This window comes from Eleutherodactylus coqui, chromosome 3 (genome assembly GCF_035609145.1).
Source record: "Eleutherodactylus coqui strain aEleCoq1 chromosome 3, aEleCoq1.hap1, whole genome shotgun sequence".
Classification (NCBI taxonomy): domain Eukaryota; kingdom Metazoa; phylum Chordata; class Amphibia; order Anura; family Eleutherodactylidae; genus Eleutherodactylus; species Eleutherodactylus coqui.
The window spans coordinates 145359971-145504149 of NC_089839.1; the positions used below are offsets into that span (position 1 = coordinate 145359971).

Consider the following 144179-nt stretch of genomic DNA (forward strand, 5'->3'; position numbering starts at 1 on the left):
AGAGCCGGATCCTTTATGTTTTTTGCTGACATAGGCCGCCTGCAGATGGGCGAGTCGGATCCTGCGGCGGGGATTCTCGCCGCGGGACCCGACCCAAGCGCCTGAAGGGACCAGCGCGTACTCACCCGTGCCTGCGGCTCAGGCTGTTTGATGTGCTGGCTTGCCAGGCAGCCGGCGCATATGTAGACCGGAGCCGGCGGAGGATGAGTGACATTTCCTAACGCAATCCTATGCTGGCTTCCAGCGGCGGAAATTCCGCAGGAAATCCCGCCGCGGAATTTCCTCTCGTGTGCAGGCGGCCATAGGCATGGTTTCTGTTGAATGAGTTCTATTGCTTAATGGCACAATACAATACAATATAAAATGCTGAAAAACTTTAAAATGAGGTGAAATGGAAAAGATGCACATGCACAATTGTTTTTTTTTTTTTAGAGCGTTTATGACATATTCCCTTTAATCTGTGTGTCAGTATGATTATGGCTATCATGTTGAATCTGGGGATGTAATGACTACTTTGAATAACCTTGCAAATCCAAAGCTGCATGTATCATGTGGACCACTTGTGTGTGGACACATAATAACAGTCCCGCATAACGGGACGAAATGAAACCACTGATTTGAGTGGTTTTGTTTTCACTAGCTGTTTTTTCAGTCTTGAATACTGTGGCCAAAACAGATAGTGCAGGACCTCTCTTCACATGTTTTTTTCAAACACCTGCCCTATGGTGCAGAATTTTAACAGTCGTAGAAGGGGAAAAAAACAAACCTGTACTGGTGAGTGTAATTGTGTATATGGCCATCCGAAGCCGCCCTAAGAAAAATCCTATAATTTCTCTGTAATGGCAACAATGGTGTATGGTGGAGGAATTTGCACGTGAGTGTTGGATGTGGCAGCGTCAGCCCAGGAGGTGTCTATTTAAGTATGGCATTTGCTGCACAGGTTGTTGTCTCACTGTGTAACAGAGCCGAGGCATGAAAGAGCAGACACTGTGCTCCCGCGTATCTATGTATAGATATATGAGTGGTCAGTGTTTAAAGATCAGATTATTCCATAGTGAGACTATCGCTCTATATATCATGGAATCCCTCCCAATGCAGGTAGTCTTAGGTTTGCCTTGATTACATTTGCATAATCCGTTGGTGGATTGGGAAAAGGGAGACCTCTAAATGAAGTCATTCTTGTTGTATATCTGTAAAGGTGTCTTGCATGCAGATTGCCTGAATATATTGCAGATTTTTCTGATGTCTTTGCTCAGGAGTGGCAGACAAATTACTGCCTCACAGAGAGGAGAATTGCTCTATTGAACAGCTTACCCCAGACTGTAAACTGTATGTACAATCTAACTGCTCCTGAGAGACAAGCTCTGAAGGTTTGTATCCAGGACAGTTTGAAAAAAGGGCACATACATCATTCTAATTCTCCAAGAAAAAGGATGGGGGTTTGCGGCCCTGTCTTGATTTCATAGAGCTAAATAAAATCAACAAACGTAATCGTTACTCATTGCCATTTATTCCAGACCTGTGTTGTCAGTTGAATGGTGCCAACTGGTTCTCGAAGTTGCATCTACGAGGGGCATAGAATTTGATTCAGATTAAGAAGGGGAACGAATGGAAAACCGCTTTTAACATGCCCAGAGGGCATAAGGGAACTTATACATTAGTGGCCCAGAACACCATCCTGGTCCCCTCCATAAATGTCATACATGTATTGTCTTGTGTGGATGCACTGTGCAAAGCTGTCATGTCATTTTCTGTATGTATGTTGCACAGCTGCAGCGTCTGAAAGGATAACTTTAATAAACTCATTGCCTGTCAGCTCTGCTGCTGAATGTATCTTTCCTACTGTGTTATGTAGTACAAGTGAGATTATAAATGTGAGTGTCTCAGAGCGGGAAGAGGTCTTCCATCTTGCCTACTACAGAGTGCTAACAGAGCCACATGGAAGCACCTTTAGCTTCCATGTAGGTGAAGATGGAGGAAAAAGAGTGATATTCCATAACGTTTGGAGTGCGGATGTGAGGAGTCAGTCCCAGGAACCGAGAGAGCAACTCGCAGTTCCCTAAAACATGTACCTGTTCACACCACAGGTTTTTCTTGTGTGGCCATCCGTCATTAGGATCACCGCACAGAGGTACTTGATTAAAACATCCACGCATCTGCCGTGCAGGGTGTACAGTATATTGGCAAAGCCTTCCTTGAATAAGTGTTCTTGCGTGTGGAGTGTATGAGTGTATGTGGAGTGACCCATACCCCCTTCCTTTTTTGGACATATACAGTGGGGGAAAAAGTATTTAGTCAGATACCAATTGTATAAGTTCTCCCACTTAAAAATATGAGAGAGGCCTTTGAGAGACATCATTGGTAGACCTCAACTATGAGAGACAACATGAGAAAACACATCCACAAAATCACATTGTCTGATTTTTTATGAATTTATTTGCAAATTATGGTGGAAAATAAGTATTTGGTCACCTACATTCAAGCAAGATTTCTGGGTCTCACAGACCTGTAACTTCTTCTTTAAGAGGCTTCTCTGTCCTCCACTCATTACCTGTAGTAATGGCACCTGTTTGAACATGTTATCAGTATAAAAGACACCTGTCCACAACCTCAAGCAGTCACACTTCAAACTCCACTATGGTGAAGACCAAAGAGCTGTCGAAGGACACCAGAAACAAAATTGTAGCCCTGCACCAGACTGGGAAGACTGAATCTGCAATAGGCAAGCAGCTTGGTGTGAAGAAATCAACTGTAGGGGCAATAATTAGAGAATGGAAGAGATACAAGATCACTGATAATCTCCCTCGATCTGGTGCTCCACGCAAGATCTCACCCTGTGGGGTCAAAATGATCACAAGAACGGTGAGCAAAGATCCCAGAACTACACAGGGGAACCTAGTGAATGACCTGCAGAGAGCTGGGACCAACGTAACAAAGGCTACCATCAGTAACACATTACGCCGCCAAGGACTCAGATCCTGCAGTGCCAGACGTGTCCCCCTGCTTAAGCCAGTACATGTCCGGGGCCGACTGAAATTTGCTAGAGAGCATTTGGATGATCCAGAAGAGTATTAGGAGAATGTTGTATGGTCAGATGAAACCAAAGTAGAACTGTTTGGCAGAAACACAACTCGTCGTGTTTGGAGGAGAAAGAATTTCGGGTTGCATCCAAAGAACACCATACCTACTGTGAAGCATGGAGGTGGCAACATCATGCTTTTGCTTTGGGGCTGTTTCTCTGCAGAGGGACCAGGACAACTGATCCGTATACATGTAAGAATGAATGGGGCCATGTATCGTGAGATTTTGAGTGCAAACCTCCTTCCATCAGCAAGGGCACTGAAGATGAAATGTGGCTGGGTCTTTCAGCATGACAATGATCCCAAGCACACCACCAGGGCAACAAAGGAGTGGCTTCGTAAGAAGCATTTCAAGGTCCTGGAGTGGCTTAGCCAGTCTCCACATTTCAACCCTATAGAAAACCTTTGGAGGGAGTTAAAAGTCCGTGTTGCCCAGCAACAGCCCCAAAACATCACTGCTCTTGAGGAGATCTGCATGGAGGAATGCGACAACATACCAGCAACAGTGTGTGCCAACTTTGTGAGGACTTACAGAAAACGTTTGACCTCTGTCATTGCCAATAAAGGATATATAACAAAGTATTGAGATGAACTTTTGTTATTGACCAAATACTTATTTTCCACCATAATTTGCAAATAAATTTGTTAAAAATCAGGTAATGTGATTTTCTGGATGTGTTTTCTCATGTTGTCTCTCATAGTTGAGGTCTACGTATGATGTCAATTACAGGCCTCTCTCATTTTTTTAAGTGGGTGAACTTCTACAATTGGTATATGAATAAATATTTTTTTCCCCACTGTAGATAACGTGGACTATAGGGCTGTATTGATCGTATGTATCCTCCCTACATCTGAGCTTTAGCCTGTTTTTCTGCAGAAAGTGAATTGTACCTGTGATACCTATTATACCAAGTTTATTTCAAGTAAAAGTTTCCCGGGTCTTAACCATTCCTAAGGACCCGAGGTACTACACACAAGTCTCTGTGATTATTACTCCACCATATATAATAACGGTGTGGGGGAACGGTGGCATCACGAGTGATATCTACTAACCCCCCTCATCCCCTTTATTCAACACAAGGAGTGTTGAAGCCTGGCTTGCAATCTACACTGGCCTTGGCTGTGTGTCATCCCTCAGGGAGCAGAGCATGGTAAGTGCCACCATGACGAAACAGCACTTATCCCTCCCAACTCTTTACGTTGGCCAGCTGCCCAGAGTCACCCCTCTGGGGTGTTGCAATACATTGAAAAATCTCTATCCTTGTGCTTTTTTCTCGCATAAATTGTCTTATAGTGAGTAAAATTATACCACTGGTGATAGAAAGCTGTTGACAATTAAGTGGGCTTTTGAGGAACGGTGTCATTTCCTTGAGGGGACTCAACATAAAGTGACTGTTTTTACTGAACACAAAAACCTGATCTACTTAGAGTCAGCCAAAAGACTTAATCCGAGACACGCACGGTGGTCACTATTCTTATCTCGTTTCAACTTTGTGGTTGCGTTATCATCTGGGCAGTAGGAATGTACAAGCCAATACTCTCTCTAGGAGTGTCTTGTATGTTCCCCTAATTAGTCTCCTATATAAACTTGTTCCTTTTCCCTCCTTCCTTGTGTGTTTATTGTGCTTTGTGCCTTTAATCAAGCTTCCTCCCTGCATATCTGCCTCTCTACCAACTGATCGTCCTCCCGTATTACCAGACTTCGGCTACCTCCTGACTACTCTTCTGCCTAAACCCACTATACTGCACTGCCATCTTGTGAAACAGATCATGACTACCTCCTAACTACTCTTCTACCTAAACCCACTGTACTGCACTGCCATCTTCTGTACTAGCCCCTGGCAACTCTTCGACCATACTACCCTCCAGTAGTGGCTACAACACGAAGTTCTAGCCCTGCGCCAAACCCGTGACAAAAAAAACACACACCCAAAATGGAGGCGCTTGCTTGGGGAAAATGACAGCACCCTTCTCGATAACCTCTGCACTTTCATTGTGGCTGTGGATCAAGTGTTCGACGACTCCAACCTCTGTGCAACAGCCGAAAGAAGATTGCATAATATCTGACAGAGTCGGCATTCAGTTACCAAGTACTTGGTGCAATTTCGTCGTTAAGCCAATGAAAGCGCAAGTCAGTTCCAAAGAAAACTTTCAGAATGGGTTAAAGATGAGCTGGCCAGAGTGGAGACCCCAGACGATTTGGAAGACTTTATCCCAGTAAGTGGCAGCATCAAATGGTGCAAGACTTCAAGAGAGTTTTATTTCTCCTCATGACAAGATAAAAAGTAGCCCTAGTACACAGTAAAGAAGTCAGCGGCCCACTGTGTATCCCAACCAAGTGGGGGAAGTAATATAGCAGCTGGTGCCAGCAACCAAGAATGACTGTCGACTCCCCAGTCTCCAAGATCCAATCCAACATACACAGACGGGAGCGGCACTCAGGAACTCAATTCCACTTTTTTTTTAATTTAAAAAGGAGAATCCATCAGGTTTATTGTAACTCCGTAAAAATGCGACGTTTCGACACAAGTGGTCTTTGTCAAGCACCAAAGACTTGACAAAGACCACTTGTGTCGAAACATCGCATTTTTACAGAGTTACAATAAACCTGATGGATTCTCCTCCTTAAACTTTAAAAAAAAAAGTGGAATTGAGTTCCTGAGTGCCGCTCCCATCTGTGTATGTTGGATAAGATAAAAAGTAGCGATGTTTCGATCCGCCAATAGGTCTTTCTCAAGCTTGACAAAGACCCATTGGGAACATCGCTACTTTTTATCTTGTCATGAGGAGAAATAAAACTCTCTTGAAGTCTTGCACCATTTGATGCTTTGTTCTATGGTGTGGGATCTGGTCCTGACCCCAGTGGCTGCTGCAAAGTTCATTGGAACCTGCCCTTATAGGGATAAGTCCTGTGCTGTTGCTGTGACTGCTTTCTTTTTTATCCCACTAAGTATCCACATAGATCAGAGGCATACAGAATGGCGAAAGGGTTGTTTGGAATTCACCCATGTCATTCAGTTCATCCACCCTTAGCCCCCAACCAAGGACGGACTCTTCACCCGAACCAATACAGATCAACGCCATCCGCAAACCCCTCTCCATGGCAAAAAAAGAGAGGCGCTGCACTGAGAATTTATGCTTGTACTGCGGGGGGTCCGATCATTATGCTACGAACTATCCTAATAAGTTTCACAAGACCATTGCCTGCACACATGCTAAGACCATAATTAACTCTGCCATCCGGAAAGAGCTGGATACTGCTCTGCCAGCCATTCCATCTGTCACAAAAGAAGACAAGGAGAGGTATCATCCATCCCGCCATTTAATTATCCCTATCAGGATCACAATGGGGAGCCGCAAAATCTTAGGCACTGCCATGTTAGATTCAGGAGCAGGAGGAAACTTCATGGACTGCCAATATGCTCTTGATAATTGTATTTCAACCAGAGCTAAAACTGAACCCATTGACATGGAAATGGTGGATGGATGCCTCATGGTTTTTGGGCCTGTCACCCAGGAGACAAGTGAACTGGATATTCACATAGAGCCAGATCATTATGAGACGATCAATTTTCATCTCATCTCCTCTCTGAAATTTCCAGTCATTCTAAGGTTCTCTTGGTTCTCTATTCACAACTTGGCCATCAACTGGGAATCAACAACTATCACCTTCCCCTCAGAGCATTATAAGGAGAACAGCCAATCCAAGATGCCCACTTCCATGTGGGGGACAAGACGCCAAAGAGAACTCCTCTAGAAAACGAGAAGTTGCCACCACAATACCAGCTGTTTAACGACATCTGCAGCAAAAATAATGTTGATCAAATTCCCCTCATTGGCCATGTGACTGTCCTATTGAGCTGCTCTCTGGATCTTCTATTTCATTTATCTACAACCTTTCGGAACCAGAGTTAAAAATCCTTCAGTAATATTTGAATGAAAATCTAAAAAACCGCTTCATCCGCTACTCCTCTTTCCCGGTGGGAGCACCCATATTCTTTATTGAAAAGACAAATTCTACTCTTCGACCGTGCATTGATTACTGAGAACTAGAGATGAGCGAACTTACTCGTTTCGAGTAATTACTCAATCGAGCACCGCGATTTTCGAGTACTTTAGTACTCGGGTGAAAAGATTCGGGGGGGCGGCATGGCGGCTTGGGGGGTAGCAGCGGGGAACAGGGGGGAGCCCTCTCCCTCTCCCCCCCCACTTCCCACTGCAACCCCCCCCACTCACCCACAGCGCCCCCCGAATCTTTTCACCCGAGTACGGAAGTACTCGAAAATCGCGGTACTCGGGCAAAAAAGGGGCGTGGCCGAGTAGGCTCGCTCATCTCTACTGAGAACTAAACATGATTACTATTAAGAATTGCTAACAAGAGTTAAAGAAGGGTATGAAAGTGACCCTTTCCTTAAACAACCTATTGGGGAAGTAAATCTTTCATACAAGAAAGGGTTCTGGATGCAGAAAAACAGACTTTACGTTCCAGACGCAGGTCACCTTGAAGACCTAAAGCAGATTCATAACTCCGAACTAGCTGGCCAGCCCGGGATTTCAAAGACTTTGGAGATCCTACTTAATTTCTTCTGGTGGCCTAATTGCAAGGAAGATGTAAGAAAGTACGAGGATTTCTGTGATACATGTGTATGAAATAAAATGGCTTGAGCCCATCCTCTGGGTCTTCTACTGCCACTCCCAATTCCTTCCAGACCTTGGAGATCCATATCTTTTGATTTTATTGTGGACCTCCCTCCGTCAAAATGGGTGGCCACCATTCTTGTTGTGGTAGGCCTGCTTACTAAGATAGCGGATTTTATCCCCACCGCAGGGATTCCTACAGTGGAGTATACAGCGGAATTGGTAATCAGAGAAATATTCAGACTTCATGGTATCCCTGACGATGTAGTTCCTGACAAGGGGGTCCAGTTCACAGCAAAATTCTGGAAGAACTTTTGCACGACCCTGGGCATCACTGTGAATTTAATATCTGCATTCCAGCCCCAATCCAATCGTCAGAGCAAAAGAACAAACCAGACCCTAGAACAGTATCTCCGTTCTTTCATCTTCCATCTCCAGGATGATTGGGTGGATCACCTACCAGCTGCAGAGTTTACTTACAACAATGCCACACATTATTCTACCTCACAAAGCCTGTTTTTAAAAAAAACTATGGGTTTCATCTTGTCTTTATTCTGGGCCTTCCCATAGAAAAACCTACCCCCACTGTCAACCACGGACTTGCAACATTATAGGAAGCACAAGAAGGAAGTTCTGCAGGAGGCGCGGGCAAGCTACAAGCAAGCTGTGGATCGCCATCACAGTGCCTCCCCAGCCCTTTAGATAGAGGACAAGGTATGGCTATCTACTAGGAACCTAAACAGCCATGTCCCTTCCCCCAAACTGGGGCCAAAATTTCTGGGAAAGGGTGGGCAAGTAGCATTTCATCTGGCATGTCCACCCAGTGTTCCACATAACCCTCCTGAAGCCATTAAAAAAAAAAAAACCTTTTTGAGAAGGACTCAACCACCTCCTCTACCAATAGAAGTCAGAGTAGAGGAAGAGTATAACGTGGAGAACATTTTGGACTCCACAATGCAAAGAGGGGGGTTACAGTACCTCATAGAATTCTTGCAAGCTGGCTCAGAATGTTCACACTCCAGGACTCACTGAAGATACCTGGGAAAACCAGCTCCTGGAAGGAGGAGGTTACTGTCAGGATTCAAACCTACAACCTCCTGCACTAGCCACAGTAGCCCTACTTATTGAGCTATTTCAGCATGCTGGATAGCCCCCCCCCCCCCCCCCCCCCAGTCCCACACCAGACTCATGATAAGCTAAAACCTTATCCAGATTGTTCATAACTCATATTGTGAGACTGCATAGGTTGTCAACTAATATTGTCTACGATCGTGGAGTCCAGTTTGTTTCCAGGCTCTGGTGTTTTCTTTGCTCTCGGTTGGGTATTCCGCTCTCGTTTTCCTCAGCATATCATCTGGAGATGTAACCAGAGTCTGGAGCACTACTTTTGGTGTTATGTCTCAGAGAGTTAGGAGGATTGGTCAGGATTTTTGCTCTTGCTGAATTTGCACTGAACGATAGATTATTGGAATCTACAGGGACGTCACCCCTCTTTGGTAATTTTGGGTTCCATCCAAGTTTTGGTCCCTTGTCTAAATTGATTTCGGAGGTTGCGGAAACAATAAATCCTAGGGAAATGATTTGTATACTGAGGAGAATCTACCTTACCTCTAAGTGTATATACTGAGGAGCATCTACCTCATCTCTATGTTTATATACTGAGGACAATATGACTGACCTCTATGTGTATTTACTGAGGAGAATTTACCTCACCTCTATGTGTATATACTGAGGAGAATCTACCTCACCTCTGTGTGCATATACTGAAAGGCTGTAAAGAACATAAGGAAGCGGCCATGGACTTCAGTGAGGGAGCATGCCTTTACGGCTAAGGAGGGGCTGCAACCTCCAGTCTGGGGGTAAATTTGAATAAAATTGAGGAGAGTGGGCGGGGTGAAGCATTCTGCAGAGGGACATCGGTACATGCAATCTGAGGAGAATCTAACGCTCCTCTATGTGTATACATATTTTATTCGTCGGTTCCTCTGAAGTAACCATGACTTCATAAAAGTTTCTGTGCGAACAACAGGTAAACAGGTGTACCAAATTAACTCAGCTGAATCTGGGTATATCAGCTAGTAATTATATATGTACAGCTGGCATAAGTTATACATCTCTTGTATATAGTGATATGGAGCATACTTAAGGAGCTACAAATATTTTTTCACATAGTCTAGGAAATAAGTCTTGTTTAGAAAGCTTATGTCAAGGGGCTAGATCATGTATTTAAATTTGTTTTGCAGTTGATCGCAGCATGGTTTAGGTATGGGTACAGATGCAGATGACTGAAGGCTGTATTGGTTTATGTATAGGTACAAGAGGCTGTGGCTTATAGCAATATATGTGACGACAGCCTTTTAGATGATGGGTGGCTTGGGTGGTCATGAGCCCCTCAGAGAGCCTTGGACATCGGGTGGCTGCCCGTATTATAATTAGCCATTGGCATTCTGGTCAGTAATTGTCATCAGAATTTGGAAGCCAAATCCAGATGTGGAACCGACAGATGAAAAATATATTGAAAAGATTTGTACCTCTTCTGTATTTAGGACCCACTGATGTAAAATACTTAACAAAATATTGTCATGTCAAATAGGCTAAATGGCAATTCCAACTAATGCATGTCAGAAAATAACATCATGAGGTATTAACCCCATCAATACTGTTATACCCAAAGGTGTGACAGCAACTTAATCCCTTTCTATCACCAAAAATCTCCAATTTAACCTCTACAATAAAACATGTTTGCTTTTCCACTGTCAAAGAACTTTGCTGTACTATCATTTGTAACTTCTATTTCTATATGACATGTCTACAAATTAATTTTGGTGAATAATTTTATATGCAATATTTTAGCCAACATCTTTGCCAAATGTAGGACATCTATAGACTTCATACAAATTTGTTGTCGTTTTGCTTTTTATGTCCTGCACATAATCTTACATGCCAGTAAATGGTGCGATTGCAAGTATCTTTCAAACAGTAATCCTGTTATTTCATACAATGTTAGACAATCTAGCAATCTGTAAAAGTTTCTGTGTCCATCTGGTTTGTTAATGCTGACTCTGTGCTAATGCTGCTGGCATTTTATTCTGTGCATGCTGCCCCTTTAAGGGAAAGTGTGTGGAGGGGGGTTGATATTCAGTGAAGGGTGTATCCTAGAGTTGTTGTTTTCTGCGTAGAACCGTTGAAGGGATCTGTCCCTATATATCATAGGGAGGGTGAGATCAGTGTGATCGGACCAGGAGGATCTATTAGCTGTAGCACAGAGACAGGATGGTGGAGTTTCTCTCCCTCTTGTTTTCTAATGTATTTTTACTTGGCATTACTTTCATAGTTTGCCTTTTCCTCTTGGACTTTGTGAGGAGCAGGAATAATGGATCAAACTTTCCAGCAGGTCCTAAAGGTCTTCCATTTCTTGGTAACATTTTGCAAATTGACTTCAGAAATCCAGCAGGGACATTTTACCAGGTACAGTATGTGAATAGGCTTATGTAACTGTAGACTCCTCTGCATGCAGTATTACACCTGCTTTCTGGCTTATACAAACTTTTCCCTGTCTGCTTGCCAGCTCCATATCTACAGAGGGATCTAGATGCTGGCATGCTCCCTCCCAGGCTTTGTTAGACGAAAGAGGGGTCTCAGTCTGGTACATTTCTCAGATGTTGCCTCACCCTAGTAACACCCATATTATACATGAATATACTGTCATAGCGTTGTATAGCCCCTAGATAAATAATGCAAGAGAAGTAGCTGTACAAAAACCCTAGATAACAATGAGCGCTACAGGAGGGGTCATCTCCTAGAGGTACCAATGAGGCACGTGGGCATTATAGTGCTTCCATTGCTCAGCCGTTCACATCTTATTAAAGGGAAATGTATCACCTATACTTTTTTTTACTAATTGAAACCCAATTCAGATACATTTCTTTTTTCTAATCTGCTTTTCTTTTTATAGTTTTTTTTTCTGTACATGACTATGGGGCGCTATATTGCCTTACCTGCTGTTAATAGCATTTAGAAATAGGAATATAAAAAATATATTTCCCACAGATCTTCATTGACTTTTATGGTAGAGCGTTCTAGACATGCTGTGTGACCTTTGCAGAATTCATTGTGCAGGGAGGGGAGGAGCATATTTTGCACCAACATTTACAAAACTACTGTAAAATAATCTGTAAGGCCCAGAGACCCCATACTCACTTCTGGATCCGCTGCCCAATGTCCCGCACCCCTTGCCGGTGCGCATGCGCAGTACAGCACATGACGCGCTGGCAGTGTCATGTGACATGCCCACAGCGTCACATGACGCGACGGCCGCTTCATATGATGAGGGCGTCAGCGGGCAGTGAAGCGTTTTCACGCTATCTACCGCTGTGCTACTGCAGGAGATAGCGTGACGAACGGATTCCATTGACTGCGGCAAATAGAACATGCCGCGGGTGATTACGGGTGATTTCACAGGGCGGAATTCCACGGTGGAATCCGCACCATGAGCATTGCGCTATTAGGTTCAATAGAACATAATAGCTGCGGGGCAACACCGCGGATTTCCGCGCTCGGAATTAGGTCTGCGCATGCGTGCCGGCACGGGATGCGGGACATCGGGCAGAGGATTCGTAGGTGAGTATGGGGTCTCTGGGAGGGGAGCCGTGACGGACTCCGCTGTGGAATTCTGCTTGCGGAGCCCGTCACGGCTGTGGGCACTAGGCCTTAACGTAAAACAATGAGAATGAACGGAGGACTGCGATTTAGGGAGGCATTCCTAATTTGTGAAGGGCAACTGATTTTCTACCAAGGGACTTATCCCTATGGTTTCCCCATATATTACTAAACCTAAAGACTGGATTCTCAGTGATGAAACATCTTCTAGACTTTCTTTACAATTGTAACACATCAAAATGAGAGATGTCCAATCATGCAAATAGACTTCACAATGTAGTTATTGTTTCTGCAAACGAGAACAAAAATTTGTTCCAGATGTACGCATATCACATAAAGGAGCTGGCAGTGTTTCAATCAGTAATGTTGGCAGGCGTTGTTAGATTCTGTTCACCTCGTTTACCCTTATTTTACTCATTTATATACTGTATATGAGGTGCAATTTTTCCAAGAAACCCATGGACCTCAAAGTCTAATAAATTATTATTTATTATGAAGAACTATTTTCACTGGTGTTTACTAATCGAATTCATAATCACAAAGTCCATATTATAGCTCCACCTAACATGATTGTCTTAACTTTTTGGAAAATTGAAGTGAAAACACAGGACAGCAGCATTTGGTCAGAAACTTGCATCTATATTTGTATAGCCATCCGACCTTGCAAAAGGTCAGGTAGTTCTAATTTTTTTAATATGTTGTTATGACCTAAGCCAATAGTAAGGCCTCATGTCCACGGGGAAAATCAGGCCCGCTACGGATTCTCCATGGAGAATCCAGAGCGGGTCCCTCCTGTCCCGTGGACATGAGCGCTGAAAATAAGAATTAACTTACCCGCAGCGGACTGGGCAGGTCTTCTCTTCTTCACGGCCGGATCTTCTTTCTTTGGCCGGCGGATGTACTCGGCACGCTGGCAGCGTGCCGCACGCATGCGCCGGGCACATCCGCTGGGCTGAAGCGAGAAGATCTGGCTGTGAAGAAGACAAGACCTGCCCGGTCCGCTGCGGGTAAGTTATTCTTATTTTAGGTCTCCCGCGGATCCGGACGGCTTCCATAGGCTTCCATAGGCTTCAATAGAAGCCTGCGGGAGCCGTCCCTGCGGGAGACCTGCACAGAAATGGAGCATGTCACGTTTTTTTTCATGCTCCATTTTTTTAAAATTCACTTTTATTGACCATCCGCGGGTATTTATCTATCCACGGGTGGTCAATGCATCCCTATGGGGTGCGGATCCGCATGCGGGTGATCCGCTGCGGATTTAAAATCCTAGTTTACCCGTGGACATGAGGCCTAAGAAAAGAAACAGTTTGCAGCTTTGAAGGACCTGTGTGAGCTACATACCTAAAAAATCTTTGCAATTTTTTCACTTTTTGCTCAATACCTCAAAACATGCATCTGACATTAAACGTTACACATACCTTTTAAAGTAGATTAACCCCTTAACGACAGCCCCATTGGGAAACTACGTCCTCAGCAAGTGGGCTTTAATCCTAGAGGACGTAGTTTTATGCATCCTCTTTGGATTAATGCCCACTTGCCTGAGGACATGACAGCTCCATGCTGTCAGTGCCCGCAGGTAGCCGACAGCATGGAGCTGTCATCCCAGGATGCGGGCAGTCCCCCCCGGCATTGCGATCGGCGCTATCCAATGGATAGCGCCGATCGCAAAAAAGTAAATAAAACAGTGTAAAAAAGTAGTAATTCAGCTGCCCTGATGGATCAGATTCATCAGGGCAGCTGAAAATACTCACCCGGCTTGTCCGCGGTGTCCCCCGAAGAACAGGTCCTCCCGGACCCGCCGCCGGCCTTCTGCGCATGCGCGCCAGACGATGACGTCAGGCGCATGCACAGAAGCCCGGGAGCCCCCGGCAAATTTGAAATCTCCTGGCTCCCAGCTCCTGAAGGTAGCCGGGAACCAGGAGGTGTTACCGGGGACCGCTGTGAGCGGTCCCCGGCTACGCGATCGCCGCTATCCATTGGATAGCGGCGATCGCGAAAAAGTTAAAAAAAGTTTTTAAAAAAGTCAGTTTCACCTCCCCTCATGGATCGGATCCATGAGGGGAGGTGAAAATACTCACCTAAGTCGTCCACGATGCCCCGATGTCCCGGGACCCGAAGTCCCCGTCTGCACATGCGCACCCAATGATTAACATCGGGCGCGTGGACAGAGGGGCTCGAGTCCCGGGAAATTTAAAATCCCTCTGCTCCTGGCTGCCATGTGTAGCCAGGAGCAGAGAGATTATACTGGGGACATGATCACTGTTATCCAATGGATAGCAGTGATCATGTAAAGTAAAAAAAAGTGTAAAAAGTAAAAAAAAGGTGTAAAAGTAAAAAAAAAAGTTTTAAAAAAGCTTGCGTTTTATCTCCCCCCATGGATCATATCCGTGAGGGAGGATGAAATGACGTACCTAAGGCCTGCGGATTTATTAGCGGACCTTATCCCAGCTTCTGCGCACGCGTCCGTCGCCAAAATGACAGGCGCATGCGCAAAAGCTGTGGATTGTCAGGATAATTTAACATCTCCCTGCTCCTGGCTACAAAACTTAGCCGAGAGCCTGGAGATTTCACGGGGGCCGCGGTGAGCGGTTCCTGATCACGTGTTCGCCGTTATCCAATGGATAATGGCGATCACGTAAAAGTAAAAAAAAAAGGTGAAGGTTCATCTCCCCTCACCGATGCGATCGGTGAGAGGAGATGAAACTTTTTACCGGAGGCCTCCGTATTTGCACCCCGACGCGATCTTCCTCCGTGAACTTTCCCGGATTCTGCGCATGCGACCGCCGGCAAAACACCGGACACATGTGCAGGAGATGGGGAGGCCAGGAAGTTTAAAATCTCCTTGCTCCCAGCGACCAACGGTCGCCGAGAGCCTGGAGCATTGGCGGGTGGCCTCGTTGAGTGGTCCCCGGTCACGTGGAAAAAATGTAGCTATCTACCTTTGGCCGGCCTCACATGACCGGATAGGAATTACGGATTCCGCATGCGTCTGATCCTCGGTAATACGCAGATCAATCGCATTGGATTACACAATTCCGCTCACCTTAGTGGGTCGGAATTGCGTAATCCACTCGCAGAAAAGAGAACGCAGCAGGTTCTATTTTACTGCAGATATCCGCAACATAGAGCCCATTGTGCTCCATGGTCGCGGATATACCCGCAGCCCATACGCAACTACCTTGTATACGGGCTGTGGGTACCCGTGTCATCACTAAGCGACGGTGCGGAAAATGCAAAAAAAAAAAAGTACTGCGCATGACCGCCTGTGTGAGTAGGCAGTTATGCGCAGTACATTATGCGGCTGTACGTAGGGTCACAGCCGAGCTCACAGCTGGGATCCGCTGCGGGCCTCCGCAAGTGGATCCCGCCTACGGCTGCGTGAGCCCGGCGTTATTCAGACCGCTACCTGTAATACGCAATTTACAAGAAGCCCCGGGAACGTTCGCCTTCCTGCAGTTTCAGGAGCACCTTGTTGAGCGTCTTCTGTATGAGACCACCACACCTCATCAAGCTTACGGAGACTCACAGAGCGCCACTTTTTACACCCCATATTTGCCACTGAGGTTACGAAATACCCCCAAAAAGCATGAGAGGAGGGGGGATACACTGTTTTATTGCCCCATGTACCCATCCCAACCAGCCTCCGTAATTACCCCTGTCTTCGAAAATATCACACAGTTCACATTATTACTCTTATCTAAGATTTGGGGAACGCCGAAAAAGGGCACGGAGGGGGGGGGGGGGAATATTTTTAGGGAGTCAATTTTTATTCCGTACAAATGAACAATGGGGCCTGGAATTTATTCAGTTGTGCCCTGCAATCCAACGGGTGTTCCCTGCATTACAGGCCTTGCCATGTGTCCTTTAAGTAGATTAGGGCCACAAGGGGTATGTTTTTGAACATGGGACGAACGGGGGAATCCAATTTGGGGTGAAGGTCTTCATTCCTATGTACACTGTACAAAAAAAACTGTTTTTAAATTGACAAAATTGCCAAAAAAATGAAAATCGTAATTTTTTCCTTTTGCCTTGCTTAGATTTATTCAAATACTGTGGGGTCAAAATACGCAGTACACCCCTAGATGAATTCATTAAGGGGTCTAGTTTTTAAAATGGGAGGTTCATTTGTGGGGGTTCTTTATTGTTTTGGACGCTCAATGGCTCTACAAGTGGGCAATGGGGCCTGGAATTTATTCCGTTGTACCCTGAAATCCAACGGGTGCTCCTTGCATTATAGGCCTAGCCATGTAGATTAGGGCCACAAGGGGTATGGTTCTAAACACGGGACAAACAGGGGTATCCATTTTAAGGTGAAAGTCTTCATTCCTATGTGTGTTGTACAAAAAAAACAGTTTTTAAATTGATACAACTGCCAAAAAAATGAAAATTGTAATTTTTTTCCTACTGCTTTGCTTAGATTTATTCAAAAATTGTAGGGTAAAAATACACAGTACACCCCTGTCTTCGAAAATATCACACAGTTCACATTATTACTCTTATCTAAGATTTGGGGAACGCCGAAAAAGGGCACGGAGGGGGGGGGGGAATATTTTTAGGGAGTCAATTTTTATTCCGTACAAATGAACAATGGGGCCTGGAATTTATTCAGTTGTGCCCTGCAATCCAACGGGTGTTCCCTGCATTACAGGCCTTGCCATGTGTCCTTTAAGTAGATTAGGGCCACAAGGGGTATGTTTTTGAACATGGGACGAACGGGGGAATCCAATTTGGGGTGAAGGTCTTCATTCCTATGTACACTGTACAAAAAAAACTGTTTTTAAATTGACAAAATTGCCAAAAAAAATGAAAATCGTAATTTTTTCCTTTTGCCTTGCTTAGATTTATTCAAATACTGTGGGGTCAAAATACGCAGTACACCCCTAGATGAATTCATTAAGGGGTCTAGTTTTTAAAATGGGAGGTTCATTTGTGGGGGTTCTTTATTGTTTTGGACGCTCAATGGCTCTACAAGTGGGCAATGGGGCCTGGAATTTATTCCGTTGTACCCTGAAATCCAACGGGTGCTCCTTCCATTATAGGCCTAGCCATGTAGATTAGGGCCACAAGGGGTATGGTTCTAAACACGGGACAAACAGGGGTATCCATTTTAAGGTGAAAGTCTTCATTCCTATGTGTGTTGTACAAAAAAAACAGTTTTTAAATTGATACAACTGCCAAAAAAATGAAAATTGTAATTTTTTTCCTACTGCTTTGCTTAGATTTATTCAAAAATTGTAGGGTAAAAATACACAGTACACCCCTAGATGAATTCGTTAATGAGTCTAGTTTTCAAAATGGGGTCATTTGTGGGCGTTCTCTGTCATTTTGGCCGCTCAAGGGCTCTACAAGTGGGCAATGGGGTCTAAATTACCTTCATGCTAAATTACTGTTCTGAAAGCCACCAACTACTCCTTTCATTTTGGGCCCCGTTGTGCATCCACACATAAGATTAGGGCCACAATGGGTATGTCTCTGAACACGGGACAAACAGGGGTATCCATTTTGGGGTGCAAGTCTTCATTCATGTGTGTGCTGTACAAAAAAAGCAGTTTTTAAAATGACAGAATTGCCAAAAAACGAAAATCACATTTTTTTCCTTTTGCTTTGCTTGAATTCATTCAAAAACTGTGGGGTCAAAATGGGCAGTACACCCCTAGATAAATTTGTTAAGGGGTCTAGTTTTCAAAATGGGGTCACTTGTGGGGGTTCTCTTTGGTTTTGGCCGGTCAAGACCTCTACAAATGTGCTATGGGGCCTAAAACGCCTTCAAGCAAAATCTATGTTCTGAAAGACACCGATTACTCCTTTCATTTTGGGTCCCGTTGTGCATCCAGACATAAGATTAGGGCCACAATGGGTATGTCTCTGAACACGGGAGAAACGGGGATATCCATTTTGGGGTGTAAATCCTCATTTTCATGGGCACTATAGGAAAAAAATATGTCTTTAAAATGACATATTTGCAAAAATATGAAATTTTATTTTTTCTCGTCTAAATTGAATTAATTCCTGAAAAAAACTGGTAGGGTCAAAATACTCATGACACGCCTCAGTGACTAGATTAAGGGGTGTAGTTTTTAAAATGGGGTCATTTGGGGGGTATCTATTATTCTGACACTCATGAGCCTTTGCAAACTTGGCTTGGTGCAGGAAAACAAAGTGTTCCTCAAAATGCTGAAAAGTAATTTAAAGTAAAGTTAGTTAAATTTGTACGTCCTATAAATGGTTAAAAAAAAACACAAGTTTTTCAAGTGTGCATTCAGAATAAAGTAAACAGATGGAAATATATATCTTATCAAAAATTTGTACAGTATGTTTGGACATATTTGAGATATTACAGTTGAACATGTGAAAAAATTACAATTTTTTCAAAATTTTTCCAATATTGGTACTTTTAATAAATATACACAAATTATATCGGTCTCTTTTTACAACCAAAATGTACAACAAAAGTACAACATGTGGTGAAAAAACAATGTCAGAATCACTTGGATATGTAAAGCCTTTACGGAGTTATGCTACGTTGAACGACGCATGTCAGATTTCCAAAATTTGGCTCAGTCACTAAGGCGCAAACAAGCTTCGTCACTAAGGGGTTAAATTTGCTAAAATGTGATCCCTCCCCTAGCTCTCTAAGTCCAGTACTTTCCGAGATACAGCTCTTCAAAAATTGGACATTTGTTCCAAAAAGTGAAACATTTTTATTTTAGTCATGTATCTTGTAAAATATAGTAAACAATGCTCATCCAACGAAGACACTCATAGTTAATGAATTTGAAATACATTTATTTTGCTTTAGTTTGAGCCCCAACGGGCACCCATATAGCCAAATGGCATATAACCAAAAACCTGGAAAAATTGATTTTGGGATAAATCAATGAAAACTGTTCACGTAGTAATGTTATTTCAAGAAAGAAGGTGTACAATAGGTAATTAATATTTACATGTAAAAAATATATATATCAGTATATTTTTATCTGTTTTGATGGCCCTTGCTTTGAGAAATCTTCCTCTTGACCAGGTGAAGACTCTTCACGTCGTTCAGTAAACATAAGGGTAGTCTTCCTCATTGTTGGATTCCTCAAGTTAAAGCGATGGCACATTTTGGCATGATTTGCCACCACAAAATTTACTAAGCCTAGAGTATTTCAGTCCAGCTTTGCAACAGCTGCAATAGCCACTGCAACCTTTTTTGCATTTACAGGAAAATCATGCACAGTAGAAGCTCAGGAGCGGGATCTATGGTGGTGGGTGTGACGAGGGTAAACCCCTGATCATAGAGTTCCAACCCCATTCTGTAAGACTTTTGTTAGCCCCCAACCACTTTGTTGAGGGCAAACGAGCAAGATTAATCTTGGTGCTGGCTGCAGATGTAACAAACAACTGGTAGCGGAGACTATTCAAGGTATCTTCTCTCCAGCTTTTGCTATGGCTTTGTGACTTGAATCTGGCTGCAAGAAAATTTCACCCAGGTCTAAAAGGTGGGGATTTTTGTCCAAGATGGTGGCCAACTTAGTTTTGACCTGGACAAAAGATGCAGATGTGGTGTCCCACCCACTAAATGAATGTATAAAAAGCACTGCCCCTGGTGAGCGTTGAGCGGGTCCATGGGCATAAGAGGAGCTTGAATAATGACAACAGCCGGTTTCACCTCTGCTACTCTTCTGTAGGTAGACGTTTGTTGCGCCTGAGCCCAAACCAATGAGGAGGACGAGGAGGTTCACATCTTCTCCTACTATGATCACACAGTCAGATATTGGACTTTTCGATAGTGCCATGTCAGTGAGGTCTTGATCAGCGTCTTCTTCGGCTACTTTGACATCTATGCCCCGCTGCTTGAATGCATCACGAAGAAGTGTGATAAGGTGCCTCTTGTTGTTTTTATTGTCTAGTAATTTTTCCTGAGGTAGTTGGATGGTTTTGGATTCCTCAAAAAGTATATCACTGCAGAAGTTAGCAGCACTGCGTTGCAGTTGTTCAGCACTTTTGGTGTTTTTCTTGGCGACCTCCTCGGGGTAACCATTGAAAACAATCGAGACATTGCTGCCAAAGGGGTTTTTACATAGCTGACATAACCTGAGACAATGGCTGTTACAGAATTTTTCCTGTGCCAGACAACCTTGTGTAAAAGGTATCTACCATCCACCACTACATGTGTATTGGTGTCAATTGGCGTGTAGCTGGCGTGTGTAGTAAAAGCAGAGTAGAGACTGGACTTGGTTCCCTTTCGTATCCCCTGTTCATTGAACAAAGACAATTGGAATTGAGCTAATTTGTACTTGAAATGATGTTCTAATTCCGCATCCGATTTCTTTGCTATCCACACCCTCTGGAAAATTGTAAGTGGATAGACGACTACTCTCACTTGCCACTTTAACGGATTTAGTGATGAATGCCAATGTGGCTACTTTGTCCTTATGTTTGAAGGTTACTTTACCAAATGTGTTACCAACAATTTTTATCACTCCTTTGGTTCCCAGTTTTTGGGCCATGTGGCAATTTATGTCTTGACCTCCTACAATTCCCCTACTGATGGAAAACAACTTATCAGTAATGGGAAATGGATGGTTGAGAATGAACCAGTTTTTCCACATCAGCACAATCTTAACTGAGTCGAGAAGGCCTTATATCAACATGTTGTTCAGCAGTAGGACAGGAGAGGTCACAGAAATGCTCCACTTCCTCGTATATGTTCACCATTAACACCATTCCTATGGTCCACTGTGCGAGCACACTGCTGGAGATTCTCCGTCCCTATGTCAATCCACCATAGCTTTTCATTGACCTCATCAGCTTCTGCTCGATAGTCAAATCTGTCCACAGGCTGGACCAAAACTTATCAGATCGGTGGATTGTGAAACCTCCTTTTGTGAACATGTCAAACTCTGTTGGATTAGCAGTTCTAGAGCCATCATATCTTGTAGGTATAGATATGCACTCTTTGCGTAGAACAAGTGACCGTCTGAATGAAAGAATGGTAGCATTTTATGAACAGTGTCCAGGTGAAGCTTCCAATCACCCATCCGCTCTGCCTGCATGAATAGCTTCATACGTAGACATGCGAAAATATTGAACCCACAACTTTGATGTGGGACCATTGCCTTCCAGTTTATCCATTTCAGTTTTGAATTTGGCTCTTAAGATCTGGCAAGTCTCATTGTCTCAATGAAGCCCAAAAGATTTTTTCAATTCTTTATATTTAACACAATATAGGCAGCTCATTCAAAGCTAAATAAACGTATTTCAAATTCACTAACTACAACTGTCCTCATTGGATGAGTATTTTTTACTATATTTGACAGGATGCATGACTAAAACGAAAATGTTCCACTTTTTGGAATAAATGCCCAATTTTTGAAGAGCTGTATCTCGGAAAGTACTGGATGTACGAAGCTAAGGGGGGTGCTCACATTTTAGAAAATGTAATCTAGTTTAAAAAGGTATGTCTAACTTTATCTGTCAGACATATACTTTAGGAGATATTGAGCAAAAATGTTGTTGTTTTTTGGGTATTACAAAGCTCGCACAGGTCTTTCAAAGCTGCAAACTTGTTTTCTTACTATTGGCTTAGGTTCCAGCAACATATAAAAAAATAGAACTACATAACCTTTTGCAAGGTCAAGCCATTTTTTGCGTGTAATTTGACTGGACTAGTAAACCAAAACCAGAAATGGGACATAAACAGAAAGTATAATGATGACTTTTCTTAGAACAGTTTTTTATGCATAAGATCCAATGAGCTCAGATGTAAAGTTGCGCTTCTGACCGCTCAGAGGAACAGAATGTAAACTGATACCTTTCTAATAACAGTACGAATCGCACAATGACAGCCTGCAGTCTGTTTTTCAGGGGCAATTTATAAGATAATGTGGCAAATCTCAACAAAACGTCACACTGGGATTTCAAATTTATTGAGCAGGTATCGCCTATTATAATGGTACTTATAGAATTACACTGTAGCACTTGGTGGTGCTGATATCCGTCCCATATGTAGAAGTTATGGCCATCAGAGACGCCTTCTGCTATATTTGTCATAGGGTTTTACATAAGAGTGACCCATGTGAAGGCTATGACTTCAGAAGCACAGATGCATTGCTCCAAGTGATTATATGGGAATAAAAGTACAAACATAAAGACTAGAGATGAGCGAACGTACTCGTCCGAGCTTGATACTCGTTCGAGTATTAGCGTGTTCGAGATGCTCGTTACTTGTAACGAGTACCACGCGATGTTCGAGTTACTTTCACTTTCATCTCTGAGACGTTAGCGCGCTTTTCTGGCCAATAGAAAGACAGGGAAGGCATTACAACTTCCCCCTGCGACGTTCAAGCCCTATACCACCCCCCTGCAGTGAGTGGCTGGCGAGATCAGGTGTCACCTGAGTATATAAATCGGCCCCTCCCGCGGCTCGCCACAGATGCGTTCTGACAGAGATCAGGGACAGAGCTGCTGGTGCCGGAGCTGCTATAGGGAGAGCGTTAGAAGTATTTTAGGCTTCAAGAACCCCAACGGTCCTTCTTAGGGCCACATCTAACCGTGTGCAGTAGTGTGGAGGCTGCTTTTTGCAGTGTTGCACATTTTTTTTTTTTTTGTATATCGGCTATGCAGAGCATTGCGCCCTGCAGTAATTATACATAGTCCAGGGCCAGTAGTGGTGGTGAGGCAGGGACAGAAGACATATTTATTGAATATAGGCAGTGGGCCTTTACAAAAACATTTGGGGAAAAAAATCTATTTGGGCTGCCTGTGACTGTCCTCAGTGTACTGGGTCTGTGCTGGGGGTAGTTGTCCTCCTAATTCATACGCAGCCAGCTAAGTGTTACAGCAGGCTTGCGCAAAATTATTTCCTGGCTCTGCTATGCTTTCCGTAAGCAAAGTCAGCCTCCAACCACAGGCCAATAAGTGGCACATTTAATTACAGTGTTCTGTTTCTGCACTACTGGTAATACAGCATGCTGAGGGGTAGGGGTAGGCCTAGAGGACGTGGACGCGGGCGAGGACGCAGAGGCCCAAGTCAGGGTGTGGGCACAGGCCGAGCCAGTGCGGTGGCCAGGGGTAGAGGCAGGGCCAGACCGAATAATCCACCAACTGTTTCCCTAAGCGCCCCCTCGCGCCATGCCACCCTGCAGAGGTCAAGGTGCTCTACGGTGTGGCCGTTTTTCACAGAGACGCCTGACGACCGACGAACAGTGGTGTGCAACCTTTGTCGCGCCAAGATCAGCTGGGGAGCCACCACCACCAGCATGCGCAGGCATACGATGGCCAAGCACCCCACAAGGTGGGACGAAGGCCGTTCACCGCCTCCGGTTTGCACCACTGCCTCTCCCCCTGTGCCCCAACCTGCCACTGAGATCCAACCCCCCTCTGAGGACACAGGCACTACCGTCTCCTGGCCTGCACCCACACCTTCACCTCCGCTGTCCTCGGCCCCATCCAGCAATGTCTCTCAGCGCAGCGTCCAGACGTTGCTAGCACCACTGTTTGAGCGCAAGCGCAAGTACGCCGCCACGCACCCGCACACTCAAGTGTTAAACGTGCACATTGCCAAATTGATCAGCCTGGAGATGCTGCCGTATAGGCTTGTGGAAACGGAGGCTTTCAAAAGCATGATGGCGGCGGCGGCCCCACGCTACTCGGTTCCCAGTTGCCACTACTTTTCCTGATGTGCCGTCCCAGCCCTGCACGACCACGTCTCCCGCAACATTGTACGCGTCCTCACCAACGCGGTTACTGCCAAGGTCCACTTAACAATGAACATGTGGACAAGCACAGGCGGGCAGGGCCACTATATCTCCCTGACGGCACATTGGGTGAATTTAGTGGAGGCTGGGACAGAGTCAGAACCTGGGACCGCTCACGTCCTACCCACCCCCAGAATTGCGGGCCCCAGCTCGGTGCTGGTATCTGCGGCGGTGTATGCTTCTTCCACTAAACCACCCTCCTCCTCCTTCTACGCAACCTCTGTCTCGCAATCAAGATGTGTCAGCAGCAGCATCACGTCGCCAGCAGTCGGTGTCGCGCTGCGTGGCAGCACAGCGGTGGGTAAGCGTCAGCAGGCCATGCTGAAACTACTCAGCTTAGGAGAGAAGAGGCACACGGCCCACGAACTGCTGCAGGGTCTGACAGAGCAGACCGACCACTGGCTTGCGCCGCTGAGCCTCCAACCGGGCATGGTCGTGTGTGACAACGGCTGTAACCTGGTGGCGGCTCTGCAGCTCGTCAGCCTCACGCACGTGCCATGCCTGGCCCATGTCTTTAATTTGGTGGTTCAGCGCTTTCTGAAAAGCTACCCACACTTGTCATACCTGCTCGGAAAGGTGCGCCGGGTGAGCGCACATTTCCGCAACTCCAAGACGGACGCTGCCACCCTGCGGATCCTGCAACATCGGTTTAATCTGCCAGTGCACCGACTGCTCTGCGACATGCCCACACGGTGGAACTCTACGCTCCACATGTTGGCCAGGCTCTATGAGCAGCGTAGAGCTATAGTGGAATACCAACTCCAACATGGGCGGCGTAGTGGGAGTCAGCCTCCTCAATTCTTTACAGAAGAGTGGGCCTGGTTGGCAGACATCTGCCAGGTCCTTGGAAACTTTGAGGAGTCTACCCAAATGGTGAGTGGGGATGCTGCAATCATTATCGTCACCATTCCTCTGCTATGCCTCTTGAGAAGTTCCCTGCAAAGCATAAAAGCAGACGCTTTGCGCTCGGAAACGGAGGCGGGGGAAGACAGTATGTCGCTGGATAGTCAGAGCACCCTCCTGTCTATATCTCAGCGCGTTGAGGAGGAGAAGGAGGAGCATGAGGAGGAGGGGGAAGAGACAGCTTGGCCCACTGCTGACGGTACCCATGTTGCTTGCCTGTCATCCTTTCAGCGTGTATGGCCGGAGGAGGAGGAGGAGGATCCTGAAAGTGATCTTCCTAGTGAGGACAGCCATGTGTTGCGTACAGGTACCCTGGCACACATGGCTGACTTCATGTTAGGATGCCTTTCTCGTGGCCCATTCTGGCCACTACGGATTACTGGGTGTACACACTGCTCGACCCACGGTATAAGGAGAACCTTTCCACTCTCATTCCCGAAGAGGAAAGGGGTTCGAGAATGATGCTATACAACAAGGCCCTGGTGGACAAACTGATGGTAAACTTCCCATCCGACAGCGCTAGTGGCAGAAGGCGCAGTTCCGAGGGCCAGGTAGCAGGGGAGGCACAGAGATCAGGCAGCATGTACAGCGCAGGCAGGGGAACATTCTCCAAGGCCTTTGCCAGCTTTATGGCTCCCCAGCAAGACTGTCTCACCGCTCCCCAGTCAAGGCTGAGTTGGAGGGAGCACTGTAAAAGGATGGTGAGGGAGTACATAGCCGATCGCACGACCATCCTCGGTGACGCCTCTGCCCCCTACAACTACTGGGTGTCGAAGCTGGACACATGGCCTGAACTCGCGCTGTATGCCCTGGAGGTGCTTGCTTGTCCTGCGGCTAGCGTCTTGTCAGAGAGGGTGTTTAGTGCGGCTGGGGGAATCATCACGGATAAGCGTACCCGCCTGTCAACCGACAGTGCCGACAGGCTTACACTCATCAAGATGAACAAAGCCTGGATTTCCCCAGACTTCTCTTCTTCACCAGCGGACAGCAGCGATACCTAAGCAATACGTAGGCTGCACCCGCGGATGGAAGCATTGTTCTCTATCACCATCAAAAACGTGGACCTTTTAGCTTCATCAATCTGTGTATAATATTCATCCTCCTCCTCCTGCTCCTCCTCCTGAAACCTGACGTAATCACGCCGAACGGGCAATTTTTCTTAGGCCCACAAGGCTCAGTCATATAATTTTTGTAAACAATTTTTATACGTTTCAATGCTCATTAAAGCGTTGAAACTTTCACCTGAACCAATTTTTATTTTAACTGGGCTGCCTCCAGGCCTAGTTACCAATTAAGCCACATTAACCAAAGCGATTAATGGGTTTCACCTGCCCTCTTGGTTGGGCATGGGCAATTTTTCTGAGGTACATTAGTACTGTTGGTACACCAATTTTTTGGGGCCCTCGCCTACAGTGTAATCCAATTAATTTTTTGCCCACCTGCATTACAGCTGACGTTACATCAGCTGTGCTGGGCACTGCAATGGGATATATTTATGTATCGCCGGTGGGTTCCAGGGAGCCACCCATGCTGTCGGTCCACACGGAGTTGTAACTACATGTGTCCACTTCTAAAGAACCCCAGTCTGACTGGGGCATGCAGTGTGGGCCGAAGCCCACCTGCATTAAACATGACATTACCTCAGCTGTGATGGGCAATGCTATGGGATATATTTATGTGCCGCCGGTGGCTTCCTGGCACCCACCCATGCTGTCGGTCCACAGGGACTTCACAATAGGGAGTTGTACCTGCCTGTGTCTATGAATTAAAAAGCCCGGTCAGGTTGGGGCATGCAGTGTGGGCCGAAGCCCACCTGCATTTAATCTGACGTTAGCTCTGCTGTCCAGGGCACTGCAATGGGATACATTTATGTACAGCCGGTGGGTTCCAGGGAGCCACCCATGCTGTGGGTGCACACGGAATTCCCATTGCGGAGTTGGGGATTCCCAGTTGTACCTGCCTGTGACTATTTATAAAAAAACGTGGTCTGACTGGGGCATGCAGACACCTTGACATAATGAATAGTGTGTGGCACATAGGTTCCCCATTGCTATGCCCACGTGTGCAGCTCCTGATGGCGGTGGCACAGGATTCTATTTCTCATTGCTTCTGTACAGCATTGTGGGCTATCGCCCCGCCCCTTTTAAAGAGGGTCGCTGCCTAGCCGTGCCAACCCTCTGCAGTGTGTGCCTGCGGTTCCTCCTCATGGCAGACGCACTTATAAATAGACATGAGTGTGGCATGAGGGCAGCTGAAGGCTGCGCAGGGACACTTTGGTGTGCGATGTGGACACTGGGTCGTGCGGGGGGGGGGGGGTTCGGCAGCATGTAACCCAGGAGAAGTGGCAGCGGAGTGTCATGCAGGCAGTGATTGTGCTTTGTTGGAGGTAGTGTGGTGCTTAGCTAAGGTATGCATTGCTAATGAGGGCTTTTCAGAAGTAAAAATTGTTGGGGGGGGGGCACTCTTGCCCCTATTGTGGCTTAATAGTGGGACCTGGGAACTTGAGATGCAGCCCAACATGTAGCCCCTCACCTGCCCTATCCGTGACTGTGTCGTTCCCATCACTTTCTTGAATTGCCCAGATTTTCACAAATGGAAACCTTAGCGAGCATCGGCGATATACAAAAATGCTCGGGTCGCCCATTGACTTCAATGGGGTTCGTTACTCGAAACGAACCCTCGAGCATCGCGATAATTTCGTCCTGAGTAACGAGCACCCGAGCATTTTGGTGCTCGCTCATCTCTAATAAAGACACTATCATGTAGCAAATCATATCTGTTAAATCAGTGAGCAGAAAATCTGTTCTGTAACCGCCATCCTGCTGATTGTAAATTGATGCAGACGATTTTAAATATGTAATAAAATATGGAATGACAAAGTCGGGATTTGTGCATTCTTTCTTGTTTTATTTGGTTAAGAACATTAGTTGTTTCCTTGTTAAATACATCTACTTTTATTTTTTAACAGTTGAGAAAGGAGTTTGGGAATGTTTTTAGTTTGCAGTACTTCTGGAAAAAAATGGTGGTGCTGAATGGATATGAAGTGATGAAGGAAACTCTGATCAACAGGTCTGAAGAGATAGCAGACCGACCTGAATTCCCCATTTATGAAAAATTAGGATTTGCTGGAGAAACCAAAGGTACCATCTAAATATTTTCATATAAAGCGTTGTAGGCAAGGCCTGGAGGAAATCCCTCTTTATGGGTTCTCTTTTGATGAAGAGGATCTGCTGTATGACAGTGGTTGTGTTCTGTTTGCATTACAGTAGTTGACTTTATTGTAAACAAATGGGGGTCCCATTCCTGACCTTGTCATGGGCATAATGAATTCAAGTTATACCTCTGGCACGTCGAATATGTCAATAAGGAATGGGGCGAGAAATGTTCAGTGCAAATGTGACAAAAGTCAGCATGTAGACCAAGTGTCTAGGAAATAAAAATACATAATCTGTTAAACTCACCGATGATATTTGATAAGATGATTAGTAGTTCAAATAAGTGTAGCTTGAAGCTTATTAATCTCACTTTTTTAACACCCTTCCTCTTCCTCCTCCTGCACTTCCTCCTTCATACTTATCCTATGAGTGGAGGAACGTGTTGGAGAGATTTTGCCCTCTTTCTTGCCCAAAGCCACCCTCCCTGTAATATCAAGTAATGGTGGACTGGGCAGACAATTTGGAGATGGATATCCCTTCCTCGTCCTTGAGGCCCTGTACCATCTTATCTAGCAGGTAGATAACAGGGATGGTCATACTGATCAGTGTGTCAGCCGTGAGTCCTTTCTCAAGCCGAAACGTTGCTGTCTCTGTGTGATGGGAGAATAAAGAGTGTATTTTATATAGCACCTCTGCATGCTGCCACGATTTTCTTCAACATTTCAAGGACTTGTGGAGGGGGGGTTTGGACTCTTGTCTGGCAGTTGCATTTGGTGGCCCTGCCCAGGTTGGGTTTTTCTAGTGCTGCTGACACGCTTCGTTATTTTGCAATTGACCATTGTGTCATCATGACTGACCCTTTTTAGTTGCTTACATAAAGCAGGTCAAAACGGCACAAACATCCTTGATCTGCAGCCATTCCACAAATGTCATGTGACCGACCTCCATACAGCAGACATTTTACGAGTCACAGCATGCGAGTTTGAAAAAAAAAAAAAACAGAGGTCTCTTCTGGCCACTCGCCCTCACTCAGTGTGAACAGGAAATCATTCATAGAAGAACATCTGTCTGTTTATACTGAATGTAAAGTCACTCTTTGGTCACTACGTTTCAGTGATCAATGAGTAAATTCTCGCGTCATACCTTGTCGGGTCCTACTTTTACACAGGGTGACTAAACTCGTCCATTTAAGCAATTTTTTCAAAAAAATTTCCAGCCCACAGTCGTTCTGTGTAAAAGTACACTAATATATGCCAATCACAGTATTTAATGGAGCATTTTTTTATTCACTTTTACAGTATATTTATGTTTATGGATGATGTGTAAGATGTAATGCAAAAGTTGTAGCAGGAATGATCATCATACCGCTCTCTAAAAACTTTCATTAGTTTGGAATAAATCAAATTGGTAGATACATGGGAAGGTTAATCATTACTGTATATTTCTTTCACTGTTGGGGACACAGGGATTTGTATGATGATGAACATTTTTCGTGTTCATGTTAGGTCTGGTATTGGCCCGATATGGGAGTTCATGGAAAGAGCAGAGAAGGTTTACCCTGACAACTCTTAGAAACTTTGGTATGGGCAAGAAGTCTCTGGAGGAGAGAGTGACAGAAGAAGCGCAGTTCCTGTGTTCTGAATTTAAATCCCAGAAAGGTACGCCTCAGGTGTTTGTATAAAGAATGTATTCGAATATATATATTTTTTAATAAACCCTCATCAGGCTGACCTGTTGCATAGATAGATACTAGAGATGAGCGAACGTGCTCGGCAACGCCCCTTTTTCGCCCGAATACCGCGAATTCCGAGTACTTCCGTACTCGGGCGAAAAAATTTGGGGGGCGCCGTGGCGGCACGGGGGGGTAGCAGTGGGGAGTGGGGGGGAGAGGGAGAGAGAGAGGGCTCCCCCCTGTTCCCCGCTGCTACCCCCCGCACCGCCACGCCTCTCCCCGCCCCCCGGCGCCCCCCGAATCTTTGCGCGCGAGTACTGAAGTACTCGAAAATGGCGGTACTCGGGTGCGTAAGTACTCGTAACGAGTACGTTCGCTCATCTCTAATAGATACCTATAACATAGGTTTTCTTCTCCTAAGGGCTTAAACAGATGGGTGTGCTTTAGTCCCATTATGCGGTTGTGAAAATCATGGCCGCCTAATCGGACGAAAGAAAACCATTTCAATGGTTTCAATTCCACTGTTGGGATTCCCATTATTATTCTGTGCGAAAAAAGGACCTATCTTCCCGCTTTTATTTTCAGACTCGCACACATTAAAACGAAGTTTGAATAATCCAGAGAAGGAAATAACAGTCCATGCCCTAACACACTCTGCAACGGCGAGTGTATGTATGCATTCCCCATGTGTTTTTGCCCTAAATGTGTCATTTCTATGTCTATGTTACCAACAGAGAAAATTCACCTTGCTGTTGGGTGAATATTCCATTAGAGAGCCATACTTTAAAACAAAGAGTGAAGACTGAAATGAGATTCTGTATTTAAGCACTACAGCCTCCATGGTTTCATATGCAGGGATTTAAAAAAAAAAAAAATGGCGCAAAAGTGAAGCTAATTTATTCATACATGATTTGACATACAAAAGATTGACATGAAAAGATAGAGTTATTTAAGTCTTTAATACACCTTACAGGTGTCCAATGTAGGTGCTGTTGGTCTTGCTAGATAACCCAACTTGCTAATCAGGTCTTGCCTGATAACACAATTCATCTCATCATGCCGGGATGCATTCTGCCAGGGCAGAAGTAAAGTATCTGTTGTGTCACCAATAGGCACCCACATCTGTAAGGTGCATTAAAATGTAAACTATCTTATCATTCTGGCTGTTCTTAAGGGAATAATCTTTATTTATCACAGATTGGCATATAGGTTCCATCCAGGACTAGAAAGAAAAGCAAGCTCTCAGACTATAAGGGTATGGTAGCCGTTCCACAAAGGATTCCTGTAGAGTTTCGAAGCCATCGTTATACTTCATTCTCTCATGTTAGGAGATTCCACTTTCCTGTTTTCCTACTGTTCTAATTTTCACCTGAGCCTGATCAAGGACATTGATAGTCCGAAAGCGTGCTTCATTTCTAGTCCTTAATGGAACCCATGCACAACTTTGTTAAATAAAGATTATTATGGGCATATTGGAAAAATAAAAGTCAGTAATGCACTTTATTTTCATCTGAGTTCTGTCAAATATACAGAGACCCCCAAGGCAATGGGGGTGTTAGAAGTGCACACAGCAACTACCAGCTTCTCTATAGACGAGTGCAACCACTAGCATGGGGCTGACAGAGACATGGGCAAGGAGGTTTGGCAAGAGTGAAACATCTTCCTTTATGTAATATAGGATCAGGGACTCCACTTTCTGATGATAGGCAGGCTTCAGCTCTTTAAACCTTTAAATAAAGTGGCCATTGCAACTGTGACACCTTCTGTCACCCATCGGACTCCCTGCATTTTGATTGTGGGGTGCTAGAGTTTTGCTATGACACCTGGAGGCTTGAAAATGGCCTCCAGATCTGTCATCTATGACAGCTTGTGAAGTGCAACTAGAGACAGGGTCTTATTGGTGAATATAATTCACTTCAATATTGAAGTGTATTGCAGTGTATTATAGTGTGACAGAAATAAGAAGTAAAAAAATATTTTAAACAATAAGGTGCAAAAAAAAAAATTACACATTTTGTTATTGCCCATGTTCATAAAAATGTTATTATTTAACCCACACGGTGAATGCCATTAAAAGCATATATTAAAAAAACATGGCCAAAATAGGTAATTTTGCATATCTCATCTCACTAAAACAATAGAAAGGGATCAAAAGGCCTTATGAGTTACCAGATAGTACCATTAAAAAGTACAAATCATACTATAAAAAAACCCTTACACAGCACCATTAACAGGAAAAAACATTAAAAAAACTAAGTTAATGTTTTTTATATAATTCTACTAACTCCATAGAATTAATTTCACATATGTATACTGCAGTGAACACTATAAAATGTTGTTATGTTCCCAAAATGGGATCAATGAACTCAGCTCATCCTGCCAAAAAGTTTTGAATGCGGCTACACAAAATCACATTTTATAGAGAGAATTTTAGTGTTCAAAAATAGCAAAATATTAAAAAAAAAACTATATAAACTTACATAGTAACATAGTTCGTAAGGCTGAATGAAGACAATGTCCATCTAGTCCAGCCTGTCTATCCTCCTGTGTTGATCCAGAGGAAGGCAAAAAACCCCAAGAGCAGAAGCCAATTAGCCCTTTTGGGGGAAAAATTCCTTCCCGACTCCCTAATGGCAATCAGACTGTTCCCTGGATCAACCCTAATAGTTCCTACCTGCCTGTATACCCGGATTAACAATTAACCTAAAATTTATAACCTATAATATCCTTCCTCTCCAGAAAGACATCAAGTACTTGGCATCGTCATAATAATGCTGATGCAGAGAAGGTTATTACATCATTTATTCTGCATGCTGAACACCGTAAAAATGACATCCGAAAAAGATGGAGGAAATTTTTTTTGTTTACAATCGCCCTCCAAAAATGTTTATACATAAGTTATGCTATACATTATTGATGCCCCACAATTATGGCAGCTCTAGAAATGCGACAATGAAAAAAGCTGAAAAATTAGTTGGTAATTGGAGCCTACAATCAGCTGGTCATTGAGGGGTTAAACACACGATTATCAATGCCTTGTCACCTTATGTGATTTAGCCCACATATGTCTTTATTTTGTTCTCTGCAGATCAGTTTAATCCACAGTTCTTCATAAACAATGCCGTTGCTAATGTGATCTGTTCAATTGCATTTGGAGATCGGTTTGAGTATGATGACGCGAAATTCCAAAGACTTTTACGCCTCTTTGATGCAGCCCTGAAGGCCGAATCTGGAATCTTGGCCCAGGTACTTTAAAACTTTTAAAGCATTAGATGGCACTAATATCTGCTTACTGCAATAATCACTACCATAAAATTTAAGAGGGTGACCAGGGTGTATTTCTATGGCAAAGGTTTGGATTGGGGAGATCCCAATCTATTGCTAATACAAATGGGCAGAAGCACTTAACTGTTCACTGCGCCCATACAGCTGTTATCGGTGAGTGATGTATGTAATCCTTAAACTTGTTATGGAGTCTGTACATCTCTCTGAACCAAGCTGGAAAAAAGCAAGTGAGGTTAACGTTCAGATGAGCGCTTATGATCATTTACATAGTATGTTAGGCCCAAAAAACACGTGTCCATTCAGTTCAGACTAATCCCCCCCCCCTCCACCACCCAATGAGGGGAAAAAATTTCTTCCTGACTCCAATCTGACAATTGGAATAATCCCCGAATCACCAACTCTTTTGAAGTTTATTAATGATTATAACATACAATATTGTATTGCTCAAGAAAGTTGTCCAGGCCCCTCTCTTATCAAATACGCCATGACCATATCCTCAGGCAGAGAGTACCGTAGTTTCACTGCTCTTAAAGTAAAGAACCCCCTTCTATGTTGTGTAGAATCCTTCTTTTCTCTAGACATAGAGGGCGACCCCTTGTTACAGCCACAGTCCTAGGTATAAATAGATGATGGGAGAGATCGCTGTACTGTCCCCTGATATATAATACATAGTTATTAGAGCGCCCCTTGTTACAGTACTGGGTATAAATAGATGATGGGAGAGATCTCTGTATTGTCCCCTGAGTGTTTCCCCTTGTTGCAGTCTTGGGTTTAAATAGATGATGGAGAGATCTCTGTACTGACCCTTGATATATTTATACATAGCTATTAGGTTGCCCCTTAATCATCTTTTTTCTAAACTAAATAATCACAATTTTGATGGCCTCTCTGGGTATTGTAGTCCACCCATTAAGTTTATTTCTTTAGTTGCCCGCCTTTGTACCCACTCAAGCTCTGATATGTCCTTCTTGAGTACCAGTGGCCAAAACTATATACAATATTCTATGTGTGGTCTAACCAGTGACGTATAAAGAGGAAGAACAATGTTCTCATTATGTGCCCATATATCTTTTTTGATGCACCCGATGATCCTATTTGCCTTGGTAGCAGCTGCCTGGCACTGGTTGCTCCAGTTAAGCTTACAGCTAACTAAAATCCCCAAGACCTTTTCCATGTCAGGGCTTCCTATTTAGTGTGTAACAGTGACATCTGTTTCCTCTGTGCATGTGCATAACCTTACATTTATCAGTGTTAAATCACATTTGCCACTTTTCTGCCCAAGCCCCAACTTATCCAGATACTCTTGCAATTTCCTTGCGTGCTCTCTTGTGTTAATTTCTTTACATAATTTTGTGTCATCTGCAAATATTGATATTTAATTGTGTAAACCCTCTATAAAGTCATTAATAAATATATTAAAAAGAATAGGGCCTATGGTGCCCCACTAGTAATGGTAACTCCTCCAATGTGGTGCTCCACTAGTAACAGTGACCCAATCAGTATGTACCATTTATAACTTCCCTCTGCTTTCTATCACTGACCAGTTACTTACCCACTTACACACATTCTCACCCACACCAAGCATTCTCATTTTATATATCCACCTTTTATGCGGCACAGCATCAAACACTTTGGAAAAGTCCAGATACACAAGATCCAGTGACTCTCTCTGGTCCAGTCTAGAACTTATTTCCTCGTAGAAGCTGATCTGATTGGTTTGACAGAAGTGATCTCTTATAAACCCATGTTGATATGGAGTTATACACCTATTTTCCTTGAGGTCCTTCATGATAGGATCTCTTAGAAACCTTTCAAACATTTTACCCACAACAGATGGAAGACTTACCGGCCTATAATTTCCAAATTTACTTTTTGACAACTTTTTGAATATTGGTATCACATTGGCTATGCGCCAGTGAAACAGACCCCATCACTATAAAGTCCCTAAATATAAGAAACAAGGGTCTGTGTACCACATTACGTAAATCCCTTAAAACCTAGGGGAGCCAGTGACTTGTCTATTTTACTCTCTTTAAGATGGCTCTGCACTAGAGATGAGCGAGCACCAAAATGCTCGGGTGCTCGTTACTCGAGTCGAACTTTCCGCGATGCTCAAGGGTTCGTTTCGAGTAACGAACCCCATTGAAGTCAATGGGCGACTCGAGCATTTTTGTATATCGCCGGTGCTCTCTAAGGTTTTCATTGGTGAAAATCTGCAAAACCCAAGAAAGTGATGGAAACGACACAGAAACGGATAGGGCAGGCGAGGGGCAACATGCTGGGCCGCATTTCAGGTTCCCAGGTCCCACTATTAAGCCACAATAGCGGCAAGAGTGGCCCCCCCCCCAACAATTTTTACTTCGAACAAACCCTCATTAGTAAGCTACACCTTAGCTAAGCACCACACTACCTCCAACTAAGCACAAGCACTGCCTACGGGACACACACCTGCCTCTTCTCCTGGGTTACATGCTGCCCAACCCCGCCGCACGACCCAGTGTCCACAGCACACACCAAAGTGTCCCTGCGCAGCCTTCAGCTGCCCTCATGCCACACGCTGGCCCCATAGCCACACCACTCTCATGTCTATTTATAAGTGCGTCTGCCATGAGGAGGAACCAGAGGCACCTACTGCAGAGGGTTGGCAGGGCCAGGCAGCGACCCTTTTTAAAAGGGGCGGGGCGATAGCCCACAATGCTGTACAGAAGCCATGAGCAATCCAATCCTGTGCCACCTCCGCCAGGAGCTGCAAACGTGGGCATAGCAATGGGGAATCCATGTGCCCACGCAGTATTCATTCTGTCAAGGTGTCGCATAGCTCAATCAACACCGCAAGGGGAAAGCCATCTGCACTCTGCCCCCTACCCAAGTCAGTCAGTGTCTTTGTGCCAGACAGGTCAAACACCGCGATGGGAACTAAGTTTGCACCAACAGCATAGGTGGGTCCTAGGAAACCCAAGACATGAACAAAAAATTGATCTGAGCGGCCAAACATGGCAGACTTGCACCGCGCCCACGGCATAGGGCTCGGCCCACAAATTCAGCAATCCTATTCAGGAAGCGGACTTTCACTGCACCCAGGACATAGGCCTCTGCACAAACCCTCAGCGATCGCGGGCCTACAGCGGACTCCAATGCTAGCGTAGCTGTGCACGTCTCATTAGCGTTGTATTGCTCCTGAAGTTTGTCCCAATGCAGTGCCCCGGATAGTAGAGCTAACGTCAGATTAAATACAGGTGGGCTTCGGCCCACACTGCATGCCCCAGTCAGACTGGAGTTTTTTATAAGTATACACAGGCAGGTACAACTCCCTAATGTGAAGTCCGTGTGGTCCCACAGCATGGGTGCGTCCCTGGAACCCACCGGCGGTACATAAATAAATCCCATTGCATTGCCCAGCACAGCTGAGGTAACGTCAGATTAAATGCAGGTGGGCTTCGGCCCACACTGCATGCCCCAGTCAGACTGGGGTTCTTTATAATTAGACGCATGCAGTTACAACTCTGTGTGGTCCCACAGCATGGGTGGGTCCCAGGAAGCCACCGGCGGTACATAAATAAATCCCATTGCATTGCCCAGCACAGCTGAGGTAACGTCAGATTAAATGCAGGTGGGCTTCGGCCCACACTGCATGCCCCAGTCAGACTGGGGTTCTTTATAATTAGACGCATGCAGTTACAACTCCGTGTGGTCCTACAGCATGGATGGGTCCCAGGAAGCCACCGGCGGTACATAAATAAATCCCATTGCATTGCCCAGCACAGCTGAGGTAACGTCAGATTAAATGCAGGTGGGCTTCGGCCCACACTGCATGCCCCAGTCTGACCGGGGTTTTTAATACATAGACACAAGCAGGTACAAATCCCCTATGTGAAGACCCTGTGGACCGACAGCATGGGTGGCTCCCTGGAACCCACCGGCGGTACATAAATATATCCCATTGCAGTGCCCTGGACAGCAGAGCTAACGACAGATTAAATGCAGGTGGGCTTCGGCCCACACTGCATGCCCCAGTCAGACTGTTTTTTTTTATAAGTATACACAGGCAGGTACAACTCCCTAATGTGAAGTCCGTGTGGTCCCACAGCATGGGTGGGTCCCAGGAAGCCACCGGCGGTACTTAGTAACATTTCAGCGGTAAGAGTATGCACAAACCCCTGTAACATTTCATTGGCAGCAGTGACGACAGACCCCACTAACATTTCATTTGCAGCAGTATACACAGACCCCAGTAACATTTCAGGAGTATCTGTATAGACAGACCCCAGTAACTGTTCAGTAGTATAAGTCTAGACAGACTCCAGCAACATTTCAGTTCCAGCAGTATTGACAGACCCCAGTAACATTTCAGTAGTATCAGTTGTGACATGCCCCAGTCAAATTTCAGTTCCAGCAGTGCAGACAAACCCCAGTAACAGTAACGTAGAAGCAGTATTGGCAAAGCAGCAGATAAGCATTTCCCTGGCAGCAGTGTAGGGAGACCAAAGTATTTGTAACATTTCAGTAGTAGCAGTATAGTCAGACCCCAGTAACAGTAACGTAGAAGCAGTATGGGCAGAGCCCACTATTAGTTAAATTTCTGTTATAGCAGTATAGACCTGCCCCAGTAACATTTCTGTTGAAGCATTATGGGCAGAGCCCAGTATTAGTAAAATTACAGTAGTAACAGTATACACAAACCAAGGTAACATTTCAGGAGCAGAAGTATCGGCAGACCGAAGTAACATTTCTGCTGCTGAAGTATAGTCAGACCCCTGTAGCATTACTGTGGCAGAAGTGTAGGTAGGCAGAACAGAGTTACATTTCTGTAGCAAAAGTGTAGGCCAACCCCAGACACAGTGGTGTACCATGAGTGCAGACGAAGCCCATAAAAATTACTTGGATTACATTGTAGGCGAGGGCCCGAAAAATTGGTGTACCGACAGTACAAATGTACCTCAGAAAAATTGCCCATGCCCAACCCAGAGGGCAGGTAAAACCCATTAATCGCTTAGCGTACTGTGGCTTAATTTTTAACTAGGCCTGGAGGTAGCCCAGTCAAAAAAAAAATTGGTTCAGGTGGAAGTTTCAATGCTTTAATGAGAATTGAAACATAAATATTATTTGGAAAAGTTATATGAGCCTTTTGGCCCACAGAAAAATTACCCATTCGCGGTGATTACGAGAGGTTTCAGGAGGAAGAGCCGGAGGAGGACGACGAATATCATACACAGATTGAGAAAGGTCTTTAGGTAGCGCTGCTGTCCGCTGGTGGAGAAGAGAAGTCTGGGGAAATCCAGGCTTTGTTCATCTTTATGAGTGTAAGCCTGTCGACGCTGTCAGTTGACAGGCGGGTACGCTTGTCCGTGATGATTCCCCCAGCTGCACTAAACACCCTCTCTGACAAGACGCTAGCCGCAGGGCAAGCCAATACCTCCAGGGCATACAGCGCGAATTCGGGCCACGTGTCCAGCTTTGACACCCAGTAGTTGTACGGAGCAGAGGCGTCACCATCTTCTTACAGTGCTCCCTCCGACTCAGCCTGGACTGGGGAGGTGTGACACAGTCTTGCTGGGGAGCCATAAAGCTGGCAAAGGCCTTGGAGAGTGTTCCGCTGGCTGCGCTGAACATGCTGCCTGATCTCCGCGCCTCCCCTTCTACTTGGCCCTCGCAACTGCGCCTTCTGCCACTAGCGCTGTCAGATGGGAAGTTTACCATCAGTTTGTCCACCAGGGCCCTGTGGTATTGCATCACTCTCAAACCCCTTTCCTCTTCGGGAATGAGAGTGGAAAGGTTATCCTTATACCGTGGGTCAAGCAGTGTGTACACCCAGTAATCCGTAGTGGCCAGAATGCGTCTAACGCGAGGGTCACGAGAAAGGCATGCTAACATAAAGTCAGCCATGTGTGCCAGGGTACCTGTACGCAACATATGGCTGTCCTCACTAGGAAGATCACTTTGAATATCCTTCTCCTCCTCAGGCCATACACGCTGAATGGATGAGAGGCAAGCAGCATGGGTACCCTCTGCAGTCGGCCCAGCTGTCTCTTCCTCCTCAGGCTGCTCCCCCTCCTCCTCCACGCGCTAAGATATAGACATGAGGGTGCTCTGACTATCCAGTGACATACTATCTTCCCCCGCCTCCATTTCCACCCGCTAAGCATCAGCCTTTATGCTTTGCAGGGAACTTCTCAACAGGCATAGCAGGGGAATGGTGACGCTAATGATTGCAGCATCGCCGCTCACCATCAGGGTGGACTCCTCAAAGTTTCCAAGGACCTGGCAGATATCTGCCATCCAGGCCCACTCCTCTGTAAAGAATTGAGGAGGCTGACTCCCACTTCGCCACCCATGTTGGAGTTGGTATTCCACTATAGCTCTACGCTGCTCATAGAGCCGGGACAACATGTAAAGCGTAGAGTTCCACCGTGTGGGCACATCGCAAAGCAGTCGGTGCACTGGCAGATTAAACCGATGTTGCAGGGTGCGAAGGGTGCGCAGGGTGGCAGCGTCCGTGTTGGACTTGTGGAAATGTGCGCTGACCCGGCGCACCTTGCCGAGGAGGTCTGACAAGTGTGAGTAGCCTTTCAGAAACCGTTGAACCACCAAACTAAAGACGTGGGCCAGGCATGGCACGTGCGTGAGGCTGCCGAGCTGCAGAGCCGCCACCAGGTTACAGCCGTTGTCACACACGACCATGCCCGGTTGGAGGCTCAGTGGCGAAAGCCAGCGGTCGGTCTGCTCTGTCAGACCGTGCAACAGTTCGTGTGCCGTGTGCCTCTTCTCTCCTAAGCTGAGTAGTTTCAGCACGGCCTGCTGACGCTTGCCCACTGCTGTGCTGCTGCGCCCCACGACACCGACTGCTGGCGACGTACTGCTGGTGACAAGTCTTGATTGCGAGGTAGAGGTTGCGTTGCAGGAGGAGGAGGAGGAGGAAGGTTTTGTGGAGGAGGCATACACCGCCGCAGATACCAGCACCGATCTGGGGCCCGCAATTCTAGGGGTGGGTAGTACATGAGCGGTCCCAGGCTCTGACTCGGTCCCAGCCTCCACTAAATTCACCCAATGTGCCGTCAGGGAGATATAGTGGCCCTGCCCACCTGTGCTTGTCCATGTGTCCGTTGTTAAGTGGACCTTGTCAGTAACCGCGTTGGTGAGGGCGCGTACGATGTTGCGTGAGACATGGTCGTGCAGGGCTGGGACGGCACACCATGAAAAATAGTGGCGACTGGGGACAGAGTAGCGCGGGGCTGCCGCCGCCATCATGTTTTTGAGCGCCTCAGTTTCCACCAGCCTGTAGGGGAGTATCTCCAGGCTGATCAATTTGGCTATGTGGAAATTTAAAGCTTGAGCGTGCGGGTGCGTGGCGGCGTATTTGTGCTTTCGCTCCAACGATTCTCTTAGCGACAGCTGGACGCTGCGCTGAGAGACATTACTGGATGGGGCCGAGGACAGCGGAGGTGAGGGTGTGGGTCCAGGCCAGGAGACGGTCGTTCCTGTGTCCTGAGAGGGAAGTTGGATCTCAGTGGCAAGTTAGGGCCCAGGGGGAGAGGCAGTGGCACAAGCTGGAGGCGGTGAACGGCCTTCGTCCCACCTTGTGGGGTGCTTGGCCATCATATGCCTGCGCATGCTGGTGGTGGTGGCTCCCCGGCTGATCTTGGCGCGACAAAAGGTTGCACACCACTGTTCGTCGGGCGTCCGCGGTCTTAGTGAAAAACTGCCACACCTTAGAGCACCTTGGCCTCTGCACGGTGGCTTGGCGCGAGGGGGTGCTTTGGGAAACAGCTGGTGGATTATTCGCTCTTGCCCTGCCTCTACCCCTGGCCACCCCACTGCCTCTTCCAACCTGTCCTGCGGCTGCAATTGCCTCCCCCTCTGAAGACCTGTCCTCAGTTGGCTTATTATACCAGGTGGGGTCAGTCACCTCGTCGTCCAGCGGCCCTTCCTCCGAATCCTCTGTGCGCTCCTCCCTCAGACTTACTGCCCTCACTACTTACTCACTGATAGACAACTGTGTCTCATCGTCATCGTCCTCTTCACCCACTGAAAGCTCTTGAGACAGTTGACGGAAGTCCCCAGCCTCATCCCCCGGACAACGGGAACTTTCCAAAGGTTGGGCATCGGTCACGACAAACTCTGCCGGTGGGAGAGGAACCATTGTTGCCCAATCTGGGCAGGGGCCCAAGAACAGTTCCTGGGAGTCTGCCTGCTCCTCAGAATGTGTCATTTTTAGAGATGAGCAAACACCAAAATGCTCGGGTGTTCGTTATTCGAAACGAACTTCCCGCGATGTTCGAGGGTTCGTTTCGAATAACGAACCCCATTGAAGTCAATGGGCGACCGGAGCATTTTTGTATTTCGCCGATGCTCGCTAAGGTTTTCATGTGTGAAAATCTGGGCAATTCAAGAAAGTGATGGGAACGACACAGCAACGGATAGGGCAGGCGAGGGGCTACATGTTGGGCTGCATCTCAAGTTCACAGGTCCCACTATTAAGCCACAATACCGGCAAGAGTGGGCCCCCCCCCTCCCAACAACTTTTACTTCTGAAAAGCCCTCATTAGCATGGCATACCTTTGCTAAGCACCACACTACCTCCAACAAAGCACAATCACTGCCTGCATGACACTCCACTGCCACTTCTCCTGGGTTACATGCTGCCCAACCGCCCCCCCTCCCCCCCACAGCGCACACCAAAGTGTCCCTGCGCAGCCTTCAGCTGCCCTCATGCCACACCACCCTCATGTCTATTTAGAAGTGCGTCTGCCATGACGAGGGACCGCAGGCACACACTGCAGAGGTTGGCACGGCTAGGCAGCGACCCTCTTTAAAAGTGGCGGGGCGATAGCCCACAATCCTGTACAGAAGCAATGAGAAATAGAATCCTGTGCCACCGCCATCAGGAGCTGCACACGTGGGCATAGCAATGGGGAACCTATGTGCCACACACTATTCATTCTGTCAAGGTGTCTGCATGCCCCAGTCAGACCGCGGTTTTTAATTCATAGACACAGGCAGGTACAACTCCCTACTGTGAAGTCCCTGTGGACCCACAGCATGGGTGGCTCCCTGGAACCCACCGGCGGTACACAAAAATATCCCATTGCATTGCCCAACACAGCTGAGGTAGTAATGTCGTGCGTAATACAGGTGGGCTTCGGCCCACACTGCATGCCCCAGTCAGACTGGGGTTCTTTACAAGTGGAAACAGATGCATTTATAATTCCCTGTGGACCCACAGCATGGGTGGGTGCCAGGAAGCCACCGGCGGTACATAGAAATATCCCATTGCATTGCCCAACACAGCTGAGGTAGTAATGTCGTGCGTAATACAGGTGGGCTTCGGCCCACACTGCATGCCCCAGTCAGACTGGGGTTCTTTACAAGTGGAAACAGATGCATTTATAATTCCCTGTGGACCCACAGCATGGGTGGGTGCCAGGAAGCCACCGGCGGTACATAGAAATATCCCATTGCATTGCCCAACACAGCTGAGGTAACGTCAGCTGTAATGCAGGTGGGCTAAAAATTTATTTGATTACACTGTAGGCGAGGGCCCACAAAAATTGCTGTATCAACAGTACTAATGTACATCCAAAAAATTGGCCATGGCCAGCCAAGAGGGCAGGTGAAACCCATTAATCGCTTTGGTTAATGTGGCTTAAGTGGTAACTAGGCCTGGAGGCAGCCCAGTGTAACGAAAAATTGGTTCAAGTTAAAGTTCCAACGCTTTTAAGCGCATTGAAACTTTTAAAAATTGTTCAGAAAAATTATTTGAGTGAGCCTTGTGGCCCTAAGAAAAATTGCCCGTTCAGCGTGATTACGTGAGGTTTCAGGAGGAGGAGCAGGAGGAGGAGGAGGAATATTAGACACAGATTGATGAAGCAGAAATGTCCCCGTTTTGGATGGTGAGAGAGAACGTAGCTTCCATCCGCGGGTGCAGCCTACGTATTGCTTACGTATCGCTGCTGTCCGCTGGTGGAGAAGAGAAGTCTGGCGAAATCCAGGCTTTGTTCATCTTGATGAGTGTTAGCCTGTCGGCACTGTCGGTTGACAAGCGGGTACGCTTATCTGTGATGATTCCCCCAGCCGCACTAAACACCCTCTCCGACAAGACGCTAGCCGCAGGACAAGCAAGCACCTCCAGGGCATACAGCGCTAGTTCAGGCCACGTGTCCAGCTTCGACACCCAGTAGTTGTAGGTGGCCGAGGCGTCACGGAGGACGGTCGTGCGATCGGCTACGTACTCCCTCACCATCCTTTTACAGTGCTCCCGCCGACTCAGCCTTGACTGGGGAGCGGTGACACAGTCTTGGTGGGGAGCCATAAAGCTGTCCAGGCCCTTAAAGACTGTTGCACTGCCTGGGATGTACATGCTGCTCGATCTCCGCACCTCCCCTGCTACCTTGCCCTCGGTACTGCGCCTTCTGCCACTAGTGCTGTCGGCTGGGAATTTTACCATCAGCTTGTCCGCAAGGGTCCTGTGGTATAGCAACACTCTCGAACCCCTTTCCTCTTCGGGAATGAGAGTGGGCAGGTTCTCCTTATAGCGTGGGTCGAGCAGTGTGTACACCCAGTAATCCGTTGTGGCCAGAATGCGTGCAACGCGAGGGTCACGAGAAAGGCATCCTAACATGAAGTCAGCCATGTGTGCCAGGGTACCTGTACGCAACACATGGCTGTCTTCACTAGGAAGATCACTTTCAGGATCCTCCTCCTCCTCCTCCTCCTCCTCCTCCTCCTCCTCAGGCCATACACGCTGAAAGGATGACAGGCAATCAGCCGGTGTACCGTCAGCAGCGGGCCAAGCTGTCTCTTCCCCCTCCTCCTCATCCTCCTCATGCTCCTCCTCCTCCTCCTGTACGCGCTGAGAAATAGACAGGAGGGTGCCCTGACTATCCAGCGGCATACTGTCTTCCACCGCCCCCGTTTCCGAGCGCAAAGCAGCTGCCTTTATGCTTTGCAGGGAATTTCTCAAGATGCATAGCAGAGGAATGGTGACGCTAATGATTGCAGCATCGCCGCTCACCACCTGGGTAGACTCTTCAAAATTACCAAGGACATGGCAGATGTCTGCCAACCAGGCCAACTCTTCTGAAAAGAATTGAGGAGGCTGACTCCCACTGCGCCGCCCATGTTGGAGTTGGAATTCGACTATAGCTCTACGCTGTTCATAGAGCCTGGCCAACATGTGGAGCGTAGAGTTCCACTGTGTGGGCACGTCGCACAGCAGTCGGTGCACTGGCAGCTTAAAGCGATGTTGCAGGGTGCGCAGGGTGGCAGCGTCCGTGTGGGACTTGCGGAAATGTGCGCAGAGCCGGCGCGCCTTTACGAGCAGGTCTGACAAGCGTGGGTAGCTTTTCAGAAAGCGCTGAACCACCAAATTAAAGACGTGGGCCAGGCATGGCACGTGCGTGAGGCTGCCGAGCTGCAGAGCCGCCACCAGGTTACGGCCGTTGTCACACACGACCATGCCCGGTTGGAGGCTCAGCGGCGCAAGCCAGCGGTCGGTCTGCTGTGTCAGACCCTGCAGCAGTTCGTGGGCCGTGTGCCTCTTATCTCCTAAGCTGAGTAGTTTCAGCACGGCCTGCTGACGCTTGCCCACCGCTGTGCTGCCACACCGCGCGACACCGACTGCTGGCGACGTGCTGCTGCTAACACATCTTGATTGCGAGACAGAGGTTGCGGAGGAGGAGGAGGGTGCTTTAGTGGAGGAAGCATACACCTCCGCAGATACCACCACCGAGCTGGGGCCCGCAATTCTGGGGGTGGGTAGGATGTGAGCGGTCCCAGGCTCTGACTCTGTCCCAGCCTCCACTAAATTCACCCAATGTGCCGTCAGGGAGATGTAGTGGCCCTGCCCGCCTGTGCTTGTCCACGTGTCCGTTGTTAAGTGGACCGTGGCAGTAACCGCGTTGGTGAGGGCGCGTACAATGTTGCGGGAGACGTGGTCGTGCAGGGCTGGGACGGCACATCGGGAAAAGTAGTGGCGACTGGGAACTGAGTAGCGCGGGGCCGCCGCCTCCATGATACTTTTGAAGGACTCCGTTTCCACAACCCTATACGGCAGCATCTCAAGGCTGATGAATTTTGCTATGCGGACGGTTAACGTTTGAGCGTGCGGGTGCGTGGCGGCATACTTGCGCTTGCGCTCCAACAGTTGCGCAAGCGACGGCTGGACGGTGCGCTGAACTACACTGGTGGATGGGGCCGAGGACAGCGGAGGTGAGGGTGTGGGTGCAGGCCATGAGGCGGTAGTGCCCGTGTCCTGAGAGGGGGGTTGCATCTCAGTGGCAGGTTGGGGCACAGGGGGAGAGGCAGGGGTGCAATCCGGAGGTGGTGAACGGCCTTCGTCCCACCTTGTGGGGTGCTTGGCCATCATATGTCTGCGCATGCTGGTGGTGGTGAGGCTGTTGGTGTTGGCTCCCCGGCTGAGCTTTGCGCGACAAAGGTTGCACACCACTGTTCGTCGGTCGTCAGGCGTCTCTGTGAAAAACTGCCAGACCTTAGAGCACCTCGGCCTCTGCAGGGTGGCATGGCGCGAGGGTGCGCTTTGGGAAACAGTTGGTGGATTATTCGGTCTGGCCCTGCCTCTACCCCTGGACACCGCACTGCCTCTTGCAACCTGCCCTGCTGCTGCCCCTGCCTCCCCCTCTGAAGACCTGTCCTGAGTAGGCGTTGCAAACCAGGTGGGGTCAGTCACCTCATCGTCCTGCTGCTCTTCCTCAGAATCCTCTGTGCGCTCCTCCCTCGCACTTACTGCCCTCACTACTACCTCACTGCAAGACAACTGTGTCTCATCGTCATCGTCCTCCTCACCCACAGAAAGTTCTTGAGACAGTTGGCGGAATTCCCCAGCCTCATCCCCCGGACCCCGGGAACTTTGCAATGGTTGGGCATCAGTGACGATAAACTCCTCTGGTGGGAGAGGAACCACTGCTGCCCAATCTGAGCAGGGGCCAGAGAACAGTTCCTGGGAGTCTTCACGCAGCTGAGCAGGTGTCATTGGAGTGGAGTGAGGAGGCTGGGAGGAAGGAGGAGCAGCAGACAGAGGATTCTGATTTGCAGCAGTGGACGGCGCAGAACTGCGGGTGGACGATAGGTTGCTCGAAGCACTTTCTGCCATCTAGGACAGGACCTGCTCACACTGCTCATTTTCTAATAACCGTCTCCCGCGTGGACCCATTAATTGGGCGATGAATGTGGGGACGCCAGAAACGTGCCTCTCTCCTAATCGCGCAGCAGTCGGCTGCGACACACCTGGATCAGGAGCTCGGCCTGTGCCCACACCCTGACTTGGCCCTCCGCGTCCTCGGCCGCGTCCACGTCCTCTAGGCCTACCCCTACCCCTCAGCATGCTGTATTACCAGTGATTTGATTTCACAGGCAGGAAATAAATTGGCGCAAGACTGCAGGCCAAATATAATTTTTTCCCTTTTTTGAAAACGAAAGGCCCCACTGCCTCTAGTGAATGAATAATCTAAGTTTAATAACTGTGCTGTGTCCCTGCTAATGTGTCACAGAACTTGAGGGTAGCAGAGTTATTAACTCTGGCAGAGCAGGTATTTTTTTCCCAATTAAGGAAAGCAAATGGCGAAGCCAGCAGTAAACCGTAGCTGGGTGCGTCTGATTTTTTAACGTTGTACACGCAGCTCACACGTGTCCACAGCCCTTAGGACGGACAGAGGCAGGACAAATAGATTTCGTTTCCCTTTTTTTACACCAAAAGGACCCACTGCGTATATTCAATGAACATGAGAAGTTTAATAACTGTGCTGTGTCCCTGCTAATGTGTCACAGAACTTGAGGGTAGCAGAGTTATTAACTCTGGCAGAGCAGGTATTTTTTTCCCAATTAAGGAAAGCAAATGGCGAAGCCAGCAGTAAACCGTAGCTGGGTGCGTCTGATTTTTTAACGTTGTACACGCAGCTCACACGTGTCCACAGCCCTTAGGACGGACAGAGGCAGGACAAATAGATTTCGTTTCCCTTTTTTTTACACCAAAAGGACCCACTGCGTATATTCAATGAACATGAGAAGTTTAATAACTGTGCTGTGTCCCTGCTAATGTGTCACAGAACTTGAGGGTAGCAGAGTTATTAACTCTGGCAGAGCAGGTATTTTTTTCCCAATTAAGGAAAGCAAATGGCGAAGCCAGCAGTAAACCGTAGCTGGGTGCGTCTGATTTTTTAACGTTGTACACGCAGCTCACACGTGTCCACAGCCCTTAGGACGGACAGAGGCAGGACAAATAGATTTCGTTTCCCTTTTTTTACACCAAAAGGACCCACTGCGTATATTCAATGAACATGAGAAGTTTAATAACTGTGCTGTGTCCCTGCTAATGTGTCACAGAACTTGAGGGTAGCAGAGTTATTAACTCTGGCAGAGCAGGTATTTTTTTCCCAATTAAGGAAAGCAAATGGCGAAGCCAGCAGTAAACCGTAGCTGGGTGCGTCTGATTTTTTAACGTTGTACACGCAGCTCACACGTGTCCACAGCCCTTAGGACGGACAGAGGCAGGACAAATAGATTTCGTTTCCCTTTTTTTACACCAAAAGGACCCACTGCGTATATTCAATGAACATGAGAAGTTTAATAACTGTGCTGTGTCCCTGCTAATGTGTCACAGAACTTGAGGGTAGCAGAGTTATTAACTCTGGCAGAGCAGGTATTTTTTTCCCAATTAAGGAAAGCAAATGGCGAAGCCAGCAGTAAACCGTAGCTGGGTGCGTCTGATTTTTTAACGTTGTACACGCAGCTCACACGTGTCCACAGCCCTTAGGACGGACAGAGGCAGGACAAATAGATTTCGTTTCCCTTTTTTTACACCAAAAGGACCCACTGCGTATATTCAATGAACATGAGAAGTTTAATAACTGTGCTGTGTCCCTGCTAATGTGTCACAGAACTTGAGGGTAGCAGAGTTATTAACTCTGGCAGAGCAGGTATTTTTTTCCCAATTAAGGAAAGCAAATGGCGAAGCCAGCAGTAAACCGTAGCTGGGTGCGTCTGATTTTTTAACGTTGTACACGCAGCTCACACGTGTCCACAGCCCTTAGGACGGACAGAGGCAGGACAAATAGATTTCGTTTCCCTTTTTTTACACCAAAAGGCAGCACTGCGTATATTCAATGAATAATAACTGTGTTGTGGCCCTGCCTACACAATTCTTTCCCTGTAGTATCAATGGAGGGTGCAATGCTCTGCAGAGGCGATTTTGAGGGGGAAAAAAAATGCAGCACAGCTAACAGCAGCCAGCACAGTACTGCACACGGTTAAATATGGCCCTAGAAAGGACCGTTGAGGTTCTTGAAGGCTACACTCACTCCTAACACTCTCCCTGCCTATCCAAGACTTCTGTCCCTAATGCCGGGTGCAACGCTCTGCAGAGGCGATTTTGAGAAAAAAAAAAAAAAAGTCACTGCTAACAGCAGCCAACACACAGGTATTACTGGCCCTAATAAGGACCTTTGGGGTTCTTGAAGCCTACACTAACTGCTATTTCTCTCCCTACAGCAGCTCCGGTACCAGCAGCACTGTCCCTCATCTAACTCACAAGGCATCTGAGGCGAGCCGCGGGAGGGGCCGACTTTTATATTCGGGTGACATCTGATCGCCCCAGCCACTCACAGCAGGGGGGTGGTATAGGGCTTGAACGTCACAGGGGGAAGTTGTAATGCCTTCCCTGTCTTTCAATTGGCCAGAAAAGCGCGCTAACGTCTCAGGGAAGGAAGTGAAAGTAACCGGAACACCGCATGGTGTTCGTTACGAATAACGAACATCCCGAACACCCTAATATTCGCACGAATATCAAGCTCGGACGAATACGTTCGCTCATCTCTAGTCATTTTCATGGAGTGAGGAGGCTGGGAGGAAGGAGGAGCAGCAGCCAGAGGATTCAGAGTTGCAGCAGTGGACGGCGTAGAAGACTGGGTAGTCGATAGATTGCTGGATGCACTTTCTGCCATCCACGACAGGACCTGCTCACACTGCTCATTTTTTAATAAAGGTCTACGAGGTGGACCCAAAAATTGCGATATGAAGCTGGGGACCGCAGAAACTGTCCTCTCTCCTACTCCTGCAGCAGTCGGCTGCGATTTACCTGGACCAGGAACTCGTCCTATGCCCACACCCTCACTTGGGACTTCACGTCCTTTGCCCCTACCCCTACCCCTCAGCATGCTGGATTAAGAATCAAGCAGAGACAGAGCGGTGTAAAAATGTTTGTGAATTATTGCAGCGCAGTTGGTGGCTGCCAGTGGTAATGTAACGCTAAATGAAGCCAGAAGCCATAAATTATAAGGAAGGCTGCACTTAGGCCTTGCTGTGAACTATGCAGTTTGGATGGACGTGAAGTCCCACAGGCCACACAGGCAAATGCACTGGGTCTCCAGTAGCCGTTAAAAAGGAATAATTTTTTAAATCTCCTTATTTTACTATGCAATGCAGGCTGAGGCTATGCAGTGTGTATTGCGCTTTCAATCTATGGGCGTCGGGCAGACCGTGAACTTCTGAGACAGCACACGTATAACACAGAGCGTTGTAGAAAATGTGTGGTTTCTTGGCGTACACTTAGAGGCAGACTGCAGTGAAGCAACGCAAAGTGCAGACAGAAATATGTTTAAATGAAGGCTGCACGCAGGCCTAGCTGTAAACTATGCAGTTTGGATGGACGTGAAGTCCCACAGGCCACGCAGGCACATGCACTGGGCAACCGTTAGCCGTAAAAACCAATTTTTGTTTAAATCTCCTTATTTTACTCTGCAATGCAGGCTGAGGCTAGGCAGTGTGTACTGCACTTTCAATCTATGGGCGTCGGGCAGACCGTGAACGTCTGAGACAGCACACGTATAACAGAGCGTTGTAGAAAATGTGTGGTTTCTTGGCGTACACTTAGAGGCACACTGCAGTGAGGCTACGCGAAGTACAGACAGAAAAATATTTGTAAATGAAGGCTGCACGCAGGCTAGGCTGTGCAATGCAGAGGTACTAGAACTCCCAGCAACCACGGAGTTAAATGCACATGGTCACAGGTTGCCCTAAGAAGAACCGTTGGGGTTCTTGTAGACAGGATTCTACACTACCACTGTCCCTGCCTGACCAATACTGCCCCTATACTCAAGTACAGACTGAAGCCTGAGAATGCTACAGCCTGCACGCCCGATATACATTTAAAAAAAAATTGTGCAAAACTGCTCACAGCAGCCACAACAGTAATGCACTAGGTGAGCTGTGGCCCTAAGAAGGACCGTTGTGGTTCTTGAAGACGCTAACACTGTCCCTATAGCAGCAGCAGCAGCATCAGCAGCACTGTCCCTGATCTCTCTTAGCGTGTGTCTGTGGTGAGCCGCGGGCGGGGCAGATTTAAATACTCAGGGGTCACTTGATCTCACCAGCCACTCACTGCAGGGGGGTGGGATAGGGCTGCAACGTCACAGGAGGAAGTTGTAATGCCTTCCCTGTGTTTCTATTGGCCTGAAAAGGGCACAAATTTCTCAGGGAAGAAAATGTAATGGAGTCGAGTGCCGCGTGGTGCTCGTCTCGAGTAACGAGCATCTCGAACACCCTAATGCTCGAACGAGTATCAAGCTCGGACGAGTGCGCTCGCTCATCTCTACTCTGCACGTCTTCCTGGGTTAGACTGGTGACATTTAGTGGAGAGCTTACTTTATCACTTTGCATCTTTTAAGAAAAAAACAATTTAATGGATTTGCTTTCTCCTCATCATGCTCTACAATTTGTCCTACATTATTTATTAAAGAGCCAACAGTTTCAGTATTAAAGGGGTTGTCCCGCCGCAGCAAGTGGGTCTATACACTTCTGTATGGCCATATTAATGCACTTTGTAATGTACATTGTGCATTAATTATGAGCCATACAGAAGTTATAAAAAGTTTTTCACTTACCTGCTCCGTTGCTAGCGTCCTCATCTCCATGGTTGCCGTCTAATTTTCGCCGTCTAATGGCCAAATTAGACGCGCTTGCGCAGTCCGGGTCTTCTTATCTTCTCAATGGGGCTCCGTGTAGCTCCGCCCCGTCACGTGCCGATTCCAGCCAATCAGGAGGCTGGAATCGGCAATGGACCGCACAGAAGAGCTGCGGTCCACGGAGGAAGAAGATCCCGGCGGCCATCTTCAACCGGTAAGTATAGAAGTCACCGGAGCGCGGGGATTCAGGTAAGCGCTGTGCTGTTTTTTTTTTAAGTCCCTGCATCGGGGTTGTCTCGCGCCGAACGGGGGGGGGAAGGTTGAAAAAAAAAAACACCCGTTTCGGCGCGGGACAACCCCTTTAATCTTTTTTACTATTTATATAGTAGGTTAGTTTTACTCTTCTTGGCAATAAGTCTCTGTCTCCATCTTTACTGCTTTTATATGATTTTTACACAATTTATTTTTTTCCTTATAGGTTTTTAGTGCCTCTTCGCTGCCTTCTTGTTTTAGTAGTTTAAACACTTTATTTTTGCTGTTTATTGCCCCTTTTACTTCTTTATTAAGCCACATTGTTTTTTCTCCTATTACTAAGTCTTTTATTCCTGAAAGATATGAACCTCTCACAGAAAGTAATTGGGATGTTTTTAAACATTTCCCATTTATTGCCTGTACTCCTATTTTTGAGGACATTATCCCAGTCAATAAGGTTAAGGGCATCACTAAGCTGATCGAACCTGGCCTTCCTAAAGTTTAGTATTTTCGTAGCTCCATAAAACTCTCTATTGAAGGACGAGTTGAAATGTATTCTATTATGGTCACTATTACCCAGGTTTCCATTTGTATTAGTGATTGATTGTGTTCTCGACACCTGAACCCTACCAGCAGAAATTTTTAAAAAGTTTAGTTAAACTTTAACACCTGGCTTGTTGCCTCCTCTACCAAAAATATACAGCCCCTGCCTGTACTTGCATTGTTTGAAACTCTATTACTGTGGTGACATGCAGCATTTAAGGTGTAATAGACTATATAGAAAAGGACCTGAGTACTACTGACATCCCACTGAAGGGAATGGGACAAGCTTCCAGTACTCCGAATGGCCACTTTAAAAAAATGGCGTTCTGAGCTCTGACAGGTTTGGGCTCAGATGTAAACATTGAAGAGGCTGCAGCGCTCGCAAAATCAGGTGATAAGCGAGGGTCCCACACCCAGTCCTTAATTTTCTAGCTCCTCTGAACACACTGAACTACAGTATATAGACTTTATAGCTGTGTGATTATTTATAAATGTATATATAGGTATTAATTGTATTGAACAATTCTTAATTTTATTTTTCAGATTATGAATGAAATTCCTTTTCTAGCTAAAATCCCATGGCTTATTGATCATGTAATTCAACCTGAGTACGAATTAATTGAATTCTTAAAGGAAATTATTTCAGAGCATCAGAAAACTTGGAATCCAAACAACATCCGTGATTTTATTGATGCCTACCTAGTGGAGATGGAAAAAGTAAGAGAGTTTTATAATCCTTATAAAACAGTGAAAAAGCACTTTCCTTTTTCTTCCATGTTTAAAGCTCAGCTGGGGGTCTCAAGAGAGGATTTAGCAGCATGTAACCTACTTTCCCCATCGGAAAGTACACGGGTAACCTACTTTGATGCCAATAATATAGTACTTAGATTATACGTGCCGGGACAACTGAAAGGGCCCTTTACATTACATGATGCAGGCCTTCAATAAGCGCCAATCACAAAGATTGGCACTCAGACTCCATGGGGATGGAGACGATGGATCATTTATATTATTGTTCATCCACATTCACTTTCTTAGCTGTCTGCCGGCACCCCCTTCATTCACACATGAATATGTTCTGCAAAGACTGATGGTGTTTTCAGGCCACCCAAGAAATGAGGTGAACGATTGTTCTAATGAGGGCTCATCCACGGTGTAAAAGCTCCTTACGGTAGACCTGCTTCTTGTTCTCTGCAGTACGATCTACTTTGTGCAGCATACCGGTTTATCAATTTCCAGTGATAAGTGATACCACATAATTAAAACACATTTCTTCTAGGTGAAAGAAGATCCTTCTAGTAGTTTTAATGAGGCCAACCTGTTAATGACAACACATGATTTGTTTGGTGCTGGGTCAGAAACCACAAGTACCACCCTGAGGTGGGCACTGTTGTATATGATCCTCTACCCAAATGTACAATGTGAGTATTAACTCTTCAACATTTCACTACTTTTCAGTCCAACAAGTTTGAATGACTAATTCTTTTTAGAAATACCAGGCCAAATAATTTCAGTACAAGCATGTATATGTATATGTGTATGTGTGTGTATGTATGTATATATATGTGTATATATATAAAAATGTTTGTTTGTGTATATATATCTATATATATAATGTGTGTGTGTGTATATATATATATATGTGTGTATATATCTTGTAGCACAGCGGGGGTTAAAGAGCACTCCAAACCGTCACTTTTCGTTTCTTTTGGTTTATTTACACAGTCTTTAACAGAAACATAAATTACTGGGTCTCCAGATAAATAGTAAATGATAGCAACACAAAAGTCTGTTCAGGTTTAACCCTCCTCAGTGCAGAGGTGACACAGGTAAGTCCTCAGCTGAGGACTTACCTGCTATATATGTGTGTGTGTGTGTATATATATGTGTGTGTGTGTATATATATGTGTGTGTGTGTATATATATGTGTGTGTGTGTATATATGTGTGTGTGTATATATCGTCATCTAAATCCTTTGTAGCGCTCCCAGCTGCTTGTCCTGAGGCCATAATATTGGCCACCGTCTCCTTGTATTTGTAAGGAGTCACGGCAGGATGGCTTGTGACACAGCTGCTAATGTCTCCAACTCCCACTCGGCTGCACTATAGTGAAATGATGGAGGACTTGATGTTACGTGCTGGTGTCTGCTCCTGAGGACTGTGTTACAGTGTAATATGGTGCTAGTCTCTGCTCCTGTTGATGGTGGTACAGTGTAGCGCGGTGCTGGTCTCTGCTCCTGGGGATAGTGTTACAGTGTAGCTCAGTGCGAGTCCCCCAGTTGGAAGGAGCTCCAGCAGTCGGGAAGGGAATAATAGCAAAACTTGCTGTATCCCCACAGGCAGCAAAATATTGCTACAAAATCATCGCTAGAATTGTGAAGCCCATGGTTTCCAATGAGTCTTTCACATGAGCGATGTTATGTAGTGAGATTTTGTAGCCTGTGCTGATGCAGCCCTAGGACTTTTCTAATGATGTGACAATTTTCACTGATGTTACGTTGCTAGAAAAAAATAAAAATCACGGCATACTCTCTTTTTCTGCGATGTGCTATCTTTTGTAGCCCATGTTTCCCTATGGAGCCTTCTTTACTGCATTGCATAGCAGGAACTTGCGATTTTCTTGCTATACGATACATTTTTAACATTAGAAACTCTTATTAACTTCCTCACAAGAAAATCGCGGTAGCAGGGACGTGATGTGCGATTTTTCACAAGAAAAAGCATCACCGATGCTACAAAATTGTGTGTACAAAGGTGCGATAACGCTGACGCCCGTGTGAAAGAGGCCTTAGGTTCTACTGCCCAAAGGTCCAGATAACTTATAATGCAGAATCCTCTAAAATGAGGGGACAGAATGAGACTCATAATGCTTATAAAAAGGGGAAAAGACTAGGAAAGGAGTTCAAAGACTATTACTACAATATATGTTTTATTTAATATATTTAAAATATATAATTAAAAATGAGTTTGCCATAAGTAGCAGGATGTTGGGTAATTGAAGGTCTCTTGACGTAGCATCTAATCAGTATATAGATAGTTAGGTAATGTAGATTTTCCTCACTATATTCACACAGGGCAGGCTTATATTCTCCTCAGTATAAACACAGATATAAGAATGGTTGTGCCAAATTTCATGCTTGTACAACATCAGGATGTTAGAGAATTAGGTTTGGTACATTACACAGGAGGGCCAATATTTTTGTACTTAGCATTGAATTTTTGAGTTGTGACCCCCTTACTAAAGAATGCTCCTGCCAAATTTCATGTTTGTACAACATCGGGAAGTTTGAGAATCAGTGGCGAGTCGTCAGTCAGTCAGTGGGTGAGGGTTTTCACCTTTATATATATATATATAATATATATATATATATATATATATATATAATCTATCTTAAGAATATATTTATGTGGGTCAGTAATTGTAGCTGTTTATGAAGTGATGCAGCTCATTTCACACACATTACAAGCTGAAGTCTCTGTGCAGTGTGATAAAATCCCTCAGTTCTCTAGGCTTATCAGCAGGGAAGTGTCAGATCTTGTTTTATGACTAGAGAACAAAATAGTTTTCTTATCCCCATGCTCTTCCCCAAGCTGATCTATGAGCTGCACTACTCTATAAGTTACACCACGGTGTTGGGGTGTCTGCTTCAGCAACGGCTTGGAGAACATTGCACACAGGCAAAGTGAAGAGGCTGCTTCATTTCTATCTTCCTGCTCACTGCTATCCAGGCTTGGACTAGCCCACAGGGGAGTCTGTGAATCCCTTGGTGGGCCCCTGAATTCTGTCTAAATTCCCCTTCCACCAGCATCACAAGCATGTGCCAATACACATGTTGTGTAGTCTGCTTACAACAGACTTCTGTGACCCTAAAAGCGGGTCCCCCTCCTTCTTCATGGTGGGTCCTGACTCCTCACCTACCATGTTGTGGTCCTCAGTAGGTCAGCACTGCAGCCGGATCACAGGACAGAGAAGCTGTTTAGGCAGCAGGATATTCAGTGGCGCAGGATGATTCTATGGGGCAGGAGCACTGACACAGACACTGGAGGATGGCATACGCGGAGTAAGGTTGACACTACAGAGAATACATATGGAAGCCTAAAAGAAGGCAGCTATAGGGAGGTGCAGAATGTCATCAAGAGCTACTTTCCATTACGCCCCAGGCTCACCAAGACAGGATTTGGTAGTTCCCTCAATCTGTTGAAAAACTACAACTTTCAGCATGCCCCAACATCTATAGACTTTCAGAAACTGCAGATTTTTTGCAGATGTTTTTTGTCCCATAGATTGAAGTGTCATTTGCTAATGCAGCATTAACCCCATTGAATGATGACAATCTGCAGGGAAAATCCCCAGCAGCTCTGAATGCAAATCCATAGCAGAAATTTGCGCCCCAGACTACGTGGCAATCCATCGTTGAAAACTAGTATATGAATACACGTCCCCTCACTGGCTCACCCAGATTAAATTCTGTTACCTTCTGTTCAGTTAGTTGGAAAACTACAACTCCCAGGATTCCCTGTCATCTACCGATCTTCAGCACCTGCTGAGCGTCATAGTTTTCTGTAGGATTGGGGTATTTTCTCATGTGACAGAAAAATCTTTGTGTATTGCAGTCGCTTGCTGTAGTGCAGCCCCCTGTCTGATGCTTGTCAAGCACCATCTTGAGCATGAGAGATTTTAATTTCACTTTCAATAAATATCATAATACATCATCACAGCATTTGCTGATGTTGTACAATTTTTGCCAATACAGGAGCAGTTTAATTATTACTTCCTGTATTAACTTAAATAAGCTGCAGCCCATAAGTATACCGTCAGGAGGATGAGCTGTGATCTCTTTTATTATACCTGTGTGACAGCATGGAATTGTTGGTATTATTGTATCTTGACGCCACCGGAAGCTAGGAGTTTAACAGGAGGAACGCCCCTCTCACACCCTTAGCTCCCAATTGGTTCCATTCTGCAAGGTCCTGGAAGCTGCGCGTCAAGAAACAATAATAGGCATTTGCGCTGCCAATACTGTACTGCCCCATGCAGCGGGTTTCAGCGGTGTGCACTCCTCAGAAGCAGCGCTCACATGTTTGGACCCCCGGGTGCCTGCGCTGGCTTCTGGCACACAGCTTCAGGAGCCGGAGGGATGCTAGGAGCCCAAACATCTGCCAACCGGTGGCTGTCTGTGCTGCCTTGCATGAAGAGGCAGAACGCAGACAGTGCCCCACTTACAAGGACAGCAAGTGGGACATTACAGCCGGCGGGTAAGAAGAAGAATCACCAGCGAGGGGCCCGTGGAGGGTAGTGGAGGTCCGGAAGCTGCTACTGCACATGTATACTCACCTGGGGAATAAGCAGCAGGGAGCCCGGGAGACGCAACTGCACAGCTATAGTCGACTGGCAGCCGCAAACAGAGGACCACAAACAGCTGCATCAGGAAACACAGTGAATGGCCGGGGACCTTGGCAGACTGACAGCAGCAGTGAGGATCTTTCATGACGGCCGGGACGGGAGGCATGCATTCACAATGATACTGTGCAGCCAGGACCTGCAGAGGAGCCTTAGCTGCAGCCAATCAGGTAGAGGGGGCGTCACCCCCCTGTCAGTCTTGAAGCCACCAGGACTTCCTGGTGGTGTCAAGATACAATAATTTCAGAAGTGTCTGTGTTCCCCTCTAGGCAGTTTTACTAGTAGGTGCATGTAACAGCATCTCACAAACTGAGAAATTAGCTAGAAAATTAATCCATAACCCCAAACAGATCTGAGCTGGTCAGAATTGAGATCACATGACCATCTGAGGAAAAAGAGGACAGGAGTTACTGATAGAAAAAATAAATAATCAAGATTATATTTAGGGACACTATTGAAACAGGGGTTGTAGCACTGGGTTGGCGTATTGCCAATGTGGTTCCAATATACAAACAGAGGTTAAGAATAGAGCCTGGTAACTGGTGATTGGAAAAATATTCAAGGGATTTCTGAGAGATGCCATCCTAGAATACCCTTAAGGAAAACGGTATAACTCCTCATCTGCATGGGTTTATGAGGGGGTCGATCATGTCAGACCAATCTGATCAGCTTCTACTATACACATGGATATTGCATACAGTTCTGGACACCGGTGCTCAGAAAAGATGTTACATTGCTTGAGGAGGTTTAAAGAAGGGTAACTAAATTAATAAACAGAATGAGAGGACTGGAATACCCAGAGAGGCTATTAAAATTGGGATTATTTACCCTGGAAAAAAGATGGTTAGAGGGTAATTAAATAACTCTGTATAAATACATTAGGGGACAATGCAAGGATCTCTCCCATGATCTGTTTATACTCAGGACTAAGAGGGTATTAGGAGGGCATCCTCCAGGGTTAGAGGACAGAATCTTTCATCATCAACACAGAAGGGGGTTCTCTACTGTAAGAGCAGTGAGACTGTGGAACGGTCCGCCTGAGGATGTGGTGATAGCAAAATTGATAGAGGAGCAGGGTTGTTGATCCAGTTCTTGGAGTCAAGTGCGAACTTTCAAACGTTGATCCAGGGATTATTCTGACTGCAATTATGGCAACAGGATTTTTTCCCCCCCTAATAGTCTAAATTGGCTTATACATCATTGGGAGTATTTTGCCTTCCTCTGGACCAACAAGGGGAGTTAAAATATGTTTAATCCGATGCACTATGTCTTTTTTCAGCCTAATATCCTATTTTATTATGTTAGCAGTTGACTTATAAGCACTGGAGGGGTGGGGATGGGGGAGGTAGCTACATCATGAATGAATTTTAAAAAAATCACCATTGTGGTCCTTTAATTTTGAGGGGATTTTTATTTCTACCTTTTTAAAAACAATCATTTTTTTTATTTATCAATCAACACAGCTGTACAAAATAGTTGTTTGTTGCATGATGTGTTGTAGTCTTGGTGCCATTTTACAGTACAGTGATCCCTCGCTATATCGCGGTTCAATGATTGCGCTTTCGTGCATCGCAGATTTTAGATAGGCCATATATAATTCTGTTTTCGCAGAGTTTTTCGCTATATCATGGAATTTTGCGGTACATACAGAAAATACAGTACGCTACTAGCACTTGCCAACGCGAGATTGTACACGGCACACTATTGGCTTATGGAATGTGTTCTGTATCCTGGGCGCTGATTGGCTCATTGATCGTACCATCTGTCTGTTCACTTTTGCGATCTCCGCAGTTCACCCAACAGATTTATTTGCGTAAATATAACACCGCTACTTTGCGGATTTTCATATATCGTGGGGGTCTCTGGAACCTAACCCCCGCGATAGATGAGGGATCACTGTATATATAATAACTAGCTGATATACCCGGCTTCGCCCGAGTTAATTTGGTACTGGTGTTTATCTGGTGTTCACACGGAAAATCTTATGAAGTCGTGCTTACTTTGGAGATACCGGAAAAACATATGTTCACCATTTTGCATAATTCTCTGCGTTACCCAGGAAACCCCACGTGGAGGTAACCATGTGACGTTTACTTTATATAAAATGACATCAGGAAGTGAGAGAATTAGATTACGTACATAAAATTTGGACACTAATTCATTTGCGCATAGAATTGAATAATCAAGTTGAGACCCATGAACTTTTCCTATTTATGACATAATCAATGCTCGTGCCAAATTTTTCCGTTTCTATGACACCGGAAAGTGAATAAATTACATTCCGCACGTAAAATTTGGACGCTAATTCTTTTGCGCTAGAATTGAATAATCGAGTTGGGACCTATGAACTTTTCCTATTTATGACATAATCAATGCTCGTGCCAAATGTCACGTTTCTATGACAACGGAAAGTGAGAAAATTAGATTCCGTACGTAAAATTTTGGACGCTAATTCTTTTGCGCATAGAATTGAATAATCGAGTTGGGACACATTAACTTTTCCTATTTATGACATAATCAATGTCCGTGCCAAATTTCATGTTTCTATTACATTGGGAAGTGAGAGATTTAGATTATGTACGTAAAATTTGGACGCTAATTCTTTTGCGCATAGAATTGAATAATGGAGTTGGGACCCATTAGCATTTCCTATTTATGACATAATCAATGCTCCTGCCAAATTTCCCGTTTCTATGACACCGGAAAGTGAAAAAATTACATTCCGCACGTAAAATTTTGATGCCAATTCTTTTGCGCTAGAATTGAATAATGGAGTTGGGACCCATTAGCTTTTCCTATTTATGACATAATCAATGCTCCTGCCAAATTTCCTGTTTCTATGACACCGGAAAGTGAGAAAATTAGATTCCGTACGTAAAATTTTGGACGCTAATTCTTTTGCGCATAGAATTGAATAATCGAGTTGGGACACATTAACTTTTCCTATTTATGACATAATCAATGCCCGTGCCAAATTTCATGTTTCTATTACATTGGAAAGTGAGAGATTTAGATTATGTACGTAAAATTTCGACACTAATTCTTTTGCGCATAGAATTGAATAATGGAGTTGGGACCCATTAGCGTTTCCTATTTATGACATAGTCAATGTTCGTGCCAAATTTCCTGTTTCTATGACATCGGGAAGTGAGAAAATTAGATTCCGTACGTAAAATTTGGACGCTAATTCTTTTGCGCATAGAATTGAATAATGGAGTTGGGACCCATTAGCGTTTCCTATTTATGACATAATCAATGCTCCTACCAAATTTCCAGTTTCTATGACACCGGAAAGTGAAAAAATTACATTCCGCACGTAAAATTTCGACGCCAATTCTTTTGCGCTAGAATTGAATAATCGAGTTGGGACCCATTAGCTTTTCCTCTTTATGACATAATCAATGCTCCTGCCAAATTTCACGTTTCTATGACACCGGAAAGTGAGAAAATTAAATTCCGTACGTAAAATTTCGACGCCAATTCTTTTGCGCTTAGAATTGAATAATTGAGTTGGGAAGCATTAGCTTTTCCTATTTATGACATAATCAATACTCGTGCCAAATTTCCTGTTTCTATGACACCGGAAAGTGAGAAAATTAGATTCCGTACGTAAAATTTTGGACGCTAATTCTTTTGCGCATAGAATTGAATAATGGAGTTGGGACCCATTAGCTTTTCCTATTTATGACATAATCAATGCTCGTGCCAAATCTCCCGTTTCTATGACACCGGAAAGTGAAAAAATTACATTCCGCACGTAAAATTTGGACGCTAATTCTTTTGCACATAGAATTAAATAATCGAGTTGGGACCCATTAGCTTTTCCTATTTATAACATAATCAATGCTCGTGCCAAATTTCCTGTTTCTATGACATCGGGAAGTGAGAAAATGAGATTCCGTACGTAAAATTTGGACGCTAATTCTTTTGCGCATAGAATTGAATAATCGAGTTGGGACCTATGAACTTTTCCTATTTATGACATAATCAATGCTCGTGCCAAATTTCATGTTTCTATTACACCGGAAAGTGAGAAAATTAGATTCCGTACGTAAAATTTGGACGCTAATTCTTTTGCGCATAGAATTGAATAATGGAGTTGGGACCCATTAGCTTTTCCTATTTATGACATAATCAATGCTCCTGCCAAATTTCCCGTTTCTATGACACCGGAAAGTGAAAAAATTACATTCCGCACGTAAAATTTCGACGCCAATTCTTTTGCGCTAGAATTGAATAATCGAGTTGGGACCCATTAGCTTTTCCTCTTTATGACATAATCAATGCTCCTGCCAAATTTCACGTTTCTATGACACCGGAAAGTGAGAAAATTAAATTCCGTACGTAAAATTTGGACGCTAATTCTTTTGCGCATAGAATTGAATAATGGAGTTGGGACCCATTAGCGTTTCCTATTTATGACATAATCAATGCTCCTGCCAAATTTCCCGTTTCTATGACACCGGAAAGTGAAAAAATTACATTCGGCACGTAAAATTTCGACGCCAATTCTTTTGCGCTAGAATTGAATAATCGAGTTGGGACCCATTAGCTTTTCCTCTTTATGACATAATCAATGCTCCTGCCAAATTTCACGTTTCTATGACACCGGAAAGTGAGAAAATTAAATTCCGTACGTAAAATTTCGACGCCAATTCTTTTGCGCTTAGAATTGAATAATTGAGTTGGGACCCATTAGCTTTTCCTATTTATGACATAATCAATGCTCGTGCCAAATTTCCTGTTTCTATGACACCGGAAAGTGAGAAAATTAGATTCCGTACGTAAAATTTCGACGCCAATTCTTTTGCGCATAGAATTGAATAATGGAGTTGGGACCCATTAGCTTTTCCTATTTATGACATAATCAATGCTCGTGCCAAATCTCCCGTTTCTATGACACCGGAAAGTGAAAAAATTACATTCCGCACGTAAAATTTGGACGCTAATTCTTTTGCACATAGAATTAAATAATCGAGTTGGGACCCATTAGCTTTTCCTATTTATAACATAATCAATGCTCGTGCCAAATTTCCTGTTTCTATGACATCGGGAAGTGAGAAAATTAGATTCCGTACGTAAAATTTGGACGCTAATTCTTTTGCGCAAAGAATTGAATAATGGAGGTGGGACCCATTAGCGTTTCCTATTTATAACATAATGCTTGTGCCAAATTTCCCGTTTCTATGACACCGGAAAGTGAAAAAATTACATTCCGCACGTAAAATTTCGACGCCAATTCTTTTGCGCTAGAATTGAATAATCGAGTTGGGACCCATTAGCTTTTCCTCTTTATGACATAATCAATGCTCCTGCCAAATTTCACGTTTCTATGACACCGGAAAGTGAGAAAATTAAATTCCGTACGTAAAATTTCGACGCCAATTCTTTTGCGCTTAGAATTGAATAATTGAGTTGGGAAGCATTAGCTTTTCCTATTTATGACATAATCAATACTCGTGCCAAATTTCCTGTTTCTATGACACCGGAAAGTGAGAAAATTAGATTCCGTACGTAAAATTTTGGACGCTAATTCTTTTGCGCATAGAATTGAATAATGGAGTTGGGACCCATTAGCTTTTCCTATTTATGACATAATCAATGCTCGTGCCAAATCTCCCGTTTCTATGACACCGGAAAGTGAAAAAATTACATTCCGCACGTAAAATTTGGACGCTAATTCTTTTGCACATAGAATTAAATAATCGAGTTGGGACCCATTAGCTTTTCCTATTTATAACATAATCAATGCTCGTGCCAAATTTCCTGTTTCTATGACATCGGGAAGTGAGAAAATGAGATTCCGTACGTAAAATTTGGACGCTAATTCTTTTGCGCATAGAATTGAATAATCGAGTTGGGACCTATGAACTTTTCCTATTTATGACATAATCAATGCTCGTGCCAAATTTCATGTTTCTATTACACCGGAAAGTGAGAAAATTAGATTCCGTACGTAAAATTTGGACGCTAATTCTTTTGCGCATAGAATTGAATAATGGAGTTGGGACCCATTAGCTTTTCCTATTTATGACATAATCAATGCTCCTGCCAAATTTCCCGTTTCTATGACACCGGAAAGTGAAAAAATTACATTCCGCACGTAAAATTTCGACGCCAATTCTTTTGCGCTAGAATTGAATAATCGAGTTGGGACCCATTAGCTTTTCCTCTTTATGACATAATCAATGCTCCTGCCAAATTTCACGTTTCTATGACACCGGAAAGTGAGAAAATTAAATTCCGTACGTAAAATTTGGACGCTAATTCTTTTGCGCATAGAATTGAATAATGGAGTTGGGACCCATTAGCGTTTCCTATTTATGACATAATCAATGCTCCTGCCAAATTTCCCGTTTCTATGACACCGGAAAGTGAAAAAATTACATTCGGCACGTAAAATTTCGACGCCAATTCTTTTGCGCTAGAATTGAATAATCGAGTTGGGACCCATTAGCTTTTCCTCTTTATGACATAATCAATGCTCCTGCCAAATTTCACGTTTCTATGACACCGGAAAGTGAGAAAATTAAATTCCGTACGTAAAATTTCGACGCCAATTCTTTTGCGCTTAGAATTGAATAATTGAGTTGGGACCCATTAGCTTTTCCTATTTATGACATAATCAATGCTCGTGCCAAATTTCCTGTTTCTATGACACCGGAAAGTGAGAAAATTAGATTCCGTACGTAAAATTTCGACGCCAATTCTTTTGCGCATAGAATTGAATAATGGAGTTGGGACCCATTAGCTTTTCCTATTTATGACATAATCAATGCTCGTGCCAAATCTCCCGTTTCTATGACACCGGAAAGTGAAAAAATTACATTCCGCACGTAAAATTTGGACGCTAATTCTTTTGCACATAGAATTAAATAATCGAGTTGGGACCCATTAGCTTTTCCTATTTATAACATAATCAATGCTCGTGCCAAATTTCCTGTTTCTATGACATCGGGAAGTGAGAAAATTAGATTCCGTACGTAAAATTTGGACGCTAATTCTTTTGCGCAAAGAATTGAATAATGGAGGTGGGACCCATTAGCGTTTCCTATTTATAACATAATGCTTGTGCCAAATTTCCCGTTTCTATGACACCGGAAAGTGAAAAAATTACATTCCGCACGTAAAATTTCGACGCCAATTCTTTTGCGCTAGAATTAAATAATCGAGTTGGGACCCATTAGCTTTTCCTATTTATGACATAATCAATGCTCGTGCCAAATTTCCTGTTTCTATGACATCGGGAAGTGAGAAAATTAGATTCCATACGTAAAATTTGGACGCTAATTCTTTTGCGCATAGAATTGAATAATGGAGTTGGGACCTATTAACTTTTCCTATTTATGACATAATCAATGCTCCTGCCAAATTTCCTGTTTCTATAACACCGGGAAGTGAGAGAATTAGATTCCGTACGTAAAATTTGGACGCTAATTCTTTTGCGCATAGAATTGAATAATCGAGTTGGGACCCATTAGCGTTTCCTATTTATGACATAATCAATGCTCCTGCCAAATTTCGAGTTTCTATAACACCGGGATGTGAGAGAATTAGATTCCGTACGTAAAATTTCGACGCCAATTCTTTTGCGCTAGAATTAAATAATCGAGTTGGGACCCATTAGCGTTTCCTATTTATGACATAATCAATGCTCCTGCCAAATTTCCCGTTTCTTTGACACCGGAAAGTGAAAAAATTACATTCCGCACGTAAAATTTTGACGCCAATTCTTTTGCGCTAGAATTGAATAATGGAGTTGGGACCCATTAGCTTTTCCTCTTTATGACATAATCAATGCTCCTGCCAAAGTTCATGTTTCTATGACACCGGAAAGTGAGAAAATTAAATTCCGTACGTAAAATTTTGGACGCTAATTCTTTTGCGCATAGAATTGAATAATGGAGTTGGGACCCATTAGCTTTTCCTATTTATGACATAATCAATGCTCGCGCCAAATTTCCTGTTTCTATGACATCGGGAAGTGAGAAAATTAGATTCCGTACGTAAAATTTGGACGCTAATTCTTTTGCGCATAGAATTGAATAATGGAGTTGGGACCTATTAACTTTTCCTATTTATGACATAATCAATTCTCCTGCCAAATTTCGAGTTTCTATAACACCGGGAAGTGAGAGAATTAGATTCCGTACGTAAAATTTGGACGCTAATTCTTTTGCGCATATAATTGAATAATCGTGTTGGGACCCATTAACTTTTCCCATTTATGACATAATCAATGCTCGGGCCAAATTTTAAGTTTCTATGACATTGGAAAGTGACAGATTTAGATTATGTACGTAAAATTTCGACGCCAATTCTTTTGCGCTAGAATTGAATAATCGAGTTGGGACCCAATTAGGTTTCCTATTTTGGAGATAATCTATGCGTGTGCCAAATGTCATGTTTCTACGACATCAGGAAGTTGGAGAACTTTTGGCGAGTCAGTCAGTGAGTGAGTGAGTGAGTGAGTGAGTCAGTGAGGGCTTTCGCCTTTATATCTATAGATGTATATTATATAACTCACAGTATGAAAGAGCATATCAATTCTGTCATTGTTTTTTCCTTTACAGCATTTTCTATTTCGTATAAATGACATGAATATTTTATGCGGGTCAGTATAATTATGGCTATAACAAAATTGTATATTTTTTTATGTTTTTCCCCTTATGCACAATAAAACCATTATTTTTATAAACTTTTTTTTTGTATTGAAGCATTTAAAACCCCACAACTTTTTGATTTTTCCATCAGCAGAACTCTGTAAGAGCTTGTTTTTTTGTGTGTCAAACTGTGGTTTTTATTGATACCATTTTGGGGTATATACAACTTTTTGACCACTTTTATAGCATTTTTTGTGCAATAAAAAGAAGAAAAGCATTTTAGCTCCTTTTTTTTCATAGTGTTCAATGTGTGGGATAAAAAAATGTGTACAATTTACTGTACAGGTTGTTACAAATACGATGATACCAAACACTTAGGCCCCCTGCACATGGGCGAAAATTCTGCAGCTGGATTTCCTGCAGAATTTCCGCCCATGCCCACCTGTATAGGATTGCATTGCAAAACTCAATCCTAGGCACACAGCCACGATTTGTCCGTGTGAAAACACACGCGGAAAACGAATCGCGGCATGTTCTATTTCTGTGCAGGTCTCGCAGAGGCCCGCACAGAAATGTCAGTATGACGGGCCGGTTGCGCTCTGCGCATGCGCCGGCTTGCCAGCAGCTGGCGCATAGCAGGAGACGGAAGACGTTGGGAGCGGGTGAGCCGCAGGCCTCTGCAGGGGTACGGGTCTGCATTCTCACAGCGGGATCTGACCCGGCCGTCTGCAGGCGGCGATATTGTTTCATATTTATCTTACAAAAAAGGCAACCTACACAAAAAGGTTTTATTTATTTATTTTCTTCTCACTTGGTTGTACAGGGTGGAGCGCGGTAATTTGCTAATTTGGGAGTGAAATAAAAAAATAATGAACTTGTAAAAACTTTATTTTATATTTTATTTACATTGAACAGTAGTGGAATTTACAAATTATTTGGTTTTAAATATTGTATCTGGCAAATGTTGACCTACGCTATCCACACACTGCTGCATATGTTTTCTGAAGTTCTCATGCACTCTTTCAAGCATGTCGACTGGTATTCTGGCAATCTCAGCGTCAATATTGTTCCTTAGGTCTTCCAGGGTGTTGGGACGGTTGCAATACACCTTAGACTTCAGGTAACCCCAAAGGAAAAAACCGCATGGGGCTAAGTCTGGTGAGCGTGCCGGCCAGTTAAGATCACCCCTCAGAGAGATAAGCCGTTCAGGAAACGTTTGCCTCAAAAAATTCATGGTAACTCTCGCTGTGTGTGCAGTGGCACCATCTTGTTGAAACCATGTATCCTCTACTTGCATTGCCTCGAGTGCTGGCTGGAAAAAATCCTACAGCATAGTTAAGTAACGTTCGGAATTCACAGTTGCCGGAAAAAAGTAAGGGCCAATGATGCCTACTGGTGATAAGGCGCACCACACAGTGACGCGGTCCGAATGCAGAGGTCTCTGGTGAACTTCTCTGGGGTTTGTATCGCTCCAGTACCGCATGTTTGGTTTGTTTACACACCCACTGAGGTGAAAATGTGCCTCATCAGAAAAGAACACAATTGCGTCACGAGGTATGGTTGCACGCATGTCTTCACAAGATGTTCGTCGTGTAACATAATCCCGTGCTGACAATTGTTGGACCACGCACATTTTATACGGGTGACAATTCAGCTCACTATGAAGAATCCGGTGGAGAGAACGTCTTGAAATGCCAAGAGCAAGTGCTTGCTTCCGAGCAGAGCGTTTCGGAGATTGCAATACTGCTGCTCTAACTCGTTCGATGTTTTGTGGTGTTGTAACACTTCTCGCAGGTCCTCTTCGTACAGATGACACATTCCCTGCTGTTCTGAATGCATTTACCCAATTTACAACTGATTGCCGTCCAGGAACACGTCCGCGTGGGGGAACAGCGAATCGCAAACGAAAAGCACGTTGCATTGCAATGATCGAGTGGTTATTTGAAAAATACGCTTCAACACAAAATGAACGCTCCTCACGTGTCCACTGCATGATGGCAACTGAAAAGCAGCTGCAGACAAACTTCCCGTCAGCCACTATAAGCAACGCCCACTCTCCCCTCTCTTCGACCAACAGCGCTGCCACAACCTGCAACTCAAAAAAGCAACACCCTGGAAGACCTAAGGAACAATATTGACGCTGAGATTGCCAGAATACCAGTCGACATGCTTGAAAGAGTGCATGAGAACTTCAGAAAACGTATGCAGCAGTGTGTGGATAGCGAAGGTCAACATGTGCCAGATACAATATTTAAAACCAAATAATTTGTAAATTCCACTACTGTTCAATGTAAATAAAATATAAAATAAAGTTTTTACAAGTTCATTATTTTTTTATTTCACTCCCAAATTAGCAAATTACCGCGCTCCACCCTGTATCTATCAAAATTTTTTCCATGGCCTTGTAGAGGACTTGACCCTGTGATACTACCCTGTTTCCCCGAAAATAAGACGCGTCTTATATTAATTTTTGCTCCCAAATATGCGCTATGTCTTATTTTCAGGGGGTGCCTTATTTTTCAATGAAGAAGAATTCACATTTATTGTTTAACAAAAAAAATGAACATTTATTACCGTATATACTGCACAGTACCGTAGTTGTCACCACAAACCAATATAGCTAGACAAACTGTGAAAACAAAGCAAAAATTACTCTATGACAGTCATGTCATCATTTTCTGGCACATTATCATAAACATCTGAACCCGGAATCTACTGCTGAATTTCTTGACACTCCATTTCTTGTAAAATCTTCGGGCCAAAGCAGGAAGGTTTTTGCCCCAAGAATCTTCCATGATTCCTTTCTTGTACTCAACGGAATAGCTCTTTCTTTTTGCGCTCATGTCTAGGGGTAAAAATATACGGTAGCAACACTGTTTATTTCTTGTACTTTAGACTCTTCAGCAAAAAAGCAGACACCCCCTATTGAATCAAAATGACACACTGTTTACCTGGCTCCCACACACTGTCTGGAGACTGTAATGCTCACCCCCTAAGGGCGCCCACCCACTGGCGTTTTTTTTCCCTGCGAAATTCGCAGCATTTTTTTCTCTGCAGGGGTCTATGGGACTTGTAATGTTAAAATCGCGATCGCGCAAAATCGCAATTTACCGCGAAATCGCGATTTTGCGCGATCGCGATTTTAACATTACAAGTCCCATAGACCCCTGCAGAGAAAAAAATGCTGCGAATTTCGCAGGGAAAAAAAACGCCAGTGGGTGGGCGCCCTAAGGGTGGAAATACACTCTGTGAGAACCCAGCCTTAAGAATCACACATATGGTTGCCTGACTCACACACAGAGCCATAAAAAAAGTAACGTACCTGCAGACAGACGTTCCTGTACCACTTGTAAGCAGGGATGGTATTGCAGCTTCCGGCCACCAGAGGGAGCTCATCACAGCAGACGTGTGCAGCAGCAACAGGATGATCCTATGGAGTTTTCCAGCCAGCAAGGGGAGCTTATAACAACAGCACAATCGTACAGCATAGGAGGAGGTAGGAGACAACGGGGATGGCAGCAGGGGACAGGCCTCTCGACTTGCCTGCACACTTTAGTATGCCTTATTATCGGGATGTGTCTTATATTAGCGATTTCTGCAAATTTCTTAATGTGTCTTATTTTCGGGGGTGCCTTATTTTCGGGGAAACATGGTATGTTTGCTCAGATAACACACTGTAGTACTTTTGCAATGCAGTGTATTATCTCTTTTCTTAAAATTAATTTTAGGTATTATTATAGTGTGTGGGCATAAAGCAGGCAATTTTCTTGTGTTGGTCACTACGGTGTAATGATTACTGTGTGTAAGCACTATTATTTTGTGGGGCACAAGAGGGGAACTTTTTCTGTGAGAGGCACTAAGAGGTGCATTGGGGATAGCAGCAGGATGGAGAGAGTTTGCAGTTGTCATAAACTTTAGAAATCTTCATAGCAGTCTGGGCTGGACGGAGAAGAAAAAAAGTGAATGACACCAATCATAGAAGATATTACTTGTGATCAATGGAGCTAACTGCTTTGTAATCTCTAGCACTGTGTACCAGTAGTTGTAGAACTCATATCTGACTTTTATGTTAGCTGCATTACATAGAGGTAACTAAAGCTGAGCTGCTGTATCTAAACTGTTGAGTTTTAAATGTTGTATTAAAATATACTGTCTGATATATACATAGTATGTATTTTTAGGGCGGATCAGTCAGTAGCCACGTAGGGTAGCTGGGCGGCAGGGAGGCTTAAGCTGAACTTTGGCACCTGGGCCCATGAAACTTTACGTTGCGTCCTTACCGGACTTGCAGCATAAATAAACAAAACAATAAGCACAACAGTGCGTAACATAGAAAATAAGCAGAGTCCAGGGAGTCCAGCCTACTCAGCGGGCCGATCGCTTTGACAGGTGCGGACCCACACTCGTATCTAGGCCACTAATAAATCCCTACCAGGAGCCCTAATACAAAAAGGGAACAGTAAATGGTAATGCGCAGTGGCACTTAGCTGTAGCAGCAATCCGCAGCCAGGAAGAGGAGCTCCAGTGGCAGGCTGTGCTCCTCAGCAGGAATCCAGGAGGAAACTGAATTGACCAGCACAGAGGTCAATTCTAGCATAGCTTATATATGGCAGGGCCTACTCAGTGACAGGTGAGGACTGACATCAATCACCCAAAACACCACGCCCCTCAGTCGCAGAATAGGCAGAGCCACTGCTAAAACCTGGTCCGTTCTGAAAGCAAGGCGAAGACCCCAGAACAGGTGCAACACTTTACCTACGCCCCTGTGCTTGAGAATTCACCTCAGAGATGCTTGAAGCAATGATGAGGAGGCAGGGGATTTTTTCAGTGCTCTGAGCATGCTAGGAATGTAGTGATGAATTTGCCTGTAGTTGACTCACCTATAGTGACTGTCTTTCAGTATACGAACAGTGGTCAGGCAAGGAGATGCTTATGAGCGATCTGCCTGATACATGGACTTTTTTGCTTGCTAAAAAGTGCTTTTTAGAGTCTGAAAAATACTGTAGGTGAAACAAGGAACGCAGGAGGAGAGAAAAGTTTTGGCAGCTAAGGAGTGGGGTGAGCAAGAACTGACAGCAATGCACTTCTGGGAGATGAAGACCTTAATGATCACATGGCAGCGGAGGATAAGTAAAGAGGCTAAAATAGGTGAAAACATAAGAGGTGCTTTTTGCATTGATATGGTTAAAATAACAGTGCACATTACTGCAGAGATTTTGTTTTAGTTCAGTTTGTGGGATAACTCAGGATTATTCTTATTTCAGGCATTTATTGCATATCCACAGGAAATGCTGTAAGTGCTTATAATGAGGAAAAAAAACAATAAGAATATGCACAATAAATATATGTCTGAATCTATACGTGGTAGAGTCAATTCCATTATTTTTCTTTATATTGCAGTTTATTAGTAAGTGCCTATATAAAGTTATCATATATTAAAATATATATTGATGAAGTATTAAACATCACTATTTAGCCAAAGTGCAAGAAGAAATTGATCAAGTAATTGGAAGCGAGCGGCAACCAACAATGGGGGATGTGCTGCAAATGCCATATACTAATGCTGTCATCCATGAAGTACAACGATGTGGAGATATTATTCCCTTGGCTTTGCCTCATATGACCTACAGAGACATGGAGATTAAAGGTTATTGTATACCAAAGGTAAAATATGTGGAAGATGTATTACATTTTTTTATTAACAAAAATCTGAAGAGGATAACCTCAGACATTATGACATTATTCCAACAAGCAGGAAGAATATAACCATTCTAGTACAGAGTACTTGGAAAACCCATCCTTACAAGTACATTATTACTGCAGCAACTGCATAGATTAAACAGCAGCGCAGTATGCAGTAAGGGATTATAATGAGGGAGCTTTGGGTGGTTGCTTGGGGCTCGAGGCTGCAAGGGTGCTCATTACACCAAAACCCCCTAGCATCTTAAGACATGTCAGAGGCATCTGTGGCCCGGGTGGTAGTGCTGCCGCAGCCCACCACCGCGGTTTGCACTTGCATACAGGGTGGTAGGTTAGATGTTTCTGCAATCGCTTCTAAGCAGGTGGGGGTAATGATTCCTGCTACAGCTTGACTTCTGTCATCCCATGCACACGATCACTGGTGGAAGAATGCCTCTGCTATAGATCTGCATTTCCACACAATTGCTGTAGATAAAACATGGATCCTGGCAGTTAACCCTCTCAGTGCTTTATTTAATCCCTTGTAGCCATCATCATCAGTCCCAGCAACATAATCACCGGGGCTGGCATCACTATGAAGACAGCCTGAGGCCTTAGTCAGACGGGCGTTTTTTCGCGCGATTTGCGGATCGCATGACGGATGCGCATCTGCAAATCACATGACCGGGGCCCGAAAATCGCCCGAAAATCTTCTCCTAGCCGCGTTTCATTAGAAACGGGCCGGAGCTGTTCAGCGCATTGCATTCAATGGAGCCGGCAATTCATGAATGGGTGTGAGTGAGACCTGCCTCTGATTGGCTCAGGGTGAGCCAATCAGGGGGCAGGTCTGACTCACACCCCCTTCACACCCACTGCAGGCCGGCCGCGCTGAACTCCGGCTGCCGGGACAAGGTGAGTATATATATATTTTTTATTTTAACACATGTCTGGATGAATTGCAGGGAAGGGCTTATATATTTAAGCCCTTCCCGACAATTCATCCAGCGCTGTCCGGCAGCCCATTGCTTTCAATGGAGCCGGCTGTATTGCCACTCCATTGAATTCAATGGGCAAACATCGTTCTTCTCTGCCACAGCTGTTACAGCTGTGGCAGAGAAGAATGATTTGTCTTCTATATGTTCTCAATGGGGTCGGTGCTGCTGACGCCGGCCCCATTGAGCGTATATAGAGAAGAGAACAGAAATCGCAGATCGCAGATAGGTGCGATCTACAATTTCTGTTCTATAATTTATCGGACGAGCGCATAAAAAACGCTCGTGTCCAATACCATTGCAAAGCAATGGTTTTAAAAAATCGCCGGACGCATGCGCAAATCGCGCAAAAAAACGCCCGTCTGACTAAGGCCTGATACTGTTGACAAAGGATATAGCAGGGCAAACCAAGTATAAACAGCTCCGCTCATATAGTACACTTAATTTGCCCTGTGTCATATATGTGGAAGTGGAGATGAGAAATGTTTTTTTTATACTGACTCGATCCATGGTGAATGACACTGAAAATCACACACAACACAGAAAATCTGACCCTTTTTTCAGTGCCATTCATGCGCTCTCCTATAGACTTGTATGGGAGAGCGCACGCACAGCACTGTGAATATAATAGGATTTTGCATGCAACGCTCCATCTTCAGCGGCGGACACAGCGGGGAACCAGGAAGCAGGTCAGTATAAAAAATGCATCTCCTTGTCTCCTCCCCAATCAGCTCCATAACTTAGTTTATGGTGCTATGGATACGTGCCGGGTTCTCTTTTTACGATACAGTTATTGTTACTGTTAGGCGTTGTCACAGAAGCAATATGTTCAGTATAATTGTTCTATAGCATTCTTATAGTTTCTTAATCTATTTCCAAAGGGCACCACTGTCATCACCAACCTGTCTTCTGTGCTTAAAGATCAGGAATTATGGGAGAAACCTTTCCAGTTTTACCCAAAGCACTTCCTGGATGAGAATGGAAAGTTTGTGAAACGAGAAGCATTTATCCCATTTTCTGCAGGTAGACGTCTTATTGGTTTAGTGATCATGTGATACACAGGGGTGACAATACTGGGACATATTTACTAATGTGATCTAGTAATTAGCTAAAACTTAGACAGACTGTCTTAAAATGCCCCTGATTTATCACAGTGCTCATGCTGGATGATAAATCTATCACATCTTTGGACAGTCTATTCTGAGTTTATTCAACCTATTAGTTGGCTTAATTTTAGGAGCAATTTTGTGTCAAACTTTTGGTGGATTTGGGGGGGAGACACATTTAGCCCACACCAGTTTTTCCACAGGCTCACACCCCTTTTCCCATGGGATCACGGCCCTTTATTGGACTTAGTGTTTAAAATGCATCATAAATAAATGTGCAGCAAAGCATGCAGCACAGTTTCCTGGTAAATTGTGATATTTAATTGCTGCATTTCCAATAGCAAATTTGCCCAATTAGTTTTATAGTATAGTTACCTAAAACTAAATTTACAAGTACAGCCAGGGACATACATAATATGAGACTTTGTCTATTAGTCGGTAGAGTACCTATAGGGGTCACAGCGGTCTCAGTTGCAACTGGGCCACTAAACCAGAGAATCCACTCCTGACATAAATTCCTGAAGAATCTAGTAAAACAGATAAGTATGAAAAACTTTTGAGCATCTTTTCTTTGAACTCTATGTTGTGCTCTTCTTCTATTATTTCTTCTAGAATGTTTGAATAAATTGACATTTAACAATTTTCCTTGTTAATGGGGTTTGTTCCTACATTGTCTGATATTGGTATCACCGATTGAACAGTGTTACTTTGTGTAGGGACTCACACTCGATCCCCCAAAGAATAGTAACTCCCAGTTGTCAATTTATTCATAATTTTCTAGGAGAATTAATCGAGGACAGGTACAGCAGAGATTTAAAAATAAAATGCTCCAAAAATGTTATTTCATGCGGAATACAAGTATTTGCTCAATCAGACAGTTGACAGGTCCTCTTTAATGATCAATCAGATTGCTCCTGAATCACTCTGCTCAATCATAGAGAAAGCTGTTCACCAGTATAGTTACAGGAGCATGGTCCTACCCCTCACTGCACTCATTTCTATGATCAGTGCATAGAGGAATCAGGAAGTTACAGCCATCATTTAAGCAGTGGCGTATATAGAAGTAGTGTACATACTTTAGATAATCCTGTAGGGAACTGCATGATTAAGTACTCATTGTTTTAGAAATTTAATTTTTCATTACAGCTACTTATGTTTTAGATGATGCTTAAGGCAATTGCTCGACTGGCAAACACTCAACGATCTAAAAATCCAAACTCTTGTTACAGCCACTTATATTTTAAATAATTATAAATAATTGCTCTATTGGAAAGTTCTCAATGTGTAGGAAATGCAAATTCAATTAAAAGTTGCTGTAATATGACTTTGCTTTTTCTAAACAGTTGAACACTTGCCAAGTGAGCAATTACCTATAGCATTATGTGAAATATAAGTAACAAGAATTTGCATCCAAAATGGTAACTGCTCAACATTTTTAAAATGCAAATAAATGTAATGGAAACTTAGATTTTAAATAATGCTATAGACAGTTGCTTGACCGTCAACAGCTCAAATGCAAATTTCGTGGGGAGATAGAGAAAGACAATTGCTTGACTATTCAATTGCCAATTTTTAGGGGAAAGAGACAATTGCTTGAGCACTGAAATGGTAATTTGAGGGGCACAGAGACACAATTGCTTGACTGTTGAAATGGCAATTTTTGAGGGGAAACAGAGAGATAACCGCTTGACTAGTGAAATAATAGGAGAGACAGTAGCTTGACTGCTGAAATGGCAATTTTGAGTGGAGAAAATCACAGTCGCTCAACCTCTGAAATGCTAATTTCGTGGGGAAAGCGAGAGAGACGCACAATAACTCAACCACTGAAATGGCAATTTAAGAAAGACAATTTCTCAACTGCTGAAACAGCATTTGGGGGGGGGGAGACAATCACTTGACTGCTGAAATGGCAATTTGAGGGACAGAGAGAGAGAAATGCTCAATTGTTTAAATGGCAAGAGAGACAATTGGTTAACTACTGATATAGCAATTCGGGGGAGAGGCCGAGACAACCACTCGACCACTGAAATAGCAAGAGAAGCAACCGCTTGACTGCTGAAATGGCAATTTTGTAGAAAGAGAAACATCTATGCATCTATCTTCAGCTGCTAAGAGCGACTGACAAACAGCAAAGCCAGTGAGCTCTACAGCCCCTTCATTTCAGTGATCATTAGGGGTCTTTGCTCCCAGATCCCACTGAACAAAACGTTTGACATGTCTCTGATATGTCAAAAGTTTTTAAAAAGTGCAGTCATGTAAGTCTAGGATAACACTCTGTAGGCCTGTCAGTCCATTAGTCCCTCAAATTGTTTTAGCCTGCAATGTTTACTAATATGCAGAAAATATGTTTTCTCTTGTAGGTCGGAGGGCTTGCTTGGGAGAACAACTTGCCAGAATGGAACTCTTCCTATTTTTTACCACTTTTTTACAGCAACTTACATTTGAGATACCAAGTGACCAACCTCGTCCAAGCGAAGATCCTTTCTATGCGCTAACACAAAGTCCACATCCCTACAATATTCGTGTTGTAGCTAGGGTATAACTTTTCAAACAGAGGGAGATCTGAATGTATATAACTGAATCTACCACTTTGGTTCTCTTTAGTTATGGAATAGAATTTCAATGAAGGGCTTAAACAGATGGGCATGATTTTGTCCCGTTACATGGCCCTGAAAATCACGGGCGCATAACAGGACGAAACAAAACAATTGATTTGAATTTGGACTTTTGCACATTAATGCTACGCGCAAGAAAAGTCAGGACTTGCCCTATCTTTCTCATGCGCAGTTAATACAACATGTGAGAAAGATGGGGCAGGACCTAGATTCCTGATTTTTTTATTCAAACTTGCATACAAGAGCGCGGAGTTTGCATAGTCAAAAAAAAAAACAAAAAAACCCTTGTTTATGCTGTAATAGGCTCCGTAGCAGCAACCTTATTATCACATGTGCCCATGTGTTTTTGCCCTAATGAAATTATAGAAATTCAAATTTTCAATTTGCACAAAGGGGCTCATCATTCTTATAATAATTACGTTTTTCTGGACCGAGTGGATATAATAAAAATAAAGTATTAATCCTACTAAATATGTGTTCATCTATAAACATTTGCTTAATGCCTCATAATATCAGATAACAAAGTATAGCCTATTTTGAAGAGCACTGTTTTTGATACATAGATATATTTTCCTTCATTGAGAATTTAAAGCAAATAAAAGTTTTAGAACATAAAAAGAAACATCCGGCATTATTTCTTGGTCACTTTTCGAGTTAATATGTGACACTGACTTTGTTAATTAATTTGTTACTTGTGTTTATTACTTCTATTAAGCAAAAACACATAGGCACATGCACTAGTGCACTCGCTGCTACGGGGCGTATTCGAAAAAAACCCCAAAACTCTGGTTCATTTGCTGACTATTCAAACTTAGTGCTAGTGCACGTGGCTTTGAAAAAAAAAGGAAGGTAGGTCCTGCCCTATCTTTATCGTACATAGTTTTAACTACATGCGAGAAATATAGGGCAAGTCCTATTTTTTTCCTCGCACGTACTATTATTTAATGTGAGAATCCCAATAGAGGTAACAAATCAATGGTTTTGTTTTACCCTGTTATGCTGTCGTGATTTTCACAGCCGCATAACAGGACAAAATCACACCCATCTAAAATACAAGTTCAGTCAGCTTCTAGGTGGTTTTGATTCACCCATCAAGTGTTTAAAGTAAACCTGAAAACACTGCGCTATCTGCCCGCAGCATGTTAACCCGTTTAGGACCAGGCGCTGTAAATTTACAGCGCCTGATCCTGGGCTTAAAGCCTGCCGTATGTAAAATTACGGCGACGCTTTACGTCTCCTGCCGTCTGCAATCAGTCAGAGGGAGGAACGGGTTTTCAGCTGTTAGTAACAGCTGATAACCCAGAGAAGAAGGCAGGAGGGGTTTGTAACCCTTCCTGCCTTCTGCTTCCCCGAGCACACAGTGCTCAATGAGCACTGTGTACTCAAAGTGAAAGTAAACTATAACTTTCATGTGACCTCCCAAGATTCCCTGCTATAGCAGAGCTGGAGGGTCAAACTAGACCCTGGATAGCTCTGCCAGTGACTACTGTCACTGCAGGGACTGTTTTCCCCTGTAATTGGGGCTCCTATGGATGCCCGAGCTACAGTGGGAAAGTGTCAAATAAAAAAAAAACTGAATGTCCCCCAGAGGTCTTACATGATGTCATGGAGGTCATAGATAGTAAAAAGCACAAAAAACACATATAAAACAAAATAACTGAATAAAACAACAATACATACTTAAGAAAGAAAATAGCATGAAGCCAACGCCAACAAAAACCGTCGCTGTATGCGCCCTGTAAACCAAAACCATACATACAATATATCAAAACGTCCAAAATAAATAGAGGAATCCATTCTCATACTTTATTTTAGCATAAATTCATTAAATAAAAACATTAACTATAAATGTTAAAAAAAAAATCATTTTTTTAGCATTTTACCCCCAATAAAACAGAAAAAAAATCAGTGAAAAGTGTATTAAAAAAATCACCCTATATGTCACGGGAAAAAACACAGCAAAAATAATTTTGATAGCTAAAGGAAAAAAAATAGGGCAGTTAAACCACCACATGGGTAAAATCCCTAAGAAGTGTTTGGTCATTAAGATACAAAACAGCTTGGTCCTTAAGGGGTTAAACAATAGAGGGGCTAAGCAGATTGATATTTAGTGTTATGGAAAAAGATTTAGTATAGCTTGTATTTTATTCATTTAAATCTCAATTTATTCTGAGCTTTTGAATCCAGTCCTACTCAATCACTGTGTTTGGTAAAGGACCCTCTGAAATGGCAACAAAAAATTTGTGGAGACCATTCTATGCCTACCTACTAAAGTTATGGAACATTGGATGCATAGAACAGGGCTGTGCATGTTCTCTAGGTCCCCAGGGTAGTGGAGATCTCAAGGCATGTCTCTTTTATGCCTTTCCTTCAATCCGACCCAGTGTGTAAGTGTGACTGCAAAGATAGCTGTGAATCACTAAGTAGGACCACCCACTTGACACATTAGCCCACAGTGAGCTGGGACTTAAATCAATAGGTTGTATCCCCACGGAGCCTGCATTTTATTGCATCACAACGCAACAAAAAATCAAGCGCCTTTTTAGCGGGTGGCAGCAATGCGACACAAGATTATTCTCTAAAAAAAAAGCACCACTGACACTCAAAAATCGCAGTGAACAGAGACACGATTTTCCCGCGGCAAAATCATGATCGCCCATGTGACACTAAGCTAATAGTAATAATGATTCCCACAGTAGACCTCCAGCCAGGCAGCAAACGGACATGCATTTCATTCAGTCTCTAGTTCCAGTTGGGCAGCTGCTGCTGTTCTCATGCTGACATGGTCCTGTACAAAGTGTAGATGCTATGGGGAGAGGTCAGGGGCCAGAGATTGAGTAATGCAGAGGTCCAGAGAAAAAAGAGGAGCTTTTCAGGATGTAAACATCCGCCTATGAAGTCTGAATATCCTTTATGCCATGTTATCCAGCTAGATTACAGATTGTCGCACTTGGGACACACACACTTTTTTGACAACTGAAGAGAAATTGCTAATTGGTTAGATCAAATTAAAAATAAAAAATGCAATGAAAGACGCTCGCCCCGTAGGCCAGCGGTACCGGATGGCAATTAATATATTGGCAATAAAGGCTTAAAGTGACATTTAACACAAAATACCCTGAATATATAGTGAGCAGTAAAAAGTTACAAATGGTTGAAAACATTTTTTTCAAGACTGTCACTCAAAGATCTTCAACTTAGGCCTCATGTCCAAGAGGGAATTGAATTGCGGAATCTGCACAGGGTACGATCCACAATTCAAGCCGCCCATGGCCAATCATGTGCGCCTACATCTGAATTTAAGCATTTGATTTGTGGACCTTTTGGTCTTGAAAACAGATCGCAGCATGCTCCATTTTTCTGCGGATCTTGCAGGCCTGCCCGCATCTGATATTGCAGTCGGGCCACAAATCCCGCAGGAAAGCAGGAGATTTTAAAAAAAACAAAACTCGACTGCGTGTGCTGGCGCGCCCACCCACATTCACTGTGGAGAAGATGGAAGACACGCACAGCCATGCAGAGGATCCAGATGGGTAAGTAATTTCCTCTTGCCATGGGTAGGGTGGGATTCAACCCCCACCCCTCCGTGGACATGAGGCCAGGAGAACTGGTGCCCTGGCCTGTTTAAGAGTTTTTCTCAAGTTTATAGGTTGTGTATTAGAAAGTACTTATTAATGTTCTACTCTTTTACATGTATACAGGTCTATAGTGCTAAATTAATGGGAACATCAAATAAGGGGCCACCTGTCTGTGGGAGTAGTCCAGGAAGCCACAGAGTGTTTTAACATATACAGAATTATGTAAATGGTTGAAAAATTCACAGTAGTGTCGTGGAATGTGCGTGGTATGAGTGGTCCTGTAAAATGACTCACAGTGTTTCAGTCGATAAAACAATATCATCTGCTTGTGTTGTGTTTGCAAGAGACACATCTAACCAGAGAGAACCTACATACTGTTAATGTTCACTGGGCGGGGCACTGGCGTAACTAGAGAGGATGCAGGGGATGCGGTTGCACCCGGGCCCAAGAACCTTAGGGGGCCCATAAGACCTCTCTTCTCCATATAGGGAGCCCAGTACTATGAGTAAAGCATTACAGTTGGGGGCCCTGTTACAGGTTTTGCATTGGGGCCCGAGAGCTTCAAATTACGCCCCTGGGGCGGGGGGCAGCTTTTATTCAATGCATACAAGTCATTTGAGGGGGGTTAGCATATTAATACATAAATCGATCCCATCCCACAGAAGATTGACTCTGAGGGGCGTTTTGTCTTCCTACACTATAAATTATACGTGTTTGCTTATTTCGGTATATATCCCACCCCCATACAATAGCGAAATTATGCAATAAATACTGGAATTCATAGCAGAAATGCCAGATACCTCCGTTCTCTTGGGTGGGAGGCTTTAACTCTCTTGTTGATGCCTCCTGGGATAGGCGTTGATGATGAAAGTCGTTTGACCCCACTGGGTCGCCTCCTACAAGAAATGCTTCAGTTGGATCTATGGTGAACTTAAAATCCAGGTGTTAATTATTACACCTGATACTTAAGTACATACCACTCATTATCGTGTATTGAGTTAGCAGTGGTTAATAACCAGCTGCACAACAGTGTGTCAGTGGTTAGGTATTTGCCCTGATTGCTTTCAGACCATTCACCAATGTTAATTGATAGACAACATGCAGCTGCAGGTGGTTCTGGATGTATGTTGTGGAGGTTAAATGCATTCTGGTTAGATATTATAGACCACCCAAGTATTTTGGAATTATTGGATGAATATTTTACACTAAATAGTCATATTAACAGGGTGAGAAGCTATGAAGGCATATCTAAGAGGCCTCTTCATTCAAAAAATTACACAGATTAAGTGGAGACGTCGCGCAATGGGTCAAAAACTCCAAAACCGGTTAGTAAACACAGAAGCCATGACAGTGAATAATAGTACACCTGTGACCCTAACTAATTTGAAGGAGGCCCAGCAGATGCTGCAAAATTACACATTAGAGATGGCAGCTAACAAACATGGTTTTCGGAAACAGACCTATTTTGAGGACGGGGAAAGAACTGGCCATATGTTGGTTGTGATAGTTCTAGCGCAAACGGGTTCTACCTTAATTACAAGCCTGAACAATAGTCAAGGAACTGTTAATTCTAAAACACGGTCAATTGACAAGACAGTATGTTCATTTTACACCAACCTTTACTTCTCCAGACTTCAAAAAACTCAGAAAGAAATAGCACAGTATCTGTCAGACATAGCACTTCTCTGTCTAACACAGGAACAGCGGAAATTTCTTGATGCCCCGGTGAGTCTGGAGGAGCTACAGGAAGCAGTGACATCCTAAAATAATAAGGCGCTGGGTAGTGACGGACTACCATAGAGGTATACAAAAAATTTGGTGAACTGTTAATCCCTTAGTGACGAAGCCTGTTTGCGCCTTAGTGACGGAGCCAAATTTTGAAAATCTAACGTGTCACTTAACATAGCATAACTCTGTAAAGGCTTTACATATCCAAGTGATTCTGACAGTTTTTTCGCCACACGTTGTACTTCATATAGGTGGAAAAAATAGACTGATAGAATTTATGAATATTTATTAAAAGTGCCAATATTGGGAAAATTTTGAAAAAATTGTCATTTTTTCACATTTTTAACTGTAATTACGCAAATATGTGCAAACATACTGTACAAATTTTTGCTAAGGTATATATTTCCATCAGTTTACTTTATTCTGAATGCACATTTGAAAAACTTTCTTGTTTTTTTTTTAACCAGTTAGGAGGCGTATAAATTTAACATTACTTTTCAACATTTTGTGGAACACTTTGTTTTCCTGCACCAAGCCAAGATTGGAAAGGCTCATGAGTGTCAGAATAATAGATACCCCCACAAATGACCCCAATTTAAAAACTACACCCCTTAATGTATTCACTGAGGGGGGTTATGAGTATTTTAAAACCACAGGTTTTTTTTCAGGAGTTAATGCAATTTAGAAGAGAAAAAATAAAAATTTACATTTTTGAAAATGTCATTTTAAAGACATATTTTTTTTCTATAGTGCACATGAGAATAAGGAGTGACACCCCAAAATGGATACCCCTGTTTGTCCTGTTTTCAGAAATATACCCATTGGGGACCTAATATTATGCTTGTATGCACAACGGGGTCCTAAATGAAAGGAGTAGTCGGTGGCTATTAGAGCAGAAATTTTCCTTGAAGGCCTTTTAGGCCCCATTGCACACTTGTAGAGTTCTTGAGCGGCCAAAACCATAGAAAACCCTCACAAATGACCCCATTTTGAAGACTACACCCCTTATCGAATTGATCTAGGGGTGTACTGCCAATTTTGACCCCACAGTTTTTGAATGACTTCAAGCAAAGCAGAAGGAAAAAATTGTGATTTTCGTTTTTTCGGCAATTCTGTCATTTTAAAAACAGCTTTTTTTCTTCAGCACACACATGAATGAAGACTTGCACCCCAAATTGATACCCCTGTTTCTCCCATGTTCAGAAACATACCCATTGTGGCCCTAATCTTATGTCTCGATGGACAACGCGGACCTAAATGAAAGGAGTAGTCGGTGGCTTTCCGAACAGAAATTTTGCTTGAAGGCCTTTTATGCCCTATTGCCCACTTGTAGAGCTGTTGAGCGACCAAAACCATAGAAAACCCCCACAAATGACCCCATTTTGAAAACTAGACCCCTTACCAAATTGATCTAGGGGTGTACTGCCCATTTTGACCCCACAATTTTTGAATGAATTCAAGCAAAGCAAAAGGAAAAAATTATGAGTTTCGTTTTTTGGCAATTCTGTCATTTTAAAAACAGCTTTTTTTTTGTACAGCACGCACATGAATGAAGAATTACACCACAAAATGGATACCCCTGTTTCTCCCGTGTTCAGAGACATACCCATTATGGCCCTAACCTTATGTCTGGATGCACAATGGGGCCCAAAAGGAAAGGAGTAATCGGTGGCTTTCAGAACAGACATTTTGCATGAAGGTGATTTAGGCCCCATTGCCCACTTGTAGAGCCCTTGAGCGGCCAAAACCGTAGAGAACCCCCACAAATGACCCCATTTTGAAAACTAGACCCCTTAACGAATTCATCTAGGGGTCTACTGCGAATTTTCACTATGCAATTTTTTAATAAATGTAAGCAAAGCAGTAGGAAAACAATTACGATTTTCATTTTTTGCCAATTGTCAATTTAAAAACAGTTTTGTTTGTACAACACATATGAATGAAAACTTGCACCCCAAAATGGATACCCCTGTTTGTGCCGTATTCAGAAACATACCCATAGTGGCCCTAATCTACTTACAGGACACATGGCAAGGCCTATATTGGTAGGAACACCCATTGGATTTCAGGGTACAACTGAATTAATTCCAGGCCCCATTGCCCACTTATAGAGCCCTTGAGCAGCCAAAACTATAAAGAGGCCCCACAAATGACCCCATTTTGAAAACTAGACCCCTTAACAAATTCATCTAGGGGTGTACTGCGTATTTTGACCACAGTATTTGAATGAATCTACGCAAAGCAGGAGGAAAAAATTGCGATTTTCATTTTTTGGGTAATTCTGTCAATTTAAAACCAGTCTTTTTTGTACAGTGTACATAGGAATGAAGACATTCACCCCAAAATGGATACCCCCGTTTGTCCCGTGTTCAGAAACATACCCATTGTGGCCCTAATCTACTTAAAGGACACATGGCTAGGCCTAATGCAGGGAACACCTGTTGGATTTCAGGGCACAACTGAATAAATTCCAGGCCCCATTGCTCACTTGTGCGGGAAAAAAAAATTGACTCCCTAACCCCCCCCCCCCCCCCCCCCCCACACACACACACACACTCCGTGCCCTTTTTGGCGTTCCCCCAAATCTTAGATAAAAGCAATAATGTGAACTGTGTGTTTGTTTTTTTTTCAAAGACATGGGTAATTAAGGGGGCCTGGTTGGAATGGGTACATCGGGCAATAAAACCGGGTATCCCCCCTCCCCTCATGCTTTTTGTGGGGTACTTCTGACCTCAGTGCCAAGGATGGGGTGTAAGGCTGGGTTCACACTGGGCGGATTTGCCGCAGAAATTCCGTCTGGGCTCTCCTCTATGGAAGCACCGGCCGGAGCGGAGAAGCAAGCGGCCAGGCCGCTTCAAAATCCGCGGCTAAGTGCTGCGCGTTTTGAAGCAGCGGATTCCTGGCAGAAATCTTGCGGTTCTACGCTTGGGCCAAACCACGAGATTTCCGCCCGAAATCTGCCCAGTGTGAACCCAGCCTAAAAAGTGGCGCTGAGTCTCTTTTGCGGAGGTGCGGCGGTCTCACACAGAAGGCACTCAACAAGCTGCTCTTGGAACTGCAAGAAGGTGAGCGTTCCCGGGCTTCTTGTAAATTACGGATTACAGGTAGCGATCTGAATAATGCCGGGTTCACTCGGCTGTAAGTGGAATCTGCTTGCGGAGGCCTGCAGCGGATCCCAGCTGTGAGCCCTGCCATGGCGCTGCATACGGACACGTAATGTACTGCGCATAACTGCGCACTCACACAGGCAGTCATGTGCCGTACACTTTTTTTTTTGTATTTCCCGCACCGTCGCTTAGCGATGACACGGGTACCCGCAGCCTGTACACAATGTAGTTGTGTATGGGCTGCCGGTATAACCACGACCATGGAGCACAACAGGCTCTATGCTGCGGATATCATAGGTAAAATAGAACCTGCTGCGTTCTCTTTTCTGCGAGTGGATTACACAATTCCAACCCGCTAATGTGAGCGGAATTGTGCAATCCAATGCGATTGATCTGTGTATTACCGCGGATCAGACGCATGCGAAATCCGTAATTCCTATCCGGTCATGTGAGACCGGCCTAAGGTAGATCGCTACCTTTTTATCACGTGACCGGGGACCACTCACTGCTCCAGGCTCTCGGCGACCGTCGGTCGCCGGGAGCAAGGAGACTTTGAGTCTCCTGGGCTCCCCGCCTCCTGCGCATGTGTCCAGCATTTTGGCAGCGGTCGCATGCACAGAATGTCGGGAAGCTCCACGGAGGAGGAACCCGTCAGGGTTCAAATACGGAGGCCTCCGGTAAAAAGTTTTTTTTAACTTTTACGTGATCGCCATTATCCATTGGATAACGGCGAACACGTGATCAGAAACCACTCACCGCGGCCCTCCGTGAAATCTCCAGGCTCTCGGCTAAGTTTTGTATCCAAGAGCAGGGAGATTTTAAATTATCCTGGCAATTCACGGCTTTTGCGCATGCGTCTGCCGCTTTGGCGATGCCCGCGTATGCAGAAGCTGTGGTAAGGTCCGCGGATAAATCCGGGGGCCTTGGGTACATAATTTCATCCTCCCTCATGGATACGATCCATGAGGGGAGATGAAATGTAAGCGTTTTAAACTCTTTTCTTTTTTACTTTTTTACACTTTTTTTAAAAACTTTTTTACACTTTAAATGATCACTGCTATCCATTGGATAACAGTGATCATGTCTCTGGTGACATCCCTCTGGATAACAGTGATCATGTCTCCGGTGACATCCCTCTGCTCCTGGCTACACATGGCAACCAGGAGTAGAGGGATTTTAAATTTCCCAGGTCCTGAGCCCCTCTGTGCATGCGCCCGATGTCAGTCATCGGGCGCGCATGTGCAGAAGGAGACTCGGGTCCCGGAAGACCGGGACACCGCTGAGGACCGGGGGGGTGTATTTTCACTTCCCCTCATGGATCCAATCCTTGAGGGGAGGTGAAATTAACTTTATTTTTACTTTTTTAAAAACGTTTTCGCGATCGCCGCTATCCACTGTATAGCGGCAATCGTGGGCCCGGGGTCCCCGCGGTCCCCTGGGACATCTCCTGGTTCCCGGCTACCTTCAGGAGCCGGGAGCCAGGAGATTTAAAATTTACCCGGGTCTCCAGTCTTCTGCGCATGCCCGTGACGTCATTCGTCTGGCGCACATGCTTAGAAAAGCCACGCCGGGTCCTGGAGGACCCTTTCACCGCGGCAGACATCGGGGAAGCCGGGTGAGTACTTTCAGCTGCCCTGATGGATCCGATCCATCAGAGCAGCTGAATCTTTAACTTTTTAAACTTTTTTTAAACTTTATTGCGATCGGCACTATCCATTGGATAGCGCCGATCGTAATGCCGGGGGGAACTGCCCGCAGCCTGGGATGACAGCTCCATGCTGTCGGCTACCTGCGGGCACCGACAGCATGGAGCTGTCACGTCCAGAGCCTGAGGGGCATTAATCCTAAGAGGACGCATAATTCTACGTCCTCTAGGATTAAAGCCCACTCAGGCAGGACGTAGTTTCCCGATAGGGCCGTCACTACGGGGTTAATCCCATGTTTTCTCATGGTATTCGGAGTGGCCGAACATAAGCGCGAACTACCCTCATCTATGAAGGAAGAAACAATAACTATTATCCCCAAGGTGGGAAAAGACCCTTTATTGGTTGACTCTTATAGACCCAATTCCTTATTAAATGTAGACATTAAAATAATAGTGAAGGTGTTGGCATATATTCTCTCCTGGGTGATATCAACCCTTAGTCAACCTGATCAGAGTGAGGTTATAGCGGCAAGATCCACAGCAATCAATATTAGGAGGCTGTATCTCAACCCTCAGTTGCCAATGGACAACACGGGGGAAAGGATAATATGCTTATTAGATGCTGCTAAGGCATTTGATAGCATAGAATAGGCGTTCCTCTGGGAAGTAATGAATAAGATGGGATTTGGTCCCACCTTTATGAGTGGGGTGCAGCTCTTATATACTGATGTTAAAGCTTGTGTGGAAATAAATGGAAGTAGAACAGACACTTCCCGCTGCATAGAGGGACACATCAGTGATCTTTATTCCCATTGTAATTGTGCCCCTCGCCAGCAGAATAAGACAACATTCAGAAATAGTAGGAGTCAAATGGGGCAATAGTGAAGCGAGAATTGCATTACATGCAGACGATATACTGCTATTTCTTCGAGATGTTGGGAAATCACTGTAAACAGCTATAAGCACGATCAACGAATATAGGGTTTACTTTGGCCTAGGGATCAACTGGAATAAGTAGAGAACCTTTGCTTGTCTGTCTGTATAGAACAGGCTCCAATGGCCATTACAGATTACACTAAATTAAATCTACACCCACTATTAATTAGATTTAAGTAAAAATTAGAGATGTGGTGTAAATTTTTCCTCTCGGTGGTAGGGAGAGCAAACGTAATTAAAATGGTCTGGATGCCACAGTTGCTATACTTGTTGCATAATTCACTGCAATGGATTGTTTAACGCTTTTTCTATAAGGTAACTGCCTATTCAGATACTTTATATGGAGAAAAAAATAGTGCGCATATAAAACTGGAGACACTCTGTAAATGCAAAGAGGGCAGGCTGCCTAAACATATGGCATACTTCTTAGCCTCACAAATGCAGCACTTTGGAGGATGGGAGTTTGAAGAGTTTTCAATTAAAGGGACATTTGGAGAACGCACATTTGTTTGAAGCTTTGGAGATGTACAGTTTAGCATTTCCCTACACTTTCTCTAATGCATGAAGTTTGGTGGAAAATTAGAAGCGTCATAGGGATTAAAGGCTGTACACAGTACACACCCATCTGGGGCACCCCCTGGCTATTGGAACTAAACTAGTTACAAGACTTTGAAATTAAAGAAGCAAGGGTATTACACTTGTTTCTGAAATACTGTCAAGCACAGCGAAAAAGTGTTTGATCATCTGCAGTTGGATTACGACATATCACATGCACAATTCTATAAGTACCTGCGGCTACGGCATGCCTGGGCTTCATGAAATGAAAACCACTTATTTCACAACAGCGGAAATCATAGATAGATCTGTTTCAACAGGAGGGAAAATTTCATTAATATATACCCATTTGAGGGGGCTTGGCTTAGCAACTGAACAGCCAGAATATGTTCCATGGAGCAGCCTTTGGTATCTCTGCACTCATTAGCGGGAATGGCAACATTGTGGCCTGCTGCAGCCTATAAAGGCCACTCCTCTCTGAGCTCTAGGACAGGGCCACAAGGCTGTGTCTGCAACCACGAACACATCTGCAAACAGAAACCACAAGAAAACCCCAGCTACACCTCCCACACCAATTGGGACAGGCCATTAAACACCATCCCTACCTGGAATACAGGGATTGTGGGCTGTGGTGAGTCTATGATTTGCAACTGCATTCCCCACATCAGTCCACTGGCAGTAACCTGATATCTCCAATGAGACACTTGCCTGGCTGCTGAAAGTCCCTGGGCCCAGCTCAGCTCCTCCTGCACGCAGTCATATTAATCCTCCAGGAGTCTGCATACAGAACAGCGCACAGGTCCCAGAGCCCATAGTGACCTCCATCTTCTTTCGGTATGCCATCTTGCATAAAGGTAACAACAAGTAACCTGGTAAGTGGTATGTCAGTTACCACAGTCCTCATGGGACAACTGAGTTTACTGGTACAAGTTTAAGAAAAAAGATAAACGTTCCAGTTCAACCACAGTCAATATCTGCATCACACATTTTCCATTTATAACAGTTTGTGATAAATAGTAATAACTATATAATCCTCTACACACAATATTTACCGCATACAAATGCACTCAATGCCTACTACTGCTACTACTCGCTTTGGAATACTTCTTATCAGGAACAGAAGTGAAGAAAAGAGAAAAAAAAACTTTAACTGTTTCTAGTACTTCCCACAGCTAACGCTAGTATCACTTTAATATTTTCCCATAATAATAATATTTATTTGTATAGCGCCAACATATTCTGCAGCACTTTCAAAGACAGGGGAATACAGAAAGACAAAAGTACAAAAATTACAGAACCACGGTTATATAGTAATCAGTTGATTGAAACAATAGGGGTGAGGGTCCAGCTCCAACGAGCTTACATACTACAAGTAATAGGGTGATACAGAAGGTAAAGGGCTGGAGATGTGCACAGCATGGAGAGGTGGAGAGTGAGGGATGCTATACACATAAACAATGGTCAGACATTTAGCCAAGTGATGGCAGAATCGGTATGACTGCAGGGGCAGTGTGATGGTGGCTAGCATAATAGGAACACTCAGGTCTCACATAGAGGTTATTAACAACTTATTTCTCTTACATGAAATTATCACACTGAAAACACAACAGTAAAACCATTTAACAATCATACACTCTACAAACCAATCACAGAACTTACATTTACACATATAACAGCAAGAATATACCTTAAGATTCCTGGATCTTTCCTATTTAACTGAATATTTGCACAAGCTTATACTAAGACACTGCAATTCACCTCATTCATTTTTGTCTTCATCACAAGTCTCTATTCAATTCATGCAAGCAGACTACAGCTCTCCAGGAAGACTTGCACATTACAAGGTCAGTCACACTCTCCCTACCCCCACCCCTTCTCTGAATGACGGATACGTAACAAGTTCTGTGAGTCTGAAGGGTGAGGGGGGGGCAAAGGGAGGAAGCAGCTTTGCAAGGATCAAGCATTCCAATGAAAAAAAAGTTCTTACCCATTTGTAAAATCAACTATACCACACAGAGCCAGTACTCATCAAGTCATTTTCCCATCCACTCCATTCAATGCTAGTGTAGCCTACAATCCTTCACTGTCTTATCACTGAACTAACTGATTCCTTTTTTTCCTATCTTTCTTTTCCCCATTGTCCTGTACATATGTCTTTTTAATGGCCAATAAAAAAATATTTTCGAATGTTTCCTTAACTTCATGAGTCAAATCTTACTAATTTTAGGGTGAGAAAAATGAATATAACAAAGAAATCTTTTTATTAGCTCTAGTTTCTGTGATATACAATAGGTGGAAGTATGTTATTTTAACGGATTAAGAGAAAATGATACATTTTAATTATATATGCTAACAACATTGAAAGTGCATTTGAAATTTTTTTAATGACCATCACATTCTAAGAGTTCTAAATTGATGGAAGAATTCCTGGCAGGAGGTTCGTTGTGAAGAAAATCATGTGGTGACTTCATGAGATCGTTTTCTTTTAGCTTGCCTCTTATAAGTGATTTCTAGAGCATCCCTACACACAGACCAGCAGTAATCAGCAAGCATTGCTTCATTCCAATGGCCCTGATATCTATGTTCCATTACAGAAATATCCTGGTGGAATCTTTCTTCGTGTTCATCACTGACAGCTCCACAACTAGGAGGGGAAAAGGTTAGGCGGGAGTGGAGAAAATGGATTTTAAGGGACATGTTGCATCCCAGTTGATGGTATTTTTCCAGAAGTACTGTCACCAACTAAGTTAGGTATCATGTCTTTTGTTGCCTAAGAATCTATGAATAACACCCTTTAAGGCTTGCCAAGCTTCGTTTTCTTTTCCCCTCAAAACTTAGTCAAACGCAGAATCCTTTACAAGTTGTCGAATTTGTGGCCTAACAAAAATACCTTCTTTAACCTTTGTATCACTCAATCTAGGAAATCTGTCTCTTAAGTACTTAAATGCCTGTCCTTCCTGGTTCATACCTTTGACAAAATTTTTCACTAAACTCAGCTTTGTATGAAGGGGTGGAAGAAAAACATGTTTTGGGTCCACGAGAGGTTCATCAATGACATTTTTCTCGGTAGAGTCAAGATTTCTTACAGGCCAGTCCGCTTGAATATAATGTGATTTTCTATCCCTACTGTCCCACATACACAAAAAGCAACAGTATTTAGTGTACCCCAGTTGCTTTCCTAAGAGTACAGTGATGACTTTTAGATCACCACAGATTTTCACTTGTGTTCAACATTGAGTCGAAGAGGCCTGTAATGTTTGCATAAGTCTCCTTCATGTGAACTGCATGACCAACTTGAAAAGACGGTTGCCATTGTGAAGTGATACAAATTTCAAACTAAGCTTGAAGGAGTCTATGAATAGCCTTCATTCAGTTGGATCATGGTTCAAATTTAAACATTTCATCAAGCCATTAACGTCGCAGCAAACAACCAGATTGTTTTTCTTCTCAAAAAAAGGAAGCAGATCCCTCTGACGTTCTCTGTACTGTCAGACCCTGACATCACATTGGAGAAGATTCCATTGCTGTAGTCTTGATTCTAGAAGTTCCGCCTTCTCCTTTGACAAGTCAAGGTCTCGAATGAGATCACTCAATTCCGCTTGACTCAATTTGTGTGGTGTATCATCTTTTACCTTAAAGTCAGGTTCATGGGATGTGGAAGGCTTGTTGGGTTCTTATTTTTCCACACTTTCTTCATTTTCTACTTCAAGCTCATAATGTTGGGGTGAAGTAGGAACTGGTAAACTATCTGAATGTGGAATAGGTTGAATAGCAAGATGGAAGATTCGAGTATTGAACTGCTCCTGTTTTCTTCATTGACAATCCTGCCTTTATAGGCGGAGTCAAGCAGAAATAGGAGTCATCTGTATTGTTTGTAGGCTCCCACCAAACCATAGGCACAGCAAATGCCATAGATCGTTTTTTATTTTTCAGCCATTCTCGTAGTTTAACTGAACAAGAGTTGCAACTAGAGATAAGCGAACGTACTCGGTAAGAGCGATTTCGCAATCGAGCACCGCGATTTTCGAGTACTTCACTACTTGGGTGAAAAGTACTCGGGTGCGCTGTGGGGCGGGGGGTTGCAGAGGGGAGTGGGGGGTAGCAGCGGGGAACAGGGGGGAGCCCTCTCTCTCTCCCTCTCCCCCCCACTCCCCGCTGCAACCCCCAGCTCACCCACAGCGCACCTGAGTACTTTTCACCCGAGTAGTGAAGTACTTGAAAATCGCGGTGCTTGATTGCGAAATCGCCCTTACCGAGTACGTTCGCTCATCTCTAGTTGCAACATATATGTGGAGCCCATGACTTTTCCTGGTCCCATACCTTCATACCAAAATAATGATGATAGGCAGTCTTCACAAGAGGCATCAGATTGCATTTCTGTGACGAAAATGTTATTTTACCACAAATGTACCAGAAATTATTCACTAAATTTACACAATTTTTTAATGCTGCGATATTGCTGCATTTTTTTCAGACTGTCTAATGTTAAAATCGCACCGCACAAAAATTGCAAAAGCACAAACTTGCGATTTTTGTGCGATGCGATTTTAACATTAAAAGGTCCATTGAAAAAAACGCAGCGATATCCTGCGTTTAAAAAAAACGCTAGTGGGTAGAAGCCCTTATACTGCTTATGCTTCCTTTCTTCTTTCCTCCATTCACCTTCAGTTCCACACATTTTTCCTTTCCCTGACTTACAACATCCATTTTTCCTGTCCTTCCTATCCATGTCCACATTCATTATCTGTCGTTAGATTGTCCATTTTCTTCCTCTCTTTTGCATTGCTCTGTTACTGTCTATACAGTGCTTCATTACCCCTGCCCATTCATAGATATTCCTAACCCCTGCCATCTCACTAAGCCTATATGCTGGTGCCAATTTGAATTTCCAGCCCGTTCCCCGTAGGTATCTAAATTCTCTGTACAGCCAACTCCAATGTGATATCTTCTCCTACCCCGATCACTGCACCTTCTGCTGGTAAGATCTTCTTATTTTACGCCTACTGGTCCCCACGACCGGCTGTATAAGGAACCTCTATCACCTGCAGCCACCCGCTGCTCCATCACCTGTCGCTCCAGCGATCCCCATCTTCCTCTAGTTCTCCTCAATTCTACCCCCTTCTTTATTGCTGAGAGCACCCAATCCTGATAAGATGGTCATACAGTTTGTTGAGCAGGTACGTTTACCATTTTGCCTGGGCTATAACACGCACATACAATAATGGCCTGTAAAAACCTTTTTTAAGAGAACCCTGGTCAGAGGCAACAGAGCTCCAGACTTAGTAGCTTCATCCGCTATCCTGTTTCCTCTCACCTCTGGAGGGGTCTCTTTGGTGTGAGCCTGGACTTTGATGAGTGTTGTTACGGACAGCGAGTGTTACCCACTGTGTCAACTAACTGGTTTGGCTTTGGGCTAATCCTAAGGGCGTTATCCTAATGGTTCCTGGGTTTCACCCTTTAGCTCTTGTACAGGGATCTGGTCCTTGCTGCAGTAGTCCTGGTGCAGTCGGCACCTGACACACAGGAGTAAGAGACACTGTTGCAATGCACTGCGCAACTGACTGAACTACAATCAAAATCTGGTCCAATTTTGGGACAGTCAGAGTACAATTGTAATCCAGGTAAAAAAAAGTCCCAGAATCAGAGCAGACACAGGAGTCAGAAGCAGAAGACCTTTTCTAGATGACTGAGACAAACTCACACCAATTCTCTGGCAGGTAGGAGGATCCCCAGCTCAGCTAAATAAGAGGGCAATAGACTATTACCCTACAGCTGGACTAAGAGCACTGGGGAGGATTAACTCCTACAGTGCTAATGATAATAATCTTTATTTGTATAGCGCCAACTTATTCTGCAGTGCTGATGGAAAGTACACAGCTACAAGCCCACTCATATAAGAGGAGCAGAGCGATACCCACATCTGCCCGGAAAAGCAAGAGGGCGGCAGACTTGAGTAGCCGGCCAAACAATTTTAACCTCTTTGTGTAGAGTTAGTGCCGACTACAAGTCTGATACAGCTTTTGCATTTCTAATTGGCTTCCCAAGGGCCCCACAAGGCTGCTACTATGCCAATGGGATCATAATTGCAGATGATGCTAAAACAGTACCTGGACCTTGTGTGCAGCTTACAGTCTTACTCTAGCCATCTTACATGCCTCACTGAGTGCCTTCAGCTCTTCCTCCTAGGCTGACATTCTAGGTGGGAGTGGTTGTCGTAATAGTACTTCACATCGCATGACTAATTTTTAAAAATTCCTGGAGAACAGGAGAAGTCCCAGAAGATTGGAAAACAGCAAATGTTGTCCCCATCTTCAAAAAAGGTAAGAAGGTGGATCCAGGAAACTACAGACCTGTGAGCCTGACTTCTATACCGGGAAAGATCTTTGAACAAATTATTAAACAGCATGTATGCAAGTACTTGGATGAAAATGGAGTAATTAACCAGAGCCAGCATGGGTTTGTAACAAACAAGTCATGCCAGACTAATCTAATTTCCTTGTATGATAGTATCACTGACTGGGTTGATCAGGGAAATGCGGTGGATATAGTTTTTCTTGACCTTAGTAAAGCATTTGACAAAGTATCTCATACTAATTGAAAAAATGACCAAATATGGGATTGACAAGGCAACTGTTAGGTGGATTCAGAACTGGCTGAGTGATCGTACTCCAAGAGTGGTCATAAATGGCTGCACATCCAAGTGGAAGAATGTATCAAGTGGGGTACCACAAGGCTCTGTCCTAGGCCCAGTGTTGTTCAACATTTTTATAAATGATCTGGAGAAGGGAATTGATAGGAAACTGATCAAATTTGCTGATGACACAAAGCGAGGAGGATTAGCTAACACTAGGGAAGAGAGGGAAAGTATTCAAAAAGATCTAGAAAAGCTTGCACAGTCGGCAGCGTCTAACAGAATGGTATTTAACAAGGAGAAAGTCCTACATTTGGGCAAGAAAAATGAAAAAAGCACATACAGAATGGGAGGAATTGAGCTAAGCAGCAGCACATGTGAAAAAGACTTGGGTATACTAATAGATCATAGACTGAACATGAGTCAACAATGTGATGCAGCAGCCAAAAAGGCAAACACAATTCTGGGATGTATTAAAAGAAGCATAGAATCTAGATCACGTGAGGTAATTATCCCCTTCTACTCTTCCTTAAGGCCCATTTACATGAGCAGACAATCGCTCAAAGATCAGCTTTGAGTGATTATTTTGCTTAAATAATTGGTATTCAAGTAGCTTCGCAGTTACTTAAATGCCAATTATGTATGTTAATGAAGCCTTCACTGAGCACATGCTAATATACCAAGGCTATTAGCTGTGCCCAGATCCTTTGTTCTCCACACGGGGAAACAATGCTATCAGCACTCCCCCATAGAGAACGACTGATAAAACTGATTGCTAAAATCAAGTAAGCTTGATTTTAATGATCAGTGAAAAGAGCCCGAAATGCCGGTGCCCCACGCCCATTTACACACACTGATTATCACTAAAAGACATAGACAAACTGGAGCAAGTTCAGAGAAGAGTTACCAAGATGGTAAGCGGTCTGCAAATGATGTGCTATGAAGAACGGTTAAAGGATCTGGTAATGTTAAAGGGGTTGTCCCGCGCCGAAACATTTTTTGTTTTTTTCAATAGGCCCCCCGTTCGGCACGAGACAAACACAAGGGATGAGTTAAAAAAAAAAACAGTTTAGTACTTACCCGAATCCCCGCTCTGCGGCGACTTCTTACTTACCTTACCAAGATGGCCGCCGGGATCTTCACCCACGATGCACCGCTGGTCTTCTCCCATGGTGCACCGTGGGCTCTGTGCGGTCCATTGCCGATTCCAGCCTCCTGATTGGCTGGAATCGGCACACGTGACGGGGCGGAGCTACGAGGACCAGCTCTCTGTCTCGAGTGGCCCCATTCACCACGGAGAAGACCGGACTGCGTAAGCGCGTCTAATCGGGCGATTAGACGCTGAAATTAGACGGCACCATGGCGACGGGGACGCTAGCAACGGAACAGGTAAGTGAATAACTTCTGTATGGCTCATAATTAATGCACGATGTACATTACAAAGTGCATTAATATGGCCATACAGAAGTGCTGAACCCCACTTTCTTTCGCGGGACAACCCCTTTAAGCTTGCAAAAAAGAAGGCTGAGAGGAGACCTAATAGCTGTCTACAAATATCTGAAGGGTTGTCACACTGCCAAGGGATCAGCCCTATTCTCATTTGCACAAGGAAAGACTAGAAGCAATGGGATGAAACTGAAAGGGAGGAGACACAGATTAGATATTAGAAAAAAAAAGTTCTCCTTCAATGGAAGTGTTCAAACAAAGGCTGGACAAATATCTGTCTGGGATGATTTAGTGATCCTGCACTGAGCAGGGGGTTGGACCCAATGATCCTGGAGGTCCCTTCCAACTCTACCAGTCTATGATTCTAGTACATATCCTATATTGCATGACCCATCTTTGTAATATCTGAAGCCATCTAAAAAAGAAACTTAAAAACTACATTAGTATAAAAATTCTCTTTGACATTCCTTAATTTTCTGATTTCATTAGTTAAAGGCAGTTGTGGTCCCTTGCATTTAGGCTGGGTTCACAAAGGGCGGATTGACCGCGGATTTGCCGTTGCATATCCACATTGCGGCCAAACCGTTGCGGTTGCAGTGCAATGCAGTGCAAATGTGTTTGGGCAAAATGCTGTTCTCACAGGGCGTATTTTTTTCCAAAGAGCCGCAGTGTGGATAAGCAACTGCGGCACGGATTTTGAAGAGGCAGCATGTCCATTCTTTCGACTTTTCCGCAGCGCCTTTTTTTCCATTGGCCCTCATGAACGCAGCTAAAACAGCTATAAAATCCGCAGTTGCTTTTTTTGCTGTTTTTTATAGCGATTCCGCAGCAGATTGTTTCTTATGAGAAGTGAGCCAATAAAGTTTATTTGACAGGAAGTGCGAGTGCAGCCATTTTAGGAGACTGGCGCCATTTCCAGTGGGACATCGTGGTGGTAAGAAGCCGGGAGCAGGAGCTCCTGCGGCAGCACCACCAACGGCAGCACTACCACCGGCAGCGACACCACCACCGGCACCACCACCACCGGCAGCGGCACCACCACCAGCAGCGGAATGTGAAGGCGGACGCCTGGCTGGCTGTATGCTCGGGAATGTAACCGGGTTGGGATAATGCCACTGCTGCTGTTCAAAGTGAGATATGTAAGTAGACTGTGATATGTGCCAGGTTTCGTGTGTCATTTGTTTATGTAGCAAAGATGTCCTTGCTTTAACTTCATTCTTTATTTCAGCAAAGGATGTAATAAATTGTTGTTGGTCTTGTATTTTAACTCCATTCTTTATTGCAGTGAAAGATGTAAAAAATCGGTGGAGTTCTGTCCGCGACAGATTTAAGAAATTTGAGAAGGACTTGGAGAAGAGTGGCGCTTCAAAGAAAAAATGTGCCCACTACGACGAATTGACGTTTCTACGGACAAGTAGAGAATTGCGTCCGTAAGGTCAATTCTTAATGCACCTGCTTCATTGGTAAATTGACTTGTGTTAATTGTTTTGGTTACTATTTCTAAATTTTTCTTGCTTTTCTTCCACAGATCCAGCGGGAATGTCCAGGCGTCGCAAGTCTCAGAGGATGCTGAACTTCGAGAAGGTACCCCAACCTTGGACGACAGCCAGCTGAGCATGCCAGATTTGGACGCCACTTCTGTTACCCCAGAAGTGGTGGATCAAATCGTGTCGCGCAGCAGCAGTAGTAGTAGCAGAGCAGGGAGTAACCGGGAGGTCAGTTCCGAGCAGTCGGGTCGGAGCGGAGCAGCTCGGCCGCGGCGGAAAAGTAACCAAGCAGATGCAGCCCAAGAAGCGCTCGCTATGTTGCGCCGTGCTGACACCGAGCATCAGTGGGATACGATGGTAGCGGCTGTGGCGGCCCGCATTTGCGAATTAACATCAGAGCGTCAGTGGGCAATTGCACCAGTAATTTATGCAGTTCTGGAGGTCTTTGCATCACCCGGGCCTATTGCAGACTGCTGTGACATTATTAAAGGGGTTGTCCCGCAGCGAAATGCAATTTTTTTTTTCAACCTACCCCCGCATTCTGCCCCGTTAAAATCAATACCGTTTGTAATTTAAAAAAAAAAATCGCTTACCTCCTTCCCAGTTCGCGCAGCATCTTCTTTTCTTCTTTTAAAGATGGCCACCGGTTCTTTCCCAATGATGCACCGCGGTTTTCTCCCATGGTGCACCGCGGGTCTTCTCCCATGGTGCACCATGGGCTCTGTGAGTTCCATTGCCGATTCTAGCATCCTGATTGGCTGGAATCGGCACACGTGATGGGGCGGAGCTACGCGATGATGTGTAGAAGGGGGCGGAGCCAGAACGCCGCTCGTGCCCAGACTGACCAGAAGCGTTAAGACCCTTCTGCGCAAGCGCGTCTAATTGGGCGATTAGATGCTGAAATTAGACGGAGCCATGGAGACAGGGACGCCAGCAACGGAGTGGGTAAGTGAATAACTTCTGTATGGTTCATATTTAATGCACGATGTATATTACAAAGTGCATTAATATGGCCATACAGAAGTGTATAACCCCACTTGCTTTCGCGGGCCAACCCCTTTAAGACAATGAAAACTGCGGCCTTTGCGGTGCAGCTGGCCACACGAATGTTGCCTTCACCCCAATCTTTCCCTGACCAACCAGAAAGGGTTACTAGGACACCGGGCTATCCCATTCAGTATGTCTCTCACGATACTGGCTACACCCACATCATGACAGGCAGTTCCACTTCACAACCCTCTTGCATGTCACTGATGAGCAGCCCTTTGCCGCAAAACACGCAACAGACTACCTCTGTCTTGTACTCACCACCACCCAGTGCTCATTCGGAAAGTGGAGAAGGGTTGTTCACGAGTTATACGACATTGCAGTGATCCAAATGTTACATGCGGATCACTGCAATGTCGTGTAATTAATCACTGCAGACAACACCTTTGTAAATACTGCTGACTCCTGGGACACTGCATGGGATTGCCTTGTGTCCCAGAAATCTTCTGGATGGTCATGGAAAAGATTGGGCAAAAGTGTACTATTTATGACTACGGTTACTCACTGCTCTGCTGCAAAATTACAAATGCAAACACATTCCTTCCCTTCAGTTACATCACTTTGGTGGGTTCACACAGGGCTGATTTCAAGGGGACAATCCGTTGGGAATTACACAGCGGCAAATCCACCTGTGACCGCTAATCCCAAGAGTAGCCAGCCAATGTGGACGAGATTTCTCCCAAGCATCGCCCTAATGGCACAGCAAATCTGGAGCAGCAAGGACAGTCGAAGCCAGCGTTGTGGGACGGTTTCCTCGCCCCCAGAATGTTCAATTGGCCGCTTTGCTGCTATGGTTTTGCTGTACCATTTGGACAAGTTATTTGAGCAATCTCATCCACATTGACTGCTGATCACCGGAATAACGCCCGCAAGTGGATTTGCCGCTACAAAGTTCCTGACTGAAATTCCGTGGCAAAACAGCCGTGTGCGAACCCAGATTTAATTTTCTTGCTTGAGGCCATCACCCTCCTGCTAGGGAGTGCTGTCCTCAAGTGAGAGATGTGTGGCAAAGTTGCTTCAAAACACCCAACTCATAGTTTTGAAACTACCACTTTGACGCGTTTCACTTCTAATCACCAAAGGCAAATTTGCTGCTGGGAATACAAAGTCTCCAATTGGGGTGAAACTGAACGGGAAGGAATGTGCAATTTTTTTCTTTTTTTAATTGTTTTCTCTTGGGGCCTTAAAGGGGTTGTCCCGCGCCGAAACGGGTTTTTTTTTTTTCAACCCCCCCCCCCGTTCGGCGCGAGACAACCCCGATGCAGGGAAGTAAAGAAAGTTTACCGGAGCGCTTACCTTAATCCCCGCGCTCCGGTGACTTCAATACTTACCGCTGAAGATGGCCGCCGGGATCCTCTGTCTCCGTGGACCGCAGCTCTTCTGTGCGGTCCATTGCCGATTCCAGCCTCCTGATTGGCTGGAATCGGCACGTGACGGGGCGGAGCTACACGGAGCCGCTCTCTGGCACGAGCGGCTCCATAGAAGACTGCAGAAGACCCGGACTGCGCAAGCGCGGCTAATTTGGCCATCGGAGGGCGAAAATTAGTCGGCTCCATGGGAACGAGGACGCTAGCAACGGAACAGGTAAGTAAAAAACTTTTTATAACTTCTGTATGGCTCATAATTAATGCACAATGTATATTACAAAGTGCATTATTATGGCCATACAGAAGTGTATAACCCCACTTGCTGCCGCGGGACAACCCCTTTAATTATTATGTCTTGTTAACTGACTGGCTGTCCTCCAAGGTTGGGGTTTGCTACTTCTCTAGTTTCATGCCAACATCTTTTTTTATTTTTGTGTATATGTACATGGTCTGTGTAATGTAACTAACATTCAAGTTCGGAGTACATTTGATTATCAAAAGAAAGCACTGCTGTGAACAAGTGCCAGCCAGCAAAAATACTGCGTGAACATGCAGCCATAATAAGGCTCTTGTTCACAGCAGTGGTTTTTTTGGATATACAAAGGAACTCAACACTTATATGTTGGTAATATTACAAAGGTCCTGTACATCAACACAAAACTAAAAAAGATTTTTTCAGGAAACATCTTTTGTTATTTTTGTGTATATGTACATGATCTTTGTAATGTAACCAACATACAAGTTGGGAGTACATTTCATTATTAAAAAAAACACTGCTGTGAACAAGTGCCTTATTATGTCAGCATGCTCACGCAGTATTTTTCCTGCCCGCCTGTCCGCAAACCTTGGGGCTGCAACTTCTCTAGTTTCATGCAAAGCTCTTTTTTTGCTTTGTATGTATGTACATGATCTGTGTAATGTAACCAACATACAAGTTTGCAGCACATTTCATTATCAGAAAAACACTGCTGTGGACAAGTGCCTTATGGCTGCATATTCACGCAGTATTTTTCCTGGCTGGCTGTCCGCCAAAGTTGGGATTGCTACTTCTCTAGATTGCATGAAACTTAAAAAGTACCGCACATAAGGCACTTGTTCACAGAATTTTTTTTTTGGATAAAGAAATGTACCGAGGACTTAGATGTTGGTTAAATTACAAAGATCATGCACATAAACACAAAACTAAAAAGAATTTTGCATGAAAGATCCTTTTTAAATTTTTGCGTATATGTACTTGATCTTTGCAATATAACCAACGTACAAGTTCGGAGTATATTTTATTATTTAAAAAAAATGCTGTGAATAGGTGCCTCAACGCTGCCGATTCACGTTCTATTGTAGCTGCCTAGATGTCCACCAAGGTTGGGGTTTAAACTTCTGTAGTTGTATGCGAACCACAATTCTTTATTTTTGTGTTTCTAAAAATGGTTTTTGTATTGTAAAATATTTGTGCACATATCTAAAATCTCCAAAATCTGAAATAAACAGTGTTGGGAATTAAACAAGTCCAGATTTGGTTACTTAACAAACAACTGTTTTATTACAATTGAACACTTTGATGTTAGAAAAAAGTGGTAAATGACATAATTTTTCTAAATATTTGTAATAAAAGTCAGATATTTTATTGTGTACAAAATTGTAAGCTGGTGTGAAGACACCATCATATGTCATTGAACGTCTCAGATGTTGCATAAATAAACAAGCTTTTTTTGGAAATGGTCTTCTGCGTTCTTCTGGAGTCTGGCGCCAGGGGATCAAGCTGCAGTTAGGGCTGCACACCACTGACACAGGAGTACTGCCATGGCACAGTGCCTTCGGGACTAAGGAAATAGTCGGTGAAGTGTTCCCTGACCTGCACAGCAGTAGCAGCAGGGCGACCAGCACCCCAGTTGATGGCCGTGTCAAAGGCAGGTTCGAGTTCTTCAACATCTATCTCGGGGCGATATTCCCGGAGATAGTTGTGAAGAACACAACATGTCTTGACAAGGTCATCAACTGTTTTAGGGTCTACCATCAGGGTAGTCCCTAAAACTCTCCACTGACTAACCATAACCCCAAAGGCACACTCAACCACTCGACGTGCCCGGCTCAGCCTATAATTAAAATCCTTTTCCGGGCATTCAGTCCTCTTCGTGGGTATGGGCGCAGCAGGTTTGGCATTAGAGGGAAAGCCTCATCCGATACCATTAAAAAGGGGACTGGATGTGTGGTTCACTGCAAAGGTTTGGGGGCTGGGAGCGTTACACCATCTTGGAGAATTTGCATCCCAATCTGTGATGTTCGCAGCACCCGAGAATCTCCAGTACTACCATAGGCGCTGACGTCGATGCAAACAAATTTGCAAGGTGCATCAGCCACCGCCATCAGGACAACCGGAAAATATTTTTTGTAATTATAAAACTTGGAGCCTGAGTGCGCTGGCTGAAGCACACGTACATGTTTGCCATCAATCGCACCTAGGCAGTTTGGAAATTTGGCCGCATTTTGAAAGCCTGCTGCGACACGGTGCCAAGCCTCCTCGAATGGTGAAGGCATCACAATGGGCTGCAACTTCTGCCAGATGACGCTGCATGTGCACCTCACAATTTCAGTGATGGTTGATTTACCAACTCGAAATTGGAGATGCAGGGATGCAGGTCATATACACAGTATTTAATTTGGGCACACTAGAAGCTGTTTATAACGCTGGACTAGTTGGCCGAATTAGTGGCACACAAATACTATGTGCATTCCATACTGGAGGAAGCATTTTGGAAGTTGGATTAACCCTTTCCAATCTATTTATTTTACCTCATCCATTCTCCCCAGCTGAGAGAGAGAGAGAGAAAGACAGAGACGCGCAGGGTGCGAGCTCTTTCCATCATGCCTTTCTTGAAGAAACAGCAACACAAAATGGCCACGGGGCTTTCCTCTTCCTTCCAAGGACAACAGTGGGCAGGGACAATGACATCACTACAGTTAACAGGATTTTTTGGGGCCAAGTCAAGATCTGCACCTAAAATTTGCACGAAAATCTGCACTTAAAAACGCGGCTTTCATTTAAAAAACGCTGCGGTTTTTACCGCAGCAGTTTTTATGCGTCATTCACTGTGGTAAAACCGCTGGAAAATACGCAGTAAAAACCGCAGCACAATTATGATATGAGGTGTGGATTTGCTGCAGATGCAGTTAGGTTGTGGCAAATCCGCAACGGAAAAACCGCAAGAAATCCGCAGTAAATCTGCCCTGTGTGAACGCAGACTTAGTGAGCCTAAAAGCAGAAAGACACTTAGTGTCTTAAGGAATGGAGGGACTAGTACAGGCTTTACTGTAACCCCACTGACTTCTGGCCGTTTGGGGGTTAATTACATTCACGGTTTGGCCAACTCCACTCAGTACAGCTTCTGCGGGGTCTGCCCTGGCTCTGGTTCCTTCCAGCAGGGATTAAAAAGACTCCGTTCCCGCTTCGGGAGCTGTCAAATAATCGTGCTATGCTTCTGCACTTCACCAAAACTCTCTAGCTGCTCTCCTTGTTCCTCTCTCCTCTGACTGCTCACTACCCACCTCCTGCTGTTTTCCAGCTCTTCTCTACGTCTTGCTGACACACTTCCTCTTCCACCTAGCTCATTTTCCCAGGCTTGACTAGTCTCCTCCCACTCTACCAATCAGGAAATTAGCAACAAGCAATCAGAAGAGTGCTGTTGCTGGACAGATTAGCTTTAGCTCGACATTCAGGGAAAGACAGTGCCTTTCTCCTGCAGGGTGCCTCCTATGTCCTCCTAAGGGCTCATAGAAAGGTCCCGTGGAGTTATTAACTCTTTTGACCACTCTGTAGAACCCTCCGGGTCACTACACCTGCATCCTGTCCAAGATGAATAGTGCGGAAGTCGCTAGCTAGGAGGGGGCCAGAGCTATGTGACTCGCATGGCCCTGATGATTACCCCATAAAAACTGATTTTAACAAGTTCACAGAGGGGGCAGTATAGAGTCAACCAAGAAATATAAGCCCAATTCACAGACGTGACTACCACTAAAAACGTATTTTATTAAATGTATTAAAAAACATAAACTGGGCACTACAAAGACAACACACAGCAACCAGGTACCTCCAGACACAGATTCGTTATAGGAGGATAAGGACCTGGAGTTATTTTATACTTGATAAGCGATAAAGAGATGTTTTATGATAACAAACAAAAACACTCTACCCGAGATGGATTCAAGAAAGCAAAGGATAATTCGATATAGGAGCCAAAAGAGCTGGTTTATTCTATGTATAAACAAGGCAGGGTTACCATTTGGACTCTCACTTGTGATAGAACACTATTACTATCAGTGATCAGGACTCAGGCTCCAACAATTGAGCGTCCTGAATTGTTATAGGTGTCGACAAGACAGGATCACCATCTAGGTATTCACTTATGATGATCAGTACTTGAGTAAGTCAGTGCAAATACTCAGATCAGTACTAGAGTTGGTCAGTACTTATACTCTACGCGTTTCACCATTAGTTTGTTGGATCATCAGGAGATACAGTACTTGAGTCATAGGTTCAGAGGTAGAGGGAATGAGAAATCCCCGAGAGAACATCAAACTGATATATAAAAAGCTGTATCTAAGATGAATACAGCAAAACTTGTGTAGTGATCAGGATAAATATCCTTATTATAAGAGAGTTCTATACTCTCAATTGGGGCATTAAGGTAACTCTTAGGGTTGGGGGCCTGCCAGAAGGTACCTCTAAGCAAGAAAGCTTATCTTGTATGCTAGCGGTTAATAGCTAGATGATATATGTAGGTACATAACGAGAGGTGTTTATTTCAAAGTATGCCCGTCCACACACGCACAGAGGTAGAGTAGAGCGTCCCCGAAAATATAAGGGGGGGGGGGGACTGCTCTCAAGTATCTGAGCGCTAGAGAGATGGTATAATGCTTGTCATGCACAAGTAGGATACTCAAAGTAGTTAGCGTATCGAGTTAGAATTTAGGTCATCGATATAGGGATAAGGCATAATATTATGTCCTGATCTCCTGACCCAATTAATTGCACTTAAGCAGACAAGAATAGCTAAAGTGCTAGATTCCAACCAAAAGTGCTCGCATTAGAGGTCATTGGTGTGGAGGTATGACATTAATATAAGTCAAACTCTCCTGACCTAATTGTAGAAGTACTTTTAGATGTCCAAATTGCTCGCATAGAGGTCATTCGTATGGAGGTATGACATTAGTATGAGTCAAACTCTCCTGACCTAATTGTAGAAGCACTTTTAGACGCTGTGCATGTTCTCAAGATAGACAAGCCATAAAGCTAGTTTCCTAGTAGTTAGATTTCAGGCAAGCAACCCCAGCAACCCCCCCAGATTTAGGGCTCAAGAGAGAGCAGAGAAAAGGGTATGACCCATCGCCTTGATGGTAGGCTAGGGAGCACTTTTGGTTGGAATCTAGCACTTTAGCTATTCTTGTCTGCTTAAGTGCAATTAATTGGGTCAGGAGATCAGGACATAATATTATGCCTTATCCCCATATCGATGACCTAAATTCTAACTCGATACGCTAACTATTTTGAGTATCCTATTTGTGCATGACAAGCATTATACCATCTCTCTAGCGCTCAGATACTTGAGAGCAGTGCCCCCCCCCCCCCCCATATTTTCGGGGACGCTCTACTCTACCTCTGTGCGTGTATTGACGGGCATACTTTGAAATAAACACCTCTCGTTATGTACCTACATATATCATCTAGCTATTAACCGCTAGCACACAAGATAAGCTTCCTTGCTTAGAGGTACCTTTTGGCAGGCCCCCAACCCTAAGAGTTACCTTAATGCCCCAATTGAGAGTATAGAACTCTCTTACAATAAGGATATTTATCCTGATTACTACACAAGTTTTGCTGTATTCATCTTAGATACAGCTTTTTATATATCAGTTTGATGTTCTCTCGGGGATTTCTCATTCCCTCTACCTCTGAACCTATGACTCAAGTACTGTATCTCCTGATGATCCAACAAACTAATGGTGAAACGCGTAGAGTATAAGTACTGACCCACTCTAGTACTGATCTGAGTATTTGCACTGGCTTACTCAAGTACTGATCATTATAAGTGAATACCTAGATGGTGATCCTGTCTTGTCGACACCTATAACAATTCAGGACGCTCAATTGTTGGAGCCTGAGTCCTGATCACTGATAGTAATAGTGTTCTATCACAAGTGAGAGTCCAAATGGTAACCCTGCCTTGTTTATACATAGAATAAACCAGCTCTTTTGGCTCCTATATTGAATTATCCTTTGCTTTCTTGAATCCATCTCGGGTAGAGTGTTTTTGTTTGTTATCATAAAACATCTCTTTATCGCTTATCAAGTATTAAATAACTCCAGGTCCTTATCCTCCTATAACGAATCTGTGTCTGGAGGTACCTGGTTGCTGTGTGTTGTCTTTGTAGTGCCCAGTTTATGTTTTTTAATACATTTAATAAAATAAGTTTTTAGTGGTAGTCACGTCTGTGAATTAATTTTAACAAGTTGGAGTATATTGCTCAAAAGGACCAATGGAAGCATTAGTGTGTGATCATAAAAAAAAGGATGAGGAGGATAGGCTTTCTAAAAGTTTACCTGTTCCTTGTGCTAATATATCTAGACAGTGTGTCTTGTCAGAAGCTTACTGGACAGGGCTTTATAGTTTATTCTTCAAGATATTATAGGAGAAGAGACTTAACCTACTAAAAAGGGAGGTAAGTTGCTGGGCAAGGAGACAACTGGATTGCACATGATTACCCCAGTGGTGTTTCTAGTAAATACCTTTGTTAAAGTAAACTTTGCAAACCTTGTGAAAGAAAGGGCTCTTTCCTGGTTATGTATTCCTGCAAAAGGTGGTTTAGGACTTCCTTCAAGAGAAACATTTTTGGGGAACTCATGAAAGTTAATTCTTTATACTTTAAGAAATGTGACAGGCAGAGGTCCCCTCTAATGTGTAAAGGTCTGTCAATCAAAGTGCTTTGAGATCTAGTTGTTGATCTCAAATGTTGATCCAGGAATTATTCTGACTGCCATTATGGAGTCGGGAAGGAATTTTTCCACCCAAAAGGAGGGTAAATTGGCTTCTGCCATACTGTTTTTTTTCCTTCCTCTGGATCAACAAGGGGGTGTAAACAGGCTGAACTGGATGGGCATTTGTCTTTTTTTAGCCTAGTATACTATGTTACTATGTAGTCCCACTCCCTCCCTGGTGTTGGGCTTAAATAGGTTGTGCCAGAAGCAGCAATTGAGCCCTTGAACTCAGCTATCTATGGCAGTCCCATTGAAATAAATCGAGGGGCAGAAGCGCACCACCACTCCATTCAAGCTGCTCTTCACCGTGGGGATTGCAGCGAGGAGGACAGAGGGATGCAGAACTCCTATTTCTTGGGATCAGTAGGAGTTTCAGTGGTGAGACTGCTGTCATTGAGACTATCACCTATACTGGAAGTGTCAATTATATTATAACCCATTTAAGTTTCAAGACAACATTTTTGTTTTATAAATAAGAGTTTTTAAAGTAAGGTTTTTAAGTATTGAATGGCAAATTTAGTTACAGTACCTAGTTATTTAGTATTAGATAGTGGATTCAGTAAGTATAAAGTAAAGGCTGTACTTGAATTAAATGAGCTTTTCACAGAGCTGTGTTTTTTTCTTAGCAGGAAAGTGGGTTCAGGAGTGGCAGGGGCTAATTGGGTAATTGTGAGTTTGGGTTTGCGACTAGATTTAGACAGGGGTTCCCCTACAAGAAGTGACTTGAGCCTGCCGCCTCAGGTGGCATTTTGGTGGGCCTCAGAGGGGTGACAATAGAGTTGTCACCCAGATGGTATTTATTTTTTTACTAGCCATACTAATGGGCGTTAAAACATGATTACCATGAGTGTGAGCAGCAACTTATAAGCATTTTACTGACGCAATTCATAGCTCCAGCTGGGCGTCAGCCTCTACTTTATTCAGTCTGTGACCCTCAACCTCTCCCTATGATATCTGCACTTTGTACAGGATGGTGTCTGTGTGCAAGAATGCAGACACTGGAGGAGATGTCAGGGGTCACAGACTGAGTACAGCAGTGGCTGCCCAACCGGAACTACAGACTGAGTAAAATGAATGTCAGGCTGCTGCCTGGTTGGAGGCCTACTATGGAGGTCACTATCAATACTGGGGCTCTTCACGGGGTCACTATTACTACTGGAGCCACTAATGGGGTCCCTATTATTATTAGGGCTACTAAGGAAGACACGTACTGTTGAGGCTACTACTGGGGACACTATTACTCTTTCACTTCAGACAAGTCTCAATGGTTCAAATATGTGTTGGATATCTTTTGTATTGGCTCTTTCAATGCCTGTAAAATTAGTGCTTTTTTTTACTGGGCGGGGCACCATTTCACTCTTCGCTTCAGGCACCATCAAGACTTGGTGCTCCCCTGAATTTAGATAGGTGGCTTTTAAGCCACAATAAAACAGGTATACAAATAAAAATACTTTCATGTTATGCTGAGATAAGCAATGAGTTATCAAACTTTACACAGCAGTAACGTTAGCCATGATGTGGCTCTGAAAATGTCCTTCTTTGCTTATGATAAATATTTGACTGATGGCAGTTGCACTCAGTTCTGATGCTGTATTTCCCACCATTAGAATACTTTTTAGTATGAAATGTTTTGCTGAAAACCTGAGATTCAAAATTCATTATAACTTGCAATTTATTGATTTTTAAGTCCCAGCTCACTGTGGGCTAATTCTTCAAGTGGGTGGTCCTACTTAGTTGTTCGATGTCCGCTTGCAAGTCCTATTTGCAGTTCAGTTTGTTATGGTGTTCAGCATGTATGCACGATCGCCTATCCCAATCCTTTCCATCCAGTCCTTGTTTGCGTTGAATCCATATAGGTCGTTGTGTCCACGGCTAGCACGGACATAACATAATGACCAGCCTCCTATTTGTGTTCATCCAGGGCATGGTGTGCATTGCGCTCAGGGTGAACGTGACATTCAGGAGGCATAGAATGGTCCCCACCAATTTTTTTGTTCCCATTCCAGAGAGATAAGATGGGGTCCTTTACACGGTGATTGAGTAGGACCGCCCACTGGATTCAAAAGCTCAGAATGAATTGAGATTTAAATAAATAAAATACAATTCATACTGAATCTTTTTCCATAACACTAAATCTCAGTTTGCTTAGCCCCTCTACTGTTTAACATGCTGTAGGCAGATAGAGCAGTGTTTTCAGGTTTACTTTTTTTTTTTGAATAATAGTTTTTTTATTGAGAAATTTCAACAAATACAAGGCAAAGTGTTGGCATTGACATACGAGTTAATAACCTCATAGGTTTCATGACTTAAACAGTTTCAAACATAATACATTTAAAGAGGTATACATATCGGTTTTATATGATTTTAGAATGATAAATGGTAGATCCCATAAAGGTAGGGCAGAAAAAAGCAGATACACGACTACATTTTTCCATTTTTTAAGTTAGGCAAATAGCAAAGGGCGCTTTGAATCCAGGTTATCCAATTTCTTCTAAAAAAAATTTTCTGTTTAAGGGACTTGTGTGCATACTTTCAAAAAATATTTGCAATTAATGGATTTGATTATGTCAGTGATAGAAGGAATACAGTTACTATTCTAATGTTGTACGATGATAGTTCTGCACGCAATTAAGATATTGAGAAGAGGCGTGCGCAGTGTATGAGGTATTTGATCTGCATCAATGTTTAACAAAGCTAAAGCAGGATTGGGTTAAATTTTGATGCTGCTAAAATTGGCAATTAGTTGGAAGACCTGGGTCCAAAGGCTAGAAACATATTGACACTCCCACCATAAGTGTAAAGGCGTCCCGTCTGGTGAACCACATAGGTTTACTTTAAACACTTCATAGGTGAATCAAAACCACCAAAAAGCTGTCTGAACTTGCATTTTAATGAAAGTAATAAAACACAAGTAGCAAAGAAATTAACAAAGTCAGTGACACATATTAGCTTGCAAAGTGATCAAGAAATAATGCCGGACCTTTCATTTTAGTTTTTAAAACTTTAAATTGTTTTAAATGTTAAGTGAAGGAAAATATATCCATGTATCAAAAAAGAGGGCTCTTTAAAATATAGTATACCGTAGTTCATTATCATTATCTGATATTATTATGAGGCATAACACAATGTATGTTTATAGATGAACACATATTTAGTAGGATTAATACTTTATTTTTATAATATCCACTTGGTCCAGAAAAACTTAAACATTATTATAAGAATGAGGAGCCCCTTTGTGCAAAATAATTATTGAAAATTAGAATTTCTATAATTAGATGCATTAAATTGAGATTCCATTCCATAACTAAAGAGAACCAAAGTGGCTGGATTAGTTATATCTCCTTCTGTTTGAAAAGTTATACCCTAGCTATAACACGAATATTGTAGGGACCTGGAGTTTGTGTTAGCGCATAGAAAGGATCTTCGCTTGGACGAGGTTGGTCACTTGGTATCTCAAATGTAAGTTGCTGTAAGAAAGTGGTAAAAAATAGGAAGAGTTCCATTCTGGCAAGTTGTTCTCCCAAGCAAGCCCTCCGACCTACAAGAGAAAACATATTTACTGCATTTTAGTAAACGTTGCAGGCTAAAACAATTTGAGGGACTAATGGAGAGACAGGCCTACAGAGTGTTATCCTAGACTTACATGACTGACTGCACTTTTTAAAAAATCACAGAGACATGTGAAAAGTTTTGTTCAGTTTGGTCTGGGAGCAATGACCCTTTGCGATCGCTGAAATGAAGGGGCTGCAGCGCTCACTGTCTTTGCTGTTGGTCGACTGCTCTCAGCAGCTGAAGACAGATGCATAGAGGTCTCTCTTTCCATTTCAGCAGTCAAGCAATTGGCTCTCTTGCTATTTCAGTGGTTGAGCAAATGTCCCTTTCCCTGCCCCAAATTACCATTTCAGTGCTTGAGCGATTGTCTTTCTTTCCCCACAAAATTGGCATTTGAGCTTAAATGTGGCATTTAAGTATCCATTACATTTATTTGCATTTCAAACATGTTCAGTGGTTTCCTTTAAGGATGCAAATTCTTGTTATGCCTACATATATTTTAGATAATGCTATAGGCCAGTGGTGGCGAACCTATGGCACGCATGCTGGAGGCGGCACGCAGAGCCCTCCCTGCTGGCACGCGCCGCCGTCGGCCGCTCACCACATTTGTGAATACCGTCAGGTATTCACTCAGCTGCACAGATGCTGGCGCACACTGTGATGTCAGTGTGCAGCCGGGATCCACCTTCCCCCTCCCCTGACGTCTCCTCTTAGGTTCCATGAGAACAGGGGAGGAGGCATGTGGAAGCACACTGACATTACAGTGTGCACCTGGGAGCAGCGTCGAGCAGAGGAGTAGCGGTGCTTCCACGAGGAGGAGGGGGTAAGTATATGGGTCTCAGGGGGGCACTATTACTACTGGGGCCGCTGTGGCATGTCACTATTACTACTGGGGCCGCTGTGGGATGTCACTTTTACTACTGGGGCTGCTGTGGGATGTCACTATTACTACTGGGGCCACTGTGGGGGGTGCTATTACTACTGGGGCCGCTGTGGGATGTCACTATTACTACTGGGGCCACTGTGGGATGTCACTATCACTACTAGGAGTCACAGTGGCATGTCACTATTACTACTGGGGCCACACTGGGGGGCACTATTACTACTGAGGCCACTATGGAGGGCACTATTACTACTGTGGCTGCTGTGGTATGTCACTATTACTACTGGGACCACTGTGGGATGTCACTATTGCTACTGGGGCCACTCTGGAGGGCACTATTACTACTGGGGCCACTGGAGCCACGGTGGAATGTCACTATTACTACTGGGGCTGCTGGAGGATGCCACTATTACCACTCAGGCCACTGTGGGACATCAATATTACTACTGGGGCTGATGTGGGAGGTCACTATTACCACCCGGGCCGCCATGAGGGGTCACTATTACTTCTAGGACTGCTGGTGGGGGGACACTGTTACCGCTAGGTCCATCACTGTTACCACTGGGGCCGCCGTGGGGGTGTCAGTGTTACCGCTGGGGCCGCCGTGGGGGTGTCAGTGTTACCGCTGGGGCCGCCGTGGGGGTGTCAGTGTTACCGCTGGGGTCGCCGTGGGGGCTAGTGTTACCGGTGGGGCCGCTGTGGGGGGCCAGTGTTACCGCTGGGGCCGCCGTGGGGGCCAGTGTTACCGCTGGGGCCGCCGTGGGGGGCCAGTGTTACCGCTGGGGCCGCCGTGGGGGGCTAGTGTTACCGCTGGGGCCGCTGTGGGGCCCAGTGTTACCACTGGGGCCACCGTGGGGGGCCAGTGTTACTGCTGGGGCCGCCGTGGGGGGCCAGTGTTACCGCTGGGGCCGCCGTGGGGGGACCAGTGTTACCGCTGGGGCCGCCGTGGGGGGCCAGTGTTACCTCTGGGGCCGCCGTGGGGGGCCAGTGTTACCGCTGGGGCCGCCGTAGGGGGCCATTGCTACCACTGGGGCCACCGTGGGGGGCCAGTGCTACCGCTGGGGCCACCGTGGGGGGCCAGTGTTACCGCTGGGGCCGCCGTGGGGGGCCAGTGTTACAGCTGAGGTATGTTTACACATGGCGGAAATGCTGCAGAGTGTCCTCAAATTTCCGTTGCAAATTCTGTATTCAGTATTTCCGCATCCAGAAAGCAGTCAAAATCTGCACATTGTCTATTTTGAAGAGGCCCTGTCCTTTTTATAATGACGGAGGTAAAAATCATACGTTGTGTTAAGCCCTGCACCCTGACATGTTGGCACTTTGCGATGAATAAGTGGGTTTTGGGTTGCAGTTTGGGCACTCGGTCTCTAAAAGGTTTGCCGTCACTGCTATAGGCGATTGCTCAATTGACAAGCGCTCAACCGTTTAGGCAATCCAAATTCAATTAAAAGTTGTAATACGACTTTGCATTTAGCACTTGCCAGCAGAGCAATTGCCTATATTAGGAACTAAAATATAAGTGGCTGTATTTCAAATACTGCAGCAGGTTGTTGCTCGACTGGCAACCACTCAACTGTTTGGTAAATGCAAATTCATGTTAAAAGTATCTGTAACATGACTTTGGATTTCCAGAGCATTGAGTAGTTGCCAGTTGAGCAATTGCTTTAAGCATTATCTAAAATATAAGTAGCTGTAACACAAAAGTAAATTTCTAAAACAATGAGCAGTTGACAATCATGCAGTTCCCTACAGTATTATCTAAAGTATAAGTAACCGTAACAAACTTGCATCCCAAACCTTGAGCAGTTGACAGTCGAACAATTGCTTATAGCATAATCTAAAGTATAGGCTACAGTATTTTACATACTCCTATGGGTAATTGCTCAGCGAGCAACCGCTCAACTGTTTTGGAAATGCAAATTCATGTTATGGCTACTTTTATTTCTGACAATGCTATATGCTTGACTACAAGTTACTCACTGTTTTGGAAATACAAATTCATGTTACAGCTATGTATACTTCAAATAATTCTGTAGGTCATTGCTCGACTAGCAACTGCTCTACTGTTTAAAAATTACTTTTGCTGTGCCAGGGATGGAAATCTACGACCGGACAACTCCTTATCTGCTTCCTAGGAGAACGTTTTGTGTTCATAGTCATGGCATTTGGACCGGAAGAGATTTAGGCACACATGTTAAACAGGGTTACATTGCTCTATATCAGGGTGGTATGTGGAGCACCACATGGAGCTTATGAATGATGTCACATAACACTCTAGATGGCTTCATCTGATTTCACGCTGGGAGTTTGCCATCTAAGTATAGAAACCTACTGCTAACAGCACTGCAGGTGAGGAGCAAGCTGATCATGTATGCATTGGGCGGAGTTTAGCACTCAAGAGGTGTACCATCCTTTTTGTTACTGGATAGCAAGAACATATATAGGACCAGGACCGTTTTCTGAAGAGTATTTTTAGCAACAAGGAGCTAGAGAATTGGCCCATTTTAAAATGCACAGAATGGGATACAAACTCCAGGCCCTCCTGTCCTTGGTGGGGGTAACAAAACTGGACACTACATTTTGTGCTATGAGGCCCATCTCTTCTATGTACACCACTGCTTTTAATGATGGCTGCATCTTCCTGATCCCTCTGTACTCTGATCATAGAAATGAGTGCACGGAGGGGTAGGACCATACTCCTGTAACTGTATTAGTGAACAGCTTTCTCTATGATTGAGCAGAGTGATTCAGGAGCACTCGGATTGATCATTAAAGAGGACCTGTCAGCTGTCTGATTGAGCAAATACTTGTATTCTAACATTATATTATATATAACATTATTATAACATTTCTGAAACATTTTTTTAGATCTCTGTTCTGCCAGTCCTCTGTTACTACTCCTAGATATTTATGAAAAAATTGACAACTGGACGTTACTATTTGGGGTGGGGGGGTCCCTACACAGAGTGACATTATCTCATCAGTGATGCCAGTACCTAGCAATGTAGGTACATACTCCAATAACAAGGGGAATGGTAACACTTGCCAATTTATTCATACATTCCAGAAGGAATAACAGAAGAACAGCACAACATAGCGTTCTAAGAAAAGATACTCACAAGTTTTTCATACTTATCTGTTTTACTAAATTCTTCAGGAATATATGTCAGGAGTGGCACAGGTACTCTTTAGGGTCAGACTAGTAATTATTAGTAAATTATAGTACCAATGTTTCTGGTGGCGCAATGCACCACACAGCTCTGCTACATGGTACATCCATCCTGATTCCCACACATTACACACACAGCTCTACTACATCCATCCTGATTCCCACACATTACACACACAGCTTTACTACATCCATCCTGACCCCACACATACACACACAGCTGTACTACATCCATCCTGACCCCACGCATACACACACAGCTCTACTATATCCATCCTGATTCCCACACATGACACACACAGCTCTACTATATCCATCCTGATTCCCACACATGACACACACAGCTCTACTACATCGATCCTGATTCCCACACATGACACACACAGCTCTACTACATCCATCCTGATTCCCACACATGACACACACAGCTCTACTACATCCATCTTGACCATACATTACACACATTGCTCTACTACATCCATGCTGACCCCACACATTACATACACAGCTCTACTACAGCTATCCTGATTCCCACACATTACACACAATATATTCTCATTTTGTTATTTTTGTCCTCCCCTTCCAAGAGCCTTAACTGTGTTGTTCTTCCGTCGGTCAGGCTCTGTGTTTTATATATGTTGTAAGATCTGTGATGGTGTCACTAGGGGCGGAGCGATTACATCACCAGAGGCAGAGCATGAGAAGCACACACAAACATACATACTCACGGTCAAGTTAGTAGTTTGATTATGAAGAAGGGGGTCCAGTTGCAACTGTGACTGCTGTGACCCCTATAGCTACATCACCGACTAAAAGACAAAGTCTCATATTATGTACGTCCCTGGCTGTACCTGTTAATTTAGTTTTAGGTAACTATATTATAAAACTAATGGGGCAAATTTGGTATTGGAATTACACCAATTAAATGGCACAAATTGTGCCAGGAAACTGTCTTGCATGCCTTGCAGCACATTTATTTATGATGCATTTTACACACTTTTAGACACTTTCGCTAAGTACGATAAAGGGATGTTGATCCCATGAAAGAAGGGGTGTGAGCCTGTGGGAAAACTGGTGTGGGCTAAATGTGTCTTTCCCTCCCAAATACACCAAACGTTTGGCATAAAACTAAGCCAACTAATAGGTTGAATAAACTCAGAATAGACTGTCCAAAGATGTGATAGATTTATTATCCAGCATGAGCACCGTGATAAATCAGGGGCATTTTAAGACAGTCTGTCTAAGTTTAAGCTAATTACTAGATCACATTAGTAAATATGTCCCAGTATTGTCACCCCTGTGTATCACATGATCACTAAACCAATAAGACGTCTACCTGCAGAAAATGGGATAAATGCTTCTCGTTTCACAAACTTTCCATTCTCATCCAGGAAGTGCTTTGGGTAAAACTGGAAAGGTTTCTCCCATATTTCCTGATCTTTAAGCACAGAAGACAGGTTGGTGATGACAGTGGTGCCCTTTGGAAATAGAATAAGAAACTATAAGAATGCTATAGAACAATTATACTGAACATATTGCTTCTGTGACAACGCCTAACAGTAACAATAAATGTATCGTAAAGGGAGCCCGACACGTCTCCATAGCACCATAAACTAAGTTATGGAGCTGTTTGGGGAGCTGACAAGGAGATGTATTTTTTATACTGACCTGCTCCCTTGTTCCCCGCCGTGTCCGCCGCTGAAAATGGAGCGTTGCATGGAAAATCCTATTCTATTCACAGTGCTGTGTGTGCACTCTCCCATACAAGTCTATAGGAGAGCGCAGGAGTGACACTGGAAAAACAGTCAGATATTTCACGACAGACACCATGGGAACCAGGGAACAGTCTAAAAAACAATCACCCATGACTTGCACTAACAGCACATAAATGACTCCCTTTGATGTGAATCAGCTGAATATTATTGAATGCCTTCTCAGATGTTTTCTCTGGTTTAGTTGCCTGCTCAGAGTTTTTTACAGTTACAGCTGATATGTTGACTGATGAACATCATATCCACATACATGACACGAGGCGATCGACTATTGATGACCTATCCTGATGATAGGTCATCAATAGTATTTCCATGGAAAACTTTATACTGTTTGCCATGAGCTGTTCACACTTCACTTCACCTACCCTACTGTATCTTCTGTCAACAGCGTCAGGCTGTCTTAATAATGATGCCAGCCCCGATGATTATGTTGCTGGGACTAATGATGGTGGCTACGAGGGATTGAGTAAGAAATGCAGCTCTATAGTAGAGGCATCCTTCCACGGTATTAGTGTACCTTGATGCCACCCTGTCTATCTTGACACCACCAGGACTTCCTGGAGGCATCAAGATTCACTAATACCTCCTTCCACCAGTGATCGTGTGCATGGGATGACAGAAGTCAAGCTGCAGCAGGAATCATTACCCCTACCTGCTTGGAAGCGATTGCAGAAACATCTAACCTACCCTCCTCTATGCAAGTGCAAACCGTGGTGGTGGGCTGCAGCAGCACAACCTCCCGGGCCACAGATGCCTCTGACATGTCTTACGATGCTAGGGAGTTTTGGTGTAATGGGCGACATGGCAGCCCGAGCCTCAGGCAGCCACCCAAAGCTCCCACATTATACTTGCTCACTGCGTACTGCGCTGCTGTTTAATCTATGCAGTTGCTGCAGTAATAATGTACTTGTAAGGATGGGTTTCCCAAGTACTCTGTACTAGAATGGTTGTATTTTTCCTGCTTGTTGGAATAATGTCATAATGTCTGAGGTTATCCTCTTCAGATTTTTGTTAATAAAAAAATGTAAGACATCTTCCGCATATTTTACCTTTGGTATACAATAACCTTTAATCTCCATGTCTCTGTAGGTCATATGAGGCAAAGCCAAGGGAATGATATCTCCACATCGTTGTACTTCATGGATGACAGCATTAGTATATGGCATTTGCAGCACATCCCCCATTGTTGGTTGCCGCTCGCTTCCAATTACTTGATCAATTTCTTCTTGCACTTTGGCTAAATAGTGATGTTTAATACTTCATCAATATATATTTTAATATATGATAACTTTATATAGGCTCTTACTAATAAACTGTAATATCAAGAAAAATAATGGAATTTACTCTGCAACGTATAGATTCAGACGTTTACAAACATTTAGATACTGTCCTTTAGGCTACCTGTCTACAGGCGAATTTTCATTGCGTTCCCAGCGGCGATAATCCGGCCGCAGTAAATGCTTTCCATAGCATTGATATGGAAAGCGCAGCCTCCCTGTCCACGAGCGGAGAATCATAGCGATTCTCCGCTCGCTGGCGGCAAATCGCAGCATGCACTTTCGGCATTTCCTGTGGATATGCAATAAATGCCTGAAATAAGAATAATCCTGAGTTGTCCCACAAACTTTGAGTAAAAATAAAATCTCTGGAATATTGCGCCGTTATTTTAACCATATCAATGCAAAGACCACCTCTTTTTGTGTCATTTTCACCTATTTTATTCTCTTTACTCATCCTCCGCTGCCATGTGATCATCAGGGTCTTCATCTGCTAGAAATGCATTGCAGTCAGCTCTTGCTCACCCCGCTCCTCAGCTGCCCAAACTCTTCTCTCCTCCTGCCTTCCTTTGTCTCACCTGCAGTATTTTTCGGACTGTAAAACACACCTTTTAGCAAGCAAAAAAATCTTGCTAAAAAGTCCATGTATCAGGCATATCGCTTACAAGGATCTCCTTGCCTGACCACTGTTTGTATACTGAAAGACAGTCATTATAGGTGAGTGAACTGCAGGCAAATTCATCACTAAATTCCTAGCATGCTCAGAGCACTGAAAATATGCCCTGCCTCTTCATCATTGCTTCAAGCATCTCTGAAGTGCATTCTTAGGCCCAGGGGTGTAGGTAAAGTCTCATGGGCCCAGGTGCAAAAGTTCAGCTTGGGCCTCCCTGCCGCCCAGCTACTCTGCATGGTTACTGACTGTGGTCAGCCGTAAAAAAAAAAATTTTGTGCTGAAAAAGCCCCCCTCGGCTTATATTTGAGTCAGGGAAGGGTTAAAAAAAAACTCTCCATACTCACCTCCCAGCCGGTGTCTGTGTCCCCGACGGCGGTGCAGCAAGCTGCTTGAATTCCTGTGTTCTTGGCGGTGGCGCGGCAAGCTTCTTTAATTCTCCCTGCTGTCTGTCACCCCCCACCGTCAGGCTGTGTATGTAAGTGCTGTGATTGGCTGTGAATGATCGAGCGCCGGCTGTGATTGCCTGTCGCTCGATTCAATTTATAGCGCTGACGGCGTGGGATTTGAAAGACGAGCAAGGAGATGACAGCAGCGATAATTCTAAAGCAGCTTGCCGCATGCAAGCTAGCTGTAGAATTCCTCCCGCTGTCATCTCCCTGCTCGGCTTTCAAATCCCCGCCGTCAGGGCTGTGTAAGTAAGCGCTGTGATTAAATTGAGCGCTGGCTGTGAATGGCTGGTGTTCGATCCAATCACAGCGCTTACTTACACAGTGCAGACAGAGATGACAGACACAGACGCCAGCTGGGGGGTGAGTATGGAGGTTTTTTTTTTTACCCAGTATAGCTCAAGTATAGCTCGGCTTATACTCGAGTCAATAAGTTTTACTAGTTTTTTGTGGAAAATCTTACTGACTCGGCTTATACTCGGGTCGGTTAATACTCGAGTATATACAGTACATACTATGCATATATCAGACAGTGTATCTTGATAGAACATTTATAACTCAACAGTTTAGATACAGCAGCTCAGCTCTAGTAATCTCTATGTAATGCAGTCAACATATAATAGTCAGATACGAGTTCTACAACTACACAGTGCTAGAGATTACAAAGCAGTTAATGATCACAAGTAATATCTCCTCTGATTGCTGTTGGTCACTTTTTCTTTTCTTCTCCATCCAACCCAGACTGCCATGAAGATTTCTTAAGGTTACAATTTGACTGCACACTCTCTCCATCCTCTCAGTGCCTCCCACAGAAAAAAGTGCCCCTGTGCCCTACAAAATAATAGTGCTTACACACAATAATAGTTCTCTTGTGTGACCAATACAAGAAAATTGCCCGCTTTATGCCCACACACTGTAATAAGGCCGCCTGCACACGGGCGGAAATCCCACGGCGGGATTTCCGCCGCTCAAAGCCTGCATAGGAGTGCATTACACTACGCACTCCTATGCAGACGGCCGCGGTTTGGCCGCGCGAAATGTCGCGCGGCAAACAAACCGCGGCATGTCCTATTTTTGTGCGGGGCTCGCAGAGCCTCGCACAGATACGTCACTCACCCGGCCGCCGGCTCCGGTCTGCGCATGCGCCGGTTGCCCGGCAGCCGGCACATGAAAGAGTCGGGGCCGCCGGGCGCGGGTGAGTACGCGCTCATCTCTGCAGGCGCTCAGGTCGGGTCCCGCGGCGAGAATTCTCGCCGCCGGATCCGACCCGCTCGTCTGCAGGCGGCCTAATACCTAAAATGAATTTTAAAAAATACAGAAATAGAAGAGATAATACACTGCATTGCGGAAGTACTTCAGGTGTTATCTGAGCAATCATAAGTATCACAGGTTCAAGTCCTCTACAAGATCATAGAAAAAATGTTGATACATATAGCCAAGTATGGAAAGAAATAATTAAATAAAAACCTTTTTGCGTAGTTTTCCTTTTTTGTAAAATAAATATGAAAAAGCAATATGTTTGGCATTCGTACCAACCTGTGCAATAAATTGAACAAAAATTTTTATCCTATATGAATATCACTATAAAACAAAGGAAAAAAGGATCTAAAATGCTTTTCTTATTCATTTCACTGCACAAAAAATGCTATGAAAGTGAATAAGAAAATAGAATGTACCCCAAAATGGTAACATTAAAAAGTATAGCTTGTCACAGAAAAAACAAGCTCTTACAGAGCTCCGCTGATGGAAAAATAAAAAAGTTCTGGGTTTTTAATTGCATCAATGCCGAAAAAAAAGGTTTTATTGTGCAGAGAGGGGAAAAACCTAAATAAATATACAATTTTAGTATCGTCATAATTGTACCGTCCACCAGAACAAAGTTATGTAATTTATAACAAATAGTGAACAAATTACAAAAAACAATGGCAGAATTGATGTGTTCTTTCACGATGTGCCCAGCAAAAAAAGTTAGTTATATAATATACATTATTGTATATGCTGTAAAATGGCACCAATAAATACTACAACTTACCATGCATACATAGAATGGTAGAGTTGGAAGGGAGCTTCAGGATCATCGACCAACCCCCTGCTCAGTGCAGGATCACTAAATCATCCCAGACAGATGTCTGTCCAACCTTTTTTTAAAGACTTCCATTGAAGGAGAACTCACTACCTCCTGTCGCAACCTGTTCCACTCATTGATCACCCTCACTGTCAGAAAGTTTTTTCTAATATCTAATCTGTGTCTTCTCCCTTTCAGTTTCATCCCATTGCTTCTAGTCTTTCCTTGTACAAATGAGAATAGGGCTGATCCCTCTGCACTGTGACAACCCTTCAGATATTTGTAGACAGCTATTAAGTCTCCTCTTATGGTTATGGTTTAAAAAAATTGTTGACCTTAAAGGACCACTCCGGCAATTCTTTTTTTATTCATTCATTATGTAACTATTCCCCCAGTAGATATAAAGTCAGCTAGTGGTAACTTGATTAGTTATTTTTTCGGTCTGAAACCACTGTCTTCTTTTGCCTCAGATGGTCATGTGATCTCAATTCTGACCAGCTCAGGTCTCCTTGGGTTATGGATTAACCCCTTAGTGACTGAGCTTTTTTGCTTTTTTCCATTTTTGTTTTTTCCTACTCCCGTTTAAAAAATCGTAGCTCCTTTATTTATCCATCGACGTCGCTGTATGAGGGCTTGTTTTTTGCGGGACAAGTTGTATTTTTCAATGGCACTATTTATTTTTTTATTTTTTTTTTTATAAACAAATTTTATTGAGTTTTCCATGAACAACATAGTCAAACGTCACACACCATATGTCATCCTTATACATAACCACTAAGAATCAGCGTCCGATATCTATATATCAGGTATGCAGTCATAAGGATATGGTGGGGTTTCGCTTGGCTCCAGAAGAGCCTCTGAGTGCTAATATGTGCAACAGAGTCAATGGCACTATTTATTGTACCATATAATGTACTGAAAAACTTTTAAAAAATTCTTAGCAGAGAGAAATGGAAAAAAAACGACATTCCACCATCTTTCGGTGCGTCCTGTTTCTACGGCGCACAAACTGCAACAAAAACAACCTGATATTTTTATTCTATGGGTCTGTATGATTACTACGATACCAAACTTATATAGTTTTTTTTTTTGCTGTGGTACTTGTATTTTTTTTTAAGATATTTAATTTTTTTCAATTATTTTCTGCGGTCATTTTGTGCGCGCAATAACTTATTTATTTTTCTGTCGACGTAGTTGTGCAAGGGCTCAATTTTTGTGAGATGTCCTGTAGTTTCCGATAGTATCAATTTGGAATACATACGACTTTTTGATCGCTTTTTATTGCATTTTTTCTGGAAGACAGGGTAACTAAAAAAGTGTATTTCTGGTATTCTTTATTTTTTTTTTCGGACAACGATCACCGTGCAGGAAAAATAATGCACTACTTTGATAGATCAGACTTTTACGGACGCAGTGATACCAAATGCATATTTTTATTTTATGATTTAGATTTTTTAGTAATTGATATGGCAAAAGGGGGGTGATTTAAACTTTTATAACTTTTTTTTTTTTTACAATTTAAAAAACTTTATTGATCTTTTTTCTTACTTTACTTTGAAGTCCCCCTGGGGGACTTTAACATGCGATGCTTTGATCGCTCCTGCAGTATGACGTAATGCTATAGCATTACGTCATACTGCTTTTTTACAGGCAGTCTATCAAGCCACCCTGTGTGGATGGCTTGATAGGCAGTCTGCTAAGGCAGCCCTGGGGCCATTCATTAGGCCCCCGGCTGCCACGACACCTGCACGGCTCCCCCGATCTCACCACGGGGGGGCCGTGCGGGACCCCCAAACGGCGTTCGGGGGATTTAAATGCCGCTGTCAGAATTGACAGCGGCATTTAAAGGGTTAATAGCCGCAATCGGCCGAACGGCCGAGCGCGGCTATTGCCCGCGGGTGTCAGCTGTAATAAACAGCTGACGCCCGCGCTGTATGGAGGGAGATAGCGGCGCTACCTCCCTCCATACACGTCCTGCAACAGCAGGACATAGTTTTACGATAGCGCCGTCACTAAGGGGTTAATTTTCTAGTCCGTTTCTTAGTTTGTGCGATGCTATTACATGCACCTATTAGTGAAACTACCTAGAGGTATAATCGAGGAGATCACAGCTCATCCTCCTGACTGTACATTTATGGGCTGCAGCTTATTTAAGTGATTATAAAACGTAATGATAACAAAACGTCAGACAGGGGGCTACAGTTGCAGAGAAGTGGCTGCAATAAACAGCGGAGTCCTCCAGAGTGTGGCAGTCAATCATGTTAGGAGGTAGGCATGGAAAAATGTGTTTTCACCAAAGTGACCCGTTGAGTACCAAACTAGGCTGTGTCCTTAAGGGGTTACCGAACGTTGCATTTAGATTTTCAGTGGAATTACTGCAGATTGCGATTTTCGTGGTGGATTTTTCTATCACGTGAAAACACCTAATTAGAGATGAGCGAGCACCAAAATGCTCGGGTGCTCGTTACTCGGGACGAAATTATCGCGATGCTCGAGGGTTCGTTTCGAATAACGAACCCCATTGAAGTCCATGGGCGACCCGAGCATTTTTGTATTTCGCCGATGCTCGCTAAGGTTTTCATGTGTGAAAATCTGGGCAATTCAAGAAAGTGATGGGAACGACACAGCAACGGATAGGGCAGGCGAGGGGCTACATGTTGGGCTGCATCTCAAGTTAACAGGTCCCACTATTAAGCCACAATAGCGGCAAGAGTGGGCCCCCCCCTTCCAACAATTTTTACTTCTGAAAAGCCCTCATTAGCAAAGCATACCTTAGCTAAGCACCACACTACCTCCAACAAAGCACAATCACTGCCTGCATGACACTCCGCTGCCACTTCTCTTGGGTTACATGCTGCCCAACCCCCCCTGCACGACCCAGTGTCCACAGCGCACACCAAACTGTCCCTGCCCAGCCTTCAGCTGCCCTCATGCCACGCCACACTCATGTCTATTTATAAGTGCGTCTGCCACAGGAAAAGCAGGCACACACTGCAGAGGGTTGGCACGGCTAGGCAGTGACCCTCTTTAAAAGGGGCGGGGCGATAGCCCACAATGCTGTACAGAAGTAATGGGAAATATAATCCTGTGCCACCGCCATCAGGAGCTGCACACGTGGGCATAGCAATGGGGAACTTATGTGCCACACACTATTCATTCTGTCAAGGTGTCTGCATGCCCCAGTCAGACCGGGCTTTTTAATTCATAGACACAGGCAGGTACAACTCCCTATTGTGAAGTCCCTGTGGACCGACAGCATGGGTGGCTCCCTGGAACCCACCGGCGGTACATAAAAATATCCCATTGCAGTGCCCATCACAGCTGAGGTAGTAATGTCATGTTTAATGCAGGTGGGCTTCGGCCCACACTGCATGCCCCAGTCAGACTGGGGTTCTTTAGAAGTGGAAACAGATGCATTTATAATTCCCTGTGGACCCACAGCATGGGTGGGTGCCAGGAAGCCACCGGCGGTACATAAAAATATCCCATTGCATTGCCCAACACAGCTGAGGTAGTAATGTCGTGCTTAATGCAGGTGGGCTTCGGCCCACACTGCATGCCCCAGTCAGACTGGGGTTCTTTAGAAGTGGAAACAGATGCATTTATAATTCCCTGTGGACCCACAGCATGGGTGGCTCCCTGGAACCCACCGGCGGTACATAAAAATATCCCATTGCAGTGCCCATCACAGCTGAGGTAGTAATGTCATGTTTAATGCAGGTGGGCTTCGGCCCACACTGCATGCCCCAGTCTGACTGGGGTTCTTTAAAAGTGGAAACAGATGCATTTATAATTCCCTGTGGACCCACAGCATGGGTGGGTGAGAGGAAGCCACCGGCGGTACATAAAAATATCCCATTGCATTGCCCAACACAGCTGAGGTAGTAATGTCGTGCTTAATGCAGGTGGGCTTCGGCCCACACTGCATGCCCCAGTCAGACTGGGGTTCTTTAGAAGTGGAAACAGATGCATTTATAATTCCCTGTGGACCCACAGCATGGGTGGGTGCCAGGAAGCCACCGGCGGTACATAAAAATATCCCATTGCATTGCCCAACACAGCTGAGGTAGTAATGTCGTGCTTAATGCAGGTGGGCTTCGGCCCACACTGCATGCCCCAGTCAGACTGGGGTTCTTTAGAAGTGGAAACAGATGCATTTATAATTCCCTGTGGACCCACAGCATGGGTGGCTCCCTGGAACCCACCGGCGGTACATAAATATATCCCATTGCATTGCCCAACACAGCTGAGGTAGTAATGTCGTGCTTAATACAGGTGGGCTTCGGCCCACACTGCATGCCCCAGTCTGACTGGTAATATGTACCTTAACAGTAACCTCGTTGGTGGTAATGTGGTGGTGACTGCGGACCTGGTAGCGCGGTTTTATGTAGTTGGTTTTCAGAATGTGGCCAGGATTAAGTGGGCCGTGGCGGGGGGATGGTGGTGGTGCTCTCTTGTTGTGTCGTTAAAGGTGAAATTCTTGGACTGCCACCAGACGGACCAATGCAAAGGTATTTGCCAAGAATGTTTTCATTGTTGGAGGAGGAGGGGGATGTTTTGGAGGCACTATGTGTCCTCTACACGTGTCCGTGGTTATATGCACCTTAACAGTAACAGCGTTGGTGGGAAATGGCCTCGCCGCCATCATGTCTTTGTGAAGCCTCTGTTTCCACACCCCAGTGACATACCATTAGCAGCGGTATAGGCAGAGCCCACAATTATTAACATTTCAGCGGTAGCATTAGGGACAGGCCCCACTAACATATCACTAGCAGCAGTATAGGGGGAGCGCAGTCTTAGTTCCATTTCAGTAATAGTAGCACTCAAGACAGGCCCCAGTAACATTCCCATTGCAGCAGTTTAGGGAGATAACAGTCTCTTTCACATTTCAGTAGCTGCAGTATAGACAAGGCCCCAGTTACATTTATGTAGCTAAAGTGTAGGCCAACCCCACACACCTTTCTGTACCAAGAGTGCAGGCGAAGAACATAGAAATTACTATGATTACACTGTAGGTGAGGGCCCAAAAAAATTGGTGTACCAACAGTAGTAATGTACCTCAGAAAAAATTGGCCATGCCCAACCAAGATGGCAGGTGAAACCCATTAATCGCTTTGGTTAATGTGGCTTAAGTGGTAACTAGACCTGGAGGCAGCCCAGTTGAATGAAAAATTGGTTCAAGTTAAAGTTTCAACGCTTTTAAGAGCATTGAAACGTATAAAAATTGTTTAGAAAAATTATATGAGTGAGCCTTGTGGCCCTAAGAAAAATTGCCCGTTCGGCGTGATTACGTGAGGTTTCAGGAGGAGGAGGAATATTATACACAGATTGATGAAGCAGAAATGTCCCCGTTTTGGATGGTGAGAGAGAACGATGCTTCCATCCGCGGGTGCAGCCTACGTATTGCTTAGGTATCGCTGCTGTCCGCTGGTGGAGAAGAGAAGTCTGGGGAAATCCAGGCTTTGTTCATCTTGATGAGTGTAAGCCTGTCGGCACTGTCGGTTGACAGGCGGGTACGCTTATCTGTGATGATTCCCCCTGCCGCACTAAACACCCTCTCTGACAAGACGCTAGCCGCAGGACAAGCAAGCACCTCCAGGGCATAGAGCGCGAGTTCAGGCCACGTGTCCAGCTTCAACACCCAGTAGTTGTAGGGGGCAGAGGCGTCACCGAGGACGGTGCTGCAATCGGCTACGTACTCCCTCACCATCCTTTTACAGTGCTCCCGCCAACTCAGCCTTGACTGGGGACCGGTGACACAGTCTTGCTGGGGAGCCATAAAGCTGGCAAAGGCCTTGGAGAATGTTCCCCTGCCTGCGCTGTACATGCTGCCTGATCTCTGCGCCTCCCCTGCTACCTGGCCCTCGGAACTGCGCCTTAGTTTGTCCACCAGCGCCCTGTGGTATAGCATCATTCTCGAACCCCTTTTCTCTTCGGGAATGAGAGTGCAAAGGCTCCCCTTATACCGTGGATCGAGCAGTGTGTACACCCAGTAATCCGTAGTGGCCAGAATGCGTGTAACGCGAGAGTCACGAGAAAGGCATCCTAACATGAAGTCAGCCATGTGTGCCAGGGTACCTGTACGCAACACACGGCTGTCCTCACTCGGAAGATCACTTTCAGGATCCTCCTCCTCCTCCTCCTCTGGCCATACCTGAAAGGATGACAGGCAAGCAGCATCTGTCCCCTCAGCAGTGGGCCAAGCTGTCTCTTCCCCCTCCTCCTTATGCTCCTCCCCCTCCTCCTCAACGCGCTGAGATATAGACATGAGGTTGCTCTGACTATCCAGCGACATACTGTCTTCCCCCGCCTCCGTTTCTGATTCCAAAGCGTCTGCCTTTATGCTTTGCAGGGAACTTCTCAAGAGGCATAGCAGAGGAATGGTGACGCTAATGATTGCAGCATCCCCGCTCACCATCTGGGTAGACTCCTCAAATTTTCCAAGGACCTGGCAGATGGCTGCCAACCAGGCCCACTCTTCTGTAAATAATTGAGGAGGCTGACTCCCACTGCGCCGCGCAAGTTGGAGTTGGTATTCCACTATAACTCTACGCTGCTCATAGAGTCTGGCCAACATGTTGAGCGTAGAGTTCCACTGTGTGGGCACGTCGCACAGCAGTCGGTGCACTGGCAGATTAAACCGATGTTGCAGGGTCCGCAGGGTGGCAGCGTGCGTGTGGGATTTGCGGAAATGTGCGCAGAGCTGGCGCACCTTTCCGAGCAGGTATGACAAGTGGGGGTAGCTTTTCAGAAAGCGCTGAACCACCAAATTAAAGACATGGGCCAGGCATGGCACGTGCGTGAGGCTGCTGAGCTGCAGAGCCGCCACCAGGTTACGGCCGTTGTCACACATGACCATGCCCGGTTGGAGGCTCAGCGGCGCAAGCCAGCGGTCGATCTGCTCTGTCAGACCCTGCAGCAGTTCGTGGGCCGTGTGCCTCTTATCTCCTAAGCTGAGTAGTTTCAGCACGGCCTGCTGACGCTTGCCCACCGCTGTGCTGCCACGACGCGTGACACCGACTGCTGGCGACGTGCTGCTGCTGCTGACACATCTTGATTGCGAGACAGAGGTTGCGGAGGAGGAGGAGGAGGGTGGTTTAGTGGAGGAAGCATACACCCCCGCAGATACCACCACCGAGCTGGGGCACACAATTCGGGGGGTGGGTAGGACGTGAGCAGTCCCAGGCTCTGACTCTGTCCCAGCCTCCACTAAATTCACCCAATGTGCCGTCAGGGAGATATAGTGGCCCTGCCCGCCTGTGCTTGTCCACGTGTCTGTTGTTAAGTGGACCTTGGCAGTAACCGCGTTGGTGAGGGCGCGTACAATGTTGCGGGAGACGTGGTCGTGCAGGCCTGGGACGGCACATCGGGAAAAGTAGTGGCGACTGGGAACTGAGTAGCGCGGGGCCGCCGCCGCCATCATGCTTTTGAAAGCCTCCGTTTCCACAAGCCTATACGGCAGCATCTCTAGGCTGATCAATTTTGCAATGTGCACGTTTAATGCTTGAGCGTGCGGGTGCGTGGCGTCGTACTTGCGCTTGCGCTCAAACTGTGGCGCTAGCGACGTCTGGACGCTACGCTGAGAGACATTGCTGGATGGGGCCGAGGACAGCGGAGGTGAAGGTGTGGGTGCAGGTGATTTGATTTCCCAGCCAGGAAATAAATTGGCGCAAGCCTGCTGTTAAACAGCTGGCTGCGTATGATTTTTTTTACGTTCTCCACCCACCACACACGTACCCAGAACGCTGAGGACTGTCAGAGGCAGGCCAAATAGAATGTTTTCCCTTTTTTTTCAAGGAAAGGCCCACTGCGTATATTCAATCAATAATAAATATGTCTTCTGGCCCTGCAAATGTGTCACAGAACTGCAGGGTTGCAGAGTTATTAACTACAGCAGAGCGGTGATTTCCCAGGCAGGAAATAAATTGGCGCAAGCCTGCAGGCCAAATAGAATGTTTTCCCTTTTTTTTCAAGGAAAGGCCCACTGCGTATATTCAATCAATAATAAATATGTCTTCTGGCCCTGCAAATGTGTCACAGAACTGCAGGGTTGCAGAGTTATTAACTACAGCAGAGCAGTGATTTCCCAAGCAGGAAATAAATTGGCACAAGCCTGCTGTTAAACGTAGCTGGCTGCGTATGATTTATTTACGTTCTCCACCCACCACACACGCACCCAGAACGCTGAGGACTGTCAGAGGCAGGCCAAATAGAATGTTTTCCCTTTTTTTTCAAGGAAAGGCCCACTGCGTATATTCAATCAGTAATAAATGTGTTGTGGCCCTGCAATGTGTCACAGAACTGCAGTGTTGCAGAGTTATTACCTACAGCAGAGCGGTGATTTCCCAGGCAGGAAATAAATTGGCGCAAGCCTGCAGGCCAAATAGAATGTTTTCCCTTTTTTTTCAAGGAAAGGCCCACTGCGTATATTCAATCAATAATAAATATGTCTTCTGGCCCTGCAAATGTGTCACAGAACTGCAGGGTTGCAGAGTTATTAACTACAGCAGAGCAGTGATTTCCCAGGCAGGAAATAAATTGGCACAAGCCTGCTGTTAAACGTAGCTGGCTGCGTATGATTTATTTACGTTCTCCACCCACCACACACGTACCCAGAACGCTGAGGACTGTCAGAGGCAGGCCAAATAGAATGTTTCCCTTTTTTTTTTTTAAAGGGAAGGCCCACTGACTATATTCAATCAGATAAGAAATGTGTTCCACAGAACTGCAGTGTTATATGAAGTGCAGCAGAGCGGTGATTTTTCCCAGGCAGGAAATAAATTGGCGCAAGCCTGCTGTTAAACGTAGCTGGCTGCGTATGATTTATTTACGTTCTCCACCCACCACACACGTACCCAGAACGCTGAGGACTGTCAGAGGCAGGCCAAATAAAATGTTTCCCTTTTTTTTTTAAAGGGAAGTGTGGGGGAAATTACCCAGGACCCAAGCTTTTGTGATATTATTCTAGATTCTAATGTTATAAAGAAATCATTTCTAATATAATATGTGAGGTCTTGGTAGCAGGTCAGCTTGAACTTAACCAGCAATAAACCTTAGCTGGTGATTAGTCAGGCGATGATTTAAGGTTTAAAACTTAACAGATGAGAGACCAATTAGTATCAGGCTATAGCTGATAAAACCAATAAAGTTACCTTAAAGTAATAAAGACAAGCCTGTACTGATAAGTGAAAATGCTAAATCATTATATTTTGACAAGTACTTAGGAAAAATACAAAATTATTAAAGTATGGAAAGTTTTAGGCAATATGAATAAACTTTGAACAATCATGTGGCAATGATGTAAACAAACTATGTAATGTTTGGCTCAGAATCAACGTCACTTTAATTATATGATAGGTCTATAAAAGACCTCGTGTAAAGTCAATAAATCGAAGTTGATGAATTGTACATGAGCAATGCACATGTGCGGGTCTGTCTCTTCCTACCGATCGGTATAACTTAAACAATCATGAGTACTCTTTACAATTTGGACGCCGGGTGACATACAGGGAGTTTTTCCCTCACAGGAAGGCCCACTGACTATATTCAATCAGATAAGAAATGTGTTCCACAGAACTGCAGTGTTATATGAAGTGCAGCAGAGCGGTGATTTTTCCCAGGCAGGAAATAAATTGGCACAAGCCTGCTGTTAAATGTAGCTGGCTGCGTATGATTTATTTACGTTCTCCACCCACCACACACGTACCCAGAACGCTGAGGACTGTCAGAGGCAGGCCAAATAGAATGTTTCCCTTTTTTTTTAAAGGGAAGGCCCACTGACTATATTCAATCAGATAAGAAATGTGTTCCACAGAACTGCAGTGTTATATGAAGTGCAGCAGAGCGGTGATTTTTCCCAGGCAGGAAATAAATTGGCACAAGCCTGCTGTTAAATGTAGCTGGCTGCGTATGATTTATTTACGTTCTCCACCCACCACACACGTACCCAGAACGCTGAGGACTGTCAGAGGCAGGCCAAATAGAATGTTTCCCTTTTTTTTTAAAGGGAAGGCCCACTGACTATATTCAATCAGATAAGAAATGTGTTCCACAGAACTGCAGTGTTATATGAAGTGCAGCAGAGCGGTGATTTTTCCCAGGCAGGAAATAAATTGGTGCAAGCCTGCTGTTAAACGTAGCTGGCTGCGTATGATTTCTTTACGTTCTCCACCCACCACACACGTACCCAGAACGCTGAGGACTGTCAGAGGCAGGCCAAATAGAATGTTTCCCTTTTTTTTTTAAAGAAAAGGCCCACTGACTATATTCAATCAATAATATATGTCTTCTGGCCCTGCCTACACAATTCTGTCCCTGTAGTATTACTGCAGGGCGCAATGCTCTGCACAGCCGATTTTGAAAAAAAAAATATGCAACACTGCTAACAGCAGCCTGCACAGTACTGCACACGGTTAAATGTGGCCCTAAGAAGGACCGTTGGGGTTCTTGAAGCCTACACTCACTCCTAACACTCTCCCTGCCTAACCACCACTTCTGTCCCTGTAGTATTACTGCAGGGCGCAATGGTCTGCACAGCCGATTTTGAAAAAAAAAAAAAAGGTGGAACACTCCTAACAGCAGCCTCCATACTACTGCACACGGATAGATGTGGCCCTAAGAAGGACCGTTGGGGTTCTTGAAGCCTACACTCACTCCTAACACTCTCCCTACAGCAGCTCCAACACAACAGCACTTTCCCTCAGCTAACTCACAAGGCATCTGAGGCGAGCCGCGGGAGGGGCCGATTTTTATACTCGGGTGACATCTGATCTCCCCAGCCACTCACAGCAGGGGGGTGGTATAGGGCTGGAACATCACAGGGGGAAGTTGTAATGCCTTCCCTGTCTTTCAATTGGCCAGAAAAGCGCGCTAACGTCTCAGACAGGAAACTGAAAGTAACCCGAACATCGCGTGGTACTCGTTACGAGTAACGAGCATCCCGAACACGCTAATATTCGCCCGAGCATCAAGCTCGGACGAGTACATTCGCTCATCTCTACACCTAATCCTACAGAAAATTATGACTTTGAGCAGGTCCTGAAATTCGCTAGCAATCCCACAATGACATGTAACCCTAATTTACATACAGACATATTAATGTATCGATCGCACACTACTTCTCTTTATTTAATTAGTATAGCCATTGCTTTACAATAATCTGCGAATGCTTCACTGTCAGACCAGGATGTTAGATGAGTGAGCAGCAGCCCGAAGAGAGAAAGGAGGCACGAAGCTCCTGTTTGTCCAGCCCGAATGTGTAATGACCCAGAGTTGTCACTACTAAGTGCCAGTCATACTTTGGGAAAGTAGGATAGATACATGTTTAAGTGTTTTACGTGTTATGAGGGTTTAGTGTTTTATTATCCTGTTTGTATGGGCTGAATTGATGTCTATATTAGAGTTGGTGACTGGAGGGATAGAACAGCCTCAGTTGCTCAGTATTATTTATTGTATTTGTCCTGCTTCTCAGACCCCCAACTCTATGCTGCCGGAGGACCCCAGAAGTTTGTAAAAGCCCTTGTACAGTCCCAGAATCTTCAGAGAAAGGAGACCACATGAAGTGTGGCAGCAAGTGCAGACAGCTAGATGGGGGGAAAGTATTTACAACCTCATTCCTGAGTCTGAGGAAGGAACCAGGTGCCAAATGCAACGTTGTCTGAGTTTTCCCAGGGCCCCACTGAAAAACTAGATAAACAGTTCAGGGATTCTGTCTTAAACAATGATATTTCCAGTCACCCCCTCCAAGCCCCGATATATTTGGATGGACTGTATGGAATGTCACCCTGTTTGCCACCTGAAGTAACAATAAAAGTATGTTTTGCTGTTAATGCCTTCCCGACTCCTGGAGCTTCTTCCCACTGGGGGGACCTGCACCACGCTGCACCGTAACACCGTCCCCAGGAGCAGAGACCAGCACTACACTACACCGGAATACCGTCCCCAGGGGCAGAGACCAGCACCGCGCTACACCCTGATACCATCCCCAGGAGCAGAGACCAGCACCTCACCACACTGTGACACTGTCCCTAGGAGCAGAGACCAGCACTGTGCTATACAGTAAGTCCATCCCCAGGAGCAGAGACCAGCACCGTGCTACGTCGTGACACCATTCCCAGGAGCAGACACCAGCAGGTAAGATCAAGTCCCCCATTATTTCACTGTAGTGCAGCTGGGTGGGAGTTGGAGGCATTAACAGCTGTGACACAAGCCATCCTGCCCTGACTCCTTACAAATACAAGGAGACGGTGGCCAATACTATGGCCTCAGGACAGGCAGCTGCGAGAGCTGCAAAGGATGAAGATTACGATATATAAATATTGCTTGTAGAGAAATAATTTGGCCTGGCATTCCTATAGTGGAAAAGGAATTAGTGATTCAAAGTTGTTGGACTGAAAAGAAGTAAAATGTTGAAGAGTTAATACTCACATTGTACATCTGGGTAGAGGATCATATACAACAGTGCCCATCTCAGGGTGGTATTTGTGGTTTCTGACCCGGCACCAAACAAATCATATGTTGTCATTAACAGGTTGGCCTCATTAAAACTACTAGAAGGATCTTCTTTCACCTAGAAGAAATGTGTTTTAATTATGTAGTATTACATATCACTGGAAGAAGAACTTATCCCTGCAATGTAAGACCTGTATACATGTACAGGATACAAATCCCCAACACACAGCCGGACTATAAGATCCCAGGGACATTCACATGTGACGGAGCACTTTTTGAGTCACGGATACAACATAGAACATATGAAAGTTCTTATACTTAAAAGTAAATTGAAATCCCAATGTCACAGAAGAATTTGGGAGTACAAACTTATAACAACTTTTGACACTTTCAATAGAGGCTTAAATTCTTCAAGAGGATTCATGTGTGAATGAGAAGTATGAAAAATCTATAGCACAGATAACATTGCTGGCCTGGTGATCCCTAACACTACTTCAGGGACCATAAAACCTTTATCAATGGACTATTTAAGTATGTCTTTATTATCTTATCCATCTTGTTGTAGTGCAAATTTATCACATCCATGTCAGTGCCTTGTCTCTTTATCAGTTGACTATTTAAGTACTGTGTCTCCTTGAAAATAAGACCTACCCCGAAAATAAGCCCTTCCCAGATTTGGGGGGATTTTTGGGGAGGTTTGAAATATAAGCACTACCCCAAAAATAAGCCCTGCATTACATTTTTAAAAAATCAATGCAGCGTTTGAAGAACCAATCACCGCCGTCGCATTTTGGAGGCGGCATTAATGAATTGGCTGAGCCACGGCATTGATTGGCCAATTCATAAATCACGCCACCACAATGCGATGGCTGTGATTTGATTGGCTGAGCAGCGGTCGAAGAACCGGGTAGTGCTTATATTTCAAACCTCCCCGAAAATACCCCAAAATCTGGGAAGTAACCAGGAATTGATCTCCTGGCGGCGGCTCAGGACTGCAAGAGATGCGTCGAAACTCTGGAACCTGCTGGGTAAGTAAAATAAGACATTCCCTGAAAATAATACCTAGTGCCTCTTTTGGGGCAAAAATTTATATGACAAGGTCTTATTTTCAGGGAAACATGGTATGTTTTTATTTCCTTACCCATCCTGTTGTAGTATCCTTTCAAGTGCAAATTAATCACATCCATGTCTGTGCCTTGTCATAGCTATGTGTGTATATATATTCATGTCTCTTCGAATCTATTTCATTATGCCTGAGAAAGAATCCTGAGAGATTTAAAAGCTTGCTATAACATCATGTATTTTTGTAAGCCATTAAAAGGGTCTCATATCTACAAGATTACTTGGTTTCTCTTGCTGGAAACAATCACGCACTGGAAGTTGATAAACTGGTATGGTACACAAAGCAGATTAGACCACAGAGAACTAGTAGCAGGTCCTGTGTGAATAAAGGAAGGGAGGGTGCGGCAGAGAGCAATGTAAGTGAATGAGGGATGGACAATTATATAAATGATCCATCGTCTTCATCCCCATGGAGTTTGAATCGGTCTGTGTAAAAGGCCAGGTAAGTGAGTGCCAATCATTGTGATCGGCGCTCGTTGAATGCCTGCATCATGTAAAGTAAAGGGGCCTTTCAGTTCTCCTGGCATGTATAATTTAAGTACTACATTATTGGCATCACTGAACAGCAATACTTACAAAACATAAATGGCTAGTTTATGGGGGAAACATGTTGGACCTGGGTTATTGATGTGTTCATCATATCTTACTAGTGATATTACCATGAGCTTTTGTACCATGACATCTTACAACACATCAGGAAGTTCCAGAGTTATGCTAGCCTTTTTGGGGTGATAACTTAGCTGTGACTGTAGGGCCCATTGTAGGGTGAGTATTTCATCTATTCATTGGACATCAGTCCTGTTCCCCGGATCCCTATTGTAGGCTATCTTGCCTATGTATGCATATTTAGTGATAATAGTGTACTGTTGCGTACGGTAAGGAATTAACACTCCCTTCCCCTTATACCACTACCAATATTTTGGTGACTCACAGAAAAAAGAGGTTATTAAAAAATCCCAAAAAGGCCGTACTTAGTGATACAGTGAGATCAGGTACAAACATTTATTTCTAGCAGCATGTAGAAAAGGCAAAATACTATGTATCTGCTATATAAACCAGCTGTAGAGTGAACAACGACATAATTTACTTGTTCGCTCATCTATATACCGCGTTTCCATGAAAATAAGACACTGTCTTATATTAATTTTTGCCTCAAAAGAGGCACAGTGTCTTATTTTAAGGGGAGGTGTCTTATACTTACCCAGCCGCCGGCATCTGTGTCCCTTGCACTGGTCCCCGCGCTGCTGCAGTCCTCAGCGCTGGCAGGATTCTCTATTTCCGGTAACGGGGCTTTGAATAACCCCCCTTTGGTAAGAGCTGTGATTGGTTCATCGAGTGCCAGCTCTGATTGTCTGGTGCTCGATCCAATCACAGCGCTTCCCGAAGGTGGGATAATTAAAGCCGAGTTACCAGGAGAAGAGAATCCTGTCAGCACTGAAAACTGCAGCAGTACAGGGACCAGCGTGAGGGACACAGATGCTGGCAGCTGAGTATAAGCAAAAAGGTACAAAAAGCAATAATCATCTAGCCACCAGCGTCTGTGTCCCTCGTGCTGGTCCCCACGCTTCTGCAGTTCTCAGCGCTGCGCTGACAGGATTCTCTTCTGGTGACGGGGCTTTGAATACCCAGCCCCTGCTAAACGCTGTGTTTGGATCGAGTGCCAGCCAATCAGAGCCAGCGCGCGATGAACCAATCACAACCATTCAGTTATGTCATTCACTGAATGGCTGTGAATGATCGAGCGTCAGTTTTGATTGGCTAGCGCACAATCCAATCACAGCACTCTCTTACCGAAGACGGGGTATTCAAAGCCCCATCACCATAGGAGAATCCTGTCAGCACTGAGGACTGCAGCCCGGCTGCTATTAATTCACACAAATCACCATAAGTGTGAGGTCCGACATATAAGCAGAATAGTCAGCAGGACTGTTATAATTATTCCCATCCCTATCAGGAGATAAAAAGGCGGAATCATCCCAGTGATTCACCACGAGCTCCAATATCTCCTCACGCACTTCTTTGGCCATGAACAGAGTATCATTCAAAGTAAAGAATAGGCAACAAAAAGTAAAAAATCCCCGCGCTCCTGGATCCCAAGGATTAGTAATAGACTCTGCGGTCCATATGATTTCTTCTTTATTCAAATATGCAATGCGTTTTGGCAAGTTAAACTATTTGCCCTTTTCAAGTATAACACACATTACATTTACTCACATTTATATATACCCTAAAATTAACTCACTTCACCCACGATGCACGCCGCCACCGGGGCCATCTTTGTATCACGTGTAAAGACGTCATTTCCTCATCATATGATCCTACACATCGTTGGTTTTCATCAATGAACCCCTGCCATTCTTAAAAACTACTCACTACTATGAATACTATCCTTGTTCATGTGATCCTACACATCGTTCAGCCAATCAATGAGCCGCTTTCATTCATAAAAAGCTACTACTACGGGATCTCCCTCCGTTCCTCCACTTCCTTATTTCTTTTTCACTTGTAGAAAGCATTCAATTTTTACTATATTGCCTAATAAAAAAAAACATCCTAATTTATTTATTCTATAATTTAATAAATATATTTCTTTAAAATATTCTCTATATTTATAATCGATTAAATGACAAGATCTTAAATAAATATAATACACATGTAATAAATTCATATTAACAATAAATTGATATTAAATTACTCTAATATATTTATAAAGTTAATCGTATTAAGATAATCATATAAAATTGCTATTACCGTATTTTCCGGACTATAAGGCGCACATAAAATGCTGAGAATTTCTCAGAAATAGAAAGTGCGCCTTATAATCCGGTGCGCCTTATATATGAACCCGACAGTCCAGGTGCTCCCCGACTTGCGAACAGGTTCCGTTCCGGGAGCCCGTTCGCAAGTCCGTTTTGTTCGCAAGTCAAACAAGTAGTAGTATGGAGCGGGATCGCGGGTGGATCCTGCTCCATACAACGTCGGGTGCCGGCTGTTCTTACAGCGGGCACCCGGCGGCAGCAGTTCCGACGAGCCGCGCCGCTTGTCAGAACTGTTAACACTTTAAATACCGCTCTGACAGCGGTATTTAAAGTGTTAACAGTCCTAACGAGCGGCGCGGCTCATCAGAACTGCTGCCGCCGGGTGCCCGCTGTAAGAACAGCCGGCAACCGATGTTCAGGGGGCCCGTACAGCGTCCCACGATGAGATCGCGGGACGCTGTGTGGTTGCTAGGCCGCTGGGGACCTCCTGAAAGGCCCCAGGGCTGTCTATGCAGAGTGCCCATCTAGCGCACGACTTGCTAGGCGCTCTGCATAGACAGCCCTAGGGCCTTTCAGAAGGCCCCTGGCTGCCTAGCAACCGCGATCTGACCGGACAGGCTTCTATCAGGCTTGATAGAAGCCTCTCCGGCCCCTGCACAGCACTAATGTGCTGCGCCTTATAATCCAGTGCGCCTTATATATGAAGCAAGATTGCTTATAATGCGCTCATAGAAGGTGCGCCTTATAATCCGGTGCGCCTTATAGTCCGGAAAATACGGTAATTAATATATACTAAAAGTACATGATTTTACAGGTTAGTCTAGATTAATTAAATTAATCATCAGTCATATTAAATAATCATCATATAGAATTGCTATTAATTAATAAATGCTAAAAAATACATAATTTACAGGTTAATCTAAATTAATTATATACTAAAAATAATCATCGGAAATAGGGATTGGCTTTTTTTTATATTTTTTTAATTTTTTATATATTTTTATATTTTTTCTAATACCTCATTTGGTCCTAGCGGTGTCAGGGTTCGTAGTCTATAGATCCAAAACATTTCTTTTCTTCTTAGCTGATTGATGGATCTCGTATGAATTAGTTCTAGGGGAGTCACGGCTAGCTGTTTTGTCTGACACCCATGAGATTCGGCAAAGTGCCTTGATACGCTGTGTTTATTATACCCTCTTTTGATATTAAATTTGTGGCTGGCTACACGTAATCTTAGTGCATTCTTAGTCCTACCCACATATCTCTTTCCGCATTCACATTCTAGCAGATAGATGACAAATCTGCTATTACAATCTAACCTATTATTACATTTTAGAGCAATTTTATCTTCCCTAGACTGCATTGCTACCGATATTCTTTGTTGTTTTATATGTGGACAACATTTACGTGTGTTTTTGTTGCATCTATAGATGCCTACTTTCATTCCCTTTTGAATTTTTTCATCCTCATTTTTCCTTTTAGTCTTTTTTAATTCCAGTCTAGAAGGTGCTATTATGTTTTGTAGTGTTCTATTTTTTCTAAATATAAGTCTGGGATTTTTTTCTAGATTAGTTTGTAATATTAAATCACTTTGAAGTATTGGCCAGTGTTTTTGCATTATCCTCAGTATCTCTCCTGCCTGATTATTGTATTTAATTATAAAATGCCGTTCTATTTTTATTGTACCTCTCCCTTTTATCTTTATTTAATCTTTTTCCTAATTTGATTTTGTCACTATGGTTTTCTATACTTTCTATCATCTTTTTTATGAGCTGCGTTTATAAATTTTTCATGGTAATTTTTGTCTAAAAATCTAGTTTTTAAAAGATGTGATTGTTTTATGTAATCTATAGTTTTGGTACAATTACGTCCAATTCTTTTATATTGTCCGTATGGAATATTGGTCTTTCAATGTCGGGCGTGGCAGCTATAGAATTCAATGTAACTATTATTGTCTACCTTCTTAAAATGCGTAGTTGTGATAATTTTATTGTTTTCGTGGCTTAGTACTAAGTCTAGAAAAACTATTTTATTCAGATCAATATTGGCAGTGAATTTTAATTTGTACTCATTAATGTTAAGATTTTTAATAAACTGTTCCAAGTCTTCCCTCTCCCCTTCCCAGATGATGATGACATCATTTATAAACCTCCTGTGAAATGTGATACGTTCATCTATAAATCTCTCTTCTTCAAAGCAACCCACATATAAATTTGCATAAGTGGGTGCAAATTTACAACCCATCGCTGTCCCCCGTATTTGCTTGTAATATTTGTTATTAAAAGTGAAATAGTTGTTCTCTAAAGTAAATAGAATAGCCTCAGAAATTAATTGGATTTGACTATTAGGCATTAATGGGTCTTTTGATAGGTGTTCCTGTATAGCCCATAGTCCTTTTTTTATGTGGAATGTTCGAGTAAAGGGCTTCTACGTCTAGGAAACACCAGATATACGTTTCTTTCCACTCTACATTCTTGATAATGTCTATTAAATGACCAAAATCCTTTAAATATGTTGGAAGGTTACGCATGTATTTTTGCAACTGTCGATCGATATATTCCGATAATCTGCTGGTAATGGCGTTGATGCCCTCAATTATTGGTCTGCCTGGGGGGTCACAAGAATTTTTATGGATTTTTGGGAGATGGTGAAAATACGGTGTCTCTGGTTCGATTTGTAATATGTATTTACCTTCTGTTTTTGTAATACCGTTTGTTTCAATACCTTTCTGTACTAGTATAACAAGGGATTTTTGTATATTATCTATAGGGTCTATTTTAAGTGTTGAATATTGTTCCCGATCATTTAAAGTTCTGAAGCTTTCCTTATAGTATCTATCCTTGTCCATCAGGACTATCCCCCCCCCCCCCTTTATCTGCACTTTTTATAACTAAATTATCATTTTCCTTTATTTTTTTAAGGGTCATTCTCTGTTTTTTAGTTAAATTCTAGAGATGAGCGAACGTACTCGGTAAGGTGGATTTCGCAATCGAGCACCGCGATTTTTGAGTACTTCACTACTCGGGTGAAAAGATTCGGGGGGCGCCGTGGATGAGTGGGGGGTTGCAGAGGGAAGTGGGGGGGGAGAGGGAGAGAGAGAGCTCCCCCCTGTTCCCCGCTGCTACCCCCCGCTCCACCATGCCATGCCCCGCCCCCCAGCGACCCCCGAATCTTTTCACCCGAGTAGTGAAGTACTCGCAAATCGCGGTGCTCGATTGCGAAATCGGCCTTACCGAGTACGTTCGCTCATCTCTATTAAATTCCCTTTTGCCTCTTCTTTTTTTCTTTGTTTATTTAGATTTTTCTCCAAGTCAGTAAGGTCTTTAAGCACATTAGTATAAAATATTTTTATGTAGGGTCCTTTATTTTCCGTGGGGTAAAATTTGCTTGTCGGTTTGAGTTCTGTTTTAATTGGGTCATAAAGATTAAATTCTACCAGGTTTTCCTCCAATTTATTATCATTATTTATAATGAAGTATCGATTTAACGTAATTTTCCTAATGAATTGATTTAAGCCTACAAAAATGTCAAATAGACTAAGATCGCTACTGGGACAGAAAGATAATGCTTTTGATAATAGTTCTGCATCACTATGATATAATATTTGGCTAGAAATATTATAAATGCCATATTTCAATGCTTCTACATTACTTATTTCCTGATTTCCTGATTTTTATCGTAGTCTTCCTTCTTTTCTTCAACTGCTCTTTTTCTTTTCTTTCCGCCTCTTTTTCCTGTTCTCCTCTTAGATATTTTTTTGCAGGGGTTTTTGGAGTCACGGTTTTGTTGAAATATTGATTTATCTTGGACCTTGTTATCGGGGGAGTGTTTTTTATTATGGAGTATTTTTTCTTTTTGACAGGCATCTCTTCTCTCACACAGTGTGGAGATGGTTGGATATCTAGTCCTAATTCTAAAAGAGGAGTAATTGCAGAGTCGTCAGCGGGATCGTTTGCGGGGTTGTTCAAAGGGGATATATCATTATTAGTCACATTTTCATTTTCTTTAGATATAGGACTTCCTGATACCATTCGGAAATCAGGGTGGAATCACAGGGGGAACTATTTAGAAGCATACCCTCAACATTGATTATACTGTTATTAGTATTGGGTTTTTGTTCTATTCTGTTCTTAGTATTTTCTAAAGGAGTCATAATTGTTTTCTTTTGGTTTTCAGTATCTTGTTCTTTAGTTTTTTTTTGGCTCCCATTTTGTTCTGATGTTATATTGATCCAATTATGGTTTTTATTGCTTTTACTTAACCTGCTTGAAAAAATCATGGTATTACCTGACCATATTTTTGGTAGAAATATAATTATAAACAGAATTATCTCTATGTTCTTCATTTGAAACATTTTTATGTATAGCAGATCTAGAAGGGTGACACTCTATTTTCTTAACATCACAATAATCTCTATATAATTTATGAATTTTTCTAATTAATGTTTGAATTTCTATATGATTGGTGAGATGTAAATTCTTATCTATCAAAGTCCAGGGGCAAGAAGTATTCCAATACAGCAATTTATGAATAGCTTGAACAAACAACAATTCCCTCTTTTTTATTACTTTATCAATAATTTCACATGAGAATTTCTGTAGCATTTCACTCCATTCCTCTGAGAATCCCACTGAGCACCAGGTGAGTTGGCTTTTATATTCACCTATATTTTAAATCCTTGAGAAAAAATGAGGCGCTGATACCAAGCTTTATCAAAGTATAGGATAGTACTCTAAACAGGCAGCACCATCACCAATAATAGGTACGGCGGTATGAGGCGTCATTGTGACGCTTATGTTTAATACTTCAACAATCATTGTAGATTAAATATATGAAAGCTGTCTAAAATAAGATCTGTCTTTATTGCCCATAGCAACCAATCACAGCACAGCTTTCATTTTACCTAAGCAATATAAGAAATGGAAGCTGTGCTGTGATTGGTTGCTATGCTACTGAGGTAAAATGAAAGCTGTGCTATGATTGGTTGCTATGGGTAGCAAAGACACCAATCACAGTGCAGCTTGAATTTCTTATGCTGCTGAGGTCAAGTGAAAGCTGCGCTGTTATTGGTTGCTATACTGTTGAGGTAAAGTAAAAGTGTGAGTATTATGAGTTAGGTTTATATAATAAAGAAAGACCAAAGATATGTTATAAAACTTTTATCTTTCTTTATCATATAAGTTAATTCGCGATGGATTAGCAATATAATAATTATGAAGATAGTTACGATTTGTATCATGTGGAAAGCACAATATGAATTTCAAATGGACGAAGACGCAAGCAAAAGCAAGCTCAAATGATAAATCGTTTGGTGTAAACGGACCCTTATCTGTGTGACTGGCACCTTATACAAGCCTTCAAGGGTAATACTAAGCAGCCATCCCCCAATGAATGGTAGTTGTGTGAGTGGTTGGTGGTTGTTCATCAGTATTTCGCACTTAAGATGCCCCCCATATATTATTTTGCCTTTCTGCATGTTGCTGGCAACTGATATTTGTACCTGCCCTCATTGCTTTGAATTAGGCCGGCTTGACGGGCGAATTCCAACAGAGAATCTGTGGCCAAATGTGGTAATTGAAAGGCATGCATTTTTGGTTTCTCCTTCACACTCGTGGATATGAATTGTGTATTCTGTGAGCGGAGGAAAAATCGCAGCATGCTGTATTGTGCCACGGATTCCATGCGGATGACCTCCATTAAAGTCAATGGAGGCTGTCCGACCTGCAGCCGATACGCATTTAACATTGCGTATGGGCCGCAGGTACCCGCGTCATCGCCGAACGACGACACGGGAAATACAAATATTGGGAGAAAAATCTATAGTACGCATGACAGCCTGCAAACCTCCGTGGTCATCCATATTACAGATAATGCAGGTATGGGGAATCTGACTCACTAGCCTTAGGAAGTATGACCTTATTCTGTAATTTCTTGATCAATGATATTTTATCTTTAATTCAAATAATGCATATTTTATTGCTCTTCAAATAAGTTATATTTTCTGAGTATTGCTCTTCAGTAATATGTTAATATTGTTGTACTAGACTGTTGGGGATGCAGTAACCCTGCAGTGAGGAGGACGGGGCACATGGATCCCCTGTTCTTAAGTGGGAGTTTCAGCGGTGAGACCCCCACAATAAGCAAGTTATTCCCTATCCTGTGGATAAGGCATAACTTGATTTTCTGGTACAACCCCTTTAAGGGCAAAGAGGTCTTTCCAGCTCCTCCAGTGAATGAAAAGAATGAGTTTCATATTTGTGCGAGATTTCTGCGTCTCGAAATACACAAATCTTGCACGATTTTGACACCCATGTGAAGGCTGCCTAAAGGTCCATTTTGACAGCAGTCCATGACATAATTGATCTTGCTAAAAATGATTGTTGTGGACCTTTATTTCTAATGAATAAAGTGAAGTTTTTTTCTTTTTGATTGACTGGAGGAGCTGGACTGATGTTTTTGTCCTTTTTCTAAACCTGACATTTGTCTTATGCTGCGCTATCTAAAGATAACTGCACTAGAGATGGGCTGCTGAGTTCGGTAATTTTTAGCTTCATACTGTGAGCCCTTCAAGGTGCACCAACTTTCCGAATGACTTCTGCTCATCTACTAGCTTGAGTTAGGCTCATCATTCTGTATTACACTTGTATTAAAAATGTTGCCACTTTACTACTGTAAATCATGTTTGAAGTAGCTGCCACTAGGGGTCTCCCTTCCAACTTCTCTGCAATCCACTCTCTGTTGTTAGGTACAGAACTTCTATAGTAACAACCACACATGGATGTTTCCATAGCAACAGAGGGAGGGGATATCTTCCCAGGTGGCTCCTGTGCATTCACAGGCTGCAGCTCTGTAGACACCAAGTTAACGATCTCTATGATCTCGCCCTGTCCTGCTATTGCAGTGCGTAGGTTGTGTCTGTGAGCACACATTACACACAAACACGCATTATAGTGGGTTTGCTAACCATTTAGCCAAAAATATCTGATCATCCTGGAAAAGAAGATGGGTGGGCATTCAGATTTTGCCTCCCTGCTGATCAGACCAGAGGCAGTACAATGCAGCATGAGAAGTAAGGGCAAGGCAGTCAGGACAGTGAACTCCTGGCATTATGGTAGGCTAGGCTTGCTACATGTCCCCTCCCTGAAAGTAGATGGCAAAATGCAGAGCAACAGAAAAATGGGGCAGAGCACCTGAAAATGAAAACAGAGCTTTCCTTGAATAC

General features: G+C 44.1%; 2 protein-coding genes across 3 annotated transcripts in view; one reads left to right on the forward strand and one right to left on the reverse strand.

The window, feature by feature from the left end:
* The first annotated feature begins 10902 nt into the window (after positions 1–10902).
* Positions 10903–76810, forward strand: LOC136621044 (cytochrome P450 2D17-like). The gene is made up of 9 exons (XM_066596227.1): positions 10903–11186; positions 27990–28161; positions 29682–29834; positions 32937–33094; positions 52381–52554; positions 53117–53258; positions 71317–71504; positions 73393–73534; positions 75978–76810. Exons 1-9 carry the CDS (start codon positions 10992–10994, stop codon positions 76157–76159), a joined length of 1506 nt encoding a protein of 501 aa, XP_066452324.1. The 5' UTR covers positions 10903–10991; the 3' UTR covers positions 76160–76810.
* Positions 76811–109661: 32851 nt separating this feature from the next.
* The window catches only part of LOC136621045 (cytochrome P450 2D17-like), a 51876-nt gene continuing 17358 nt past the window's right edge, over positions 109662–144179 (reverse strand). For both annotated transcript variants that reach the window (XM_066596228.1, XM_066596229.1), the window contains 4 exons: positions 133053–133194; positions 117215–117402; positions 115730–115871; positions 109662–110327 (listed from right to left, as the gene is read on the reverse strand). In XM_066596228.1, the coding sequence (XP_066452325.1) occupies positions 110146–110327; positions 115730–115871; positions 117215–117402; positions 133053–133194 (654 nt within the window). In that variant the 3' untranslated portion in view covers positions 109662–110145. The remainder of the gene's footprint in view (positions 110328–115729; positions 115872–117214; positions 117403–133052; positions 133195–144179) is intronic.

Excerpts from the sequence above, each read along its gene's own strand:
- LOC136621044 (XM_066596227.1), top strand. The coding sequence starts at position 10,992 with ATGGTGGAGTTTCTCTCCCTCTTGTTTTCTAATGTATTTTTACTTGGC. Across the intron at positions 29,835-32,936 it reads TGAATTTAAATCCCAGAAAG|ATCAGTTTAATCCACAGTTC; the intron begins GTACGCCTCAGG and ends TGTTCTCTGCAG. Across the intron at positions 73,535-75,977 it reads ATTTATCCCATTTTCTGCAG|GTCGGAGGGCTTGCTTGGGA; the intron begins GTAGACGTCTTA and ends TTTCTCTTGTAG.